This window comes from Condylura cristata, unplaced genomic scaffold, assembly GCF_000260355.1.
Source record: "Condylura cristata isolate star-nosed mole 26May11 unplaced genomic scaffold, ConCri1.0 scaffold00004, whole genome shotgun sequence".
Lineage (NCBI taxonomy): Eukaryota > Metazoa > Chordata > Mammalia > Eulipotyphla > Talpidae > Condylura > Condylura cristata.
The window spans coordinates 61,838,748-61,965,275 of NW_004567105.1; the positions used below are offsets into that span (position 1 = coordinate 61,838,748).

Consider the following 126,528-nt stretch of genomic DNA (forward strand, 5'->3'; position numbering starts at 1 on the left):
CCAGACTTGGTTTGTATAGCTTTTTAACCTTGATATCCAGTATAGTAAGTTGCCCTTCTACTTTGTTTTGTTTAGAAACTGGGATATTGGCCAGAGGCACGTGGGGTGAGAGACTTCATCAGAAACAGAGTGGGGAGCAGAACAGGCAGATCTACTGAAATACACTGCTGAGAGGAGCAGTAGGCGGCTCAGGAGAGGTCTGCCACACCATGTGGGTCACTGCCCAGGCTGGGATTGAACTGGTTCTGCAGTGGCTGTGGGTAGCTTCATAGTGCTTCAATCTGTTAAACCACTGGGGAGGCCCCCCCTTTTTTTTTTAAAACAAGACTGTTGGGAAGCCTTGATTTTAAAATCTCATTTGTCAGTACACACACAGTATCTACTGGAATTTTTTTTTTTTGCAATTTTTTTTATTATTATTATATAACAGTTATCTACTGGAATTTTTCTTGGCGTTGCATTGATCCATATTATCAATTTGGGAAGAATTGGTATCGTAGTTGAATCATCCTATCTTTGAATATATTTCTTCATCCCATTTGTCTTTATTCCTTTCAATGTTTTACTCTGTGTGTTTGCTCATTGCACATCTTTCATGTGATTTCTTGGCATTTGATGTTATTAAATTAAATTTTTCTGTTGCTGATATGTAGGAAATACAACTCTCTTTTAAATGTTAACCTTGTGTCTGAAGACTTTGCTAAATTCAGATTCCTCACATATAGGTTCTTTTGGTTCTTGTATGTATATACTCCTGTTGCCTGTGAATAGGCATTTTTTTGCTTTCCAAGTATCATATCTTTTTATTATTTTTCTTGCCTTACTTTACTGGCTAGGCACCCCAATATATTATTAAGGTTTGTGGTCATGAATGTAAAATGTTTTGCTTTAGCAATGCTCTGCTGCTCTAGAGATGAGGAATATACAGATAGTTTATTTTAAGTGGGGTTAGATTTAAGTTGCAAATTTGTCTAAGAACAGGTAGAAAATGTATTACAGTGCTGGATTCTATAAAGCTAATGGTAAGAAGCTGAAGTGATGAATGATGAAGAGCTCAGTAAGATCAAAGGACTGTTGGATATTTGAGCTGGGTGGGTGGCTTCTGGCCCACACTCTCCCAGCAGGAGAGACAAACAGCACAGGGAAGAAAAGGCAGGAGGAGAGAAGCAAAGATGTCTTAGATAGTAGTTTCTGCCAAGACTTTGCCCTCAGGTCTCCCCACCTGCTCACTGTCTGCTTCACAGCAGCCTCACACCCAGGTCTCTGGATTCTCAGTGGACCATCTAGCTTGAAGCTAGAGGAGAGAGGAAGAATGAGTCGTGTAGGGGTCTAGCTATGTTCCTTAGCACAGAGACAAGAGTGGACTTGGAGAAACTATCGCCAATACTTAGTTTTTACAGGAGGCATTAGAAGTTGCTACTGTGGGTGGAGAATGCAGACGAGTGCAGATGGGCTTGGGAAGGTCTGCACAGAACAGTAGCCACAAAGGACAACAGTGAACACAAGGATGGCAGGAAGAAAAAGAGCCATCATGGGTAGTCATCTTAGTGGTCCGGGGTGTTGAGTTCTAGGTCTTGCTCTCTACATGAAACACCAGTGGGAGCCTATGTCAGCCCTAGTGAAGAGAGGAGGGGCCCTATAAGCCTTTGCATCCATGCAGCCTCAAAGATCAGGACTACTTCCCTTGCAGATGCAGACCTCTTGGTTACTCAAGACTGCACAGACATCTATGTGAAGACTTTCCAGATCGCTAACTGGGCTCAGGAGCCTCCTGAGGTAACCCAGCACTCCTCTCCATAGTGTTCTGCCTGTCTCCCTCCTCCACTGGTTTAGTTTTGTATCCTCCATCCGCTGGACTGAATCAGGGGGGCTGGTATGTGCACAACCAGGTCCCTAGTCTTCCTCCTCCAGCCCCAGCTAGATTGGGCTCCCATCCAACAGAATTCCCCTTTAGCGCTTCTGGAGATGCTCCACCTTCACACTCATAAGTATCAGGCGTGGAGTTCGAACCCTAGGGGGAGCGCAAAATGGGAAATGTGCCTTGGCACCTCAGAAGCCCACCACCAGGTTTAAATAGACACGTGGGGGTGCTAGAAAAGCCCCGCCTCCCGGAAGCAAAATAGTCCAGAGGCCAAAGAACGCACCATTGGTTGGTGGTGATGTCATAGTTACCATTTGGGGCGGGCCAGAGACCTTAGTCAGTTCTCCTGGGTTTCAAGCAGGAGCCGCGCCCATTGGAGCATTTCCAGTCCTGTTCTTAAACTCCTGAGTTCTGGGACTCCCGCGCCCTCCGCACGTGATGCTTCTTCCCGTAGTCTCTGTTGCCTTTGCAAACCAGTCTATAGAGCGGCTTCTGAATTATTTCTCCTGCTGTCTTGGAAGCTCCCCCTCCCCCCAGAGCTCCCTCCCCTTCAGACAATGAGTCCGCCGTAGGGGGTGGAGAATTCCATTGTGCCAATAGAAACAGTGGCTTGCTGATTGGAACGCTCCGCCTTCACCTCCCTCCACCCCTCCACGCCCCTGCTAGTCTTCGGTTACGCCTATTCCGCCACTTCTGTCCATTGGCCAGCCTGGACTGACTTGCTCCTGGAGTTGCGTAGTGCTGGGCCAGTGGGAGAATTGAGCTTCCGTTGGTCCCTTCAAGGGGTTAAGGGACGCGGTCGTGGAAGGGTAGGGGCGGGGTTCCGAGGAGGCTGGGCCCGCAGCGGTACGGCAGCACCGGCTTCGCAAGGCACCCCAACGCACTTAAGACCCGCGACCTGGAGAGTGGAGGAGTCCTCAGCTTGGGAGAGTGCTAGGAAGGGCTAGACAGGAAAGGGTTTGCCTCTGCTCCCTCCTCGGGCGGGTCACCTCTCGTTCCTATTCCACAGGGGCGTTCTCAACAAGCAGATGTTCGCGACAAGTTTCACGAGTTAAAAGTCGCTGATCAGTTAAAGCTATTGTTCTGGCTGCTGGCTCCCCGGGACCCCGTCCAACCCCCAGGATTCTACATGCTACTTCCGCCCATGAGTCGGTGGGAACGCTATCTCTATACACCAAATTTTCAGAATTTCAAACTTCGAGACAGGGTGTAGAAATAGTGCTTAGGGAGCAGAGAAACGGCTAGGAAGCGCACCTAGGAGAGCGCCCTAGGAGTGGTCGGGTGAGGGCGGTGGCCACGACGAAGAGGGTGGAGCTAAGGGCGGAGAACTTCCGTGCCCTGTTCAGCACCGCGGGCAGTACTTGCGATGTGCCCTCAACAAAGATGGTGGCAACAACTACGGTAGTCAAAATTGCCATGCGCGGTGGGCTATACCACCGGATTTGGGACTTTGGGGCGGAGGTGGAACGAACCATCACGGCGGCCGGAAGCCATGTTGGAGCGGCGGGAGGCGGCAGCAGCGTCGGGGATGCTGTGGTGGGGGCGGCAAAAGCCGAGGCCGCACGCCAAAGGGGCTCTGGCCGCAGAGTAGATGGTGCCCAGAGGGCGGTGGCGGCGCGGAGCGACAGGCCGAGAGGCGGGGGATAGGGGCGGCGGCAGGGGCCTGGGAGGGGGCCCGAGCGGCGGGGCGGGCCCAAGACCCGGACCCGGGCGGGGGACGGTGGAGGCCGTGTGGGAAGGTGGGGGGTGATGGCGAGGCAGCCTCCGTGGGAGGGTCTCAGGGGGCCGACGACCCCGTTACTCCTACTTGTTCTCCTCTCTTTGTTCCCTCTCAGTCGGGAGGAGCTGGGGGGCGGCGGGGGCCAAGACTGGGATCCAGGGGTACCTGCCGCTACGGGGCCAGAAGCGCAGATAGGCGGTGGAGCCTTAGTTCTTTGTCCCGAGCCGCCTGGGGTCAGAAAGGATGGAGAGTCTGGTCTTGGAGTCAGAGACCCTGTTTTCGTGGGGTTCCGAGGGAGAAGGCAAAGCGCTCAGAGTGACCGAGGGCTCCCTGAGCAGCCGGACGCAAGGTTGGGGGCGGAATATGGGGTCCAGGCATTAGGCAGTCGCGGGCGAGATGTTACTGGACAAGGACCAGGGTCTCTGTTATGCTGGCGCCCAGAGGTCTCCTCTTGCGGGCGTACAGGACCCTTGCGAAGAGATAGTCTGTCGCCAGAGGCTATGTCCCCAGGGGTGTTGGGTCCAGAAAACAACTCGCCCTTCCCTTCGGACCTTTTGGTTCGGACTCATGGTTCCAAACTGATGTCCTCCCCGAGGAACGCTGGGAGAGGCTTCCCCCAAAAAGTAGGAACCACGCGCTGTTGCGGAGAATTGTGGGCACCGGGGCGCAGGGGTCAGGGCGAGAGAATTGCAACGTCCCGAGCAGAGAGGACAGTTTCCCGACCGGACTGTTCTCCTGGGTCTGAAGGATCTGGCCCCAGGTTTGATTCAGCACCGCGCATGGCACGGATAGCTCCAGCTCCTGGTTCAGCACCACGCGGGTCTCGGACAGCTCCCGAGCCGGCACCTGAGCGCATGCGCTCCCGCCGTCTCTTCCGCCGCCGCTTCCTCCCGCAGCGCCCCGGGCCGCGCCCCCCGGGGATCTGGGTACAGCCTGGAGCCTGGAGAATGCCCCCAGCGAGCCGGGTTCGCCCCCGTCGCGCCGCAAACCGCCACCCTCAGTTTCCACAGTACAACTATCAGGCTTTAGTGCCGGAGAACGAGGCAGCTGGCACCGCGGTGCTACGCGTAGTGGCACAGGACCCGGACGCGGGAGAGGCCGGGCGCCTAGTCTACTCGCTGGCCGCGCTCATGAACAGTCGCTCTCTGGAGCTGTTCAGCATCGATCCGCAGAGCGGCCTTATCCGCACAGAGGCTGCTCTGGACCGGGAGAGTATGGAGCGTCATTACTTGCGCGTGACAGCACTGGACCACGGCGTGCCGCGCCTCTCTGCCACCACCATGGTGGCCGTCACAGTAGCCGACCGCAACGACCACGCGCCAGTGTTTGAGCAGGTGCAATACCGAGAGACTCTTCGCGAGAACGTGGAGGAAGGCTACCCCATCCTTCAGTTGCGTGCTACAGATGGCGACGCGCCCCCCAACGCCAACCTGCGTTACCGCTTTGTGGGGCCGCCCGCTGCCCACTCCACTGCTGCCTTTGAGATTGATCCACGCTCGGGCCTTATCAGCACCAGTGGTCGCGTAGACCGCGAGCACATGGAAAGTTATGAGTTGGTGGTGGAGGCCAGTGACCAGGGTCAAGAGCCCGGGCCGCGCTCTGCCACCGTGCGTGTGCATATAACTGTGCTGGATGAAAATGACAACGCCCCCCAGTTCAGCGAGAAGCGTTACGTGGCGCAGGTGCGCGAGGATGTGCGCCCCCACACGGTGGTACTGCGTGTCACAGCCACCGACAGGGACAAGGATGCTAATGGACTTGTGCACTACAACATCATCAGCGGCAATAGCCGTGGTCATTTTGCCATCGACAGCCTCACAGGAGAGATCCAGGTGGTGGCACCACTGGATTTTGAGGCAGAGCGAGAGTATGCCTTGAGAATCCGGGCTCAGGATGCAGGCCGGCCACCGCTCTCTAATAATACAGGCTTGGCCAGCATCCAAGTGGTGGACATCAATGACCATACTCCTATTTTTGTGAGCACACCCTTCCAGGTCTCTGTCCTGGAAAATGCTCCCCTTGGCCACTCCGTCATCCACATTCAGGCAGTAGATGCAGACCATGGGGAAAATGCCAGATTGGAGTACTCCCTGACTGGTGTGGCACCTGATACACCCTTTGTGATAAACAGTGCCACTGGTTGGGTCTCTGTCAGTGGTCCCCTGGACCGTGAGTCTGTGGAACATTACTTCTTTGGTGTAGAGGCTAGAGACCATGGCTCACCCCCACTCTCAGCCTCAGCCAGTGTCACAGTGACAGTGCTGGATGTTAATGACAATCGACCAGAATTCACAATGAAGGAATACCACCTACGACTGAATGAGGATGCGACTGTGGGCACCAGTGTGGTCAGCGTTACTGCTGTAGACCGCGATGCCAACAGTGCCATCAGCTACCAGATCACAGGTGGTAATACCCGGAATCGCTTTGCCATCAGCACCCAGGGGGGTGTGGGTCTCGTGACACTGGCTCTGCCTCTGGACTACAAACAGGAACGCTACTTCAAACTGGTGCTAACTGCATCTGACCGTGCCCTTCATGATCACTGCTATGTGCACATCAACATCACAGATGCCAACACTCACCGGCCTGTCTTTCAAAGTGCCCATTACTCAGTGAGTGTGAATGAGGACCGGCCAGTGGGTAGCACTGTGGTGGTGATCAGTGCCTCTGATGATGACGTGGGTGAAAATGCTCGTATCACCTATCTCCTGGAGGACAACCTGCCCCAGTTCCGCATTGATGCAGACTCAGGAGCCATTACCCTACAGGCCCCACTGGACTATGAAGACCAGGTGACCTACACATTGGCTATTACAGCTCGGGACAATGGCATCCCACAGAAGGCAGATACCACTTATGTGGAGGTAATGGTCAATGACGTAAATGATAATGCGCCACAGTTTGTTGCCTCTCACTACACAGGGCTGGTCTCTGAGGATGCCCCACCTTTCACCAGTGTCCTGCAGATCTCAGCCACTGACCGGGATGCTCATGCTAATGGCAGGGTCCAGTATACTTTCCAGAATGGGGAAGATGGGGATGGAGATTTCACCATTGAGCCTACCTCTGGTATTGTCCGAACAGTGAGGCGACTGGATCGGGAGGCAGTACCAGTGTATGAACTGACTGCTTATGCAGTGGACCGAGGTGTGCCCCCACTGCGCACTCCAGTGAGCATCCAGGTGACAGTGCAGGATGTAAATGACAATGCACCCATCTTCCCAGCTGAGGAGTTTGAGGTGCGAGTGAAGGAGAATAGCATTGTGGGCTCAGTGGTGGCTCAGATCACTGCCGTGGACCCTGATGAAGGCCCTAACGCCCATATAATGTACCAGATTGTGGAGGGGAACATCCCTGAGCTGTTCCAAATGGATATCTTCTCTGGAGAGTTGACAGCCCTCATTGACCTGGACTATGAGGCTCGCCAGGAATATGTAATTGTGGTACAGGCCACCTCTGCCACTTTGGTTAGTCGAGCCACTGTGCATGTCCGCTTGGTTGACCAGAATGACAACAGTCCTGTGCTCAACAACTTCCAGATCCTCTTCAACAACTATGTATCCAACCGATCAGACACCTTCCCCTCAGGCATCATTGGGCGCATCCCAGCTTATGACCCTGATGTCTCTGACCACCTCTTCTACTCATTTGAGAGAGGCAATGAATTGCAGCTGCTGGTGGTTAACCAGACAAGTGGGGAGCTTCGACTCAGCCGCAAGCTAGACAACAATCGCCCACTGGTGGCTTCCATGTTGGTGACAGTCACAGGTGAGGAGCCGGGGGCAGGCAAGTGACCTAGTAACTGAAACCTGTCAGGGCCTCAAGGATGCACTTCTTAGGGCAAACCAAAGAGGGTTTTCCAAATCTTCCAACAATTCCTTAAATGCTAGGCTTTGCACCTCACAAGAGCTTTGGACCTTACACTTTAGGTTCACATAGATGCTTAAGTTCTTGGGTAGTCTCCACAGGACCTTAGAAATTTCAGGGCATCTAGAAGACCCTGTAAAGAAGTAAAGAACTGTTTGCTGCCCTAAGAATAGCACTTTTTTCTCTGAAAGGCTAGCGGCCCTGGGTTGATGCTCTGGAGACTCCAGGAAAAGCTAGCTCATAACACATCCTGTGCAGATGAATAGTTACTTTGGGTTCACCCTGACCTTCATCCCATCTGTGCAGGAGAGGGAGACCAATGGAAACATCAACTTATTCTGGTAGCTTCAGGTAGAGAGCAGATGCACATATCCTGGCTGATCTCTAAGGGGCTGATCAGGATTCTGCCCTTTGGGAAAATTGACAGCAGTCTTCCTGCTTCTGTCCTCCCTCTAAAGCCCCAGGCTTTTACAAACCCTTCCCTAACAGGGTACAGGCAAGAGAGCCTCTTGCAGTGCTGCAGATCTGGGTCAGGAAACATTTTTTACTGGTGCTCATCTCCCAGTTTTAGAGCATAGATTCCCAGCATTGCAAGAGAAGGCACAGCCTTCAATTATCTCTCTGTTAACAACTAACCTTTAGGGACCACCCAATGTGTGCTGAAGTCGGGGCACATACATAGCAACTCATCCTCATTTCTTGGAATGGCCACTGAGATCACAGGATGACCCAGGTCTGTGGTGGTAGGCAGCTTGGTGACCCAGAAATGTAGATGGGATGGGAGTTAGGGTCTGAAACCCTCTTGCAGAGAGGAAGCTTACTGGCCCAGAGTTCTGAGGGATGGAGCTAAGTGGTGATAGGGCCAGGGTTCATTCTAGTGCCATGGAAAAGTAGTTTGCTGATCAGAAAAACAGGAGATGGGTGATTCCTGACCTGAAACCCTTCTTGTTTATGGGAATATTTTGTTGGTTCTGCAGTGCTGGGTCATGGGAGCAAATGGCTGGTCAGTAGTCCAGCCTCCTCTTTTTACCCTGAATGGAGGTGGCATGCTGACCATAATAATGTGGGGGAGGGCAGATCACTGACCACTTATGTGTTGGGGGACTTGCCTATCCTTGGGCATTTAGAGGAATTGGTTGCTTCCTGACCCAAGACACTCCTTGTGTTAGAGGGCGGTACAGCAACTTTTTGACACCCAGGCTGGGGATCTTGGACAGTCATTGGTCCCATCCTTCTTGTGTCCTGGGGAAGGGAGCCACTGACTCTAGACTAACCATCGCCTTACCCCTGGCCTGCAGATGGGCTACACAGTGTGACTGCACAGTGTGTGCTACGCGTGGTCATCATCACAGAGGAGTTGCTTGCCAATAGCCTGACGGTGCGCCTGGAGAACATGTGGCAGGAGCGCTTCCTGTCACCGCTGCTGGGCCACTTTCTGGAAGGTGTGGCCGCGGTACTTGCCACACCCACCGAGGACGTCTTCATCTTCAACATCCAGAATGATACCGATGTAGGGGGCACGGTGCTCAATGTGAGCTTCTCGGCGCTGGCCCCACGCGGGGCCGGGGCCAGCGCCGCTGGCCCCTGGTTCAGTTCTGAGGAGCTGCAGGAGCAGCTGTACGTGCGCCGTGCTGCGCTTGCCGCGCGCTCGCTTCTGGACGTGTTGCCCTTCGACGACAATGTGTGCCTGCGCGAACCCTGCGAGAACTACATGAAGTGTGTGTCTGTGCTGCGCTTTGACTCCTCTGCACCCTTCCTGGCCTCAGCCTCCACGCTTTTCCGACCCATCCAGCCCATCGCAGGCTTGCGCTGTCGCTGCCCGCCAGGTTTCACTGGAGACTTCTGCGAGACGGAGCTCGACCTCTGCTACTCCAACCCATGCCGCAATGGTGGTGCCTGCGCGAGGCGCGAGGGTGGCTACACTTGCGTCTGCCGCCCGCGCTTTACAGGTGAGCAGAGCGCCCTCAGACAGCGGGAGAACTACTCTGCAAGTCACTTTTGGGGGACAGGAGGTAGGGTGGGCACAGTTAGAGCAGAAGCCTAGAACCCCACCCAGAGACAATCTGGGCTCTGGGAGAAGCACAGGCCTTAGGGAGGCTGTTTGTGAAGGAGGCGTGACCACGGACAGGGGTGGGGCCGTGGGGGTGGGCTAGGGAGGGGCGGGACTGGGAAGAGAGGCAGGCCTGGCCAAATGGGGGCGTGCTTTCAGAGCTCGTGAACACAGTGCTGGCCTCGGACATGGCAGGGCTGCGGGAGCTGGGGTGGGTGTGGCGGTGACCATCTCTGATCATAGCTTGACCCTTAGGAGAAGACTGCGAGCTGGACACAGAGGCCGGACGCTGCGTGCCCGGTGTCTGCCGCAACGGGGGCACCTGTGCCAATGCGCCCGATGGCGGCTTCCGCTGTCAGTGCCCGGCGGGTGGGGCCTTCGAGGGCCCACGCTGCGAGGTGGCCGCACGCTCCTTCCCGCCCAGTTCTTTCGTCATGTTCCGCGGCCTGCGGCAGCGCTTCCACCTCACACTGTCCCTCTCGTAGGTGCCCACCCCATATCTCTATCCGCCTCCACTCACTCTGTCCCTGTGTACTTCACCCTGACTCAGATTCCTGATTGCTCCCCCCTGTCTTCCCACAGGACACCATGCCTGTGTGTCTCAGTGTCATTGCTCCTGAACTCATGCACTGGCCACACCTGTTGGTCCCACTCTCTCATCTGCTCTTCTTCCCAACCTGGGTGGGCTTCTTGTCAGCAGGGATGGTGGGTGTGAGGAGGTGTACAGCTGTTGACACACCGTGCCCACCCCACCCTGCCCCCAGGTTTGCAACAGTGCAGGCAAGTGGGCTCCTCTTCTACAACGGGCGCCTGAACGAGAAGCATGACTTCTTGGCCCTGGAGCTGGTTGCCGGGCAAGTGCGGCTCACGTATTCCACAGGTGGGTGTGTGGAGGCAGTGCTGCGTGTGTGGATGAGATGGCTGAGGGTGCGAGCCCCCAGTTTGCTCAGGTTTCCCTCACAGCACACCTGAACACACACCTTGTGCCAAAGAGACAAGAGTAAGGCCCTGACTCAGGCAGCCATTCCCTGTGGGAAAGTCTCTCTCGCCAAGAGGTGTGTGCTTCTCTCTCTGTCCAAAGTGCTCTAGTTCAGCCAGTATTGTCACCCGCGTGGGGGAGACCTGAGGCCCCAGGGTTAACCTGGCAGTAGCTGGGCCTGCATGACTGGGGTTGGGGAGAGAGCTGCAGGAGCAATTTAGCAATTCCGGACAACCCTCCACATGCATCCTCTCCACAGGTGAGTCTAACACAGTGGTCAGCCCCACAGTTCCAGGGGGCCTGAGTGATGGGCAGTGGCACACGGTGCATCTGAGATACTACAATAAGGTGGGTACCACTTTTTCATGGGAATATGGGGGGGAGCTGGGATGCCAGGTTCTGCCCCTCAGGGGTTATCTTGGGGATCCTGTTGAATTGTGTGTCTGGGTCTTTAGCCCCGGACAGATGCCCTGGGGGGAGCACAAGGCCCTTCCAAAGACAAGGTGGCTGTGCTGAGCGTGGATGACTGTGACGTGGCCGTGGCTCTGCAGTTTGGTGCTGAGATTGGCAACTACTCATGTGCAGCTGCTGGCATGCAAACAAGCTCCAAGAAGTGAGGCCCGCAGCCCTGGGTCCCCATGTCTTCACCTGCCCAAACCTACCCAACCCTTCACATCCCCATTCCGTACCCCAGCCTACCAAACTCCCTGACTTTCCTCAAACCACCAAATTTTCCTCTTCCTACTTGGACATTCCCACCTCACCCTACTCCCCGCCCCCCGAATTTGTCCCAGACTCACTGCTTCCCCACAGTCTCTAGGCACCCCATTTCCCAAAGTCTCCACTCCCCTTTCTCTCCAATGATGCATTTCCCTATTCTGCACCCTAGAGAAGTGAACCTACTCTTCACTTCTCCATCTGCTACCCCAGCTCTTCCACCTCACCCCAGACCATTTGCCCATCATTAGTTCTCCCTTGTACCCCACTACTAAAGTCCCAGCTCCTCCCTACCCTGACCTACCCCTCCCCCCTCAATCACCTACCTATTCCCATACTTCCTATAGCTCCAGGAGCAACCCCACTCTGGTCCCAGTCCCACCAGTGACCCAGACCCCTGACCTCCAGGTCCCTGGACCTGACGGGCCCTCTGCTCCTGGGGGGTGTGCCCAACCTCCCGGAGAACTTCCCCGTGTCCCACAAGGACTTCGTTGGCTGTATACGGGACCTGCACATTGATGGCCGCCGAATGGACATGGCGGCTTTCGTTGCAAACAATGGCACCACGGCAGGTAAGCCATGTCCCCATAGTAGGGAGATAGGGAGCTCAGCCCATCTCTGATGGCACAAACCATGCCACAGCCTAGCCTTTGGGGACCGGTTCCTACCTGCTGAGGATGTGGCTACATTTAGCCTCTGGGGACCCTCCATGCTGTCTAGCACTCACGCCTTCTCCCCACCATGTTCTCATATCCTCCTTCTTCTCTCAGGCTGCCAGGCCAAACTGCACTTTTGCGACTCAGGCCCCTGCAAGAACAGTGGTTTCTGTTCAGAGCGCTGGGGTGGCTTCAGCTGCGATTGCCCTGTGGGCTTCGGTGGCAAAGACTGTCGGCTCAGTGAGTGGGCAGCTCAGGGCAGGAGGGGCTTGCAGGGCAAGGTCTGTTCTAAGGTGGGGCTGTGACCCTGCTGCTTTTATCCACAGCCATGGCTCATCCCCACCATTTCCGTGGCAATGGCACACTGAGTTGGGACTTCGGAAATGACATGACTGTGTCTGTCCCATGGTACCTGGGGCTGGCTTTTCGGACTCGGGCAACACAGGGGGTCCTGATGCAAGTGAAGGCTGGGTCACACAGCACGCTTCTCTGTCAGGTATGTCTGGTGCCTCCCTTGACCCTCAGCTATCCGTCTCATTATGCCACCGGCGACATTCCTGTGGGTTCAGGCTGTGTCATATAGCATACTCTGGACTGTGGCCCTTGGCCCTCTTCCCACCATATCTTCTGCATAGTGGGGACCAGCACAGCTCTCCTGTGCTATCTGCACCAATCTATGTGATCTTGATCTCTGCCCTCAAACCTCACTGTCAGCACAATGTTTCCCTGGGCACAATGCCATATGTGCCAGATAGAGCTTTGCCTCCACTCTCGTGACCTCTGATATTTTTGATCTCTGAATCCCTGATCTTATCTGCTAACATGTCCAGCCCCATCCCAGTGGAGCTCCAGCCCCAGCGCAATCCCTCTCTACCTCTGTTCACAGTTGGATCGGGGGTTGCTGTCCGTGACGGTGACCAGGGGTTCAGGCCATGCTGCTCACCTCCTCCTCAATCAAGTTCCTGTCAATGATGGCCGGTGGCATGATCTGCGGCTGGAGTTGCAGGAGGAGCCAGGTGGCCGGCGGGGCCACCATGTTCTCATGGTTTCACTGGACTTTAGCCTCTTCCAGGTCTGACCTCTGGCCCTGGGGGCGCCCCTTCCCAGTCTTTCAACCATTTCCCACCTCTAGTCCAGCTCCTCAACTCCCTCTACTGCCCATAGTCTGGTATTCTCTTGATACCCTTGCTTTGAGCCCACCCTGCCAGCCAGGCTGGTCCACCATTAGGTCCTCCTCATGTCAGGAAGTACTTTATTTCTGGTCTGGTAGTGGTGCTTCTTTGCAAGCAGCATGTTGCCTGACTCCTGGAAGCCCCTTCTGGTTGGTGTCTCAATTTTCCCAGGTCAAAATCATGAAATTTCAGGGTCTCTTCTGGAGACCCAGGAGAGGATCTGCCTGCACCCAGCTCTAGACTGCAAACTTCCTCTCCTTGACCCCCCCATGTTCTAACAGGTCCTCCATATCCAGGGACGGCTCTTTCCCTGACCACTCTGCTGCTACAGAGGGGCAAAGCATGGTCATGCAGGGCTTGGCCAAGGCCAACACTGACTCTGGGGGAGGGGAGGGGTTCATCACCTCCCCTTGCTCCCAGTGCTGACTGTCTCCCTCCCCCAGGACACCATGGCAGTGGGGAACGAGCTTCCAGGCCTGAAGGTAAAGCGACTCCACGTGGGAGGCCTGCCTCCCAGCAGTGAAGAGGCTCCTCAGGGTCTGGTTGGTTGTATCCAGGTATGGCCAGCATGGGAATCTGATACGGAGCAGTGGGGTCAGAGGTCAGGGGTGCCTTAGGAGCTTAAAAATGGAGCTGGGTTTGGGGTGGAGGTGAGACCCAGAGCCATCAGATAAATCAAACCTTTGCTGTTGGAGGAGAGTCTGGTTTGGATCAGTGAGGGGCATTCGAGGTCTGTTCCCCATTATTAGGAGTCCCATGGGGACACGGGATCAAGGATAGGAGGTTCAGGATCAGAGGATTTGGGGGCAGTCTGAAGGATGCTGCGTGGCAAGGGTCATCAGACTGAATGGCTGGCTCTGTAGACCTCGGGGCTGAGGTGCTTTGACTTATCCCTTGCTGGCTGTATCAATAGGGGGTATGGCTCGGCTCTACACCTTCGGGGTCTCCAGCCCTACTGCCCCCCAGCCACCGAGTGAATGTGGAACCCGGCTGTGTTGTGACTAACGCCTGTGCATCTGGGCCCTGCCCGCCCCACGCTGACTGCCGAGACCTCTGGCAGACCTTTTCCTGTACCTGCTGGCCAGGTGGGGCCTGGGCGAGGGTGGCAGGGTGATCTGGGCAGGAGCCAGGGCCTGGAGGAGGTGGGGACTGAAGACAGGTGCCTGCTTTCTCCCATGCTTTATGTCCAGTGTCCTGAGCTCCCTGACCCAACCTGCAGGTTACTATGGCCCAGGCTGTGTGGATGCCTGCCTCTTGAATCCCTGTCAGAATCAGGGGTCTTGCCGCCATCTTCCAGGAGCACCCCATGGCTACATCTGTGACTGTGTAGGTGGCTATTTTGGGCACCACTGTGAACATAGGTAAGGGACTGGGGCTGAGACGATGGAAAGATGTTACAGGGGAGGTGGCGTGTCATTGAGAGTGGCATCTCACCGGGTTGTCTACCCTCAGGATGGACCAGCAATGCCCAAGGGGCTGGTGGGGAAGCCCAACCTGTGGCCCCTGCAACTGTGACATTCACAAGGGCTTTGACCCCAACTGCAACAAGACAAATGGGCAGTGTCACTGCAAGGTGCGCCCAGAATCTTACCCTGACCTTTTACCTCTTCCTTGGACATGATTTGTGATTCTTATCCAGCTTTTTGACTCAGGCCCTGAACTCTGACCCCATTTTGTGACCTTGCTGCCATCTCTTGTCCTTGACATGTTACCCATCCACATTTCACGGGATACTCAATCTTTCTCTGGCCAGTGAGCACTGTCCTCTTGACCCTGTTCCCGTGATTCCAGTCATTCCCCAAGCCCTGACCTCTGACCTCAGGCACCTGACCCGTTCTTAAACAGGAGTTCCACTACCGACCTCGGGGCAGCGACTCATGCCTGCCATGTGACTGCTACCCTGTGGGCTCCACCTCGCGTTCATGTGCACCCCGCAGCGGCCAGTGCCCCTGTCGCCCTGGAGCCCTTGGTCGCCAGTGCAACAGCTGTGACAGTCCTTTCGCAGAGGTGACAGCCAGCGGCTGCCGGGGTGAGCAGGTCCCACCTAGATCCATGTAGGGAGGGCTGGCTCTGTCATGCTGCCACCAAGCATCATGGCATGCTTGGCCTCTTGGGTACGGACTTGGGAGGCTTCTCCTAAAGAACAGCACTTACACCCAGGGACCCCCACATTTATGCTCAGTACTTTGATGGCCTGTTAAAGAATCTGACCAGCTTATATGAGACCAGCTTCTGTGAGACTGGGGGTGGGTGGGGGAGGGAAATAGATGTGGCTGTCCGTTGGCCCTGGGCACTTGGCTTAGTACCTCCTCTCCCTAGTACTCTATGATGCCTGCCCCAAGTCCCTGAGATCTGGCGTGTGGTGGCCCCAGACCAAGTTTGGCATCTTGGCCTCAGTGCCCTGTCCTCGTGGGGCCCTGGGTGAGTATCTAGGGGGCCGGTGCATTTCCAAGGTTGGGGGTGGGCCTTTCCTCTGACTGTTGGAGCCACTTTTTTCTCTGAGTTAGTGGCCTTGTTCCTGCAAAGAAGTGGGAGTAGAGTATGGGTCCACGTGGGCCCCTCACTACTGCCTAGGGATTCTGGGTCTCTTCCCACACTCTCATTGAGCCTCCATCTATTTCTCTTGGCTTCTGGGCAGGATTGCGGGGTGCAGGTAAGGGGTACGTGTTTGCTCAGGTGCGCTGCCCCCTCCCACTGCCAGAGCTTTTGCAAATCCCTCCTGCTGCTTGAGGTCCCTGCAGACCCCTTCCTGCTGCGTGAGCTCTCTAAATGCTATTGCAACTGCTTGAAGCCCCTTTAGACCCCTTTCTGCTTTTTGAGGACCCCAGAGACACTTCGATGCCTGAAGTCCTCAGAGACTTCTCCCCACTGCCTGAGGTCCTTCTATACTTCCTAAGATCCTTGCAGACCCCAGCTCACATTCTGAAATTGCTGAAGGTCTCTTACTGCTGCCTGAGGGCACAAGACTTCCCTTCTTTTTGTTTGAGGACCTACAGGTTCCCCACCTCCCACTGCCCAAGGTACCTGCAGAACCCTTCCCACTGCTTGAGGTCGCTGCAGTGGCTGGACAGACACTATGCGTGCATGCTTGTGTGTCTGTGTGCGCATGCATGCCTCTGTGAGTCAGTCCTGGGGGCTAGGGGCCTGTGTTTAAACATGTTGGGGTCCTTATTGCTAGTGGCCACAAATTTCCTCAAGGTTCAGGCCATTCCCATTCAACTGTCATCCTAGTCCCACAGACAGGGCGAGACAACAGCGAAGATACCACTGGTGCAGTTAAAGTCTGTGTGAGAACTCCTGCCCCACCTCCCTTTGGTCACAGAATTTTCCTGAAGACCTGGCCTGCGCTAGCGTGTCTGTATGCCTTTGTGCGTGTGAGAGGGAGTCCGCGTGTCCGTGTGCTTGTCCTGAGGCCCTTGTCTGTCTTTGTGCAGATGTGAGCACCGGCATGTGGCTTGCCTCAGACCAGGTCTGCGAACCTGTCCTGGCCCATGTGTGCGCGTGTGTGCACACACGTGTGCGCTTTCACCTGTGTGTGCTCGTGCATGTGTATGCGCTTGCGTAGACCTGCCCTTGTGCTCCTCCTCTAGACACTTGGTGGTTCACAATGGCCCAAGGACCCCTCAGGAGTTGACTGGCCGACAGCTGGGTTCTGCCTGGGCTGCGGCCACTCTGGCCAGGGGTCTAGGTGCACTTGCACACTACGATGGTCTTTGCTCCAGGTTCCCCGGGAAAGAGAGGGTGCTGTGGTCACCTTGTCAGCAAAGGTATGCGGGCCTCTGGCTTGACCATGATGTGTCCACCCCCAGGGGCTGCTGTACGACTGTGTGACGAGGACCACGGTTGGCTGGAGCCCGACCTCTTCAATTGTACCTCCCCTGCCTTTCGAGAACTTAATCTGCTGGTGAGACTGTGCAGACTTTGCCCTGCACCCAAGGCCTTCCCTGCCCCTGACCTCAGCTTTCCCAGGCCTGTGATGGGACCCAGACATCACACACCAGCCCTTGGCCTCCAGGCTTTTTCTGGTTGCCCTTTATTCTAGCCAAATCCTTCTTCCTCTGAGGCTTTGAAAAGGCCTAAGAGACCACACAGTGACACGCCCTCATCTTTGTCCTGGCAGCTGGATGGTCTAGAGCTGAACAAGACAGCACTAGACACAATAGAGGCCAAGAAGCTGGCTCAGAGGCTGCGGGAGGTGACTAGCCACACTGACCACTACTTTAGCCAAGATATCCGAGTCACTGCCCGCCTCCTGGCTCACCTGTTGGCCTTTGAGAGTCATCAGCAGGGCTTCGGGTTGACAGCCACACAGGACGCCCACTTCAACGAGGTGGGGCTGCTCCCTATGCTCCTGACCCCCAAGCCCTGGACTTCGCACTCTGGCCCCTCCCGACCTGGGGGGAGTGAAGGTCCTGGGATCTCCCTCTTCCCTTGCCCTCCTTCCCTCCCTGCTTGCCTGCTGGGGCCTCTCTGGCACCCTAACAGACCCCCAGACCTGCCCTGTCACTTTACATACCCTTGCCTGGCTAAGCTCACTTTCATCTCCCTCTTCCCAGAATCTGCTGTGGGCTGGTTCTGCCCTGCTTGCTCCAGAGACTGGGGACTTGTGGGCAGCACTGGGGCAGCGGGCCCTGGGTGACTCCCCAGGCAGCGCAGGCTTAGTGCAGCATCTGGAGGAATATGCAGCCACCCTCGCCAAGAACATGGAACTCACATACCTGAATCCTGTGGGGCTGGTGACACCCAATATCAGTGCGTGATAGGTGGGGTGGGTGGAACAGGGCTTGTGAAAGGACATGGGCCTGGAGGTCTGAGGGGCTGGGGCTATTGGTGCCAACATTAACGACAGGAGGCTGCCATTAATTGGTGCCACCACTGTCTGCCCTTTGCAAGTTCATGCCCTGTGCTGGTAGCAAGGGGGCAGCAGGTTGTGGGACCTGGTACAGAACGGGAGTAGGAGGGAGCGAGACCCTCGGCATAGGGAGGAGAGCTTGATGGGTCTCCCCCTTCTTTCTCCTGGGCAGTGCTCAGCATCGACCGTATGGAACACCCCAATCCAACCAGGGGGACCCGTCGCTACCCTCGTTACCACAGCAATCTTTTCCGGGGTCAGGATGCCTGGGATCCCCACACACACGTGCTGCTACCATCTCAGTACCCACAGCCATTCCCGCCTGAAGGTAAAAGCCCAATTTCCCTGTCCCTCCGCCCCAAGCCAGATGCCATCTGGTCCTCCTCAAGATCTCCCCCTTCTCTATGTTACCCTGTGTGTGAGACCCTCCCATGTCAGCCTTCTGCCCCACACGCTGACACACCCACCTCACCTTGCCCGGTGATCCTTCCAGGCTCCAGGCTGGGTGCTCATGCCCCCATGGTCCCACCTCCCAGTTCTGAACTACAGGGAAGAGTCCACACAGAGCTGGACTTGTGGGTGTTTGGGGTCAGATGTCACTGACAGTGGCTCTTCCCCCCTCTCCCCCCCCTCCCCCCGGCAGTTCTGTCCACAAGCAGCAGCAGCACAGAAAACTCCACCTTCTCAAGCCTGGCGCCCCCACTGGAGCCCGAGCCTGAGCCTGGTATCTCCGTGGTCATCCTCCTGGTTTATCGTACCTTGGGAGGACTGCTCCCCGCCCAGTTCCAGGCTGAGCGCCGGGGCGCCAGGTACCACGCATGGAGCTACCCTCTGTCCCCTCACTCCTGAGCTTCCTACAAGTCTCTGCTCAGCCTAGCACCCCCTTTTCTTGGTGGACAAGTGAGCAGGTTCACAGACATACTTGTGCTCTCCCCTCTCCATGCGGGGTCCGTGTGAACCATCTCGAGTTATGCAGAGTAGTACACAGACAGCGCTGCAGATGGGGCCATCACAGGTAGGAGAGCCACAGAGCCAGGTCCAGGCAAGGAAAGACAGGCCAGGTGGGGCTAGCAGGAATGGCAGACCGAGGTGCAGACTGGGGTTGCTCAGATTTCCTATTCAAGTGTGAGCAGTGGGCCTGAATCCCTTAGCTGTGGAGAACCTGTCATGACTGCAGAACCTGGACAGCTCAGGGAGGCCATGGACCCCTAATGTTGGGGTCCTCCCTGACCTTTAACAGCCATGGCAAATAGCATGGAGATAGGAGGAAGCAGGAGTCTGAGCTCACCAGCAGGGTTCAAGTTCAGGCGGGGTGTCTTCTCAGGCTTCCGCAGAACCCTGTTATGAACTCCCCGGTGGTCAGCGTGGCTGTCTTCCATGGGCGCAACTTCCTGAGCGGTGTCCTGGAGTCCCCGATCAGCCTTGAGTTCCGCCTGCTACAGACGGCCAATCGGAGCAAGGCGATCTGCGTGCAGTGGGACCCGCCTGGCGCGTGAGTACCTCTGCTCCGGAAACCCTTGGCCCCCCTTAGCCCCTGGGAGCCTGTCTGTTCCTGCTACTGCCCCACTCCCTGAGGAATGCTGCTGCTCAACTCCAAGCCCCCTCAGTCCCTCCCCACCTCTCCCAACCCAGTCCTAGCAATGGGCCCACCCCAGGGGCGTGTAGGTCTAACTGCCCTGTGGCCACAGGATGAACCAGCATGGCACATGGACGGCTCGGGACTGCGAACTGGTGCACAGGAACGGGTCCCATGCACGCTGTCGCTGCAGCAGAACAGGCACCTTTGGGGTCCTCATGGATGCTTCTCCCCGAGAGGTGGGGCTGTGCTGAGGATCCCGACAAAGTGGGAGGGTCAAAGGGCAGAGGGGCCAAACCTCGCAGTGACCATCTCTGCCCCACAGCGGCTGGAGGGCGACCTGGAGCTGCTGGCTGTGTTCACCCATGTGGCGGTGGCAGTGTCTGTGGCCGCGCTGCTGCTGACCGCGGCTGTCCTGCTCAGCCTGCGCAGCCTCAAGTCCAACATGCGCGGGATACACGCCAATGTGGCAGCCGCCCTGGGGGTCGCGGAGCTCCTCTTCCTGCTGGGCATCCACAGGACCCACAACCAGGTGCAGGGTCAGGGCTGGGGTGCCTGTGTCCTGATGGCCTCATTTGGCCTGGGCAGACCTGGGGCCAAAGCGCAGCCTCAGGTCAGGGATGTTCAGTTTGGGGCCGGGTGCTGGGCTGAGGTGCTGCGCTTCAGGGGCAGGGTTGGGCAGCGCTGTCTGGGGTGGGTGTCAGAGGTGGGGCAGGGCAGCAGGGCTCCTGACTCCCCCTCCCTGTCTTCAGCTGGTGTGCACTGCGGTGGCCATTCTCCTGCACTACTTCTTCCTCTGCACCTTCGCATGGCTCCTCGTGCAGGGGCTGCACCTCTACCGCATGCAGGTGGAACCCCGCAACGTGGACCGCGGTGCCATGCGCTTCTACCACGCTCTGGGCTGGGGCGTGCCTGCTGTGCTGCTGGGTGAGGGCCCTGCCCACTGGCTCCTTCAGGCCTGTGACCTGCCCCTGCCCTCACCATCCACCATATAACCTGACCTCTGTCCCTGCCTCTGCCCCAGTCCTAATGATAACCCCCAGTCTCAACGCCGGGGCCAGGGCTCAGGGAGTGACCTGCTCTGCCCTCAAGCCCAGCTTCTCCCCCTATGTGAGAGGGTCAGCCGCTCTACAGACACCTCCTACCCACCCCCCAGGCCTTGCTGTCGGGCTGGATCCTGAGGGCTATGGGAACCCTGACTTCTGCTGGATCTCGGTCCACGAACCCCTCATCTGGAGCTTTGCAGGCCCTGTAGTCCTTGTCATCTTGGTGAGTGTCCTGCACTCAGTGCCACTTGGGGACAGGGTGGCAGTGTCAGCTGAAAGCTGCCAGGTTATAGCCTGCCAGTCTGTTTCTTTTATTTGCTTTCACCAATTTATTTTATTTATACATAAAAGAACAGGGGTGCAGGCCAGAGGGGGGGGTGAGCAGATTCACCAGAGACAGAGTGGGGAGCAGAAGAGGTGGGCTGATGAAATGAGGGGAGCAGCAGGTGGGTCAGGAGAGGTCTGCTGTGCCCGATGTGGGTCAGCTCCCTGGCCAGGGATGGAACTCGTGCTACAGTGGCTGCAGAGAGCTTGGTAGCGCTGTGGCTTAACCTGCATCACCAGGGAGGCCATAGCCTCAGTTTCTGTTCTCTGGCCACTGAGTGACCGCAACTACTCAACCACGACAGAGATGGGAGGAAGGCATGGGGTTAGAGACTCAGCTGCCTCTCTACCTCTGTGTTCTTCTCCATCTCTCTGGTTCTCTGCCTTTTTCTATGGTCCGTCTTTGACTCTGATCTCCGCATGTGTGCATGTGCTCATGCTTGTGTTCTCATCGGTGCTGCCTCTCTGTGGGTCTGTCTCTTACTATCTCCGTCTCTCTCTGCCCTGTGTCTGTTCCACATGTCCGGCTGTGGGTCCAGATGAATGGGACCATGTTTCTCCTCGCTGCCCGCATTTCCTGCTCCACTGGGCAGAGGGAGGCGAAGAAGACCTCTGTGCTGTGAGTTGGCTGTCTCAGGGGGAAGAAGGATTCACAGGATGGCAGCCCCTTCCTAAGTGGGGCTAGGGTCCTGGGAGCATCTGTCATGCAGGCTGGGTGAAGTGCCCTCCACCTGGCTTGAGGTCCCTCTCTGGTGCCTTCACCATACTCTGGTCTCACATATGCTTCCTCCCTGCTGTTTCTCATTGTCCCCTGGGTTCCCCAAGAGCCTCCTATGGCGGGGTGGCTCAATTTGCCCCCTGCCCATGTGTTCCCACTTATCTTTCATGTTTTCTACCCATGTCTCCTCATGGCTCCCTGAGCACTCTCCTGGTTCCTTCTGTGACCTCCCGTCTCCCCACTTCATATGCCTTCATGTCCCCTATGTTCTCCCGTGTCCCCTGTATGAGCCCGCATGACCCTTCCATGTTCCGCAGCAGGACCCTTCGCAGCTCCTTCCTGCTCCTGCTGCTGGTCAGTGCCTCTTGGCTCTTTGGCCTCCTGGCAGTCAACCACAGCATCCTGGCCTTCCACTACCTCCATGCTGGACTCAGTGGGCTCCAGGTAACTCCAGTGCCCTCCCACACCTGGGCCCCGATGGCGCTGCCACCGAGGGGGTCCAACCCTGGGCAGGGTGTGGGCTCCAGACCCAGTTCTTCTGGATGACTGATGCCAAACTGTGCTCAAACCGGATCCATCTCCACCAGCTCAGAGGCTCCTGGCCACTTGCTGGTCCATGCAGCTCTGTACTAACTCTGCTGCTCACACCACTCTTACCTCTCAGTGCCTCTACTGATTTTCCTTGTCACCCTCACTGGGGTCCCTGGGGCTTCTCGCTGTCTCTAGCTAACATGTGATGACTGACCAATCCCCACCCCTATAAAAGCCCTCACTGACCCTGACTGACCCTTCGGTGATCCAACTCTGATCTTCTCTGACTCATTTCTAATCTCTCCCTGACCTCCAGGGCCTGGCGGTGCTGCTGTTCTTCTGCATCCTGAATGCAGATGCTCGGGCGGCCTGGACACCAACCTGTCTAGGCAGGAAGGCTGCGCCTGAGGAGACCAGGCCAGCACCTGGGACGGTGAGGGGCCCTCGGGGCTTGGCCATCAATTGGGGGCCTCAGTGGCCAGTTTGCATTCTCCAGGGTTCGCACTCTGGCTCACACTGTGGTCTCCCTTACACTCCCCAGGGCCCTGGTGCTTACAACAACACGGCCCTCTTTGAGGAGAGTGGCCTCATCCGAATCACTCTTGGTGCCTCCACTGTATCCTCAGTGAGCAGTGCCCGCTCTGGCCGGACCCAGGACCAAGACAGCCAGCGGGGCCGCGGCTACCTCAGGTGAGTAGAGGGTCCTCCCATGAGGGGGACACACTGCTCAGACCAGCCTCACTTCACCAGACGTTAGCATTACCAGGTTTTTGGGTGGCGGCCCCACTGGTCTTGGTCATCTGGGCCTCTGCTGCTGGCCTCTTGCTCTACACCCTCACAGTCATTCCACATGCAACTGGCTGTGCTCTAAAGCACCCCACCCAATCCCATTTTGACTGGTGGGGCTTCCTTTTCTAGGGACAATGTCCTGGTTCGACATGGTTCAACTGCCGACCACACTGACCACAGCCTCCAGGCTCATGCCGGCCCCACTGACCTGGATGTGGCCATGTTCCATCGAGATGCTGGTGGAGGTGGGGACCGGGACCAGGGAAGAGGGCAACAGAAGCTCTCTACTCTGCTCCCCTTCCTTCTACCCCAAACTGGGGGAGTGGCTGACTGGGGAGAGCCACTCACCCCACCCCATGTCCCTGCCCCAGGAGGCACCTAGCCACCTAACCCGGTTCTCCCGATCATTCCCGTCCCAGCCCGTCCCAGCCTGTCCTTTGTACCCTTTCCCCAGGGCCTTAGCCCCAGTTCCCCTGCTATAGCCCCCCCAAGGCCCTCAGCTCCAGGCTCTCTCCTTACTCCCCAAGTCCATGCCTCCCCGAGCCACTGCTACGGCTGCCTTTCCCGACTCCAGGTGCAGACTCTGACTCTGACAGTGACCTGTCCTTGGAGGAGGAGGAGAAAAGTCTGTCCATCCCATCTTCAGAAAGTGAGGATAACGGCCGGACGCGAGGACGTTTCCAGCGTCCCCTTCACCGGGCAGCCCAGAGTGAGAGGCTCCTCACCCACCCCAAAGGTGAGGGGGTCCACACTCCCCTTGGGTATGACCCAGGGACCCTGCTATCCCCCAGGGATTCCCAGGACAACCTATTGGGAACTTGGGGTCATTTCTGGGGCCCCTGTACCCCTTCCCCCATCCAGCCTCCTAGCAGTATTCTGCCAGCTAGGAATAGGCTGGGCCACAGAATAACAAAGTCGGGGGTGTTGCAGAGTTATAGGGATATATAGAGTGAGTTATCCCTCCCTCAAGTTCTCTGAGGACTGGGGTTAAACTGGTCTTCCTGACACCTCAGCTATCAGGTTCTGCCACCCCATTCTCTGGCCACTTCTAGTCAGGAGCGAGAGCTATCGGTAAACCCACCTGCCTGCATGGGTCGCTGAGCCCTAAAAGACATACTTAGCTCAGTGAGCATAGTGACAGGTTGAGTCATTATAGTTTGGATCACCGGGGCCATGAGTCACTAGATCAACCCAGAGACTCCTATAACCTACCCTGGCTCCACAGATGTGGATGGCAATGACCTCCTGTCCTACTGGCCAGCCTTAGGGGAATGCGAGGCAGCTCCCTGTGCTCTGCAGACCTGGGGCTCCGAAAGGCGCCTGGGGCTGGACACCAGCAAGGACGCAGCCAACAACAACCAGCCAGATCTGGCTCTGACCAGTGGAGATGAGACCTCCCTGGGTCGGACCCAGCGCCAGAGGAAAGGTAAAATCCCTGACTTTGGCCTGGCCTTCAGGGACCCTGGAGAAGACCCATGCCCTGACCAGGAGATCTCATCCTCCTAATCCCAAGTTCACAGGTTCCCAAGTACACAGGGAGCCTGAGAACTCCTCTTGCTCTGATCTTGGGGTTTTTGCTCTTCTACCCTGCTTCTTTGGCCCCCAGGACTGCTCCACCTGACCTGAGAATGTCCTGCCTCTCATACTCTGCCTATACCTCAGAGACTCTAGCAGCCACCCCCACCTAGGGGATTCCTCCCTCCCCTGAGCTCCAGTCTGCTTACCAGGGACCCTAGGAACTGTGCCCCAGAATTCTTCTAACCTAAATGGTTTTGCCCTCTACCCTGCTTTATCTTCACCCCAGAAGTTGTCTCTGTCTTCACTCTACATCACAGGGTTCCTAGAGACTGCAACTGCCCAACCCCAACCCAGGGGCTTCCTGGCGTTTTGACAGTGACCTTTGTACGAAGCTCTGGGGGTGTCCCCTCCCCTGGCCTCAGGGGAAGGTTTATCTCTAACCCTCTACCACAAGGACTCCTAACCTGAGAATTACTGTCTCTACTCAGACCCTGCCCTGCTGCCTCTTGGAAATTCCCAGGGGTTGCCTCCGCCCCTCCCCTAGGAGTTTCTGTCCCCAGCTCTGTCACAAGGATCCCAGGAGCTCCCATATCCCCAGGCCCACAGGGTTCCTGTCCTGCCCCCCACACATGTATGTACCCTGTCTCCCATTTGTTCCACAGGCATTCTGAAGAACCGGTTACAGTACCCACTGGTGCCACAGCCACGAGGCACCCCTGAGTTGTCCTGGTGCCGTGCGGCCACCTTGGGCCACCGTGCTGTGCCAGCTGCCTCCTATGGTCGCATCTATGCCGGAGGGGGCACAGGCAGCCTTTCTCAGCCTGCCAGCCGCTACTCTTCCCGAGAACAACTGGACCTGCTCCTCCGGCGGCAGCTCAGTCGTGAGCGACTGGAGGAGGCCCCTGCCCCAGCTCTGCGTCCCCTGAGTCGACCGGGTTCTCAGGAGCGCCTGGATGCTGTGCCAGGCCACCTGGCGCCCAGGGGTCGGGGCAGCACCCTGCCGCGGAGGCAGCCGCCCAGGGGCCACCCTGGGGCCACGGCTGGCCGGTTCAGATCCCGGGATGCATTGGACCTAGGGGCACCCTGCGAGTGGTTGAGCACACTGCCCCCACCCCACAGTGCCCGGGACGTTGACCCACAACCCCCACCTCTACCCCTGTCTCCCCAGAGGCAACTCTCAAGGGACCCCCTTTTGCCATCCCGGCCCCTGGACTCCCTGTCCAGGAAATGGAACTCAGGGGAGCGACTAGACCATGTACCTAGCCGGCACCCTTCACGAGAAGGCCTCGGGCCATCCCCACAGCTGCTCCTTGCGAGGGGGGACCCAGCCAGTGGCCCTAGCCACGGCCCCTCCACAGAGCAACTGGACATTCTCTCCTCTATCCTCGCCTCCTTCAACTCCTCGGCTCTCTCCTCCTCTGTGCAGTCCTCAAGCACGCCCTCTGGCCCTCACACCACTGCCACGCCTTCTGCCACAGCCTCTGCACTTGGTCCTTCCACACCGCGCTCTGCCACATCCCACAGTATCTCGGAGCTGTCACCAGACTCAGAGTAAGCAGGGGCCCCGCCACCTGCTCACACCTTCATTGGTTTTGGCCAGCCTCCTCTGCACCCTGCCTAGCGTTCTGCCAGGGCAAGGGGGTTGGCACAGAGGTGTGGCCTCAGGCTCAGTCAGGGGACCACAGGCTGGAAGCAGAAATGACCGGGAATGGGAGTGGGATTAGCTAGCAGGGACTTGCCAGCTATGTGAGCAGGCAGCCTCCCTCCCACCCCTTCTTGCGCTAAAGAGGACAGATGGATGTTTTCTACTGGGCTTGAGCTCATCCAGGGGGCCAGGGCAGGAGCCGAGGCCTGTATGTGCCATGAGGCAGGGAGAAAAGGAGGGGTCTGCTTGGGAGGCTTTATTAAGGGGGCAAGAAGGAGTAAGAGTGGGACAGAAGTAGTTCCAGGATATCAGTGCCTTATACGCCAGCCTAAAAAGCAAAGTTTGAGGGTAAATCATTCAGCCAGTATCAAGTTCCTACTGTCTGTGGCACTGTGGGCGACCTCGGGCATGCCTGTGCGCATCTGTGCTTAGGACACACAGGAGTTTGGGGGAGGGTGAGAGCGGGGGAACGGGAACCAGGAGTTACTAGACCTGAAAACCAAAGGAAAGTTGAGTTGTAAGAAAGCAAAATAGCTAGGTCAGGCTCTTTGGAGGCCTTTAGAGTGAGCAAGGTCTTGGGAGGAAGGGCGTCTCAGCAGTGGGGTAGGAGACCTAAAGAACTTGAGGAGAGTTTGGGGAGGACAGAGAAAGGACAGAAGGGCAGGAGATTTGGGGACCTAGTGCCAGGGCTGGAAAGGGTGATAGAGGAGGGATGAGAGGGAGTTGGAAGTACCCTCTCGTCCTCCTGCAGCCTACCTTTGGGGTCTGGCTGTTGGGGGGGTGGTTTGGGCAGGGGTCCAAACTCTGGGTCACTCTTGAGCTCTCTAAGCCTCAGTTTCCTCATCTATAAAATGTGTCAAAAGAAATTCTGAGATGCAGATTTTTGAGAGAAAAATCCGTCAAGTTCTTAACAGCATCTACATGGCAGGGGCTTGCTAAGTGCTCAGAGAAAGCACTGAGGCCTTTTAATGACCTGGGGGAGGGGGAGGGAGTGTCCAGCATCAGTAAGGGACTCTGAGAACTCTGGGATGGGGAGCAGGGGACTAGGGCAAAAGTGAAGGAGGAGTGTGCCAGGGCTGATCCGCAGGATTCAGAGGCCTCTTAGTAACCACCATCTTTGATCTCAAATTCAACTCCACAGAGTTCCCAGAAGTGAGGGTCACTCCTGAGAGACAGACATGGACGGGGAGCAGCCGAGGGCAATGGAGGATTTGGGCAAACAGAAGAGACTCCAGGAGTCAGGGGCTGATCCCTGGGCAGCCTCTTCTCATCCCCAGCTCTCCCTGTTGCTGCAGCGCTGAGGTTCCATGCTTGTCTGTGAGCATGTGAGCATGTGTGAGGCAGGTACAGGGCAGGCAACTGAGGGGAGGACTTTTATACCTTTTGTACCTTTGTAACCAGAGAGATATGCTTATGTTATTTTTCAGCTTTTCTGTCTCCCGGGGTTCTGAGGCTGGGCTGGGAGGGGGAGGGGAACAGAGGGAGAAAGATGCAGTTTGGCCCCATTTGGGTCCTTGGCAAACGGTATATTTTTTCTCACATCACACTGGGGTGGATCAGAGGAGGGGCAAATCCCTCCACACCCCCGCCACTGGCCTGAATATTGTCAGGACCCAACGTGCAGAATTGATCTTTGCTTATTCGTAGATGCCCCAGGGCCAAACTTTTGGGGCTGGGCATTGGTCTTGGAAACAGGGCTCCTCTGACCACCTCTCAGGGGCTCGCTCATGCCACCCCTCCCCGTGGATGTGGATGTTTATCACGTGGAGTCCCTGCCACTTACTGCCTTATAACCTAGGACTGATGCTGTGGGTGCTGGCGGAGCAGCAGATGTCATGTTTACAGAGCAAGGCTTCCCTTTCTCCCACGGGGAGGGGTGTAGGCCTCTATTCAGACATTCCTGCCACAGTAGATGAAGGGATCACTTGGCATCCCTGGCCCTGTGGTGAGCAGAAGTTGTCTGTGGTGCCATTTGATTCCTTGACATTGCCCCTTGCAGAGCTTATTCTGAAGGGTAGGGTAGGAAGGTGAGCAAAGGAAGCAGAAAGAAGGGAATTAAAGACACAGAATGTAGGTGCCACCGCCTCCCGTGTTTACAGGAACCTCCTCCCCAGCCCTGGGCACCTGGGCTGTAGGAAGTAACTCACTCCCACCCTACTTTACTCCCTTCTGAAGGGAAAAGTGACTGTTAGGACCCTGTTCACAAAACTCTCACTTTTATTACTTTGTCTGATGTCCAGAACTGGGGACTTTTGTGTTACTTTGTTTACAAGTCAAGATTTAAGCATTTTAAAACTTTGTTTACAATTTAGAACTTTTATACTTTGTTTACAGTTAAGAATGTTTTTTCTCCTTTGTTTACTAGCGAAATATAAAGTGGGAGAGGGGCTTGGAAACCCACCTGTGAGAACCGGGGACCTGGTCACCTTGAGTGGGTTTTTAACCCCTAGCTCTCCTAGGCCAAAGGTCAGCGCTGAGTCCCTGTGAACAGCACACCCAGAAGGCCTTGAGAGTAGACACCCTCTTACTACTGGGAACAGTGGATGTGCAGGGTTGTATGTGTGTGTGTGTGTGCATTGGGGAGGGGGGTTTATGCAGCCACCTCCCTCCTGTCGTACTCTTGGGAGGCAGTTTCCAAGGAGATTAAAAATTCTACTTGTCTGACTGGTGCCAAATCCCACCAGCCAGGACCCCAGCTCTACTTACCCACATGACCCCAACCCTTGAAGGTTTGAGGATCTGTGTGGGAAGAGGGGGTTGTCCTTGCTATGTCCTAGGTTCTATAGATGTTCTCTCTGGGGGTCTCCCCCCTCCAGCCTAGTGGCCCCTTTACCTGTCTGTGTAAATTGTTCCGTGAAGCCGCGCTCTGTTTTGGGAATAAACTTCTATAGAAAATGGTTATTGTTTAATTCTGTTTGGGGTAGGGGCTGGTGTAGGTTGGTGGCTGTGGGTATTTAGGCCAGACTGACATTTGGGAGAAATTTGAGCTCTTCCCCTTAACCCCAAGAATATTCAGTTATTTTTAACCTGTTTCTTTGGGATATTTGGAACAAGTTCCCATCTCTTTCCCCCTGAATTCTGACCCTTTCCCTTGTGATTGGGAATTGAAATATGAGCACAGGTACTGAGAGAACCCAGCCCCCACCCTGGTTAAAGTAGAGACTTCCTAAGTCTTCAATGAACCCTGACCTCATTTTCCCAGACCAGGGGTCAAACCCGGCCTAGAAACCATCCCTGCTAACCCCTCACCCCCGGTGAGCACCAACTCCTACCAGCCTCACTGGAGCTGGCAGGGACACCTCCTACCTATGCAGTCTGGGGGAGAAACTTTTGGGGCCCTGCGTAGTGGGGAGAGGCAGCTCTGCTTAATTTCAGGCTTGGGTGTCCAGAGTTGAAGACAGGCATTAGGGACCTTCAGCGCAAGGTCATGGGACATGCTTGCTCTCTGGAAAACCTGAGGGTAGTGCCCTCAGTTAGATGCATGAGCAGTTCTAAAGACTCAGGATACCCCCCACCAAGTTAACCCAGGTTGCCATCAAGACCCCAGGCACCCTGCCTCCTGGGGGTTTCCTCTCTCTGCAAGAAGCCGAAGCATGAGATCAGCTCCATCCTACTCAGAGGACTGAGGCGCGGCTAAGGCCAGCCCCAAGAGGGTCCGAGGTCTGAGTTGTGCAGGTACACCAGACTCAAGGAGGACTGACGCCAGTCACTGGCTACAACAGGCGTCAGGGGAGGAAAGAGTTACCGCTTCCTCCTGGGGTTCGCCCCGCCCAAAGAGAACACTTAGGCCCCATCCGTTCGTGCTGACTCGCCCAAGCCTTACCCGTCCTGCCTGGGGATTGGCCCTGGAGAGCACGCTCAGACCCGCTTCTTTCCCTAGCCCCGCCTTCCGGCCCGTCGCGGCCTCCGCGGGTGACTTAGGAGTGACCGCCGCCGCGGGGCAGCGGGCCGCCATGGGGCTCTCGGAAGCATCCGAGTAAGAGCAGAGCTTGGCTCGGGTTCCCCACGTCCGCGTGCGCGTCCGCTTGCGCGTCCGCGAGGCTCGGGCTACCCGGAGACGCCTGGCTTGGGTTAGCTCGAAAAGGAGGGGTGCCGCCAAGTTCAGAGCAACGTCTCGCTTTTTACCGCTTTGCGGGTTTTCTGCGGGCGGCTGCTCCACTGCAGCGTGGGATGGGGGAGGTCGCCGTCTCCGAGGGGCAGAGCGAAAAGCCGCTGGAGCGCTGCCGGAGGTTTAGCCGAGGTCGCAGGGAAGCGGCTCTGCGCGGAGGAGCCCTGATCACGTAGGTGCACGGGTGGGGCGCATTGGGGCCGAGAGGTCGCTGCAAGACGCTCCATAGCGAAGGCCTGAGTGTGCCCAGCGGTACAACTGAAGCGGGAATGCGCGCTCCAGCCTCTGGTCCTGGGGCCTGCCCAAAGGGAGAGGCGGGCAGTCAGGGCTCCGCCCTCAGAGCACGTGGCCTGCGAGGGGAGCGGGGTAGGAGCCCTTTAAGAAGGTCCTGAGTGACTCAAGGAGGAGGGGCAAGGCCTCAAAGGTCTCGTAGCTGCGGAGATGCCAGGAGTCTCTGAGGATCTTCCTTGCATCCAGTCCACTCCCTCCTCCAACGGGGACATCCAGGTTAGAGACCTTTCTCAGGTGAGTTTCAGCCTTTCGGGATAGACCCTCCCGCCGGTCAGAGCTCTGAATTGTCCTGGTGAAAACTTCCCTTGTTGGGGAGTGCTTGTCCCAGGTAAGCTCTCAGCCTCTCTAAGAGTATCCCCAGGTTCCCAGGTACAGAGCTTTCTTCTGTCCTAGGTGGGGACCACCCCCAGGGCAGAACTTTCCTTAGGTGAGAGTACCCTCTAGCTTCTCCCAGACCAGAACTTTCCTGGCTGGTGAAAACTTTCCCAGCAGGTGACTGCTTCTCTTCAAGTGAGAGCTCTACCTCAGACCTCTATTCCCAGGCGAGAGTCTCTGGGCAATTGAGAGATACCCTCTAGGTCAGAACTCGGCTGTGAAACTTTCTTGTCAGGTGGGAGTTTCCCCCAAATGAGACCCCTGCCTCCATCTATTCCTAGGTAAAAAATCCCCCCACTTCAGCTGAAGCTTCCATTTCCAGGGAGAAACCGCTCCCTCCAGATGAGACCTCTTTTCTCCCCAAGTGAGAGCTAGTCCCTGAAGTTCCAAGATTAGGTCTGAGCTTGTCAACAGCCTGAACCACAAGGGGCATTCTTTGCCCCAACATTTTTCTTCCCATAAACAGGAAGATCTCATCTGAAGAGGGGCTTGCCTGAAGAAATGAACCCCTGGCTTGCTGGATCCCCTCCTTGACTGTAATCTCAGGGCAGCTGAATCAGGACTCAGGACAGATATTACTGAGAGCAAGAGACTGGAAGGAGGGGCTTGGGAAGGACAGTCACCCTGAGTCCTGGACTGACAGAACACTTAGGGCGGGGCAGCCATACCTCAGCTAAAAGTGTGACTTATGCTCATCCTGCTGTCTCTTGCTGGGACTTTAGCCCAGCAAAAGGCTTCTACCAGTCAAAGTTCAGGTAACTGCCCTTGTCTGGGTGTGAGACCTACGGCAGCAGACTGGGGGCTGGATCTATCTAGATCTTGAGGTCCAGAAAATTCAGGTGGGTGATTGGTCTCAGGTTGAGGTGTGGGGGAACTTGGCCAGGGATGCCCTCACTGTGTCTTTGTGGTTGCCTCACCCCAGACCGAGGGACACATAAGCCCTGCTGTCCACAACGCAGGCAATGGAACTGAAGAAGCGAGAATACCACATAGAGCGGCCTCTGCTGAACCAGGAACAGCTGGAGGAGCTGGGGCACTGGGGCTCAGTGACAGACACCTACCAGTGGCGAACCTGGTTCCAGTAAGGAATGGGAGGGTAGGGGCCCTGGAGGCCTTTAGTAGGCCCTGTACCTGACACTTTATGTCTCCAGGTGTTCTCGTGCTCGAGCCAAAGCCCTTCTGCTCCAGCACTTCCCAGTTTTGGCCTGGCTACCCCGGTATCCTGTGCGTGACTGGCTTCTCGGTGACCTTTTGTCAGGCCTCAGTGTGGCAATTATGCAGTTACCACAGGGTGAGCTACCTCTGACCAAGAGACTTCACCCCTAAGGTGAAGACCCTCACCTTTCAAGGCCCTGGCCTGAAAGCCTGTGGTCTGTGACACCCAACCCTGAAGCCATGCCCTCTGTTCCTAAGACCATGGCCTTAGGGCTGGGATTCCCTCATCCTTTCACCGTCCTGCCTCCAAAGCTACAGTGCTACCTTTCTGCCTCCAGGTCTGGCCTATGCCCTGCTGGCTGGACTCCCCCCTGTGTTTGGCCTCTACAGCTCCTTCTACCCTGTCTTTATCTATTTCCTGTTTGGTACTTCCCGGCACATCTCTGTGGGTGAGTGAATGAAGCCCCGCCTTGTAAGAGGATGCCTGCATCCTCCATGGAGGACAGGGTGAGGGGGCTGCTGAGTAGAACAAATATCTTCAGGGTATGCTGTGCTATGATTTGATGGGAGACTGGTCCGTGGGTTATTTCAGGTAGTATTAGGCCTCTGATCGTGAGGCCACAGATTCAGGGTCCCTAGAAGTCCTGGCTCTGGCTCTACGAGGATGAGGGTGGGTGAGGCAACTCAGTAGGCCCAGAGCTTGGTAGAAGCGGTCCCATCCTGAGGCAGACCACACTCTCTTTCATACTTACCTTCTCAGAGGAAGTAACCCTAAGCCAGTGGGCATAGATAGGGCAGGGCAGGTGATGCGGGACCAACATTTCTTGCCTCCAGAGCCTTTGAGCTCAAGGTTCATACCTAACTGCCAGCACTGCCTCTATTTGTATAGCATACCCTGAGCATATTTGTCTAGAACTGGGTATCTCCTGGTCTCTCCCTTAAGACCAGAGCTCCAGGCCAGAGCCTCTCTCCCCTTCAGACCTGCCTTATCCGTGCAGGAACCTTTGCTGTCATGTCCGTGATGGTGGGAAGTGTGACTGAATCCCTGGCTCCTGATGAGTACTTCCTGGAGCCCGTGAACTCCACGGTTAATGAGACAGCCAGAGATTATACTCGGGTCCAGCTGGCCTCCACACTCAGTGTCCTGGTTGGCCTCTTCCAGGTATGTGCCCCTCACACCAACGTTGCCCACCCTACCCCCTTCACCCCCTCTGCCAGTCCCCCTGAGTGTCTGACCGTCTTCCTCTTGCTGTTCACTCATCTCCCTCTGCTCTTACCTGCCCTGGGCTCTACTCCAGCTATCCGAGGACATCTCCTCCCCTGACTTCCCCTGGTTACCCTACAGGTGGGACTGGGCCTGGTCCACTTTGGCTTTGTCGTCACCTATCTGTCAGAGCCCCTGGTCCGTGGCTATACCACAGCTGCGTCTGTGCAGGTCTTAGTCTCGCAGCTCAAGTACGTGTTCGGCATACATGTGAACAGCCGTTCTGGGCCACTGTCCCTCATCTATGTGAGTGAGGATGGGAGGATGGGTGGGTGGGAGAAGGGTATACCTGTGACCTTGAGTGCTGGCTGTGACGCCACCTCCCCTCAGACAGTGCTGGAGGTCTGCTGGAAGCTGCCTGACACCGTGCCCGGCACTGTGATCACCTCTGCTGTGTCTGGGGTGGTGCTTGTGCTGGTGAAACTGTTGAATGACAAGCTGCAGCGATATCTGCCCATGCCAATCCCTGGGGAGCTGCTCACGGTTCGGATTCTGAGGGAGCAGGGGAAAAGGGCAAATGAGGCTATATCCCTGCTGTGGGGGCATCCCCCACATTTGAGGGCTAATGAGTGGGCACTGGTGAGAGTTTCTGGGGGTTGGGAGGAGCACAGCAAAATATCCTCATGTTGGTACCTTCTTGCCTCTAAGAAAAACATCTCGCCTTTTCCAAAATGATGGTGTCTGTCTCTTACCCTCCCAAAGGACTATCTCCACCCCTCCTGACTCAGTCCTCTTCTTCCAGCTCATTGGGGCCACAGGCATCTCCTACGGTGTGGACCTGAAGAACAGATTTAGGGTGGATGTCGTGGGCACCATCCCTGCAGGGTGAGCTCCAGCTCCTGTCAGATCAGGGAGGGTTGGGTAGCAAAGTCAGTGCTTCCTTTGGCCTCACAAATGCCCCTCACAGGCTGGTACCGCCAGTCGCCCCCAACCCCCAGCTGTTTGCAAAGATCGTGGGAAATGCCTTCGCCATCGCTGTGGTTGGGTTCGCCATTGCCATCTCACTGGGGAAGATCTTCGCTCTGAGGCATGGCTACCGGGTGGACAGCAACCAGGTCTGGGGGACGGGAATGTGGGACACAGAGACCCCAGGAGTCGTGGGGGCTGAGGGAGGAAGAGCAGGATAGTTGGCACGGCGGCCAGGTGCTGGGAGTTACTGATGTGGATGAAGGCTGGAGATGCAGAAGCCTAGGTGAGTGGGCAGTCTGCACTAGCCGCTGCTAGTGCAGACCTCCGTGCCTCTACTTGCCTTTGCCAGGAGCTGGTGGCCCTTGGGCTCAGTAACCTCATCGGGGGCATCTTCCAGTGCTTCCCCGTCAGTTGCTCTATGTCTCGGACCTTGGTACAGGAGAGCACCGGGGGCAACACCCAGGTGGGCTTCAGGGGTGGGTTTGGGTGTGCGTCTGTGTGTGGGACACACACTGTTTTGGGTGTCCCATCTCTGCATTCTCTTCCCTAATTCCTTTCACACCCCTGTTCACCCCCCTTCTTCCTCCCCCCCCCCCCCCACACCCCTCACTCTCATACCGCAGGTGGCCGGAGCCGTCTCCTCCCTCTTCATCCTCATTATCATCGTCAAACTAGGGGAACTCTTCCAAGACCTACCCAAGGTGAGCCCCTACTCACACCCAGCCAGGCTTCAAGGCCTCGGACAGGCCTGGGCCTCAGATCAGTCAGTCGGGTCCCAAGTGAGAGACAGGGAAACGAACTCTCTGAGCTCTATGGGTGAGATTTAGAGTCAAGGGTCAGAAGTTACAACCTTTCAGAGTCAGACCCAAGTTGTCAGCTTCAGGAATGGATGGTTTGCATTGGTCGGGGTTTGTCCAGGTGCTTGGGTCACTCACACACAGGGGCTCGGGGTTGTTGCCATCCAGGCATCTTTCAGCCTGGTGACACACCCCCTCGCCCCAGGCCGTGTTGGCAGCTGTCATCATTGTGAACCTGAAGGGCATGTTGAAGCAGTTCAACGACATATGCACTCTCTGGAAGGCAAATCGAGCGGATATGGTGAGAGGCCTGGGAACCCAGGGGCTTCATCCGCGATGGGCTCTGTAGACCCTGCTGACTGCTGCCCTTCTGTTTGCAGCTCATCTGGCTGGTGACCTTTGTGGCCACCATCCTGCTCAACCTGGACATCGGTCTGGCCGTCGCACTAGGCTTCTCACTGCTGCTGGTGGTGGTCCGCACACAGCTGTGAGTCACCCTTTTTGGTCTGCCTGTTGCAACCACATACCCAGTTTTCCCACATGTGGGGTGGCCCCAGACTCCTGAGTGCCCCCTCAACACTCTCTCTCGTGGCCCCTTACCTACTCTCTTCCTCACAGGCCTCGATACTCTGTCCTGGGGCAGGTGCCAGGCACAGATATTTACACAGACGTGGCTGAGTACTCAGAGGTAAGAAGTTGAGGCTAAGCAAGAGGAAGATGTAGGTGGGTGGGACAGAGGCATAATGGGCCTTTGTCAGGCACCTCCACACCTGCCAAAGACACTGAGTGCTGAGGGTGCTTTGCTTGTTGGAATTTCAGGGGAGGAACTTGGGTCTCTGACCCGTGCAATGTTGAGGAACTAGAAAGGGGCAGAGGCAGAGAGGGGAGAAATGGGCCTGGGGCAGGGGAGAGGGTTGCTCTTAGAGCCACCTGTAAAAGTCCCATTCTGTAGTGCAGTCCTGGGTCAGGAGTGGCCAGATGGCTAGGATCTGGGGCACCAGGATTTAGGGGAGGCTGATCAGTGCCAGTTATGGATCCCTAACTGGTCATTTACCTCCTGAGAGCATCAGGAACAGTGGTGGGAGCTCTGGAGTAAAGCAAGTCCATTCTTGACATTGTAGGCCTTAAAAGCTGAGCACAGCAGATTAGGCAGAGTGGGGGAAGGACTTGAGGGGAGCAGCTCAGCTGGATGGGAAAGGGCGGTATTGGGGAGGTCACCTCGTGCAGAGAATTAGGCTGTGTGCTGAATGGAGCAGGAGCTAGAGAATGCCCCTTGGGATGGCAGCTTACGCGGGCTCTGCATTCAGAAGGCAGGCCACAGTGCAAGGGCTGGAGACCCCAGAAGAGGCCTGAGAGCCTCTGAACCCTGCTCTGGGAGGTGGCAGAGGGGCAGGAGAGTTGGGGAAGGAAGAGTTGCATGTCCCTAGAGTAAGCCCTGATAGGCCTGACTGACACCTCGGGCCGGGGTGAGGTTGCAGGACAAGGAGTTGGGATGACACTGCCTGGTGTGTGGCTCCAGCTTCTGGGAGGGCATGGCCGTGGGCAGGGACTGTGCTGTCTGGGAGCTGGGGGTTGAGCAGTGACAGGCACTGGGCCTCACAGGGGGCCAGAAAGGCAAGAGAGCAGCCAGGATGCAGCCAGGAGTGCGGAGAGCTTAGCCAGCCCTCACCCTCACCTGTCCCCAGGCCATGGAGGTCCCGGGAGTGAAGGTCTTCCGCTCCTCAGCCACCGTGTACTTTGCCAATGCCGAGCTCTTCAATGATGCCCTGAAGAAGAGGGTGAGGCCTGGTGTTCCCAGCATGAATGTCAGAGGGGCCCGACCTCCTCAGGGTCCACGTCTCCTTCCTGACTTTTACCTCTAGTGCGGTGTGGACGTTGACTACCTCATCTCCCGGAAGAAGAAGCTGCTCAGGAAGCAGGAGCAAAAGCTGAAACAAATGCAGAAAAAGAAACTCCAGGAACAGGCAGGGGCCCCTTCGCCAGTGGCTCCCCTGCCCCCGTCCCACTGACCCCACTCAGCCTTCCTGCCAGCGTTGGCTCCCTCCTTCACCCATGGCCTGTTTCTCCTGGATGCTTGCAACAGCCCTGCTTTATTTGCCAGCCGTTGGACTCTAGACAGTGCTGTTGACTGCTGTTTTTCTCCCACCTCCTGAACCCGTGACAGTGTGAACCATCCTAGCCCTCTTTTCTTCCTAAAATGGTCGAACCCCCATGGATGTCCTGGAATTCATAATCTTGGATTCCTGCCCAGAACCTGGGGAGGAGGGATGACCCAGCCCTGCTGGCATGGCTGTCTAGCAGCTGGGACAATCTTCCTGTTCCCTCTCTTCCTGGCCTAGGGTGCTCCTTCAGCAGGCACTTCTGTTCCTACCAATGTCAGCAACAGCACCAGAGACATTGAGAGCAACAGTGTGGAGGACTCCAAGGTCAAGGTGAGGCTGGAGGTGGGAGGAAACCAGCCACGAGCTGCAGAGATGTTGGTGCCCACATATAGCCCATGAGGAAACCATGGACCTATCAGTGATGGGTTCAGAGTTGTTCTAGTGGCAACAGAAAGGGGGTGATGGTTCAGATACTCTGTGGGGAGATTTCCGGTGAAATGCCATAGAATTCTGCTGTGGCTCTCATCTGATCTAAGGCCTAGATGAAGATCTTGAAGGGGTAGACTCTGTCATACCCTCAGTCTATGCTTGGGTGGAGGGAAGGGACTGGCTGTATGGAGGGAAGATGGGATTAAAGGGGTAAAGAGATGCAGGCTGGGTGCCAAGATGTGTGTGTGTGTGTGTGTGTGTGTGCATGCACACACATGTGTCTTCTGGCTGTGCCTGAGCCCCTGCCACCCTCCACCCTGGCTGACCAAGGATGGGGCCCAGGAGGTGACAGTCTGTTGGCTCCCGAGTCTGAGCATCCTCTCCTGCGTGTCCCACATGTGCAAGAGGCTCCCTGTGTCATGTCCTCATGTGGCCCTGCCCTATGCATGAGGGTATTTACATGCCTGCTCCCATGTCCGACCCTGTGTCCTGTGTGTCTGTGCTTGTGTCCTGACCTCATGCCCTTGCCCTGTGCCTGGTTCCCTAGGATCTAAGTGTGAGGAGTGAGCTAGAGGATACAGATGCAGCAGCCCGTGGTCAAGAAGATGCCAAGGCCTCAGATAAATCCACACTGAAGGCCCTCGGTCTGCCTCAGCCAGATTTCCACAGCCTCATCCTGGACATGAGCACTCTCTCCTTCGTGGACACTGTGTGCATCAAGAGCCTAAAGAATGTAAGGGGCTTCACGAGGAAATCATACGTTGTACAAAACTGAAAGATAATATAATGAGTTTTTTTTTAAAGGAGTGTAAAGGGTTAGGGTCCTCCTAAGAAGAAGCCAAAACAAGGCCCCTTCTGCCTCCACCCTGACCCCATAATAGCTTCAAGAACTCTGAGTCCCTGCCCCAAAACCTCTGAGCTCCCCCTGTAAACTTCCTCTAGCCTACCTGAGCTCCCCCTCAAAATGTCTGAGCCTCCCTTTGAGTCAGACCCCCTTTCCTGCTACAGATATTCCGTGACTTCCGGGAGATCGAAGTGGAGGTATACATGGCGGCCTGCAACGGTACGTGGGTGGGGACAGCAGAAGAGGTCTGGGAAGAGGGTGGGGCTCTTCCTGCCAAGGAGTCTGCTGGGCAGCACAATGAAGAGGTCTTTCTCGTTTCCTGGGAGGCAGGGGTCAAGGATCAAGGGTGTCTGGGGGGTTCTGGCTCCAGCCAGAACTTCCAGGGTGGAAGTCAAGAGCGACACAGGTCAGGAAATTCTGCTGGTGGCTGGGGTTTGGGGTCCTGCAAGTCAAGGGAAACCTGCTTGCCAACAGGTCCTGTGGTTGCCCAGTTTGAGGCTGGACATTTCTTCGATGCCTCCATTACTAAGCAGCATCTCTTTGCCTCTGTCCATGATGCCGTCATCTTTGCCCTCCAACACCGCAAGCCCAGTTCCATCAACAATGTTTTGGTGAGCTGCACTGAGCTCTTCATCTACTCATTGGCCTGTCCTGACCCTGACTCCTAGGGGTCTACCCTTTCTGGGTGGTGCTGCCCCCGGGAGCCCCACTGCGCTGTAGCTCTGCCTTTGCAGGACACTGCTGGGGCTCATGGTGTCTATGTGCCATTTGAAAACTGACTGGAGCTTCTCCTCCTCTGCCCACTCAGGTTACCAAACTCTGACCATGCTGCCGCTCTGCCTGAGACTGCCTGCCGCTGCAGGTCGTAAGGGGTCATCAGTGAGAGCCACCCCCCCCACCCCGGGCTGTCTTCAGATGCCACCCAGGAGTCCCCCACACACATACACACACAACTCAGGGATGGAGGTCCTGGGACTCCAAGTTCAGTGCCCTAGGCCTGCAATGGGGTACTGGAGTCAGCCCAGCACTGCCCAGGTTGGGGAAGGACACGTGTTTTCAGCCTCAGGAATAAAGATTCATTTTGTCAACACCAGGCTCTGCTGTGGCTTGGGGGGAGCTCAGCAGGGGTGGGGTAGTCTACAGCTCTGGCTCCTGACCCTTATTTGAGTCACTGAGAGTTGGGAGGAAGGTTGGGATGGCGGAGTGAGGCAAGAAGAGTGTAGTGGGGGGGGGGGGAGCCAGGGCGCCGGGGCCAGAGTGTGGGCATCAGGTTCAAGTTTCTCCTGGCCACACAGCCCCTGGTAGCTCTGTCCTCAACTGCATAGCAGGTAGGATCCGAGTTGTGCCTCAGAAATGCCTCCCATGGGGTTCAGGGCAGGGCATGTGCCACCGGGCAACTCCTGGAGGGGGCAGATTCAATACTGAGTAAGCACAGGTGTTCACAGGAAAAGCTGGGCTGTATTTAGAAGCAGAATGTGCCGATTGATTTACTTGGGAAAATGCCAGTCTGTGTAATTAGATCACTTGGGCTTTGTAGGTCACTGTTGGCCAAGCACATGGTGTTTTCTGCCATGAAGTGCCAGCATCTGGCAGCAGTGGTACCCCTTGGCCCACTGATGCTATGCGTGATGTGGGGAGCAGCTAGACTCTTCTGAGCCTTAGCATGCTCCTCGCCAGTCGAGCAGGGTGCTAACAGTTCCCATCTCATGGGTTAGCCGGTGAGTATAAAACGAGCACATGCCGAGTGTGCAACAGCGCTGGGCCCATGTCACTGCTCAAAACAGGTGGGCTTCACTGCTGACTGGGCAGTACTGACCAGGCTCTTCGGGCTGAGGGCATAGGGCAGTCTCAGTTCTGTTTTTATCATGGCGAATGTCCTCACCCCACACTGGGTTTGTAAATCATCAGCTCTCCTCCACCCCCCAGAAGCTCAGCCCAGGAAGTTAGGGCTTTTGTCTACTCAGTCACTTCATGTTCCGGTACCAGGAACGGTATGTGGCATGTGATGGTGCTTGGTAAACATTGCTGGGGTGAAAGCAGGCCTTGCACAAGAACCTATGTATTGTTAGCAATGCTTTGAAGAAAGAAACAGGCTCACAGAAGAGACAGAGGTGGTGGTGGACTGTATTGCCACAACTGGACCTCCAGCCATGGAAGGCGTCTTTATTCTAGGAGTGGGGACCACACCACAGAAGCCTGCGGGGCGAGGGGGGATGACAGAAACTCGTAGAGCCTCACAGGCCAGAGTGAGTCTTCAGGTTGGGTTTGAGGGCCTCTGTTTTGATGGCTCACTTTGCAGCTATGTGGACTGTGGGGCTGAGGCCAATGTAGGAGGGCCAGTGAGCAGCTCTGTGCACTCTGCTTGGTCAGCCTGGAATGGTGCGCCATTGCCAGTGTTAGGAGCCAGCCCTAAGGAGGGTGTGTATGTACATGTGTTAGAATTTTAGGGGTTGGGTGTTAGCTGAGGAGGGAAGAGGAGGATCACCCCAAGGCTGCCATCTTTCCTGACCCTGGAAACCCAGCTCGCTCCATGTTCTCTGGTCAGGCTGCCCCCCATGAAAGGTCATGGGCAGAGCTGGAACCTGCTGCCTCAGAGCTGGCCTGCCCCTGGGGGAGGGGTGTTTGCCTGTTGCCAAGCGCCCAGGTTCCGGCTGGCAATTGCTGTAGCCATGTCGCAAACACCGTCCTTCCTGCCATTGCTGCTCCTGCTGGTGACGGCTGCCCCTACCCATGGCTGGTCACGGCCCGTGTGGTACCAGGTGGGGCTGGACTTGCAGCCCTGGGGGTGTCAGCCAAACAACCTGGATGGTTGCAGGGTCAGCCTGGGCTGTCCTCGACACTGGATGGGCCTAGGGGGAAAGCACATCTACCCTGTGGCTGGGGTCACACTCACCACCACCATGATGCTGCTCATCAGCCGGGCAGTGCTACAGCGGCGGCGTGGGCATATGCAAGCCACCCAGGGTGAGGTGAGCACAGCACTGCTCTGTCCCCCAAGTCTCTGCTGTCCCTCATCACCAGTGAACTTGTCTGCCACCTGACCCTCTCCCATCAGCCTGTCCATCCTCCCACCCCATCAGTGGGCCTCCTGCTGCCCACCTCTCCTCCACTCACTCCCCTATATCCATACCAGGCAGCTCCTGACCATTCCCTATGGCCAATGGTCTGCCCCATCTGACCCCTTTCATGCCCTACTCCTCAACCAGAGTCCCATGACCACTTACAACCTCAGATTTTCCTTCTTATCCCCTTCTCTAGCTTCATTACTGTCCCTCCCCACACCTCCTTCTCTTACTCCTGCCTCTTGGTCTTCTCAGCAGGCGCAGGTGACCACTGACCACTCTGCATCCTGGAAACGGCGGGTCCCCATCTCAGACCGTGCCCTAATCATGGGGGCCCTCCACATGCTGGATTCCCTCCTGGTCCATATTGAGAGCCACCTTCAGCGCCTAGCCACCCAGAAGCAAACCCCAATAAAGGGGACTACTCCTGCCCAGAGCGGGTAACCCAATATATGCCTCTTTTTGCCTGGTGGCCACCTGGAGTGGGGATGGCCTTGGACTCAGGGCCAACTTGGTATTGTGTGTCTCTCAGAACTTCCTGGACCTTGCGTTCTTTCTGCTTTTAGAAACAGCAGAGTTTTTGAAGCCTTGGTGCCCAGGATGGGTGGGCAGGCAGGTGGACCCCACGCTGGCTCACACATCTCCATTGCCCCCACCAACTGACCACATGTTCCTAAGGAGCCAAGTCACAAATACAGTGCCTCTGGGCTCTTTAGGGGTGACCCCGTGTGGTGAAAGGAGACTTGACCAGTGAGCACAGTCGGATGATCCAGGGAGGGCTTCCAAGAGATGACAATGTAGCTGAGTCAGTTGGGGCTGCCAGTTGGGGTGTTTGAGTTGAGGGGGGGTAGAATGTGACCCCACCTGGCTTTGACTTTGTGGGACCTCACATGTGCTCTGGTGTCTGGCAATTTACTGGATGTGAAATAAGGACTGAATGCTCCCCAAAGGGGCCCAGTCCCTTTCTCTCTCCATTCAACCAGGTTGAATGGGTACCGAGGCCTATGCATTTTTAGGGTCTTTTGTAGAAAAAGGGTACAACATTGTGAATTAAAAATAGAAACAGAAATGAATGAAAACGAGAAAATCATAAACGTGACATTTAAAAAAGTTCACAAATGCTACAGCACAAAATTCATAAAGTAAAATTTGTGGTGGCACATTTCTCTAATATTTTTGCCCCTATATTTTCTGGCCACTCACTCTGATGGATTCTATATAGGATAAAGATTTTGCGATTTGAGGGGAAATACTTTCTATACAGAGAATGGAAAGGTAATTCAGTCTTAAAATACAGTTAACTGAAATTGTGTTTTGAGCATTGATAGTTCAGAAAACTTCTCTCCTGACCTGTTTTTAGTGGGGTCACATAAGTGATCTGGGTTATTTTTGTATTTGAGAAACTGTCATCAATTTTCATAAAGGAGCGGTATGATTTAGGAAATTTTCCCACAATGAGCTTCTGGCTTTACAGATTTCAAATATTCTTTTTCTTCCACGGCTCACAATTTTCAAATGCTGGGCACTTATGTGGCAGGTTCTTGATATAATAGGGCCTTTCACTTCTGAGCAGGCCTACTGTTTGGGGCCCTGGGAGCACTGCCCTGGTAGAAGTTTCCTGGAGAAAAAATAAGCTGCCCATACATAGCAGTTGAGCAAACCACAGAAACATGTCCTTCTGAGCCCAAGCCAAGAAGGAGGCGCAGAGATGTGCTGCCTAGGTCCCCCTTAAGGTAGGCCTGTTGCTGCCAACCTGAGACAAGCAGAGGTAGAGTAGATGGATGGATCTGCCTCAGCTGAAGGCAACCCCTCCTCCCACCCGCCAGCCCATCACAGCTAATTTCACCCTTGGCTCAATCCCGTACCTCCCTCCCTCCTTTAAGATCACCATCTGCTCTTACAGGGCTCCCTGGTAAACATCCTGTGCTCCCTCTTGGAATCTGCTTCCCGTGGAACCCAGTTGGGACCACCCCAAATCTACCTTCCTCTTGGCTGAACCCCCAAAATGCCATAACTCTTCCACATGAGGGCAAGTGGGGTGGAGGGAAGACTGAGTGGAAAGGGACAGAATCCTAATTGAATGCAATTAAACTAAATTGCAAGCTTTCCAAAAATACTCGATCCTACTGACAAACTACTGGGTACCTCAAAGTCTGAACTAAAAGGCATTGAAGGTTAAAGATCTTATGTCCTTATCTACAGCCTGCAAGTTCTAGTGAGCACCTGCTCTTTGCCAGCTCTGTGGCTAGCCAGGGCTGCCCTGCTCCTTCCTGACATAGACAAGGGGAGGATGGTGATGGCCAAAACAATCAAAAATGTGATTACCCTGCCGACAGGTGCTGCCTCACCTGTGTCTATCAACAGATGAATGGATATGTGACTTAGTTAAGCCAAATGTAAAAGGACAAGTGTAAATAATGTACAATCCAATTTATATGAAAAACCTAAACTAGACAAATTCATAGAACGTGGAATAGAGGTTATCAGGGACAGGAGAAATGGGGAAATGGCAAGTTATTGCCTAACATGTACAGAATTTCTGTCTGGGTTGATGAAAAAATTCTGCAAATAGTGGTAAAGATCATATATATTATGAAATACTTAATGCCACTGAATTGTACAAATAATAAAGACAGTGAGTTTATATATATGCACCTCTATATGTGTGTATATACACGCACATATATGCTAACATAATTTAAAAAGTAAAAATAACATTGAAATAAAAAAGTTTAGAATAATAAACTGGTGAGTATATCATACAAATATTGAATGAGAAGAATAAGATAAGTATCAGGGCCCTTCCAAGAAGCACTCATGGACCTGATTACAAGAAAGAGTCCTGCTTGACAAATGCTTTTTAAATTTTAGATTTCAGTTTAGGGGGGAATAATATTTTGGTTTCCTTTCATTCCATACGGTAAGTAAATTCCAGAAGATCAATGAGTCACTGAAAACTCATGCCAAAATGTAATGCATGGCTACTGTTTGACCTTTTAGTGACATTTCCTTTTTGATAAACCTCTTGAAAAACATCCTTCCCTGTTTGTCTACAATCACATTTCCTGATTATCTCACTGACCTTCCTTTCTCACCCAGGGTGACAGTGGGAGTGGACAAGGAGAGGATATATGCTTGGACTTAGAGATTACTTGGAAAAGAATCTGCTGAAGATTTAGGTGAAAAAGAGAGGGGGAGAGAGAGAGAGATCCCCAAACAAGGACTCCTTTTCACACATTAATTTCCAAGATTTTTTTTTTTAAGATTTATTTATTGGGCCCTCCCTAGTGGCGCAATGGGTTAAAGCATGTCACTATGAAGCTCTCTGAAGTCACTATGTCATGAGTTCTATCCCTGCTGAGGGGAGCAGTTGGCTAGACAGGAGAGGTCTGTTGTGCCATGTGGGTCATCTCTCTGGCTGGGGATCGAACTTGTGCTGTGGTGGCTGCTAATAGCCTCATAGTGCTGTACTTTAACCACTTGTGCCACCAGGAAGGCCCCAGTTTCTTTTTTCTTAATATAGACTTCTCTACCATCAGAAAATAGTGTGCCTATGAACCTCTCTTAAGTCAGAGTAATGAAGGATCAAATAGCATTCATTCAACAAAAAACTTTTTTTTTTAAAGATTTATTTATTTATTCATATAGAACTGGGGTACAGGCCAGAGATACGGAGGGTGAGAGGATTCACCAGAGACAGAGTGGGGAGCAGAACAGGCAGATCGATGAGGCACACTGCTGAGGAGAGCAGCGGGCGGGTCAGGAGAGGTCTGCCTCGCCATGTGGACTCCTCCAGGGCAGGCGGGAATTGAACTCATGAAGAAGTGGCTTAAGCTTCGTAGTGCAGTGCTTTAACCAGTTGTGCCACCAGGGAGGGCACCAACAAAAAACTTTTTAACATTCCTAGACACCCTTCCCCAATAATCTATCAACTCATACTAAATCACATAAAACCTAAAAGTACTATCACAAAATATGATATGATAAATACACAGATTAAAAAAAGCAGTTTCCAGGGATGGAGCTGGGTTGCCCACTTCTTTATTATAGCTGCTGCAAAATAATCACTAAATGCTATTTTCACTTTTACTACAAAAGGTAAAGTGTCATTTTTCACTTTTGTTGTAATAGCAACTAGCCTCTCGATTTCCTTCCCTTAGTAAAAATAGCTACTGGTGTAGGCCTTTGTAAAAGCAAGAGGCTACAAGTGAACTTGAAGCCAGAACACCTGTTTATTAATGTTGGGAGTGACCAAGTGCAGAGATTTACTGAGGGACTGGATAAGGGCAGTAATGAATTAGGCCTTGCATCCAAGGGTAATAAGGCGGTAATAAACTGGGCCTTGCATCCAATTAACGGAGCCTTTTGACCGGCAGGGATGGGACTAGATGAAGCTGATAAGGAACTGGACCTTACATCAAGGGACATAGCGATGAGTCACCCTTTTGGAATTTGAGTTTAGAATCTATATAAGAGCCCCTTTCCCCTATAGGGCTGGCAGTAGCTGCGGACCCCACCCTAGGGGCTCTGTCTCAGTTGCTGTCCGGGAGCAATAAACTCTGCTTGCTCAGCCTTTCTGCCTCCTGCCTTTCTTTCTTGCCGCCAGTCACAGAAGTTGGGACAAAACAAATTCTTTCCATGTAAATATTTAAAATTTTTAAGAGTCAAAACATGACTTTTCATCATAGCCTCCTCCAGATTCCAAAATAATGCTTTAATTTAGTTTAGGAAATCCATTACCCTGGCGCCTGGTGGCTGTGTTCCCAAGACATTCTGAGCACATAGTGAATTGAGACGCCTGCTGTTTGCGAAAAACATCACGCACTGGAGATGAACTGGACCTGGACGGCCCTCCACGGTGCACAGACAACCCAGAGGGCTGATCCGCCCGGGTACACGTAAACCAGCCACAGCCAGGAGCAAATATCCCTGGCTTCCGCCAGGAGGCAAAAGAGAGCCAAGTCTCCGGTACTGCGCCTGCGTCTCCGACGCCTCTGCGTCTACCTTACGCATGCGTGGCCTGGCTCCGGGCTGACTGAAGCTAGAAGATGGCGGCTTCCGCGGTTTGCCGGGCTGCCGGCGCCGGGGCCAGAGTGTTGTTAAGCAGCCGTGGTTCGGTGAGGTGGCGGCGAGGGCACAGGGCTGCTGGGCGCGGGGCTTCGGGACATCCACAGGGAGTGTGCTGTTAGCGGCGGCGGGGCGCGTTTGGAGAGGTTGCGGGGTCAGGGCCGTGGGAAGGTCACGCCATGGCACTAAAGGGAGCCTTGAGACTGGCCTGTTGGCGGGAGCGGGCATCTCACTGCAGACCTGGGAGCTGAAGAACGACCCCGTCCTCATTCCTGGCCGCCCCTTTCCAGCAGCCGGCCCTGCTGAGATCTCCTGCCTTGAGGGGCGCCGCCACCTTCGCCCAGGCTCTCCAGAGCGTGCCAGAGACGCAGGTCAGCCTGTTGGACAATGGGCTGCGAGTAGCCTCGGAGCAGACCTCCCAGCCTACCTGCACGGTGAGTGGGGGCACCTGTCAGAGGGCGCCTCCATGTTGGGCCTCGCGTCTTTTCTTTGTTGGCTGTGACCTTGGGCCCAGGTCCACTATGGTTTGTCAGACTCCGCCTCCCACTGCAGAATTGATTCTCTAACCTGACCCCAGCCACTCCTTGACTTCTTGGGCAGTCCTTATAAGCAGGTACTCATTGAGCATCTGATGCCTGCTAGGCAGAAGGCTAAGTTCTTCCCCAGCTTACACTGAAGCAGGGAGACGTTAGGTGATTGCCAGCTTCACAGCCCAAAGACAACTGAGTAGGCAGGAATCACTTGTGGAAGAAATGCGTTTGATGATTCCAGTGACATGAATGATATTTTCAAAAAATATAAATCCTCAAAATTGACTCAAGGATAGAAAACAACTAAATATACGAATAGGTGAGATTTTTCAAGAAGCAATCTTCCCTTTCTGTCCAACTGAAACTTCAGAGTCAAGTGGCTTTATAATGTCCTGTGACCTAACACATGACAGAACACAGCAAAAGGTTACGGGCAACTTTCTTATTACACGGTTCTTGTATAAACAGACCTAAAGCCTATTGAGAAAGCTTTGTAGGGAAAATTGTTTTTTTCATGAACTCCCAAGATGCTCTAGATGGTAAGACATCTCTGTGCTCCACGGCCAAGAAAGAATATGATCAATTATAATCAAGGGAGGCCATGGACTGTAAAAAAAAAACCTCTTGCTTCCCAAGCTGTTAGATGGAAAGTAGGTGTCCATGTAAGGATTTATGATGTGACATCTCTTAGAGAGCAGAGGTGAAAATATTACGTCAGTTGTGAACAAAGAGTCAGTTAAAAGACTAGGTCTCCTTCATCATCTTGATGAGACAACTTTCCCAACATGGGACAAGGGACCGCTGCTTGAGACTTGTCATGCCTTTTGAGTCATCCAAGGTAGGTTATAAATGGGGACTGGGATGTTTCTTTTGTTACCTTTGTTGTTGGCTTCTTATCCAGGTTGGAGTGTGGATTGATGTTGGCAGCCGTTACGAGACTGAGAAAGACAACGGGGCAGGCTATTTTGTGGAGCATCTGGCTTTCAAGGTGAGGCACCTAGAGTCATACATCTCTGCTGAATTCAGGGCTGCCTTGTATACCTTAGAATTTGGCTCCTGACTGGAGTTTCTGGAAGGAGCCATGTGGGCTTAGTCTATCCTGAGTGAGCACCTGTCTGGTGAGCCCTTGTACAAGGCTGGCAGTGCCACCCAGGTGAGCCCTAACAGCCCCCTTCTCATCAGGGAGGCTGAACCCATATTGTGTATATGTGTTATGTAAATTGTGGAATATCCATAGGTGCACACATGCATTGTAGCAAATCTACAGACTTTGCCGTGTGTGTACTTATGAAACACTTTGCTCTGGAACTTCTGGGCATCTCTTGGTGGTAGAAGTGACTACTGAACTTTCTTAAGTATGGGGGCAGTCACCACTGTAATTGCTTGGCTAGGCCCTGTTGGCATAGTTAAGTTTTTTTTTTAAAGACTTATTTATTTATGCATACAGAACTGGGGTACAGGCCAGAGGTGCAGGAGCGGTGAGAGGATTCACCAGAGATAAAGTGGGGAGCAGAACAGGCAGATGTAATTAAATACACTGCTGAGGGGAGCAGTGGGCAGGTCAGGAGAGGTCTGTCATGCCATGTGGGTCACCTCCCTGGCCGGGGATCTAATTTGTGCTGCGGTGGCTGCAGATAGTGTGATAGTGCCATGCTTTTACCCCTTGTGCCACCAGGGAGGTCCTCCCCATCCTGAGTATTTTTAATGAATGAAAAATGGAGGAGATATAGGATGGACAGAGGAATGGGGGCAAAGTGGAAAGTGTCGCTGACTGCAGCATCAGAGATGTATGTGTAAGTTTCAGCATTTGTGTGTGTGCCATGAACAGCAGCACCCACACATACACACATGGGACTAGAGTTGAGTCCCACAGATGCTGCCTCTAGTATGCACATAGTCATATGACTGGCATAGGAGGGTGTCAAGTGGTTTCCTCACCTGATCATGACGATCAGTCAGTAAGGGGAACGGGAGTATTAGTAAAGTAGGATTGTTACAGGAGCTGTTGATTTTTGCTCTGGATTTTCTGTGCCTCCTGGCCCCTGCCTGTCCATGATACTCTGGTTTTGGTCAGATGTTAGTGCTTGTTGAGCATAGGTGGGCGGAGAGGGTGGAGGCCAAGCCTCACATCCCAGAACCTGCCAAGGAAAGTAGTGGACCCCACTGGCTCAGCATGCATAGGTGAGGGTCTTGGACATCCATGTGACTCTTGAATGGTCCTTTTAATGCCTGGCTTTAGGGAACAAAGAATCGTCCTGGCAATGCCTTGGAGAAGGAGGTAGAAAGCATGGGGGCCCATCTTAATGCCTACAGCACCCGGGAGCATACGGCTTACTATATCAAAGCACTGTCCAAGGATTTGCCGAAAGGTAAGGACTGGAGAGGGACAGGCATGCTCTCCAGAGAAGTCACATCTTTTCCATTGTCTCCTCAGCCCTGTTTTGTTATCGAATCACTGGTTTGGGAGAGGCGTTGACCCCAGTGGCTTTGTGTCTTGCAGTGGTGCAGAGGACAGGCTCCCAAGAGTCCCTGGCTTAGTTACAAATGGCCTTAGAATATGGCCTTTTAGCAAGGCTACCGGGATGGACAGCAGGAGAAGGGGTCAGGCCTGGGGGTTTTGGGCTCTTTATTACTGGTTTTCAGTGGCTTACCTGGTGCCCAAACCTGTGTCTGCACCTAGCTGTGGAACTCCTGGCTGACATTGTGCAGAATTGCAGCTTGGAAGATTCACAGATTGAGAAGGAGCGAGATGTGATCCTGCGGGAGCTGCAGGAGAACGATGCATCCATGCGGGATGTAGTCTTTGACTATCTGCACGCCACGGCGTTCCAGGGCACACCGCTAGCCCAAGCTGTGGAGGGGCCCAGTGACAACGTCAGGTGAGGGTTGTTTGGGCCTATTGTGGAATATGTTCAGGCCACGTCTGTACAGAGATGTGGCCAGCTGCCTGCCTGCCTGCCTGTGCTGTTTATTTTCCTCATTCACACAATGGGAGACATGTTTATGTTGCTCTGTGGTTCCCCTGAGTATTTCTTAATGCTGTTTGGTCTTTACTTGAATTTTGGGGTATATTTCTATGCATGTCCTGACAGCCTGAGGGGGAACATCTGGGTGTGACTTCTTGCTCTCTGGTGGGACAAGCTCTGATGTTCTCCTTTAAGAGCCCCCACAGTGTCAGCTCACACTCTCAGAACACTCTCAGCTTGTTCTAAGGTCACACAGGGTGGAGCCAGGTGAGGGCTGCTCTCTGGGCCTAGTGGGTGGTGGCAGTAATGGGGAAGGGGACTCGGGGTGTGCCAGGGCTTGCTCTCCAGAGAAGCCATATTTTTTCCATTGTCTCCTCAGCCCTGCTTTGTTATCCAGTCACTGGTTTGGGAGAGGCGTTGACCCACTGGCTGTGTGTCTTGCAGGAAGCTGTCACGGGCAGACTTGACCGAGTACCTCAACAGGCATTACAAGGCCCCTCGAATGGTGCTGGCAGCGGCTGGAGGTGAGAGACAAGTACACTGGAGCTCTGTGATACTTGGTGGGTGGACACCAGCCTTAGTTAACCAGGACCTGGATCTCCTGGTTCTGGCCATAGTGGGTCTTCCCTCCTGGGGTCCCTTTCCTCACCCTGTCTTTTAGGAGAGTCATCTCTCCCAGCTCTCAGAGCTGGAATAAGAGTCTTCCCTGCTCTCCCACTAAAACTGGCCGCACAGGGATGCTGCTCCCCCTCACTAATATGGGCTTCCTTTGGGATACTCACCCTCTGGGCTTTAGGGGTTTTTTGCCCTACTTGAACCTAAGAGACCTGGTTTACAGGTTTGTGGGAGCTGTGAGTTTGCAGGCCAGTGGGCAAGCCAGATGTTGAATATGTGATGATGTACATTTGATGACAGACTGGAAAGTACCTTGGAATAAAAGCAAAGTGGTAGAGAGATTTTAAGTAGGGACTCTTAGAGCTTAAGGTTTGAGGGAGATGCTCCCAAGCACGTGTCATTTGAGACCTGGAATGTGATGGGGTTGATGGTGTGTGGGAGACCAAGCAGATGGGAAGTCATTGCCTGATGTGTCTTGAGACTTGCTTTGCTGCCATGTGGGGGCCAGGAAGAGGGCAGACCAGGGAGAGGCTATGGCAGGTGACCAGTGGCAGGTGGCAGGCGCAAACGGAGACGGGGACCGACATGGTGGTTTTAGAGAGGGAAACTTGATGGGGGTCTGGACATGGGGGAGGGCGCAGGAAGCATGGTCTGGGATGCTAGGTGGGTACAAAAAACTGAAGGAAAGAGCATGATTGAGGATTTTGGGGTCAGCAGTCCTGGGAACCAAGAGCAGCTTGAGCTCCTGACATGTGAGTCTGTTGAGTTCAGCAGGGGCTGGGCTCAGGCAGAAAGGCCGAGGCGCCCGGCAGACTGTCACTGCTTACTGCTGCAGTGCCTACTGCTCACTGCCACAGTGCCTACAGGCAAGATGATACTGCTGCAGAGGCCTCCTCTTGCTAATGGGGGAGGTGTGGGCCAGCAGGGTTCCCAAAGGCGTCTGTAAATGTTACTTATAAATGTATGTCCCCAGCTTTCAGGGAACCCTAGAACTAGTCACAGTCCTGCCGCAGTACCCCTTTGGGTGCTATCACTAGCCACTTGCAAGAAGATAGCAGCCAGGATCTGGGAGAGACTTAAGGGACAAGGCAGGGCAGGTCACCTTATGCCCAGAGGGTGCCAGCGTTGTTCTGATATGAGGGAGAACGCATCACAGGAAACGACTGTTAAACTCAGCATGCTGCCACTCTCCTGTGGCCGAGTTGATAGGAGCTGGCCAGCCCTGAGGTGCCTGTCCTGCCCGTGAGGCAGTGTGGAGGATCCTCTCCCCTCACCCTGTCCAGATGCCACGTCTTTCTGGTGTCTCCCACTGAGACAGGACATGCGGTTCCCCACACCCTGTCCTCGGACTCCAGCTGGCCCGTAACCCTGCTGTCTGTCTCTGCAGGGGTGGAGCACCGGCAGCTGCTGGACCTCGCCCAGAAGCACTTCAGCAGCGTCTCTGGGACATACACAGAGGACGCGGTGCCCACTCCGGTCCCATGCCGCTTTACTGGCAGCGAGGTGGGCTGCTTGGCGGGCAGGGTAGTGTTCTCAGCCCGGGCCTGTGGGAAACCCTCATGTGCATGGCTGTCATCATGATTCCAGAGCTGTGTCAGGAGTCGGGAAGGGGTCCTGGGCTGCTGCCTCACACTTGCGTGTGCTGTTTCAGATCCGCCACCGCGATGATGCCCTGCCTTTAGCCCATGTGGCCATGGCGGTGGAAGGGCCAGGCTGGGCCAATCCTGACAATGTAGCCCTCCAAGTGGCCAATGCCATCATTGGCCACTACGACTGCACTTACGGTGGAGGCAAGGTGAGTGTCAGGTGGGCGTGGGGCCTTTTCTTCAAGAAAGAGAAAGTGCTGGGGCTGTGGTTTACTGTGTTGTGAGATTCAGGGGGTAGAAAGCAAATGGGGGGATGCTCACCACCCTCGCCTCTGTCAGCACTTGTCCAGTCCCCTGGCTTCAGTCTCTGTCACCAACAAGCTGTGCCAGAGTTTCCAGACCTTCAACATCTGCTACGCAGAGACGGGGTTGCTGGGCGCTCACTTCGTCTGTGACAACATGAGCATTGACGACATGATATTCTTCCTACAAGGCCAGTGGTGAGTGCCTTTGGGCATGGTAGGGGCTTGGGGCAGAGTGGTGGGCTGCTGCCGAGCGCCCTTCAGTGGGCACCACCATGCTCTCCACTCCCCTCTGCTTTAGGATGCGCCTGTGCACCAGTGCCACAGAGAGCGAGGTGGTCCGAGGCAAAAACATCCTCAGAAATGCCCTGGTGTCTCATCTAGATGGTGAGTTCTACACCCTGCAGGGAGGGGTAAGGACACTTTGACAGCCCAGTGTCGCCTCTGTTTCTGACCAGCTTTGGAAAGGGAAGTTCTAAGTCATGCCATGCCCACTACTGCTCCACCTCACTCCCACCCCAAGTCCCAGGGTCTTGGAACTTCAGATCCAGCTGTGTACGGGGGTCAGGTCAGCAGCCCAGGGTGACTGAAACAAGTTGTGGAAGTTGCAAGTTGGGGTCAGAGCAAGACGCAAGTGTCAGCCGGTAGCTGGAGGGTCTGCGTGTACCTAGGTCAGGACTGATCTGGGTGGACCTGAAAACCTCCCACCCTGGCAGGCACAACTCCTGTGTGTGAGGACATTGGGCGCAGTCTCCTGACCTACGGCCGCCGCATCCCCCTGGCCGAGTGGGAAAGCCGGATTGCGGTAACGTGGGCCCCTGGGAGAGGTTCTGGAGTTCTGGCCTGGCAGACTTCTCGGGGGTTGGGTCTGGCAGAGCGGGGACGATGGCTGCAGGCATTGCTGGTGTCCTAGGCAGCCGTCACGCGCAGGGTGGCATAATTGGAGGGCAGGGCAGAGGCACTGATGGCTGTCGGCCTGGGTGGGGCCCATGGAAGTCTCCAGCTGGAGGTGTCCTGCTGCCTTTCCCCTTTTGGGCGAGGGGAGCGCCGCAGCACATGTGGAAGATCTTTGCTGGCCATAGACGGTGTTGACTGGCCAAGGTGGTCCTCAGGTGCCCGACAGTCAGTTGTCCTCTGCCCTGCAGGAAGTGGATGCCAGCGTGGTGCGTGAGGTCTGCTCCAAGTATTTCTACGACCAGTGTCCAGCAGTGGCTGGATATGGTGAGTGACAGCAGATCTGCTCTTGGTTTTCCTTGGGCCGTTCTTTGGCCTCTTCTTTCACCTCTGTCCCCCACCCCCAACCTGTACTGAGAGCAGCAAGTTGAGGCCCCCAAGAGGCTCTGCCCTGTAGCTTGGCTGCCAGGGAGTTGTTGCTCAGAAAACCTGTCCCAGCAGCTCCCTGACTCCCTGCCAAGGTGCCTCCATCAGTACCCCACACCCGCCAGGTAACGGACACCTCCGCGTGTGGGGTGGGGCTCCGAGGGCAGAGCATGAAGGAACAGGCTCAGCAGCCCTGGGGGAATGCTCTCTCCCCTCTCCCTACTCAAAGCCTTGTCTTGTGCTGCTTTGGGCAGCTCCAAACCGGGCGCGGCATGGGGCCAGGTGTCCCTGTTAGGGCCAGGTACCCCACCCTGACTCCCCACCCTATCCCCACAGGCCCCATTGAGCAGCTTCCAGACTATAACCGGATCCGTAGTGGCATGTTCTGGCTGCGCTTCTAGGCAAGAAGCCTGTGCAGGCAAGAGGGCAAAGCCAGAGTTTGTGGTCCTCCATCTGCAAACACATCTTCACCCTTCAAGCCTGTGCTGCAGATACCACCATTAAAGTTTTGTGTTGAGAGCTGTTTGTCCATCCTTGACGCTGGTGTGAAGCCCACTGGGCGGCGGGTGGGGTAGCAGGGACTCTCCCCTCCGTGGCATCCCCTGGGTCTTTCTGTCTTCCCACAATCTGATGTGTCTGACTCAGCAGGCGGCAAGTGTGGGGGCTGCTGCGAGGAGGCAGGAAGCCTTTGATGCCTGCAGGGAGCGACCAGATGTTTCCACTTAGCCACGTGGGGGATGTTCCTCGCCAGTCTGTCCTGAGGGATGAGTCCCTAAGGGGCAGAGTCCCCTGGAGCTGCAGACCCCACCTTTGCCCTGGTAGCGGTCTCGGCCAGTAGCCTCTGGTTGGAAGCCCCTCACCGTGGGCCCTACACGATCACTCCGATCACTCCCATGCCCCGGGTTTCCACAGGGGCTGGGGGCCTCCTTGAGGAGACGCCACGTTTACTCTGCATTCTGGGAGGATAGCCTGGGGCACGGTGTTCCTGTGTGTGTGTGTGTTTTTTTTGTTTCTAACTGCTGCCTGGACAGGCACAACAAGAATCCTTTGCCTCCATTTGCCTCTGACTCAGACTCCAAGAATATCCCTGAGCTCAGTGGGGCCTGAGCCCCCTCCCTTGACTAGGTCTGCGCCAGGCAAGTCCTGAGCTGCTGGCCTGATGGTCCCTCCCCATCTCTGAAGCCAGGACTTGATAGAGCTCAGCTGTCTGGTCGGGACTCCTGCCACTTTGAGCTCTGGTCCCCAGGGCAGGTGGGCAGATAAGCATTTCCTGTGCCCCCCACAGCCCTTTCATAGCCAGCTTCCATGGGTGCTAAGAGGAAAATAGGTTTTCCTGTGATGAAGAAGCTGCTGGTAATTATGAGCAGAGTCCTGATACGGGGGTTGATGAGGTCTATTCAGAAGTTCTCCAGGACGGCCTTGCAACAGCCAAAACAGCCCTCTGATCACACCCATCCTACCCTAGTTCCTTTTCCTCACCCTCTGTTTGTTGCCACTGGCTGACAATTAGGAAATAGCTGTCAAGTGCCTTCTAGCATCTATTGTCAGGGGATTAAAATTGTCACCCTGTTCTGCGGCTAGCTGGAGAGAAGCTGCTGGACAGTGCAGAACTGACAACTGCCACCCCCCCACACACACACCCCTCCCACTGCATATACCCCGGTGCTTACACAGATGCTGCCCACCAGGCCAGGGAGACAGTCTTGCTCCTAGGCCTGAGCTCTGGAGGGTGGGGACTAAGCCCAGACCTGGTCTCAGAAGATTACAAGTGTGCTGAACATAGCTGTGGCTTCTGGTGCTGGTATATCTGGTCCTGGTTGACCTTGATACAGTCAAGGAATTCCAGCTTTACTCTAAGGACATATTGGGGTGCACTGCATGCGACCAGGAAGAAGAGTGACTCAGTGAGCCTGACACTCCACGTGGAGACTCGGGTGGGATTTCTGTGGCATCCTGGTCAGCTGCACTGTGGCCAAGCAGATGTCATGGCTGTAGGGAGGGCAGAGTGGTGCTGCAGGGGGCACAAGCAGGTGGCATCCCCAGGAGGACAAGCAGCTTGGAGAGGGTAGGTTGGGGGAGAATGACCTTCCCAGCTTCAGCACACTTCTGGGGAGAAGTTGTGGAGGACAGTGGGATGTGCGGAATCTTGACAGGGGGCCCCATCTGGCAGATACGGTGCCATATGGTAGAAGTGATGACTAAAGCCAGAGGAAAAAATGTCCAGGGGAGCGTGGGAGGGAGAAAGAACTCAGCCCCACTGCCCTGAGGGAAGGAACTGGCCTCTGGGACTGTGCTGTAGGCCATGTGCCAGGAGCCTCAGAGGACCACATCCTGGCTCCTGATCCTCTCGGGAGCTCCGTACATGCACTTAGCCCCAGCACTACCTCCTCTACAGCTCAGCTCCTGCACACTTTGAATACATAACCCTCCACACCCCCCTCAAAGCAGAATAAACATTTTGGGTTCTCTCTTCCTCTCACCTGTAGGACAACTGCAAGAGATGGGGGGGGGGGGGTCCTAGGACACAGCTGAGGAGGTTTTGACTGGCAATTTCAGGCTTCATGGGTCCCAACACTGTATCCCAGAGTAATTAGAGAAGACATCGGTGACAAAAGGAGCTGTTCCTGTAACTCCTGGCTTCTGGGCAGTAGGAAAACAGCATGGATGTTCTTCATGGACCCCAGCCCTGGCCTTCCTTGAGATCTCAGGCCCTGGGGGAGTTTAACAGAAGTGCCATCCCCAACTCTCTCCACTCAGCCTGTGGATCCCCAGGGGAGGTTGTGGGGCCAGAAATACTGAGAGGGGCCCAGTAGCAGGGTTAAGTAAAGGTATAAATTCTAGGCTCCTCAGAATTATCCAGGACTGGCAGGAAAAACATCCACTTGGGAGTCTCTGTACCTTGATGTCATTGCCCTGAATGAACAGATAGACATAGACAGATACCTCAGGACAGCAGCCCTGACCTGGGGTGTTGGGGGGATTGCCCACAGTCACAAAGGCAGTTGAACAGGACTATAGGAAGCCAAGCTGCTTAGGGGAGAGGAGTGGGGGGTGGTTTGGAAGGTGCAAACTACAAGTGACCCAACCATGAGGGCCCTGAGGGACAGAGAGGGGCCCAGGGCAACCTCTGGGCCTGGTGGAATTATGGTGAAAGTGAGTGTTCAAGAAGTGTGGAGTAAGACAGAACAATGAGCACTGTGATTTCACACATATGCATGCATAAAGAAACAAAACAAGCAATTTAAAGAAAACAAAAACAGACTAAGAATAACATAGGGGTTACAGAAGGGGAAGAGGAAGAAGGGTGGTTAAGTCAGGTAAAAGAAGTCCTCTATGGGGTGGATGGGAACTAGAGTACTGCTGTCAAACATAAGCTAGTAGATGCAGACATTGATTTAATAGATGGTACAACTGAAATATACTATATAATACTATAAACTACTCAATTAAAAAAAAATCTACAATGAGGGCCTCCCCGGTGACTCAGGTTAAAGTCAGCACTATGAAGCTATCAGTAGCCACTGCAGCATGAGTTCCATCTCCAGCCAGGGAGGTGACCCATATACAGCGCAACAGTCCTCTCCTGACCCACCCGCTGCTCCCCTCAGCAGTGTATTTCAGTAGATCTCCTGTTCTGCTCCCCATTCTGTCTCTGGTGAATCCTCTCACCCCCCTGCACCTCTGTCCTACACCCCAGTTCTTGTATGCATAAATAAATAAAAAGAAATCTTCAAAAAGAAAAAAATTCCACAAAGAATAGATTGGAAGGGACTCTGGCAGGCCAGATGGGGAAGTGTGGGTAAAGGGACCTACCTGGGCAGGGCAGACCCAATAGAGGGGGTGTAAGCAGAAGGGGGCAGATTGCAGAGAGCTGAGTTGTCACTGTGGGTGGCCCCACCTCCACATATGGACAGCCCCCCTTCTTGCAGGCACAACTGGATGGCATTCCTGGGACTAGTTCTGGGCTAGGGGTTAGGGGCACAGGGATGGACAAGTATGCAGAAGAATGACAGGTTCTCTACTGGCTTCCCTTCCCAAAAGGGGTGGGGGTGAGCATTACTTGGAAACAGTCCAGTGATGTCTTGGTTGACTGAACCCCTCATTTGCTAGGGGGTGCTCTGCCTGTTAAGGGGATTGGGTGGGGCACAGGAGGCCCAACAGACAGAGGAATGGCTGAATCACAGGACTCATGGCCTAAGGGCTTGTCTGGGCACCCCCCATAGGGTGAGAGGTGAGTCATTTCCAGCTGTAGCTTCCCCACCCCGCACCCCACCATCTGCTGTCTCTTGCACCCCCAAGAACCTAAGAATTCCAGTCTCCAGTAGTTAATTCATTAATCACGCAATGTTTGACCTAAAGTTGCCAAGACCTCTGACCCCCAGGTGAAGGGGGATAATTTAGCATCTGTCCCCCCAGAAGCTTTTGGGGGTGATTACCAATTGCCATAGATGGTGGGGGGTTTTATACTTAAGCAGAGCCAGAGCATCTGTTAGGGGAGGTGTGGCTGGGCGGCGACCTCGGGGACGGTGGGTGGGGGCGGGCCGCCCGGGTTCCCGCCCGCTGCTCCGCCCCCGGGATCAGGGACTTTTCTCTGCTGTGGCGGTGGGACTGCAGCGGCGGCGGCGGCGGGAGCCGGCGGACGCGCAGGCAAGACCCCAACTGGGGGTGGGGGAGCTCTGGGCTCGGACCCTCAAGGAGGCGAGTGCCGAGGGACAGAGGCGGGGGTCCTGGCTGACTGATTCTCAACCCAGGATGAGGCTGCGGCTCCTGGTGGCTGCGCTCTGCGCGGGGATCCTGGCAGGGGCACCCCGAGCCCGGGCCCAGCACCGGGAGAGAGGTGGGCACGCACGGAAGGACCTCATGGATGGCACTGCTCCCTGTCACCCCGGCCTTCGTCCGGGTCCCCGCGCCCATGCTCACCACCAGGCGCGCGTTCCTCCTAACTCTTACCCAACTCCCCGAACCCGTGCGACCCGCGTTTGGTCTCCCAAGTCGCGTTTGGTCTCCCAAGTCGCAGCCTATCTTTTTGGACTCTAGTCGAGCTCCCCAGGGGCCCCCCGTCCCCAGCCCAGTGTGGCTCCGCGTGCCTCCTACTCCCCCGGGCTAACCTCAGTCCCATATCCACTACGGCGCGAGGCGACTCTCCCTGCCCAATGAGTGAGTCCTTGGCGGGAGAGTCAGCTCCGGCCGGACCGCACCGCAGCTCAACTCCGCGGCTCCCAGGGCCAAGCCGGCTTGGGCGGGTTTGCACAGCAGACGGGCGCTCGCTCGGCTCCGCGTCCCTACTCCCAGGTGCGAGGGAGGGGCCGGGGAATCTCGGAGAAGCCAGGTGATCTCTCCTCCCCGCCCCAGTGACCTGCACGCGCCTTTACGCCGCCGACATCGTGTTTCTCCTCGACGGCTCCTCTTCCATTGGCCGAAGTAACTTCCGCGAAGTGCGTGGTTTCCTTGAGGGCCTGGTGCTGCCCTTCTCTGGGCCAGCCGGTGCACAGGGCGTGCGCTTCGCTGCGGTGCAGTACAGCGACGACCCAAGGTGAGCGGTGCCCTCCCCATCCCTTGCTCTGGGTCAGGGAACCCAGAGATCCCACCAGGTCCTCTCCCTCCCCCACCCCCACAGGAATGAAGAGCACAAACTCCTAGGCTAGGATTTGGGGAACCCAGAGGCCCCACTCCTACCCCTCAGCCCCTGGTCCTCCTTGGAGAGAGGCAGGGATCCCCTGGCATCCCACACACCTGCAGAAGACAGAAACCATAGGCAGGAGCTGTGTGCTCTGATCTGGAGCTGGAGGGCCCAGGAGGGGGTCCCAGAACCCCTGTTGGCCTCTTCCTGCTCCAGGCTCCTAACCTCTGCACTCACCAGAGCTCCTCCCTGTCTGGCCAAGCCCCACCTCCTGACAACTGGGCCCTTCCTCCTACACTTATTTAATGAACCAGACATGCTGCCCACCCACACCCCAAGATTGTGACCCCAAGTACTCCAGGCCTGCCCCAGGCCCAGCCACAGGCAGAGCACAAAGGGACAGCTAAAGTCTTCAGCATGGAGAACAGGCAACATAGAACCAGCCCTCAAGGGGGCTGGATACTCACACCCCTTACCCCAGAAGCCTCCTAGAGGCCAAGGCTACAACAGTTCCCCTAGCCTTGAAAAAGCTAGAAAAAGTCCCAAGCCTGGGCCCTCCCTGGTGGCGCAGCCGGTTAAAGCGCAGCACTAAGAATCTAAAGCCACTTCAGCATGAGTTCGATCCCCACCCCAGAGGTGACCACATGGCACAGCAGACCTCTCCTGGCCCGCCCACTGCTCCCCTCAGCAGTGTGTTTCAGTAGGTCTGCCTATTCTGCTCCCCACTCTGTCTCGGGTGACTCCTCTCACCGCCCCTGCACCTTTGGCCTGTACCCCAGTTCTGTATGAATAAATAAATAAATCTTAAAACAAAAAAGCTCTAAGCCTGTTGCCATCCTGCTTCCCTACAGGACAGAATTTGGCCTGGACGCGCTCGGTTCTGGGGGTGACGTGATCCGAGCCGTGCGTGAGCTCAGCTACAAGGGGGGCAACACGCGCACAGGGGCTGCGATCCTCCACGTGGCCGACCATGTGTTCCTGCCCCAGCTGGCCCGACCTGGTGTCCCCAAGGTGACCGCTCACGCTACCGAGCCTCCCAAGGAAGCCCAAGTGAAGTGTGTGAGGCCGCTCACCTGAACCCCACCTCCGCCCCAGGTCTGCATCCTGATCACAGATGGGAAGTCCCAGGACCTGGTGGAGACAGCTGCCCAGAGGTTGAAGGGGCAGGGGGTCAAGTTGTTTGCCGTGGGTAAGCGCCATGCCAGGTAACCGCCAGCTGGGGCCGGGACCAGACAGAGCGCCGTGGGCAGCAGAGCCCTAACTGGACACCACCTCAGGGATCAAGAATGCCGACCCCGAGGAGCTGAAGCGAGTTGCCTCACAGCCGACCAGCGATTTCTTCTTCTTCGTCAATGACTTCAGCATCTTGAGGACGCTGCTGCCCCTCATTTCCCGGAGGGTGTGCACCACGGCTGGTGGCGTGCCTGTGACCCTGCCCCGTGAGTGCCCGCCGCGCCCTGTGCCCGGACCTGCATTCACCACCCCCATCCCGACCTGATGCCAGTCTGGGTGGGGGTGCTGCCCTCGGACCCTGCCCTGGACGTGCTGACCCTCTCCCACGCTCTCCTGACCCTTGACCCCAGCCCTGCCCTGTAAGTGCTAAATTCCGACCCTCCTGTGGATGGCTTGATCCCCCCCTTCCCCAGCTGATGACTCCACTTCTGGCCCACGAGACCTGGTGCTGTCTGAGCCAGGCAGTCAGTCCTTGCGAGTACAGTGGACGGCGGCGAGTGGTCCTGTGACTGGCTACAAGGTCCAGTACACCCCTCTGACGGGGCTGGGACAGCCACTGCCGAGTGAGCGGCGGGAGGTAAGGCCCTCGGAGCGCTGGGTGAGGGCTGGGGATTTGGTGAGGCAAGATAAAGTGACCTGTGATTTTGGGCAGGTGAGTGTCCCAGCCGGTGAGACCAGCATACGGCTGCAGGAGCTCCGGCCACTCACCGAGTACCAAGTGACTGTGGTTGCCCTCTATGCCAACAGCATCGGGGAGGCCGTGAGTGGGACAGCTCGGACCAGTGAGCAATTCTCCTAAGCTCTGACCCTACACGCCTAACCACCCCTCCCCACCCCTGACTCCACTAATCCCTGGTGGGACCTTCCCCCAGCTGCCCTGGAGGGGCCGGAGCTGAGCGTCCAGAACACCACAGCCCACAGCCTCCTAGTGGCCTGGCGGAGTGTGCCAGGGGCCACTGGCTACCGTGTGACATGGCGGGCCCGCAGTGGTGAGTGCGCGTGTAGGCCGAGGGGTGTCCTTCTATCTGAGACAGGATCAAGGGTCTTGAGCTGCAAGGCCCACTGACCCCTCTGCTCCCATGCAGGTGGGGCCACGCAACAGCAGGAGCTGAGCGCTGGGCAGAGGTCAGTGCTGCTACGTGACCTGGAGCCTGGCACAGACTATGAAGTGACCGTGAGCACCCTGTTTGGCCGTAGCGTGGGGTCTGCCAGCACCCTGACTGCTCGCACTGGTGAGGATGAGTGCTTTCCTCAGGCTGGGCGTGCAGGCCGGGCCAGGCAAGAGGCTGATGTCCCATGTGCCCTGGGCAGACTCTTCTGTTGAGCAGACCCTGCGCCCAGTCATCCTAGGCCCCACATCCATCCTCCTTTCCTGGAACTTGGTGCCTGAGGCCCGCGGCTACCGGCTGGAGTGGCGGCGTGAGAGTGGTCAGTGCAGGCGGGAGGTTGGGGGACAGGCTGGCTGGGTTTGGACTTGGCTTCAGCTGAACAGACCTGTCTCTTGCAGGCCTAGAGCCACCACAGACGGTGGTGTTGTCCCCTGATGTGACCCGCCATCAGTTGGATGGACTTCAGCCAGGCACTGAGTATCGCCTCACGCTCTATACTCTGCTTGAGGGGCGTGAGGTGGCCACACCTGCAACTGTGGTCCCCACTGGTGAGGGCTCTGTGGGCTGGTCAAGGTCAGGTGAGAGGGGAAGGGCCCAGGCTGCCTCTCATGCCATCCCTCCAACAGGGCCAGAGCTGCCCATAGGCGCTGTAACAGACCTGAGGGCCACTGAGCTGCCTGGGCAGCGTGTCCGAGTGTCCTGGAGCCCAGTTCCCGGTGCCACCGAGTATCGCGTCAGTGTTCGCAGCACCCAGGGTGAGGTGGACGCAGCCCGCACCCCTTCCTCCCCACAAAGCACACAGCCGCGGGGTGCGAGTGCATCCTCACCCCCGCTCTTCCCATTCCTGGGCCTACAGCCACCTGTCTCCTTGTTTGCCACCGCGAGCCCAGCCCTGTCACGGGGTCCGTCCGCCCCCGCTGCTCTCATCCGAATCTGTCTTCACACGCTGACCCCCCTCCTCGGCCACGACTTTCACCCTCTCCACGGCCATAAGCTCACTTACCTTCCCTTCCGTTCCCTCGGCTGTGACGTGTCCTCACTGACCGCTCGTTCCGCGTCTCCATCCGGCACTGAGCCTCTCCCTCACATCGCTGTCTGTGACCCGCCGACTCGCACTGCTGCCCACTGACTTCTGTCGTCCTCCGCCCCACACCCCTGAGACCCCCATCCCTGTTTGGTTACCCAGTGTCACTGGCTAACGCTGACTCCTTTGGTCCCACATCTCGTCTCACCCTTTTTTTTTTTTGATTTATTTATTTATTCATACAGAACTGGGGTACAGGCCAGAGGCTCAGGGGTGGTGAGAGGATTCACCAGAGACAGAGTGGGAAACAGAACAGGCAGATCCACTGAAACACACTGCTGAGGGGAGCAGCGGGCGGGTCAGGAGAGGTCTGCCACGCCATGTGGTCACCTCCGGGGCAGGCGGGGTTCGAACTCATGTAGAAGCGGCTTTAGCTTCTCAGTGCTGTGCTTTAACCCGCTGCGCCACCAGGGAGGGCCTTGTCTCACCCTTTTCACCCTTCGTTCTGTCCCTCACTGACCCTTTCTGTCCTGTGCTCCTGTCACTGCCATCACCCACACCCCTGTCTCCCACTGACCCCTGCCTTCCCTCTAGGGGTTGAGCGGACCCTGGTGCTTCCTGGGAGACAGACGGCCTTCGACTTGGATGACGTCCGGGCTGGGCTGAGCTACGTGGTGCGGGTATCTGCCCGCGCGGGCAGCCGGGAAGGGAGCCCCAGCCTCCTCACCATCCGCCGGGGTGAGCTGGGCGCTCCAGGAGCACCATAAGCGACAGTGCCTGACTTACTCCAGTGCTGGTCTTCATCCCTGATCTCTGCCTTGAACCCCCAGAACCGGAAGCCCCACTTACCATCTCAGGGCTGCGGGTGGTGGGATCGGATGCAACTCGACTGAGGGTGGCCTGGGGACCTGTTCCTGGAGCCAGCGGATTTCGCGTGAGCTGGAGAGCAGATGATGGTCAGTGAAGGTGTGGGGGAGGGTTGCTGAGGGGATTGACCAGGTATGGGATGGCATGGCAGGGAGGAGCCACGCCAGCGCTTCTGCCCAACCTTAGGTCCAGAGTCCAGCCGGACGTTGCCCCCGGAATCTACTACTGCGGATCTCTTGGAGCTGCGGCCTGGCACCTCCTACCAAGTGGCTGTGTCAGCACTTCGAGGGAGAGAAGAGGGCCCTCCTGTGGTGATCGTGGCCAGAACTGGTCAGGGTCTGACCCGGCCCTTGGTGCTCTACCTCCAGCATCCCCTCAGGCCCCCAGGCTTCCCTCTTCCCAGACTTGCTTCTCCCCAGCACTCGTCTCCCCCTTCAAAGTCCCCTCCTCTCAACTCCCCCCTTCATTAGGCTCCAGCCTCTCCTCCAAAGCCCCACCATCTTTGCCCTCAAATTTCCATCCCCGCTCTCAGGCCCACCTGCTTTTTTATGCTGCACCCAACACTCCTCTTAGACTTACAGCTTGTCCTTTATCAGAACCTCTGACTGCTTTCTACTCCCTTCCTCAGAACCCTACTATCTTCTCTGTCAGACTCTCTGTCTCTCAAATTCTTAGCATCTGTCACTTTGGATTCCCGCTGTTGCCTCCAGCAGAGGCACCCCCCATCTGGCTGTTCACCCCCCTGCCACACACACACACACACCAGACGCCTGCCTGCTGGTAGACTCTCACAGCCTTCCCTACTCCACTGCCCCTCTCCACTCGACCTCCTCCATCAGACTCCCCGTTGCTTCTCTCCCCAGACCCACTGGGCTCGGTGAGGACCATCCATGTGACTCAGACCAGCAGCTCATCTGTCACCATCGCCTGGAACAGGGTTCCTGGGGCCACGGGATACAGGGTCTCCTGGCACTCAGGCCACGGTGGGGCCAGGGGTTTTGGAGGGTTGTGGGAGGCGGGTCTGGGTGCTGGGCATGTCTCAGGGGTCCAAATGGGGCCATGGGAGGCAGATTCTGGCTAGCCCAAGACCTGCCTCCATCCTCCCTCCAGGCCCAGAGAAATACCAGTTGGTCTCTGGGGAGGCCAATGTAGCTGAGCTGGATGGGCTGGAGCCAAACACTGAGTACACAGTGCACGTGTGGGCCCATGTAGCTGGTGTGGACGGGCCCCCGGCCTCTGTGGTTGTCCGGACTGGTGAGTGGACTTTGCCTAACTGCCAACCACGCCACGCTGGCTACCCCACCCTGCTGTGTGATGCTGACTGCTCCATCTGCCCTCTCCATTACTGCTCCATGACTTCTCTTCCCACACTGACCTTGTCCATGTCGACAAGGATGTCCTCCTGGCTGCCCTCCACTGCCTGTTCTGAGGCACTGGTCCCCTTTTGCGGAGGGGTTGCCTACGCTGATCTGCCCACTCTGACCTCACCTTTGGACTTCCCTGCAATAATCATGCCTCACTGCCAACCCATTCTCTGCCAGCCACCCAGTGGCCCCTGACTCCGTACCCTGCCTCTACCCCCAGACCCTGAGCCTGTGGGCAGTGTGTCGAGGTTGCAGATCCTCAATGCTTCCAGTGATGTTCTGCGGATCACTTGGGTGGGGGTCGCCGGAGCCACCTCCTACAAACTGGCCTGGGGTCAGAGCGAAGGTATAGTCCCATGACCCCACCCTTGTTCTTCACGCGGGGAGTGCCCCTCTGATTAGCCATCACCCCCCCTAACGGTTGCCCTGTGTTCACCTGGCCAGGTGGCCCTACGAGACACAAGATTCTCCCAGGAAACACGGATTCCGCGGAAATTAGGGGTTTGGAAGGGGGAGTCAGCTACTCGGTGCGAGTGACAGCTCTTGTCGGGGACCGTGAAGGCGCGCCGGTCTCCATTGTCGTCACCACGCGTAGGTGGAGCTTGGGCTGGAACGAGACTTGGGTTGGTGGCCGGCACGGTTTGGGGGTGGGTTCGTGCTCGGGCTCCGAGAAGGTACCTGGCATGGGGGAGTTTTCTGTGGGCAGGGTCTGAGCGCTTGGGGGTGGTGCCTGTCCCAGTGCTGGCCTGGGATTGGCCAGGGGCCAGTGGGGTGGAGCCTCCCTGACCCCGGCGCTTCCCTTCAAGCGCCTGAGGCTCCGCCAGCCCTGGAGACCCTGCGCGTGGTCCAGCGAGGGGAGCATTCGCTGAGGCTGCGCTGGCAGCCCGTGCCCGGCGCACACGGCTTCCGTCTGCGTTGGCGGCCAGAAGGTGAGAGGTGCCCCCGGGAGGTGCCCCTTTAGGGCGGGGCTGTGGGTGAGGTCCTTGAGAATGGGTAGCGTCTGTGGGTAGGGGTCTGTGGGATCCTGATCATAGCAGGGACCCGTCACCGAGGTGGGTGGGGCCCATGAGGGTCGGTGGGGCACGGTCTGCCAGAAAGGGGTAGATCCCCTAGGAGGGCCTGCCTGTGAGACAGGTGTCAGTGAGTCTAATGCGGGTCACGCAGCCCAGGTAGGTGGCAGCGAGGTGGGTGGGTCGTGAATGATGCTCTGCAGCTGCCTCCCACCCTCATGCCTGCCTCAGGTGGCCAGGAACAGTCCCGGGTCCTGGGCCCGGAGCTCAGCAGCTATGAGCTGGACGGGCTGCAGCCAGCGACCCCCTACCGCCTGTGGTTGAGTGTCTTGGGGCCAGCTGGAGAAGGACCCCCCACAGAAGTGATTGCGTACACTGGTAAGCCCAGAAATCCCATATCCCCTGAGACGCTCTTCCCACCTCTGATGACCCACCCTGATTGCCTGTGCCCCATGCCCCTGAATGCCTCCATGTGTACACCCCTGACCCTAGGGTGATCCCAGAATGACCTCCTTCCCTGAGATGAATCTGCCCCAGGATCAACTCCGCTCCCCTTTGGGTTTTCGGAACACAGACTTTGATCCCTGGTCTTTGATTCTCCTTCAGATTCACCTCGTGTCCCGAGCATTGAACTGCGTGTGGTGGACACCTCAGCTAACTCTGTGACTCTGGCCTGGACCCCAGTGTCTGGGGTATCCAGCTACATCCTATCCTGGAGACCACTCAGAGGTCCTAGCCAAGGTGAAAAGGGGACCAGGTTTAGGGAGGGCTGGCAGTTGGGGCTCAGGGAAGGTCTCCTGCTTAGCTGATTTTCTGTCTTCTGCAGAAATGCCTGGAGGCACACAGACTCTGCCGGGGACCTCCAGCTCCCAGCAGGTGTCACGGCTAGAGCCCGGCATCTCCTATGTCTTCTCCCTGACACCCGTCCGGGAGGGTGTTCAGGGTCCTGAGGCCTCTGTCACACACACCGCCGGTACGTATGGCCCAGTGGGAGGGGCCCAAGTGGGGTAGCTGGAGGGAGTGACCACTTCAGCAACTCTTCTCTCTTCCTGCAGCTTGTCCCCGGGGCCTGATGGATGTGGTGTTCCTGCTGCACACCACTCGCGATAATGCTCATCGTGCAGAGGCGGTGAAGGCAGCCCTGGGACGTCTGGTGTCTGCACTGGGGCCTCTGGGACCACACGCGGCCCAGGTTTGACCCAGAGGCAGCTACACCCCTACCTCCCCCTGCGCTCCCCCACCCCAGGGTCACATCAGTCTGGGCTTCCTCCCAGCCCCTCCCCAGGCTCCAGCTCTCCTCGCCTCCAGATTGGCTCCCCACCTGCCCTCACCTGAACCCCTAATATTCAGGCCTGCTTTCACACCTCCAGGCTGTCTTTCCTCAGGTCCCCTCCCTTTGCTGCCTGACATCTCCCAGGGTCTGTGTCTCCCCACCCAGGTTGGCCTCCTGACCTACAGCCACCGGCCCTCCCCACTGTTCCCGCTGAACAGCTCCCATGACCCCGGTGTCATCCTGCAAAAGATCCGTAACATCCCCTACACGGACCCGAGTGGGAACAGCCTGGGTGAGATCGCAGTGGATGTGAACTCTGGGCGTTGCCTTTTTGGGAGCTTGGTGCTCCAGGGTTCTGACATTTTCTTCCTCCCAGGCACAGCCATAGTCATGGCTCACAGGCACCTGTTGGCACCAGATGCTCCTGGACGCCGCCGGCTTGTACCAGGGGTGATGGTTCTGCTAGTGGATGAGCCCTTGAGAGATGACATCTTCAACTTCAATCCTGTGCTTGAGGCCCAGGCTGCAGGTGAGGAGTAGGGCTAAGAGACTCGGGCTGGAGAATGGGGTTGGCCCTGGAGGCTTGTCCTACAGTCTGCTGGACCCTTCCTTAGGGCTTACAGTGGTGGCGTTGGGCCTGGCGGGGGCTGACCCAGAGCAGCTGCGTCAGCCAGTGCCGGGCATGGACCCTATCCAGACCTTCTTCGCTGTGGATGATGGCCCAAGCTTGGACCGGGCAGTTGGTGGACTGGCAGCAGCCCTATGTCAGATAGCTTTGACCACCCAGGTTTGGAAGGGGTCTCCTGGGGGCCAGGTGGTAAAGAAGAGATGAAGGTATGGGAGGGATCCTGGGAGAACTGCCTGACCTCAAGGAGCCTCTGTGTCCACAGCCACAGCCAGAGCCTTGCACGGTGCACTGTCCAAAGGTAAGTGTTCAGGTTAAGAGTGTGGGTGAGGCCACACCTGGGCCTGCCACTCTGACTCTAACCCCACGTGGCTTTCCTCAGGGCCAGAAGGGGGAGCCTGGACAGATGGTGAGTAACCCTTGTGGGGGCTGGAAACTAGGTTGTGGGTCAAGGGGTCAGGGGAGGCTGTAACATAGGCCTCACTGATTACCCTTCCCAGGGCCTCAAAGGACAAGATGGACCTCCCGGGCCCCCTGGCCTCCCGGTGAGTAGCTCCCCACCCCGACCTCTGTGCCCTGGATGGCTTACTGCCTCCTGACCTGCCATCTCCTCCCAGGGTAGGGTTGGTGCTCCTGGTCCCCAAGGACCCCCTGGAAGTGCCGCTGCAAAGGGTGAGAGGGTAAGTGTGGGGACCAATGAGGTTCCCCTCAGATATTTCTCCCAAAGTTCCATGGTATTTTTGGAAGAGAAGAGAAAGAAAAGACTGCGTTAGAACCACAGGGTGTTCCTTGAAACCTACATGGATATTAGAAACCACACTAGAGACTTTGGGGAAGGCTGGGAAGAAGAATGGGGTTCTGAGATTCCCTGGAGCCCTGTGGGTGGGAGTTCTGGTCCTGGAGGTGGGGAAGGCGCTTGCCTCAGCTGTGGCCTAGGCTCTGTTTGGCTCAGAGGTGCTGCTTCCTCTTCCAAGGCCCCAGCAACACACAGGGGCCTGGATGGCGAGCAGTCCAGACCGGGGACACTGAGGGCGTGTCCTGATCTCTGCCTCCTTAGGGCTTCCCTGGGGCAGATGGGCCCCCAGGCAGTCCTGGCCGCCCTGGGACTCCCGGAACTCCTGGGCCGAAGGTGAGTGTGCCTTGCCCTCGCAAGTCACAGGGTAGAGTGTTTGCTCCTCTGTCTGTCCTGACTCGGGCCTCCATTTACAGGGCTCCCCAGGGTGGCCCGGCTCTCCTGGAGAACCTGTGAGTCGCTTTCCCTTTTGTTCTTCCAAAGTTCTTTCTGTAGGGTGGGAGCCTGGGAAGGAGTAGGGCAATACTGTCCCAAGGCCCATCCTGAGACCCTCCTGAGCCCAGGCATCACTCTTTTCTCTGTCCTCAGGGAGAAAGAGGGCCTCGAGGACCGAAGGGGGAACCGGTAGGTGAAGGGTGAAGGGAGGTAGCCAAGATGTCCCAGAGAGGGGCAAGGCTGCTCAGACCAGACACTGTGTGGGGTCTGAGGTGTGATAAGGCATGGCTGGGACACTGCTAGTACCTTCTCCCACTCCTGAATCCTCACCAAACCCTGCCTGCTATTCTCCATCCCTGCAGGGAGAGCCTGGACAAGTCAGTGGAGGCCCAGGCCCAGCTCTTCCTGGGCGAAAAGGGGACCCTGGACCTCCGGTAAGTTCTAGGGTATGTGGAGACAAGTGATGTTGGGGGGGGCGTTAGAAGGAGGGTGAGAGTAGGGGTCTGTGGGGCTGTGCTTTATACTTGATCTTCTCCATCAGGGCCCCCCAGGATCTCGTGGCTCACCGGGGGACCCAGGACCCCGTGGCCCCCCAGGACTTCCTGGAACAGCTGTGAAGGTAACAGCATGACCTCCCCCCCCATACAGTCTCATAGCCTTCATGTGATCTGTGACATAGCGCCCCTACACACCCTAATGGTCTCTCTGAGCCCATGGGACCCCTTGATTCCCCCCCGATGCCTCAGTTCCCATGACCCTTGTAATCCACTTTACTCTCATGACCCTCGCTCCTCCTGCTATCCTGAGGAGTGGTGTGGTCCAGGTCATGACCATGATGTGTCTTCCAGGGTGACAAAGGAGATCGTGGAGAACGGGTAAGTGACGGGCAAGCTGTGCTGGAGGTGGCTTCAGGCTGACCTCCCTCTGGCCACCCCCTGCCTGCTGTTCTGTCTAGGGCCCCCCTGGATCTGGTGTTGGTGGCTCCACTCCAGGCGAGCCCGGACTGCCGGTAGGGAGACTCCATGCTCTGCCAGGGACCGTGAGGGGTGTGAATGGAGGGGCTGGGGGGCTCAGCTATGTCAGAGGGTGGGCACTGAGCCTTAATTTGAGGTTCACATTGTTCTTACTTCCTCCTAGGGTCTTCCTGGAAGCCCTGGACCGCGAGGCCCAGTTGGCCCCTCTGGAGGGAAAGGGGAAAAAGTAGGAGACCTGATGTTTTGGTGTCCCAGTTTGGGGTGGGGTGGGGCTGGGTGCTGGGTGGCACGGCGGAGCTTCCAGTAGGTCTTCTACTAATCTGAGTCTTTTTCAGGGTGACTGTGAGGATGGAGCCCCAGGCCTCCCAGGACAACCTGGGATTCCGGGTGAGCGGGTAAGTGTAAGGGCTGGGGGTTGAGTATGGTGGGCATAATTCCAGCCCCAATTTTCATCCAACAGTCACGTTCATCATCATGCCCAAGCCCAAATCTCTGAACTCCCAAATTCATCCCTTCTAGGGTCTACGGGGACCTCCTGGAGATGTTGGCCCCAAAGTAAGTGCCATCTGGGCAGGGTATAAGGTGAGGTGGCGGTATGAGGCGGCCTATTCCTGCATAGGACTAGGGGAGCTGGGAGTATCAGGATATGAGGGTTCTCTCCAGGACAGAGGCTATGGTTTCAGAGGACGGATGATGACAAGTTGAAACACCTGGTCTGGAATTCAGTGGTGAAGGTCCCTCTCCTAACTCTCCCCTTAGGGTGAACGGGGACAGACAGGGGCTGTGGGTGAGACTGGAGAGAAGGTAAGTGCAGCCTGGGGGCCTCTCAGGGCCCTGAAGCGTCTGGAGCAAGACTCAGTTCTGAATCTTCCAACAGGGTGAACATGGATCCCCGGGCCCTGCGGGACCCCAGGTGAGCCCCCTGATGGTGGCAGTGCCAGCTGACTGGGCTCAGTGCCCCCTCCTGGTTCTGAGCTCTCATCCTTGACCCCCATTGCCCTGCCTCTCCACCCTTCTTCACTTGCAGGATCTCATCCTTAACCCCAAAAGTGGGTAATACCCACTTTTACGTTCTGACCCTGCTGAACTGACCTTAACTTCCACCAGCCTGTGGGGTTTGAGTCCTGCCAACCTAAATCTTGACTTCCCAGGATGTGTCTCCAGCCCAAACCCCAACCTCCAGCCTTTGTTTGCCGTAGTCACTTTGCCTCTATCCGCGGGGATCAACATTTGTTGCTCCTCTTCCCAGGGGCTGCCCGGAGTCGCTGGACGCCCTGGAGCTGAGGGGCCTGAAGTGAGTGTGTGACTGGTGGGGCCAGGAGTGGGCGCTCACGCGCTCCCTCTCCTGGGCTCATGCCTTCTCTGCGCGCAGGGACCACCAGGGCCCACTGGTCGCCGCGGAGAGAAGGTATGTCATGGGTGGGGAGCCAGTTCCCTCTGGTGGAACGGGAGACTCTGGGGCCTGGGGGCCCACTCCTGCCTCTGTCCTTTCTCCACAGGGGGAGCCTGGACTCCCTGGGCACCCTGCAGTGGCGGTGAGTGAAGGAGGGCTCTGAACACAGCAGTGACCCGCCTGTAGACAGTGTCCTAGGCCGTGACCCGTAACCCCAGGACCCTGGGCAGCCTTGGAACTGGCTCGCCTCCCGCCGTAACACGCCTCCTGATGGCTGTGAACCCATGGCCCTGTGAGCTCCGTGCAGGCCCTGAGCTCTGTGTCCTCTGCCCTACTCAGAGGGGAGCCTGTGGTCTCTGAGCAATGACAGCTCGGCACCTCCCATTCTACACCCCCTTTCCCCCTCTCAGATCCCAACCAAGGCTTTGGTCCTCTGCTACCTGTTGGGAGTGACCAAATGCGGAGATTTACTGAGGGACTGGACAAGGGTAGTAATAAATCAGGCCTTGCATCCAAAGGTGATAAAGCGGTAACAAACTGGGCCTTGCATCCAATTAAAGGGGACCTTGCATATGGGATGGGACTAGCTGAAGGTGATAACAAACTGGGCCTTACATCAAAGGACACAGCAATGAGTCACCCCTTTGGAATGTGAACTTAGAATCTATATAAGAGACCCTTCCCCCTTATTGAGTTGGCAGTAGCTACAGACCCCACTCTAGGGGCTCCGTCTCAGCTGCTGTCCGGGAGCAATAAACTCTGCTTGCTCAGCCTTTCTGCCTCCGCCTTCCTTTCTTGCGGCCGGTCACAGAAGTTGGGACAAAACAAGACCCAGGTGGGGTCAAGCTGTGTCTGTCCTGTTTGATTTCAGGGACCAGATGGTGCAGGAGCCAAGGGAGAAAAGGTAAGTCTGGCATGAGTGAAGGGAGGTGGCTACAGGGAGGCCAAGGTCACATGCCTGTGGCCCTCCCTTGTAGGGTGTGAGAGTAGTGTGGCTTGATTGCTGGGTCGTGGGGGTCATGGGAGGTCATAGAGCCTGGGGTGGTACTGACAGTCTTTTCTACCTCCAGGGAGACGTAGGCCCCACTGGGCCCAGAGGAGCTGCTGGAGTCAAAGGGGAGCGGGTGAGTGAAGGGGAAAGGTTTAGGGAGTAGGGCAGATGAAGGTTTACTTCTTTTTTCTTTTCCTTTTTAAAAAAGATTTTGCTTATTTACGCATACAGAACTGGGTTATAGGTCAGAGGTGTCAGGGTGAGGGATTCATCAGAGACCAAATGAGGAGCAGAACAGGCAGATCTACTGAAATACACTGCTGAGGGGAGCAGCGGGCAGGCCAGGAGAGGTCTGCTGCGCCATGTGGGTCACCTGGCTGGGAATCAAACTCATGCCACAGTAGCTGCAGATGGTGTCATCGTGCTGTTTTAACCCATTGCGCCACCACAGAGGGCTCCCCCCTTTACTTCTGATATTTTTACCCTTAGGGCCTACCTGGATTGACTCTTCCCGGAGACCCTGGCCCCAAAGGAGACCCTGGAGACCGGGTGAATAATTGTGGGGATGGGAAATGTGACAGAGGGAGATGGTGTGGTGCCTGGGAGCCCCAACTAAGTCTTATCCCTCTTCCCCAACCCCACAGGGGCCCCTTGGCCTCACCGGCAGAGCTGGACCTCCAGTGAGTACCCACAGCCTTAGGTAAACACAGCATTTCTGGGGTCACTGGCTGCAATGCTCAACCTCACTCTTGCCTCCTCCACAGGGTGACTCAGGGCCTCCTGGAGAAAAGGGAGACCCTGGGCGGCCTGGCTCCCCAGGACCTGTTGGCCCCCGAGGACGAGATGTAAGGGGACTGAATTGGGGGAGTCCTGGGACACAGGAGACCCAGTGCACTGTCACCATCTCTGACAGGGCTGGACCAGGGCTGACTCTCATGTCTCACAGGGTGAAGCTGGAGAGAAAGGTGATGAAGGCCCCCAGGTAAGATTCCTTCCCACTGTGATTTCTGCCCCTTGAACTGTGACCCCGGCGGGCTGGGGGTTCTGCTGGTCACCCAGACCACCCACCTGCCTGCCTTCCAGTTGGTGCCCAGGCCTCTCTCCCCGCTCCCCCTTCCTGGGGTTAGTTTGAGTTGAACTCACCTGTTCGTGTGGCTTTCTCTCCATCGCTAGGGTGACCCAGGTTTGCCTGGAAAAGCTGGCGAGCGTGGCCTTCGGGTGAGGCTTGCAGGGAGATGCCAGGGGGTGTGGTGAGAGCTGTTAGGGGAGGGGCATGGAGGGAGAAGATGCTCTGAGGGGGAAACGGGCAACGAGTCTGGAGAGAGGCATGGGTGATTCTGGTTTGTTTTGAGGATGATGGGGAGTCTGGGAAGTATGGGGGGTTTTGGAGGAAACTGCAACATGTTGGGAGTGTCTGTCTCAGACCAGCTGCTCTTTGCAGGGGCTGCCTGGAGCTCGGGGACCTGTGGGTGAGAAGGGAGACCAGGGAGATCCTGGAGAGGATGGACGAAATGTAAGCCCTAACCTCTGGCCTCTGACTGCAACCCCGACTGCAGCCCCCCAACCACTCAATTCCTAACACCTAATTCTGCCACCTCACAACCTAAAACCTCACAACCTTCACTTCCTATGACCCCCTTCATCACAGCCCCCAAAAGTTCACCAGGAGCCCCATGAGTACTTAAGGTGTTTTAAAACCCCTCAAAGCTCCCACTTATCCTGAGTGACTCCCTGACTTTCCGCAGGGCAGCCCTGGACCACCTGGACCCAAGGGAGACCGTGGGGAGCCCGTGAGTATCACCGGGGTTCTGGGCTCAGGGATGTGGAGGTTTCCGAGGCTCATTCTGGTCAGTGCCCTCATAAGGGCCTAAAGGTCAGGTGGTGGCCACCTCCAGGCCTGACCTGCCTCCTGGGTGGGGGGAGGTGGCACTGGGGTACTGCAGGGAACTTGGGAGCAGAGTCGAGCCTGGGCAAACCTGAGCTGTGACCTGGGACCGCCGGGCTCCTGTTGACTGTAATGATTTCCTTTCCCAGGGCCCTCCAGGAACCCCTGGAAGGCTGGTAAGGGCTCAGCTGGACCAGGTCCACTGTCCTCTCCCTCACCTGCCCGTTGACTCCACCCTGCCCCCTCATCCCATTCTGGACTCACTCCCCCCACCCTTGGAGAACTCATTGATCCCATCACCCTTCACAGGCCCCTCACCTCTCCACCTGCCCTCATTGAACCATCCTCCTCACTATAGTCCTTCCTCCCACAGGCAGACGCGGGGCCTGGAGCTGGAGAGAAGGTATCAGGGTCGTGGGTGTGGTGACACTGAGCCTAGGAACGCGTCCCAGTGCCCCCATGACAGGTCTGCCTGAGGCCCTGGCGCTGTTCCTTTAACAGGCTTGTCTCTGCCACAGGGAGAACCTGGGGACCGTGGACAAGAGGGTCCCCGAGGACCCAAGGGTGACCCCGGCCCCCCTGGAGCCTCTGGGGAGAGGGTGAGTGTGGTTGGTCCCATGGGGAGGTGTGGGCCTGGAGGGCCTGCTCTGATTTTTCTCCTCCCTCTGTCCTTAGGGTGTTGATGGACTTCGGGGCCCCCCAGGCCCCCAGGTGAGTTCTACACACTGCCCATTGGTCTAAGACTCCTCTTGTTCTCATCTCTCATCTGACCTTTGCTCCTTCCAGGGAGACCCAGGTGTCCGAGGCCCTGCAGGAGAAAAGGTGAGTGAGTGTGGAGGCTTTTGACTGTGAACCTGGATTCTTAGCTCCATCTCACCCTTTGAGGCCTCTTATCCCTCTGTTTTCCTCAGGGTGACCGGGGTCCCCCTGGGCTGGACGGCCGGAGTGGGCTGGATGGGAAACCTGGAACTCCTGGCCCCCCTGGGCTGCATGTGAGTCATGGTGGCCGCTGCTCAGCGGCTTCTTCCCTGGCCCCTTAACGTGAGCCCAGCCTCACCTGGGTCATCTAGGTGTAAGCTCCAGGGCCAGACGGGTACGCTGTGTCTGCAGCCTGCTGGGGTTGGGGGTGGCGGGTTGTACAGCCAAGCAGGCCTTATGGTCACAAGAACTGGTGGCCCTGACTGCATGGCCGCTATAGACTCCCTGACTTTGAGTTTTTCCTTAGGGTGCTACAGGCAAAGCCGGGGACCCTGGGAGAGATGTAAGTGAGGGGAAATGTTAGGGTGGAGGGTGGCTCAGGGGTCCTATATACAGTGCAGCCCAAATGAGTGTTGTCCGGGCCTATGCCCGGGAGGCAGATTTTAGCAGTCTCCATGAACTTCTCTACCTTGGGGCCCGAGGCCCCTCAGTGTCCTGGATTTTTTTCTCTTGGGTTTCAGCAGGGAACCCCCACATCCCCAACTCATGGGGTCTCTGCCTCAGACATAGATCTCAGTGGGACGTCAAATTCTGGGTGTCACTGGAAGAAGACCTTAGTGGGGTCCTCACTGTCTGGATTGTGCCCCTGGGGAATATCTCAGGGGCCCTCTCAATGCTAGTGAAGACTTTTTCCAGGGGCTTCCAGGCCTCCGAGGAGAACAGGGCCCCCCTGGCCCCCCTGGAGCACCGGTGAGTTCAGGCTTTCTATGCTACCACTTTGTCCCCTTTCTACCTTCATCCCAACCCTGACTTCTGCCTAATGATCTGTTTCCACAGGGAAAGTCAGGCGAGGATGGCAAACCTGGCCTGAACGGGAAAAATGTGAGTGTCCAGCATACACGCAGCGACACCCACTGAGAAACACCAGCGTTTGTACGTAGCCTCGATGTGCAGGGACACACGGGGACTCGTGCAGATGTGTCGCCTGCATTCCTAGCCCAGACACATGCCTTGCAGACACAGAGAGTTACCTAATGAGGTGCACATGCTTTGTGCCCGGGCTGACCAACACCTGCCAAGGTAGTCTAAAGGCACAGGTACAAGCAGAGCCAGACATTGGTGTAGCAGGGCAGACACACTGGTGTGAAGTCACGTTCAGGGACACTTGGAGACGTTAACACACCGACACAAGCAGGTGCTAAGACAGACCCAGGCACACAAGAGCATCTGTGCTGAGATGCGGCGAGGCTGCCCTCTGTGACTGGTGGGTGACACATGCTTTCACGTGAGAGCGCACAAATCGAGCAACTCGCAAGACTTGCAGACAGATCCCAAGATGCAGACAGTTGTCGACATTAGGGACAAGCACACACCCTCCTGCGGACACATGGATAAGCCCGGCCCGTGTGCATACATGGGCTAAGATACGCAGGCAGCCTGAGACACCTACCCAGTGTCGCCTCCCAGGACAGACCCACAGGTCCATGCAGACACACATAGGCCATGTGGACCCTCAGCCACCTAAAGATAGATGCATATGTGCGGAGTCACATCTAGAAAGTCAAAGAAAAGAGGACACGGGCAGTTGGTCGTGAAGGTGAGCAGACCACTCAGGGGCCACAGTCTGTGCTCTAATACAGCAGAGGCTGGGGGTTGCAGGCACCAGCATCGGTCCCTGACACCCGCCAGGATGGCATCTTGCAGCTAGATGCTGGGGACATTTGGGCTGATGTGAATCCTCTGCCCGCAGGGAGAACCTGGGGACCCTGGAGAAGACGGGAGAAAGGTAAAGTTCCTCCCTTGGAATCTGTTCTGGCCTCAGACAGGAGCCATGTCTGAAGCACTTGTCTTCCTCAGGGAGAGAAGGGAGATTCCGGCCCCCCTGGGAGAGAAGTGAGTGCCAGAGTCTTCTGCAATCTCTGCCTTCACCCCCACCCGGCCCTGACCCTGTTCTGTGTGACTCCACTCCTCTGGGGTCTCGGGGTCCTGATGCTGGACAAATTCTCCGCAGGGTCACGATGGACCTAAGGGTGAGCGCGGAGCTCATGGTAGCCCTGGGCTTCAAGGTCCACCAGGCCTCCCGGGGCAGGTCGGCCCTCCTGGCCAGGTGAGTGTGCGGGGCAGTTCTGGGACCTGGGAGCAGCAGGTGGCTTTTTGCTCCCACCAGACACCCTCTTGGGACTCCGTGATCTTGTGTGACCATTTTGTATTTCGGCCTATCTTAGGGTTTCCCTGGTGTTCCAGGAAGTGCAGGCCCGAAGGTGAGTGTGCATATAGTTGGGGTGTGGGGGAGTATGGGAAAAGGCTGGCCAGCACTGGCAACATTTACCCCACCCGGTCATTCTTTATCACAGGGTGACCGTGGAGAGACTGGACCCAGAGGGGAACAGGTGAGACCCCACATTTTTCACATGCCCCAGTAGCCATATCACCAAAATATACAGCCCCTCCCAAAATGGGGTCCAACAGCTTGTTTCTTGTGTCTCCAGGGCCTCCCTGGAGAGCGTGGCCTGAGGGGAGAACCTGGGAGCGTGGGGGTGAGTGAGGCTGGGTCCTGACTCCTGCCCATGGGAGCCCTCTGATCCCCTTCCTCTTGCCATGAGGCCCCCCACCCCTACCCTTGGGATTGCTGGAATCTACTCTCAGGGCAAACTGGGCTCTGGGACATGCCAGGGAGGGGCTCCAAGGGCCTTCATCAGCCTCATCCAAGGGTCCTCTGGGCAAGAGTCCTGGGGGAGAGGCACCGAGGCTGTTTCTGGGGCAGAGGCAGGGGCTTTTGCTCCTTGGGCGGCCCCTTACCGCGCTTATGTTCTCAGAATGTGGAGCGGTTGCTGGAAAACATTGGCATCAAGGTAGGTCATTCGGGAACTGGGGTTGAGGGCTGGTGGGGGCCCCTGCAGCAAGTATTGTGCGTAGGGCAGAGCCGGGGCAGGCGGGGGCTGCTGTAACAGGCCCTGCTCCTCCTACCCTTAGACCTCTGCCCTGCGTGAGATCGTGGAGACCTGGGATGAGAGCTCTGGCGGTTTCCTGCCTGTGCCCGAACGGCGCCGGGGTCCCAAGGGGGAACCGGGAGAGCGGGGTCCCGCAGGCAAGGAGGTGCGTGTTGGCTGAGCCCTGGGGGTGTCTGTGGGGACTGCGGTTATGCAGCTACCAGCATTCGCTCTTCTGCTCCTCCAGGGCCCCATCGGCTTTTCCGGAGACCGCGGGCCGAAGGGAGATCGTGGGGATCCTGGCCCTCAGGGGCCTCCTGGACTGGCTCTTGGGGAGAGGGGCCCTCCTGGACCTCCCGGCCTTGCCGGGGAGCCTGGAAAGCCTGGTATTCCTGGGCTCCCAGGCCGGGCTGGCGGTGTGGGGGAGGCAGGAAGGCCAGGAGAGAGGGTGAGCCTGAGGGCTGGCTGGGAGGGCTGCTGGGAAGTGGGGTCAGGAAAAGCTGGGCTCCCTGTGGACATGGCCCTCACCCTGCTATTTGCACTTCAGGGAGAACGGGGTGAGAAAGGAGACCGAGGAGAACAGGTGAGCTGGGAGGGGGGGGGTGAGAGCCCCGGGAAGCTACGTTGGAGCGGTCACCCCATGTGCTTCTACCTGCAGGGCAGAGACGGTCCTCCTGGCCTCCCTGGACCTCCTGGCCCCCCTGGTCCCAAGGTGATCACCCCCGCTTTGTCCTAGGCCTGTGTCTGCTGTCACCAAGAGACCAATATTAGCTAGGGTTCCAGAAACTCAATATGGTATCCCTGGCTGTAGAACCCTCTGGGGCCCTGTGGTGACCCTCATGCCCCATGACAGTCACATCTCTCCCCTGGGACCTTGTGCTCGTAGGTGACTGTGGATGAGCCAGGTGCTGGATTTCCAAGAGAACAAGGTCCCCCTGGACTCAAGGGTGCTAAGGTCAGTGTGTGGGGTCAACTTGGGGCCTGCTCTCTGTGTGGCACCAGGACCTGACTTGACATGTCGTCCCCACAGGGGGAGCCAGGCAGTGAAGGGGACCGAGGCCCCAAAGGAGACAGGGTGAGGACCCCTATGTCATGTCTGCCCCCCCTCCAGGAGGGCATTCTGAGGGTGTATGTATGTATGTGGGTGCAGTGATTGGGGACTCAGGGGATGACACTTGCTTGCAGGGTGTGCCAGGCCTCAAGGGAGACCAGGGAGAGCCTGGACAGAGGGGCCATGATGGCAGCCCGGTGAGTCCTTACCCCCAGCCACACTCGCCAGCACACGCCTTGCCCCTGTGTTGTCCTGAACGCCCGGGTCTGTCTAGGGGGAGCTGGGGTGGGGCGACAGGGCAGTGTGGCCTTAAACCTGCTCTCTTCAGGGTCTGCCAGGAGAGCGTGGTGTGGCTGGGCCTGAAGGAAAGCCGGTGAGTGGTGGTAGGAACAGCCGGGGTTACGCTCTTCTGGAACCTGCAAGCCCCCCACCTCTGCCATGGGCTGACTGCCCCTCCGAGTGTCAGCAGCGATGGGGTGCTGTGCTGTGTGCAGTGTGAATGCTGATGTGTGATGTCATGAAAGGTGGGCTGTGTGTGCGTGCGTGCGTGCGTGTGATGCACCTACCTGAATTCATGAGGGGCAGTCCTGGGTCTGGATTACTCTGTGCCCAGGGAAAGGCTTCAAAGGGTGGGAGAGGCCCATTGAGGCTCAGCAACTCTTTTCTCCATTCAGGGTGAACAAGGTCCAAGGGGAGCTCCCGGCCCAGCGGTGAGTACCTCATACTCCTGCCTCCATCATATGCCCAATCTCCACAACTCCTCATTTCCCAGAGTACTGGCTCTCTCGCCTCAGGCTTTTTCTCTCTAATAGGGTGGCCATGGAGACCCAGGACCATCTGGTGCCCCGGTGAGTGATGGGGTACTGTCTGGTGGGGGTGGAACAGACATTGGTCCTACTGATGAACGAGGCCATGTATGTGTTAATTCCAGCCAGGTGGATAGTTCTGACCCTTTGACAATTTTCTCTAGGGCCTTGCTGGCCCTGCAGGACCCCAGGGACCTTCTGGCCTGAAGGTGAGTATGGTGTGCACAGGTGTGTGGCTGGAAGGAGGCTCCTTCAAGCTGCGTCTGCATGAGGATGATACCTGTCAGCTTCCTGGGGTGTCACTGCCCTGCAGTGAGGCTGGGCACCAAGGTGCCAGGGCATGGTGGGCTCTGCTTGTGGATAGGGGCTGAGGAGTGTCTTATCCACTTGTGGGGTCACACGATCTTGGTTTTTGGCAGGGAGAGCCTGGAGAGACAGGCCCACCAGGCCGGGTGAGTATCCTAGCTCATGGCCAGACTCCCAGGGGGTTGGGTGGACTTGGCATCACCCTGAACTTGTTCTTTCCTCAGGGTCTCCCTGGTCCCACTGGAGCTGTGGGACTTCCCGGACCCCCTGGCTCTTCAGGACTTGTGGTGAGTCCACCATGCACCTGCCTTCTGGGCCCCATTTATCCCAGGCCTCTGTCTCTTGTTCCATGTCCCCCTTACATCCGATTTGTCTTCCTCAGGGTCCTCAGGGGCCACCGGGTTTGCCAGGGCAAGTGGTGAGTCTTGGGGATCAGGGCTGGGCCCAGGGGGCAGGAGCTGAGTGGACTGGTCTGCCCCTGATGGATCTCCTCCTTTTCAGGGGGAGACAGGGAAGCCGGGAGCCCCAGGTCGTGATGGTGCCAGTGGAAAAGATGGAGACAGAGGAGCCCCTGGTGTGCCGGTGTGTTCTGGGGGAGCTTGCTGCAGGCCTGCATGGGCCCCTGTGCTCAGTTGTGTGCCTGGAGGGTGGAGGGTGGACAGGAGGGCAGGAGGGCAGGGTAGGAGAGAGGCAGCTTCTCACACTGCTCTGCTATAGGGGTCTCCAGGTCTTCCCGGCCCCGTCGGACCTAAAGGAGAGCCTGGAACCATGGGGGCCCCTGGACAGGTGATCCTTAACCTTGGCACCCATTCTTTCTACCCATTCTTTCACTGCCCCCCTCCCCAAGTTTTGGGTGGGGGTAGGGCAAAGGGAGGAAGCAGGTAACTCAGTCAGTTTGTCCCACAGGCTGTGGTCGGGCCCCCTGGAGCAAAGGGAGAAAAAGTGAGTGTGGGAGCCCTGGGAGGAGGAGCTAAGTGGGGTGGGGGGGATCAAGGAACCCCCACCCATCCTTCTCTCTCTTCTAGGGAGCCCCTGGAGACTTTGCTGGAGACCTGGCAGGAAAGCCGGTGAGTATGGAGCCCCAGACAGCATGGCTTATCCCCGCTCATGACCTCAACCTCCATAGTGTGTCCGCACTGGGCCTCCCGCCTTGAGTCTCCTCTGTGACCCTGACACCCATGTTACCTCCTGCTCCATCTCCACAGGGAGCCAAAGGCGACCGCGGACTGCCAGGGCCACGTGGTGAGAAGGTGAGGCAGGCCAGGCACTAGGGCCCGAGCATGGGACACGGCGGGCAAGGCTGGGTCCAGCCCCTCACCACCCTTTCTGCGTAGGGTGAAGCTGGCCGTGCAGGGGAGCCTGGAGATCCCGGGGAAGACGTGAGTCTGGGTCTGGGCAAGGTCTGGGCCGGGGCTTGCTCTGGGGAGCGAGCAGGGTCTTGAGCTCTTGGCTTCTGCACTCCCAGGACTCAGGTTCAGGACTCCGGAGGTCTGTGGACGCCTCCTTGGTGGTGTGTCCCTGCGCCCCCTCCCCCTCTGGTCTGTGCTCTGTATCTAGCACAGCTCACACCCTGGAATGGGAGTGCCTGGGCTCCTAGTCCTGCCTGAGCTCCCACGCCTCCTGCTCACCTCTGTTGCGCCTCTGTCTGTCTCGTGTGTGAGTCCCGCATGTCTGTGGCCATGTCCTCTGCTCTCCCGTGAGCCACGGCTTGCTCACATGTCTGAATTCCCATGTGTCTGAGCACATCTGTGCTCCCCTGGGAATATTTTTGGGCCATGCCTATGTTCTGAGTTGGTGTTCCTACCCTCTAAAGTGCTGCTGATTTTATTTTTTTAGGGTCAGAAAGGCGCTCCGGGACCCAAGGGTCTCAAGGTATGTGTCCTCCAAAATGTGCCTGTTGGGTCTCATGGTCCTGAGACGCCCTGAGCCCGATATGATCGCTCTTTCCCTTGAAGGGTGATGCAGGAATTGGGATCCAGGGTCCCCCTGGACCAGCTGGTCCTCCAGGTCTGAAGGTGAGTCGATGCCCATCACGGTGGCAGGGAGGCCCCTGGCAGCGGGAGGAAGAGGCCAGTCCTGAGGAGGGGGTCATGCTGGGGTCCTGCCCCCCTTGGCTGTCTCTGTTCCAGGGAGACTCGGGCCCCCCTGGACTGCCTGGTGCCCCTGGTGTTGTTGGGTTCCCTGGCCAGACAGGCCCTCGAGGAGAGACCGGTCAACCAGGCCCCAGTGGAGAACGGGTAAGGGAGCAGCCTGTGGGGACTTGGTGACTTCAGCACTTCGAATTTGGCAGTGGGTGAGGCAGAAGGAGGGGGCCTCGGTCCTGCCTTGGCTCACCCCAGTCTTGGGGAGAGCAGAGGGGAGGAAGTTTCTGGAGTTATGCTCTACTTTTCTTGTCTTATTTTTTTTGTAGGGGCTCGCAGGCCTCCCGGGGAGAGAAGGAGCCCCGGGCCCATTGGGGCCGCCTGGACCGCCCGGGTCGGTGGTGAGTGGAAGCGCCCAGTGCCCACATGGCCTTGCGGGCCCTTGTGAGAGTCACGCTGGGCACTCTGCCGCACTGCCTGACTCGGGGGTGCTTTTCCGAGTCACAGGACCCTCATTTCACTCTGCCTACAGGGAGCACCTGGGACCTCTGGACTCAAAGGAGACAAGGTAGGTGGAATATACTGCTGGCTCTTTCCTGTCCCCTGTCCCCCCGCCAACCCCCGCTGACCCGTCACCCCTCGTCTTCACTAGCCTCTTGCAATCTTCTGTCCCCCGCTGGCGCCCCTCACTTTTTCTCGGTGTCTTTTTGGTCTCGGGGGGGGGGGACCCTGGAGCAGGGCTGCCGGGGGCCCGAGGGAGCGTGGGGAGCCAGGTGTCCGGGTGCGTACGTCCTGCTCCGCAGCCACAGCCCATGACCAGCGTGACCGCGTCATCGCAGCTCTCGCCTCTGATTTCCGACTTCTGAGTCAGTGATCTCAATGTCCCCATCCAGGGTGAAGATGGCCGCCCAGGACAGGAGGGCCCCCGAGGACTCGTGGTGGGTGCCTCGGGAGCAGCACCGACTGCAGGGCCTCCCTGCTGCCGGGACGCTGCAGCCCTCGGGCCGCGCTTCTCTTGGTTTACTCTTGCTCCTTTGTCTCCTCGACTCCCGGAACCCCTCTAGCCCTCCCCTGCCCCTGAGCCGCCCACTAATCAGTCCCCAGCTCCTTAGCTGATAGTCTTCTGCTCCCACAGGGACCCCCAGGCAGCCGTGGAGAACGTGGGGAGAAGGTAAGGAGGTGGCGGCAGATGGGGGTGAGAGGGGACGGGGTGGCTCTTGTGATGCGGAACTTGGGGCTCCTCTGCGTGGTTTCGCCCCATTCCAGGCTGCTGACCCTGGTCAGGCTCCCTCATCAAAGGTCTCCGTGTGGGTTCAGTACACCGCTGAACTGGCTGAAAGTTGGCGTGACCTTGGGCACCTCTGTGTCCTGTGACTCTTGTCAAACGCCATGGTGGAGATGTCAGAGTATAAAAGGAGACGAGGGTTGGACAGACTTTTGGAATACTGATACGCTGTGCTGCGTAGGGGTTACAGCAGTTCTCTGGATCCCCCAGTCTGCTGGGTGTCAGTGAGAGGAAAGCTTACATGTGACGACATGTCGAGCCAACATTTAGGGTTTACATCATTACATGAAAAAATAAAAAGTCTTTGTAGTCTTCAAAAAAGGAAAAACCCTTCGTCTGGGTGAGACTCACACTCTTCTACCCAATAGGGTGATGCTGGAACTGTGGGGCAAAAGGGTGTCAAGGTGAGTGTGGGCATGGGGGCAGGGCACGGTGGGGCTGAAGGTGCTCCTGACTCCTCTGACTGCCCCTGTCCACTCAGGGTGACTCAGCCGTGGTTTTGGGGCCACCGGGGCCACAGGGTGCCAAGGGGGACACGGTGAGTGGGCGCGGGCCGTGTAGACTGGGTCTCCCTGGGGTACGTGAGGGGCTTCTGTAGGGGCTGGGCAAGAGAATCTGAGAGAGCTCAGCTCTCAGAGAGTGAGGACTGGCAGCCCCTGATCCTGACTTCTGGCCCTGACCCAGGGTGAACGAGGGCCTCGGGGTACAGATGGAGACAAAGGACCTCGGGGAGACAGCGGTGACCCTGGAGAAAAGGTATGGGGAAGAGTGGGGTTCTCTATGTGGGGTCAGGAGGGAGATCCTGTGACCATGGGGTCAGACCCTCTCTGGGGGTCTGAGAGGTCAGCACAGGAGGAAGGGAGGGGCATTTCTGGGGGGTCAGAAGGGGAGGGGCTCAGTAGGCCGTGGAGCGCCAGAGGATGGCCGAGAGGATGAGGCTCTGCCGGCAGCTCAAGGCCTCAATTTGCGGTCAGGAGGGGAGAACTGTGCACTGTGGGTCCATGAGAGGCCCTGTGTAAATAAAGGACGGAGCTCCTTGGATATTAGGGGTACTCCGGTAGGGTTAAGCACCCAGTGGTGGGAGAGAGGGGCAGGAATCTGGGTGTCCTGGGGTGAGAACAATGCCAGCCACGCCCTGCCACAGCGTGGCCTGGAAGCAGAGACACTGGGGTTCGGCTTGGGAGGCCCCTGCCAACTCTGCCGTGGCTGCGAGGTTCCGGTCATACTCAAGCCTTCTGGCCTGGTCTGGTCCTGATGGTGTCCCCCTCCTGGTCATTCCCACAGGGTGCCAAGGGAGAGCCTGGTGACAAGGGCTCAGCTGGGTCTCTGGGAGCACGTGGACTCACCGGACCTAAGGCAAGTCCCCACGCAGCATGGTCCATGGGTCACACATGTCCCATAGTTGTCCTCTGAGCATGGGAGGGTGTCCAGTCTCCCTCCTGTCAGCCATGTGGGGCCCGTGTGCAGCCAAAGTGCAGAGTCACCGGGTGGCTCCATGTGGGTCAGAAAGGGCCAGTCACATTGAGGGGCCACCCTCCCTCATCTCCTCTCCCCACAGGGTGAACCTGGTGCTACTGGGATCCCTGGTGATCCGGTAAGATATCCTTGCTCCCATGGGCCCCCACCCCCATGTGGTAGCCTCATTTATAATGACTCAGTGCCCTCATGATCCCAGGGGCCCCACCTTCACAATAACCCCAGTGATGGTCCCAACCACATGCTGAGCCCCTGCCCTTGGTGACCCTTGTCCCCTTTAAAAACCCTGCCCACCACCAGCCTTAGCCTCCAGCGGTGACTCACCTCCACAGTGTTCCCTGCACATCAATCCTGCATGATTCCCTTTGATCCCTCATTGATGTCCTCTGATCTCACAGTGATTCCTCCCCACCCTCCACCCCATCCCCTCCAGGGTTCCCCAGGACAGGATGGAGTCCCTGGTATCCGAGGAGAAAAAGGAGATGTTGGCTTCTTGGGTCCCCGGGGCCTTAAGGTAGGAAGAGGACTGGATTTTTGCCCTGATTAGGAGGGCCTGATGTTGGAGGGTGAGGTATCTGGAGTTGGAGGTCAGGTATCTGGGGTTAGATGTTGGGATATCTGTGGTTGAATGTGGGGTGTTACATCAGAGGTAGGAAGGCTGAGTTAGTATCAGTGGCCATTTTGGAGAGGATCAGGGTAATAGACTGAAGTATCTGGATGTCCCTTTTCCACTGTTTTTCCCCCTCAGGGTGAACGGGGCCTCAAAGGAGCCTGTGGCCTGGATGGAGAGAAGGGAGATAAGGTACAGAAGTGACAGGTGACAGGGATGTGGGCACTCTGGGGCCTGGGGTCTGGACTGACCCTTCCACCTGGTGCCCGCAGGGAGAAGTTGGCTCCCCAGGCCGCCCTGGGCTGGCAGGACGCAAAGGAGATATGGTGAGTGTGAGGCACCCCAGATGGGGAGAGGATGAGTGGGCCAGGGCCCAGCTCATGTCTTTTCTTTTCCAGGGGGAACCGGGTATGCCGGGTCAGTCAGGAGCCCCTGGGAAAGAGGGCCTGATCGGTCCCAAGGTATGGGGTCTCTGGGCAGTGACACTGGGGGTCAGGATGGGGCTGGGAAAGGCACAGAAGGGTCATGGGGAGTTTAGGTCAAGGAAGGTTGGGTCATTGGGGGTGAAGTGGAGTGGGTCTTGAGGTTTCAGGGTGGGCAGGGGTATGAGATGAGTGGTGGAGCAATAGGGAGCTGTGCGTGGGTGCTGAGGGGTTGCAGTGGGTGGGGAAGGTCTCTGTGTCAGCGTAAGGGAAATAGGTGCCACAGTGGGGTTGAGGCCATGGGGGTCGTAGCAGATTGAAGGTCCTGATGGGTAGGGTCACATGTGCTCAGGTCATGGTTCTGGGGCCAGGAGGATCATGGGGATGGAGCTGAGGGAAGCCAAGGCATGCTTCTTTTGTTGCCAGGGTGACCGAGGCTTCGATGGGCAACTCGGACCCAAGGGTGACCAGGGCGAGAAAGGGGAGCGGGTAAGTTGTGGTCAACGTGTGATCAGTTCAGGGGATTGTGCTGTCTGGAAGTCTTGGGGTGCTCTGATCACTGACTGGCCAACCTCTCCTCAGGGCCCACCGGGACCTGGCGGTTCCCCAGGTCCCAGGGGCAATGATGGCTCTAGCGGCCCCCCAGGGCCTCCTGGAAGTGTTGGTCCCAAAGGTCCTGAGGGACTTCAGGGCCAGAAGGTAAGGGGCCCTGACTCTGACTCCTGACCCCTGAACCGTCTTGACCCTCTGACCTTGCCCCTCCCCCAATGTCCCTGCCCCAACCTCTGAACCCCTGATCCTTATTTTGTTTTACTGCTGACCACTTCAGCCTCTGCTCCTCCTTGTGTGCTCATGTCTGACAGGGTGAACGAGGTCCCCCTGGAGAAAGTGTGGTGGGTGCTCCTGGGGCCCCTGGGGCCCCCGGAGAGAGAGGGGAGCAGGTGAGTGGGAACTCCTAGTCTTGAGGGGAGAGATTGGGGTGACCACTGATATCCATGAGGTCAGAGATCACAGTCTGATCCCACCTCTTGCGCATAGGGGCGGCCAGGACCTGTCGGCCCCCGCGGTGAGAAGGGAGAAGCCGCACTGACAGTGAGTGTGGGCTTGGGTGGGCTGCGGCCTGCCTCCTGCGCCAGACCCCAGCCCCTGGGTCTGGGCCCTGATGCATGCTGTCCCCCCACGGCCTCTCTGCCACGTGCCTGCGCCCCTCCTGTGACCCATGGGTTCTGATGGATTCTTGCCTTCTGTTCCCAGGAGCATGACATTCGGGGCTTTGTGCGGCAGGAGTTGAGTCAGCATTGCGGTAAGTGGGGTCTGGCCCAGAGGCTCGCCATTCCCATTTCACCCCAGCAACCCTAGACAGGGACAGTCAGGGTCCTCAGAACTTTGGGGGAACAGCAGCCAAGAAGATGGGCGGAGGTGGATAGCTACAGAGAGTGACATGCTGACAGGACGTCCCTGGGGGGAGACCCATGGGCAGATGTTGGCAGGGTCCTTGAGGTCCCTTGGAGCCAGAGGAGGCAGGGTGCTGTGGGCTCCCTCGGGACATCAGAGTGACCATCCGCCCTTCCTCCCACGTCTGCCTCATGCCCGCCTGTTTCCTGTGTCTCTTGCCCTGGCTTCCCCTTCTCTCTCCTGCTTCCCACTCTGTTTTTGCTTTCTCCTGTCATCTCTGCCACTCTCTATCTGCCCCCCGTGTGTCTCTCCTCCCTCTCCCTCCCTGTCATTGTCTCTCTCTCTGCCCCTCCAGCCTGCCAAGGCCAGTTTGTTGCATCTGGATCACGTGAGTAGTTTCTGGTATTTTCTGCTCCTGGAATTTCCTCACCCCAGGTCTGCTGTGCCCATTACCCGAGTCCTCTTGGCTAGGGTGGGGCCCCAATGACCCAGGGTCCTGTGCCCCACTCCTTGCCGCAGGACCCCTCCCCAGTTACGCTGCAGACACCGCCAGCTCCCCACTCCACCCTGTGCCAGTGCTCCGGGTCTCTCATGCAGAAGAAGAAGGTGAGGACACGGACCCGTGTGGGTGGGGCCCAGACTTGTGCAGGGGCGCTCTTGCCTGCCTGGCACACTCAGGGCCCTGCACAAGCACCGTGTGCACCGTGTGCACCGTGTGCACATGGCATGGAGACCAGTATGCCTGTCCACCCTGAGGCCAGGATTGGGCAGCATGAACCTGACCTGGCAGTACCCCGGTGACAGCGCACCCCGGTGACAGCACACCCCACCCCTCCACAGGCCGGGTGCCCCCCGAGGACGACGAGTACGAATACTCTGAGTACTCCGTGGAGGAATACCAGGACCCTGAGCCTCCTTGGCATGGTGACGGTGAGAACGGGACAGGGGGGTCGGGGTAAGATGGGGTAGAGGCAGAAAGAGCTGACCCTTGCTGACCTCTCATGACCCCTCTGTGATTCCCACACCCCTGCTGACCTCCTGACGCCATCAGCTTCAGACCCCTGCTTGCTTCCACTGGATGAGGGCTCCTGTACTGCGTACACCCTGCGCTGGTACCATCGGGCTGGGGCAGGTGGCAGGGCGGCCTGTCACCCCTTTGTCTACGGTGGCTGCGGAGGGAATGCCAACCGTTTTGGGACCCGTGAGGCCTGTGAGCGTCGCTGCCAGCCCCCGGTGGTCCAGAGCCAGGGAACAGGTATGGGCCTACCTCCCCCTGCAGTGGGTTCCTGGGCACTGAGCCCATCTAGATTAGGTCGTGGGTCAGAAGCCTCCTCAGACTGCAGGACCCAGGACAGACCTCCAGACCAAAGAACTGAACAGAGGGCTGTAGCTGCGGAGTCCCCAGTGTGGCCCCCTCCATGTTCCCTGTGGAGGCCAGAGTCCCACTCGCACTTGCTGTCAGCTCCTTCCCACGATGCTTGTGCCCAATATTTCTCGTGGCTGACATGCTGGGTGGGCCAGATGACTAAAGACACCTCCCAACCTGCCCTGCCAGGTGCTGCCCAGAGCTGAGGCGCCAATGAGGAGCTGAAGTTCTGTGTCCCCTGGAGGAACTGGTGTCTCAGCTGGACCCTGCTGTCCCTCCCCTTGGTGCTAGTGACCTGTGTGCACGTGAGCGTGCACGTGTGTGTCCGTTATTTCAGTGACTTGGTCCCGTGGGTCTCGCCTTCCCCCCTGTGGACAAACCCCCATTGTGGCTCCTGCCTCCCTGGCAGATGACTCAGTGCGGGTGGCTGTGGGCAGTGAGCGGATGTGACTGTTTCTGACCCGCCCTTTGACCCAGGCCTGTGATGACATGGTGCTGATTCTGGGGGGCATTAAAGCTGCTGTTTTAAAAGGGTTCTGTTGTGACTATTTGTGGACAAGCTGTGTGGAGGGGAGGAGGCAGGTTTTCTCTAGGAGCTAGCAGTATCTTACATGAGTCCTGGTCACTGTCCCTTGACCCTCAATCCACTACTTGACCCCAAAAGGGGGTAGATGGGGTGAGGTGTGTCCCCACTGCTCCCCAGGAGGTGATGAGTCATAGGTGGGGACTGTTTCATGCCATGAAGCATGTTCTGGCTCCAATCCCAGGGGGCTGAGGGAGATAAATGGGCCCTGAAGGGGGTAGAGGATGAGACCACAGCATACCACTGCCTGGCCCCAGCCCCAGGCAGCCCCAGCAGCCCGACTCACCCCCAGTGGAAGCTGCAGGCTGGTACTGGTAGGAATGGGGTCCTGATGGGCAGGGTCCTGGGGGTTGAGTGGGCTTGGGATTTGTCTGGACCTGAGGGGGTTACGGGGTCTCTGACTACTTCTCTACCTCAAGCACCACCATTTCTGTCCCTCCTTGTCCTGGATCTGCTGTTTCTCTTGCTTAGACCTCAGGATTCACTTTTTTCCCTCTCTGCATCCTTATCACCATCAGGCTTTTTTGTCTCTGGGGTGGTTTTGATCTTTTCCTGACTGCGTCAACTTTACCCTGCCTCATCACATTCATCTCTCTCTCTACTCCCTTTGTGCTTCCATAGCTTCCATAGCTATGTCTCTTTCCATTTCCCTGACCCCTTCTCTGCTCAGCTCTGCCTTGATTTTCTGTGTCGCACTCTGGCTCTCTTCTTGATGTTCTCCTCTCTGTCTCCGTCTCTCTGTGCCCCTGACCTTACCTCCCTAATCTCTACCCCTCAGTCCCTGTCTCTGCTTTTTCTGTCACTCTCTGTCCATGAGCTAGAACTCACCAGAGCCCCTCTCTGAGTCTGTTTTTTCCTCACAGCCTGACCACACAATGACCAGGTGGGCTCTGCTGATGATGGTCCTGGTCCTGGGCAGGGCCCTGCTTGTCCCAGCAACCCCTGTCCCAGCCTTCCAGCTCCTCCCTCAGAACTTTCCCCAGGCCACTCCCTATCCCGTGGCCTCGGACAGCCCCAGCACTGGCCCCCGCCCCGGCCCGCGCATCACACTCTCACTGGACGTCCCCATCGGCCTTCTGCAGATCTTACTGGAGCAGGCCAGGGCTAGGGCTGCCAGGGAACAGGCAGCCATCAATTCTCGTATCCTGGCCCATGTTGGCCGCCGCTGAGCCTGAAGGAGGTGATCACCATGATGGGGCCACTTGAACTGGTAGGCCTGGAGGGCAGCGGCAGAGCTGGATAGTACTATACCTGGGCATGCTCCCTCTGGACACACCATGTGGGATCACTGCCACACGGTGTCATATCCCAGCTGTGTCTCACAGAGTCACAGTGTCTGAACAACTGGACAATGCCACATTGGGTTGCTGCCAAGTGGAGTCCTGCCACACCTGGGAGCCCCGCAGACTGACCGTCTGGACACTTGGATTCTACTGTGGAAGGTCACTTGCTACCATGTGGAGTCTTGCCACACAATCACAGCGCATCCGGACACCGCCGCATGTGGTTGCCACACAGGCCACTTACAGGAACCTCAACTCAGGAACTCCACAGTGCACCTGAGACCAGTTCACCTAAGGTCAGACCAGCAGGCCTGCCCTGCCCCCAACAGGTCATCATGCAGGGAGGTGCTGGGGAGAGTCACGTGCACCCAGCACCCACCTCGGACGATGGAGCCACCAGGCTTGAATGTTCAGGCGTGGGATGTCTGTGGCTGTGGTTGTGGCAGCCTCAAGTTGGGGGTGTGTGAGCATGTGTGGCTGTGTCTCCGTGGATCTGACAGCTGTGTGAGAGCCGGGGGCAGGCATGTGGCCAGGCTGGGAGGAACAGGTGCTTGTCCCCCAAACTTGCATAAAGCAAGCATAGCACACAGTAGGGCAGGGATCTTACCCACACCCTTGGTCACACACGGCTCAGGGGACGGGGCTCAGGTTGCTGCCGCTCCAGTGCAGCCCCGCCTCTACTGAAGTGTCCTGGCAGGTGAGCTCACCTTTCCAAGCCTCGGTTTGATCATCTGTAAAACAAAGTAACACCACCAAATTTCTTTCGCGCACTGACAGGTGTATTTGAGGTTCTGGCACATGGGAAGTGCCCAATAAAGGCAGTGATTGGAGAATGAGCCATGAGAATCAGTCACGTGCACCCAGGCAGTGAGACCCAAGGGCACCTGTTTGCTCTGCCCTCCGCTCTACCTCCCCAACCCCCATTCCACTAACCTGGCTCCTTGGTGTGGAAGGTAAGTGTCACCGATTTCACACTCCCAGCTCTGCTGCTGGGCTAGAGTTGGGACTACCTCTGGCAGGCAGGCAGCGTGGCCAGGCTTGCTGCACGTGGGGCGGGCACTCTGGGCAGTGTAGACAACTCTGACAAGGGCCAGAGACAAGGGCCCACACGGGGCAGTGTGGGCATCTCAGGCGGGAGAGAAAGGCAGCACAGGCTGGAGTGGCGGCCTGGGGTGGGGGCCCTGGCGCTGATGTCTCAACTGGAAGCAGCCCTGGGGGGGGGCGGGCCTAAGGCGGGGCTGGAGAGGCAGGGCCCAAGGGCTGGCTGGGGCTTTCTCCAGAACCCGAGGGCGGGGTTGCCGGCTCCAAGCTGCGGGGGGGCAGCGGCCAAGGCCAGTTCGGTTGCAGGATGGACAGAGGCAAGGAAGGAGGCAGCTCCCTGACAGACCCCAGGTCAGGGAACAGAAGGCAGGGTAGGCATGGGCTGCTTGGCGCGGGTGGGGGACTGGGGAAAGACTTGGGCTTAAAGGGATTAGTGCTGGAAGGGGTGTGAGGGGTGTCTCCATGTCTGGGGGGTGACCTGAGGGGGCATCAGTCTGTCAGTGGGCTGAAGGAGGGGGATCACTGTTGCCTCACAGGGGAGAGGGGGCTGGGCCAAGTTAGGGGACTATAAATAGCTTCTTCCTCTAGCTGGGGGAGGGACAGCCAGCTGGAGCTGTCTGAGGCCCTCCCATCTGCCCTTTGCTGTCCTCCAAGGGGTCACATTTGTCCATTTCCTTCTCCAGGGGTCATGCCAGTTTGGAGAGCTCATTTGGGAAGTTTTCCTTAAGCCAGCATTTCTAGGATACTTACTGTGTGTATCGCTGGTCCTGAGCGACTCTAAGCACCTACTGTGTGCTCTGTCCTGGTCATGAGCCTCTCTGAGCCCTTACTGTGTACCTTGGATGGTCCCGTATACTGAGGGCCCCTTCTGTGTACCCTGAGTGAGACTGGGACCTGCAGGTACTGACCAGGTTCCCAGGCGGCTTGGTCAATGGCTCCCTACTCCTGGGTTGGAACCTCACACTCCCTGAGCTCTGGAACCTGGGAGACTCAGCTAGGAATGGCCAGAGGAAGCTGGAACTCCTGGGAACCCCCCCACACCTCCCAGTGGCAGCAGGGGGAAGAAGCAGGGAGGCAGCCGAGAGCCACAGGCCCCATTGCCCATCTGCACATGCCTGGGCACTGGGCCTCTGAGTGCGTGTACATAGGGCCATGTGCTTCTGTGCATCACACAGGGGTCTGTGTGGAATGCATGGAGGCTTCGGGGTGTTTATTCTGTGAAGGGTGGTTTGGCACTTTGGTCAGGACCAGCCAGCAGATACAGGGACTGGGAAGAGTCTGAACATTGAGACCTGAGGGTTGAAGACTCTGGCCACCCCGCATCTTGTAGCCTGAGACCCTGGGAGTACAGAGGTCTCAGTACAGAGGCACCACCAGCCCCAGGCAGGCTGACAGCAGGGAAAAGCTGAGCAGGATGTGTCCACACAGGCGTGCACTCAGAGGAGGGGAAAGCCATGGGTTAATCCATTGGGTATTACTGATGCTGAGGGCACAGAAAGCCAGAAGAACATCTCAGTAGAGGGAACAAGCAAGGTCACAGGCCTCAAGGCGGGAAGTTTGGCAATAGCACCAGGTGTGGGTGGTGAGGTTTCAAAGGGCAGAGAGGTGAACTGAGCCCCTTCTATGCTGTTGGTGGGGTCTGTGATGCTGGGTCCTTGTCTTCCTCAGTTTCTTTCAAAGGGATGGGGCCACAGGGGAAGCAATGGGGAGTTATCTTCAGAGCAGATGTAGACTTTGGCCTTGGGGAGGAGTCCAGGCTTCTCTGCTGTTGATTTGTGGCTCTTGGATATAGGGGATGAGGAGGGTGTGTCTGGGTCGGTCTAGGGTCAGCCTGGGAAGAGTGGGAGGCGTAAAACCACTCCTTTTCCTGGGAAGTCAGGCCCACACGTCTGGTCATTGTGGCTTCCCAGAGATGGGCCTGGCCAGCCGAACCGCCCTGCTGCCCCCTGCTCCCAGCATTTGCCTGGGAAGTGAGTAGGCAGGCCTGCGGAGGTGCTGGGTGTCGAAATGCTGAAGGAGGTCGTTTCTAGAGAGTGCTGGAGTAGATGGGGTGTAGGAGTGTGCCCACAGGTCTCTGAGGCTGGGACAGTCCCAGGACGGCTTTGGCAGTGACCAGGACACATAGAGGAGCAGATGATAGTCACAGGGGGCCCGTCAGGGGCCGCTTGTACGCAGAACTGCTAGGCATGAGGTGGAGAGGAGGGCGGTAGGCAATGCACAGAGAGCATGAAGGAGGAAGTGGTGAACTGTGTTCAGGACAGGGCCTACCGCAGGGTAGAAGCCAGGGCTGGTTTCAGGAAAGTCTGGTTGGGTGTCAGTATATGAACTTCCTGAACTTTCATTTCCTGTGGAGTGGGCAAGATATCTGTATCAGAATCATTGAAAAGTTCCTTGCCAACCTCTGCAGGGCTGTAGAGGACTGACCCATGGCAGGGGCAGGGGGAGAAGGGACAGAGGGCAAGAGTGCTATACCCATGGTGCAGCTGGTTGAGCCTTGTTTCCATGCCCCTGACTCCTGGCTCGGCACATACTGGGCAGTGAGAACTTGAGGATGCAATAATGATCCTGCCAGGGAATGTGATGGGCAAGGATAGAAGACAGTGTGACCCAGGTTCCAGCAGTGTGAGTAGGAGCAGAGCAGGAAGTGTATAAAACTTGGAAAGGCTTCTGAGGAAGCAGAGTGGAAGGACACTGAACTAGGTGTTCCTGAATTTCTGGATCTTTCTCTTGACCCTTACTATCGACACTGCAGAGATAAGTAATAAAATAATTTATATCATTAATGTGTGTTAGAATGAATTTTTCATTCTATACCAGATTCTTATCTATCCCAGATCCTTGTAAGATTGATGATGTGTGCATTCCATTTTCCTGATGAAGATATAAAAGCTCATTTAAAAAAAAAATATGTAAACTATAATTTAAAATTTAATTTGTAAAAATGAAATCTTGGAAGAAGAATTAAGTCCTACTGCCAGGACTCAGTGCGCCTCCCAGAGAGCACGGTTAAAAGGTCCTGCCCATGTGCTCTCTGTGGGCTGGGTTTGGCTGGAGCTCCCTGGCAGCCAAGGCAAAGAGAGAATGGTGATCAAATTTGTACTTTTTATGAAATAAAGCAGCTGTCCCAGCATGGTTGAGTCACGTGAGCAGGGGTAGTCCCAGGGCTCACCAGAGGTCAGGGCACGGACGGGACCGGACCTGAGGGTTGCTGTGGAGTTTACAGCTTGATAGCCCGGTCTACTGGCCTCTGATTAGCGTTACCAAGTCCAGTGGTGCATCCCTCCTTCTGCGGCCCCTGCGGGCTAACGTGGCAGGGGGCGGAACCCCGGGTTCCCCGGTGGTGCCCCCAGGTAAGGCCTTGCGAGAGGCCTATACAGGCGTGCGTTGGGGTCGGTGCACAGGGCTCGCTCGTGCATCCGGGGCGGAGCCGCCGGTGCAAGCCTCGCGCTGGTGGAGAACTGAGCATGCGCGTTCTCGATCTCGGGCGAAGCCTGGGGCCGGCTAGGTCCCCTACGGTTCGCCGGCCAGCTGGACATGCGCAATCGAAGGCCAGGCCCTCCTCCGTTGGGGTGGCGCCCGCTCGTTCTGGGGCGGAGCCTGCAGGGACCTGGGTTGGCGTCACCGCTGTTTGATGAGGGGCGGGGCTGAGGGGCGGGACCTCAAGTGGCCCGCGGTGGCCCCGCTACTGGGTTTCAAGTCGCGTCGTCCGACTCATCCTGCACCGGGATGGCGTCCCCACGGGAACTGACGCAGAACCCTTTGAAGAAAATCTGGATGCCGTATAGCAATGGGCGACCCGTTCTGCACGCCTGCCAGCGCGGTGGTGAGGCGGGGTCCGCGAGCAAGGGGGAGGGCGGTGCACTGGATAGGTAGAGCCGTCTGGACAGTGGTCCCACAGGGACAGCCTACCCGGAACAGGTGGGGACCCCGGAACTGGTGACGCCGCCAAGATTCTTGGGAGGGGAGCAGGAACAGGTGGGGGACGGGAACAGGTGTGGCAGAGCAGGGGGTGGGGACCGGTATGTGGTGGCGTCTCTGCTCACAGGGGCTAGGTCTGGCCGCCGCCGCCTCGGATAGGGCCCGCCCCCTTCTCATCTCGGTCCCCACCGCCTCAAACCCCGAGCGGACTCCGAACGTAGGGCTGTCCTCTCTGCGGACCAGAATGGGTGGGTAGACCGGTGGTCTGAGCTGTGTTGGGCCTAGGGAAATCGCTTGATGTCTCTGAGCCCAGAATTTTCTAAGGACCAAGAATGGGCTAGTCTACCGGTGGGGGCAGGGGGGAGGGGGTTTGGCCTTCATCACCCCTTTGGGCCTGAAATCTAGCTTTGGGAGATTTTTCAGGGGCCTGCAGTGAAAACACTGTGCCATATGGGCCCATCCTTGTACTCATGAGTGTATGAGCATGTGCGAGAGGTCACAGGTGACTGGCAAAATGAGAAGGTCAAACTGAAATTCATGGGATTGTTAAGGGGCTTATCTTTCCTGGAGTCCTGGGTATTTAATCTATTTCCTTGGCTTTTTGTTCTTGTTTGTCCTTAAATAAGTCTGCAACCTTTTCATTATCAGGAAAAACAAAGATTCGTTTTTTGGAGTAACTGAAGCATTGTAATGAATTTGCAGATTGGCGAGGATCTCAGAACATTTCATCCAACGGGGGGCATAGCAGTGGAAATGGAGATGGGGAGATTGTGTTATGCGCTAGGGTCTCTCTGCACTTCTGAGCTCTGCTTGGGTGTGATAAGGGAGGGGAGAGTCTCAGTGCTTGTGCTGCTTGGGGGGGGTTGGAGGTGGGTGGGAGGGGCTGGTGCTTGGCTTTGACTCACTGTGGGTCCTGGTAGGGAGTGGCTGTGCTCTGACCAGATGCAGAGGTCATGGTGGGTCATGGCTTTGACCATGATGGAGGCCTGATGGGGAGGCCAAGAATGTGATCACAGGAATGTGATAACACTTAACCTGGGGCCATGGCTTTCCAGTTAGTGCTCTGGGCTATGGTCACGCCCTAGCCAGCCCTCCTTCCAGACTTCTCTGGAGGTATGGAGGCCAAGGTTCCTTCCTCTTGTGCTTCTAGCCAATCTCCCTTAGGGCTGTGTGGTTCTAACTAGGGGTGGCTGCTGTTACTGCATAAAGGGAAAGGAGTGAGACCTACACTTTGGAGGCAGCAACATTCAGGTCACTTCCTGGATCAGCCATGTGACCTTAGGTAAAGAGCTGACTAGGGCTCAGGTTCCTCATCTGTGGAACAGAAACAGTTGTCATTCCTGCTGCATGAAGCTCTGTGAGCCTCTTAAGAGTGGTAAGTGCTCGATAAGTGGTAGCATGTGACTTTGGAATTTCATCACCACCATTCTTCTTTGTTTCATGATACCTCACAGTGGGGACCTGAAGTGTCAGCTCTGAGCCAACCCCCATTTCAGGGAGCTGAGGCCTAATGGGGAGAGGATTTGCCCACATCTCACAGTCCCTGGAGCACTGTGTTTCTCCAAGCTCTAAGTAATGCAATTAAAATGTGGCTCTGGCCTGAGGAGAGGGACTGGTGTCACAATCAGTGGGACTCTGAGTTGGCTCAGTACAGGAAGGCTTCCTGGAGAAGGTGGCACTCAAGGGACCAGAGATGAGACCCTTCAGACTGTGTAGGGGTTTGGGCCCCAGACTAGAGCCTGGTGTACTAAGCAGGGGATCAGCAAGCAGTGATTGGGGCAACCTCGAGGTCCCAGAACCTGGGTCTGGGCAACATTTTGCCCTCTGCTTGGTGGGCTGATGCTTAAGTTTGAGAACCTCAAAGACAGGTGAAGACTGGAGGCTGGAGGGGTCAGTAGAAGTTCGCTTGATCTCAGGTCTGGTCTGTGCTATGAGGGTTTGTCTCTGGGGTCTGCTCTCAGCTCCTCAGGGTGCCAGAGACTGGCTGAGGGAAGTCTACCCCCATCTCCAATCTCCATTAACAATTTTCATCCTTTTAGTAAAATTCAGAATCACACCAAAGGGCCTGAAAGCTGTTTCCTTCTTCATCACTGCCTCTTCAGCTCATATTTGAGGAGCTTTGGGGCAGGTAGGGCAGGGAATGAAGAGGTGACTCGGGAGCATGATAGAAATGACAGTGTTTGTGGTGACTTTTCTTTGCCAAAAGGTGGCAAAGGTCTTTGTAGGTAACCTGACTGGTGTATACAGGATGACAGGAGAGATGACTTTCTGTTCCTTCTGAATAGACAGTGATGCCAGACTGCTTCATTTTAAAGAGCTCTTCCTTCCCCGGCCTGGCCCCAGAAGGAGGGCACCATGCAGGAATCAGTTTTTCAGCTCACTCCAGGGGCTTGTGGCACTGCCAGAGAGTAGTCACTGTCCAGCAGTGTGGGCCCTTGTCTCAGGCATCTTGGTTTTTAGGGCTCCTGGAGCCTTGAGCAAATTTATAGGAAAAGGAACAAAAGAGAAGCTGAGTTGACATGTCTTAAGATTTCCTTCCATGCTATTGTGTCTTCTCAACAGTTGTGTTCTGCTGTCACGCGATCAGTGTCGGGGTCTCTGAGGACAGGAGCTGTAGTTCTAGCCACATGCCAGCTCACCTGGTGCACGCACCCTATCTTCGGGTGCCACGGCATGTTTCCTCTGCGTGGGCCTCAGCTTGCAATTTCTCCACTGCTGGAACTTTCCCAGTGTTCGCTGTTGTAAGCAGAACTGTTGCGAAGGCAGTTGGACTTTGACTTTTGTTTTGGGTTATTTCCTTGGAAGTTTATCTTAAGAAACAGCGGTAATGGGTAATTTATTGCTCTAGTTTTGCACCCAGCCCTGATCCGCTGCCCACCAAGGCGGCCCTTGGAGAGGAGGAGGGGTGCTGTCCCCAAGTACTGTGAGAGGAGGCAGCGGTGTCTCTAGGAAGGTTGCAGATGTGAAGAGGGGGTGCAAGACCTCAATCTTGAGTTGGTGGGAGGGCCTTTCCCGGAGCAGTGGGAAGGAGTCGCCTCCTCACAGCTGAGTGTAGGTTCCCACACAGTTAGTAGTGGATGCACTGCCCTTCTTGAGTGCCAGCCAGCCAGCCAGGAATTGTGCAAACAACACTGGCCCTTGGGATTCAGGGCCTTACCTAACTTGTTTTTCTCTTGCCTTCGCCAATGCTGAGGTTTTTCTGCAAGTTTCCTCCCTCTTGCTCACTGTGTTCCTGGGGATCCCCCGCTCCCTTGGGGCTCACACTTGCCCAAAGGCCATGCAGTGGAGCTATGGAAACCCCAGTGGCAAGGAGGGCCTTGCTGCAGGGCCTCCCTGGAGACAGAGAGGTGCCTCTGCACCCCTAGTTTCCCAGAGCATTGGAGAGGATATGCTGGCAGAGGGCACAGCGTCCTGGAAATACTATAGCTTTTACATGGGGAGTGCTGGGCCTCATGAGGGGCTATTCCATTTTACAGGCGAGGACCCTGAGGCTCAGAGCCGCCAGCATAAGTGTCAAGCTAGGAACCCTCACCCCAAGCAGGGTTGCCCCTGGGGTGTCTGTGCTCCAGCTCCTGCTGGGGAGACTACTTGAGGGGCAGGGCCGAGCATTCTAAGGAGGCCTACTAGGTGAAGGCACAGGGAAAACCATGTGGGCAAAGAAGGGGCTCCCACGTCTGTCCTGTTAGTCTGCTGGGATTTCACCTGGCCCAGGTCCTGAGGACGGTGAAAGGAAAGCTTCCCGAGGCTTCTGAAGTGACACCACACTGAAAGCTGAGCAGCCGTGGTGCTCTAGAAGGCCAGGGACTGAGGGCTATGCCAGACCCTTCTCCACCTCTATCCTTGACAACTTCTCAGGTTGGCACACTGGTGGCACACGGAGTGTTGGTGGGTCGGCTGCCGGAGGGAGCACACTAGAGAGCATCGGCCTGGGTCTTTTGCCCCAGCCCCTGGTGGCCCTCACCTTGGTGGGTTTCAAGATGCTTCCTTCTTCTCTCCTGCCTATAATTTTTTTTTGAACACCAACACTGCCAGAATGCCCAATGGCCCAGATACTAAAAGGCTGTGTTGTGTGGGGGGACAGCCTCCGTGAGCTGGCCAGAATCGCGGGAAAGAGTGCACATGTGGACCCCATGAGTGTACCATGCAGGCATGGAGGCGTCTTGGAGAAGAGACTCACTGGGGAAACAGCTTTTGAGCTGGAACAGTGGAGAGGGTAAACCGTGAGACTGCACACCGAGAATGCTGAATATTATTGGGGGAGGCATAGATTCCTGGATGGCAGGACATTGAACACAGCACTGGGACTGGGCTCCGTCCCCTATGTGATGGGACCTCCCCACTAGTACATCAGGGCAGGGGCTGGTGAGGTTCCTCACACCTGCCAGCGTCCAGACAGCAAGTGGAGTATGCCAGTGGCAGCTGACCGCTAGTGCCTGGGGGCACCCAGGGAGCTGTTGGGCGGGAGACGGGAAGGGAAGGCGCATCTGATGCCAGCCCTGTGCCCTGAGGCTGAGGGAAGGCCACCCTGGGCTCAACCCTGTCTGATGCCATGCTCTTGCCTTTCAGTTTGCATGACCAACTGCCCCACGCTCATTGTCATGGTGGGCCTGCCTGCCAGGGGCAAGACCTACATCTCTAAAAAGCTGACTCGCTACCTGAACTGGATTGGTGTGCCCACGAGGGGTGAGTCTTGGCCTCAGTTTTCCAAGAGGGCGTTGGGGAGTTGTGGGGATAGACGGAGAAGAGAGAAGACTGGACATTAGCAGGGTCTGGGGATCAATCGAGGTCAGGAGTCGGGGAGGTCAGGAGTTGCTGTTGTGTGAAAGCTGAGCCTTTCGTTTCCCCCAGAATTCAATGTTGGCCAGTATCGCCGGAACATGGTCAAGACCTACACATCTTTTGAGTTTTTCCTTCCAGACAACGAAGAAGGCCTGAAAATCAGGAAGTAAGGGTGTATGTGTGTGTGTGTGTGTGTGTTTACAGACAAGGCTAGAGCCAACTGGAGCTAGTGAGGGGGCCACTCCTGAACCCTGTCCTTGTTCTGCCCTGTGGGCTGTACCCTCTAGTCTCTTGATCTCTTGGGATGTGGAAGGATTTGGAGACAGAAGGATAGTAAGGCCTCTGGCCTCTTGTGGCAGGCCTTGCTCTGTCCTAGTGTTAATGAGCCCTTGATAGCATCAGCCTGAGGGAGGGGAGCATGGCACTTCCGGGAAATGAAGACAGCTTAGCCAGGGAGGTCGCAGTGTGACTGCAGAGAGGTCTCTGGAAGGGAGGGCTGGAGTTGTGGGTGTAGAAATACAGGCTCAGGGAGGGGGTACAGTGAGCATGTGACCACCCTGTGGCACCCACTCACAAAGCCCAGAACTAGGGGCCTTCCCCCTTTGCCTCTCCTGTATGTGGAGGATGCTTGGCATGTGTGGGGTGGGCCTTGGCTTTGCTTTGATGTGGCCTCAGTGGTCCGGGGTAGCTAGTTCACCCTCCTGCTATTTAACTCATGAGCTGAAAATTTGCATATGATCTCCCTTCCAGATTCAGACTTGAACTGGATGTTTCCTTCAGAGAAACTGGGCACCAGCTGGTGGTCTGAGGAGTGATGCTCTCCTCCTCTTGGTGCATGTCAGCTGGGGCATCAGGGAGCTTCCTTGTCAACTCAGGATGGCAGGGGCTTGCTTTGGGCCTTGCCATTGTGGGAAGGCTTTGAGCAGAGTTTGGTCCATCTCTAGTGACCGCCCCCCTGCCCCACCGAGTTCTACCCCAGAGCAGAAGACCAGACCAGACCAGAAGACCCCTGTAGGGGTCTAGACACTGCTCCCTGCTCCCTCTCTCATCTCACCAGAGAGCCGGAGACCCCCACTGTGGGGTTTGACTCCTCAGCAGGCCTTTGTTCTTGCTCTATGGGACTGGGCCAGGCTACCCTAAGAAGGAAAGGATTGTCTGACATTCAGGCCTCTGTGGGCAAATTGTGGGTGAAGCTTGAGGCTGAACTCTTTGGTGATATTGAGTCAGACAAAAGAGAGGGGGCTAGTATTGAACTTCTGTGTGCTAAATGCTGGACACCCATTGTTCCTCCCTTCCCATTTAACAGATGAGGAAACAGGCTTACGAGTCTCACACAAGTTACCTCACAGAGCCCTGACTTGAATCTAAATCCTTGTGCCTCTAGAAACGGTCCTGCGATCATCCCAGTAGTACCCAATTTGGAGACCAATGCCAGTTCCGCAACAGCCTCAAACTGTGGGAACTGATTAGCTTGTTTGACCTTCCCAGCAGTGGTAGTGGCACCTTATGCTCAGGTGCTGATACTGAAGTCAGAGAGTGTTGATGTTTCTGGGATCACTCAGACTGGCCTGTCTGAATGCAAAGAATTTATGGGCTAAGGTTGCTGGCATTCCCAGAGCCCATGTGCCACTCCACTCAGGCCACTCATGAAAGTTGGAGTGTTGGGTTTCATTCAAAGGGGAAACCCAGAGTCACGAAGGGCAGGGAGCTAGTCCAGGGTCACCCAGGTGGGACAGGGGTGCTGCCTAAGAAGCTGGGGGCAAGTTCACATGTGCCTCTCTGCGGCCACATCCAGAGACCCCCTTCCTGTATCCAAAGCCTGAATCTGTCCACTGAGACAGTGGGTAATTTCCCAGTGTTAACCAGCCCCAAGTGTCCCACACATAATTGGCAAAATAGAAGGACCAGACTTTTTAACATGGGAAGAGGAGACTGCACCTCCCAGAGATGCAGGGACTCACACATTGTTGAGGTCCCTCGAGCACCGCGACGTTGAGCTCAGTCCCTGACACGGCACATTGGAAGGTCCAGAGAAGGGCAGGCAGAGTTGCATGTATGTGCAGATTCAGGCTTTGGATACAGGAAGGGGGTCTCTGGATGTGGCCGCAGAGAGGCACATGTGAACTTGCCCCCAGCTTCTTAGGCAGCACCCCTGTCCCACCTGGGTGACCTTGGACTAGCTCCCTGACCTTGCATGCATGTGCACATGGGCACCGCCAGGCACATTCGTGCACACAAGCTCCATATGCACCCTGTGGGCGCCCACACACGGAACCCCTCGGACTAGCTCCAACACATGCAGGCATGCAGCTCCACACGGGGGCGAGTACACACCCTTGCATACCTCATGTGCACACAGGGCAGACCTGTGCTCACTCTGGCACATTCAAACTAGTTCCCATGACCACCCCCATGGTCAGCAACTTTCTAGGATGAGCCCCAGAGCTCAGCAGTGGTCATAATGCTAAGGCTTATTCCAGTAAATTGCCACACAGCAGGGTCAACGGGGAGAGATGTACATGGAGTCCAGCCCAGGGAGCAAACCCCCAGGACAGGAGTGCTCCCCCAGAGTCCCCACGGACACACTGAATGCCTCCAGTACCAGGTCGTGACCACACATGTGACGTGTCTACCAGTGAAGCTCAGTGTGTAGTGCTCAGGGCTGCAACCAGGGGCACCTGTGCTGTGCACGTTCCAAACTCCTGAATCCCCAATCCCAGAATCCTTGGAGGCTGGTGGGTGTGACAGAAACCTTGAAACTCTTGGTCTTTCTGGTGACCAGCCTCATCGTGTGGAGATGTAGAGCCCTACCCTGAGTTACTTCTGGCATGCACGGTGTGATGGAAAGGGGATGCTCATGACTAACAACAGACTCCTGTCACTCAGAAAATTCTAAGGGCTTGGGAGCTCTGTGCCAGGAACCCACATGGAGACATTACGGTGCACATGTAGCTGCACTTACACGGGGGTGCCCAGGGGGTCTCGCACATGCACACTGAGATTCACACACATGAGGCTCAGCACACTCAACACATGGCCACCCTGCACGTGCGTGTGCGGCCTTGTTCATTCTCACACCTACACTCACACGCAGAATCCAAAGATCGAGCAAGTGGGAGAAAATCTTACTTTACTCTTACTACCAAAAAGTGAAGGTAATACATGTCAAGTGATTCATCTATCGCTGGGTCTTATGGGAGAAAAGGACAAAGCTAGGGCCGTCCTTACAGGTGCCAATCCATTTTACAGCAATAAACAGAAGTGCTGAGACATCGTATGGCAGCAGTTAGACCTGGTGAGGCCTCACCTGGGGGCCTGTGGCCATGGGCGTGAGTGGCAGAGCCAGGACACACTCCTCCTGCAGTGACGGCCATGCTCTGTCTCCCAGGAGAGGGAAGTGAAGATGAGTGTGATGAAGCCTGGGGCCGGCAGCAGTGCCTCCCCTGCCCCACGCCAGTCTTCCACACTGAGGACAGGGCTGTCCTCAAAGAACGTCCATACTCAGGGAACCTGTACAACAGAGGTCATGGATAAGGCAAAATGGCGCGATGAGATGAGAAGGGACGTTCAGAAAAGCGGTATTTCCAAAAACAATGACCTGGTGCTTCCAGCCTCCCACCTAGAGAAGCAGAGTTAGCGAAAACACTGAAAATCACCCCAAGAAAAGAGAAGAGAATCCTTGAGAAGAGAGAAGGGCCCGGGGACCGCCCTCTCCTGTCTAAGACGCCCCGGACCCTTCCCTCCAGGGGTCTGTGCTGGGCTGACCCGTCCTCTCTCCTCAAGGCAGTGTGCCCTGGCAGCCCTGCGCGACGTCCGGCGGTTCCTCAGCGAGGAGGGGGGACATGTGGCGGTGAGTGGCCGCCCTGGGAACACACACTGGGCGGTGGGCCAGTGTGTGTTGCTGCGGGGCCCCTGGGTGCCTGCTTGGGGTGTGGGCCAGGCGCTTCCTCCTGGGTTGTGATTGTGCTGACCCTAAAAGACTTCCCTGTGAATCCATTTCTGGCCCCCTTCAAGTGGAGATATCATGTTAGCTCTCATTCCTTAATCACATGAGCTGTGGGCAAGGGACTTACTTGCACCAGGCCGGCGGGTCAGGTGGGAGTGGGACAGAGCTGAGTGCACTGTTGACCACTCCTGCTCTTTCCCCTGCATCGCTGACTCAGAGATGTCTGTGCCCAGATCCCGGCCCCTTCTAGTGGGTGCCTTCTGGTTGGCAAAAGCTTATAGCTGGTTTCCTCCTTTTCTCTGATTTACCACGTGTCTGTCTTAACAGTATTTTGTTGCTATCTCCCATCTCTTCTTCATCTCTGCTGTTCTCTTTATCCTCTGTCCCCATTTCACTGGGGTCTCAGGATGGAGTGGAAGTAAATCTGAGTTCCAATCTCCACGTTGAACTGGTTTCACTGGAAGTTCTTCAAGTCAGACATAAACTACCAGGAGCATCCATTCCTTCTGGTTGCTTGGTGCATCCTTCCCAAGGAAGGGGGCCTGCAGCTAAGCCCCTATCTCAAGAAGAGTGAGGCAGGTGGCCCAGGGCAGTACCAGTCCTGGGGAGAAGCCCGGTCCCTGCTCTGTAGCTGCTGGGTGACCTACCTTCTCTTGGGCCACTGGCCAAGTTAACCCCATTTGGTCCTAGGTTTTTGATGCAACAAATACTACCCGAGAACGGAGAGCAACCATCTTTAATTTTGGGGAACAGAACGGCTATAAGGTGAGGCCTCCTTGGCTCACCTCCTTGGTTGAGCTGTGACGTGTTTGGGTGCTCCAGGGGCCCCTTTCTCCTCCTGACATGTTTGGGTGCAAGACATAGGGCAGGCCTGATCAGACTGGGGGTGAAGGGGCCTGTTCTGAGGTTTCCTTCTGGAGGAGATGGGGTTCTTGGTGGGAGTCTCCTGGACAGAGAACAGCACCTGCTAGTGTTCTGTGCTTCTTGGACTTGCCCCAGAAAAAGTGCTCTGGGGAGCCAGGCCCCGGGCCCTAAATATGTCTATGGTTCCTTCCCTCCTGCCTGCCCTGGTCTTTGCTGCAGACTTTTTTTGTTGAGTCCATCTGTGTGGATCCTGAGGTCATAGCTGCCAACATTGTGGTGAGTGCTCCGCCTGAGCTCGTGGGGGTGGCGATACAACTGAGGTGGCATGTGGCAGTGAGGGCCATCTCCAGGTCTCCAGGTTTGGGCTGCTGCTGGGCTGGCCTAAGTCGGTTGTCTTGAATCTTAAGGGGGAGGGGGGTGTGCGCAGTGGAATGCTGGGACCCCTGAGGACCACCGAGTGGAGGCTTGTGTGACTTTGACATCCCTTCTTAACCTCTCTTATCTTTCCCCTCATGATCCCTAGAACAACCGGAGAGGAGTTTCACTGCCCAGGGGTGGGGGTTTTGCGGATGCTGTTTATATTTTGAAAGAGAGACTCATCCCCTTCAGGAGGGAGTAGCTCTTGCCCCTCTGGCCTTACCTCCCCCTGTGCCATGAGGATGAGTCCAGCTGTTCTCTCTTAGCTTAGCGAGGAATCCTGGATGGTGGGACTGGCCCCCTGGGTTTGGTCTTCAGTTTCTTCCCCCAGGCATGGCTTGGCCTCCTGCTCCCCAACCCCATCGGCATTCTCCTTGGTCACCAGCCCTTCCCTGACATGTCCTTGCTCTGGCAGCAAGTGAAACTGGGCAGCCCCGACTATGTCAACCGGGATAGCGATGAGGCCACAGAGGATTTCATGAGGCGCATCGAGTGCTATGAGAACTCCTATGAGTCGCTGGATGAGGACCTGGACAGGTGAGCGAGCAGCACGTGTGTCCTCCGGGGGCTGTGGTGATAGTTGAGAGACCACCCCGATGGGCAGAGGTGGTCTTCCAGCGTGGTAGAAATCATGGGCCAGAATGACATGCACCGGCCTGACCTGGAGCTCTGTAAGTCAGAATATTCTACTGCTTCATCATAAATCAGGCCTAACTTTAGCAGAGGATCTTCCCACCTTACCTGTTCTTTGTTTTTTATTCAAGTAAAATTGACATGTGACATCATGGTCATTTCGGATGCATAATGTGATGATTTGTATTCAGTGTGAAATGGTCATCAGTTCTGTTTTGTGAAGGGAGAGAGAGGTACCCAGATCCTATGTGAACCACAGCAGTGGTCAGCGCTTGTCAGCTCCCTGCTGCCCTGCGGGTCAGAAGCCGCAGCAGAGTAAGGGCGGGGAGGGGTCTCAGTGTAGATAAGGGGCATTTAGTTGAGGGTCTCACAGCAACAGTCAGCAAGCTTTATCTGGAAAGGATCAGATAGTAACTATTTTTGGTTTGGGGCCGGTAGGCAGCTTTGCCACTAGTGCAAAAGAAACAATATGTAAATAAATGGGCATGACTGTGCTAAAAATGAAACCACTTGCAAAAGCAGAAGAGGGGTGCAATAGGTGAGAAGGCTGTACTTGTGTTTGGGTCAGTTATTATTGCACAAAAATACATAGCGTGTATGAACCTATGACAACAAGCAGCTGTTGGAGGGGTGTTTTCTGGGGTGTGTGCAGAACAGTGCCTGGCCCGGCTGGGAGCTAACTGCCAGTTAGCTGCCTGGGGGCTTCCTTGTCATTTTGGGCTTCCAGGTTCCCCAGGACTGCGTTTTTCCTCATGGTTCTGTGATATGACAGCATCAGAGGGAGTATTTTTGAATAGCTCCCCTTGGATTTACCTGTAAATGTTACCCCTGTTTTAGTGTGGTGTCAATCTAACAAACCAAAACCGAAACCAGAAGTTTAGATGCAAACAGTGAGAACCCCCAGTGAGCACATCTTGGGGCTCAGGGCTGAACCCTTGTGTGAGGCCTGAGAACCCTGTCTTCCCTGCCTGCTGGCCTCCCTCCCCAAAATGTAAGTAAATAAGTGAGTCCTCTGAACTGAGCCCTGGGCTTTGGGCGTCACCTTCAGGTGGAGCACCTCTTCCGGGGTGTGTGCTCTTGTCACCCCCACCACCGGCCCCCATCTTGAACACCAGCTGACGTCCTATGTGTTGTGATGTCTAGCCTGGTGGTTGGAGATGTGAAAGACATGCCCTGCAGACTCTGCTCACACTCACAAGCCTCTCCCTCCCTTCTCTTTGGAAAGGGATCTGTCCTACATCAAGATCATGGACGTGGGGCAGAGCTACGTGGTGAACCGTGTGGCTGACCACATCCAGAGCCGCATCGTATATTACCTCATGAACATCCATGTGACCCCTCGCTCCATCTACCTCTGCCGTCATGGGGAGAGCGAGCTCAACCTCAAGGGTCGGATTGGTGGAGACCCAGGACTGTCCCCCCGGGGTAGGGAGGTCAGTGTGCGCACGTGTGTATCTGTGCATTGATGCCCCTGGGTGACCGGGTACGTGTCCGTGTGTGAACCTGAGCCTGGGCTCCAGCTCTCATAGCTAACGTGCTGCCAGGTGGATGACCTTCATTTAGTCTTGACTGTCCCCATCACGTTGGGAAGGTCACCGAGTTCCGGCCTAATACCTGGGATCTCTGTTCAGCAGCCATCCTGGGAGTCACCTGAGTCCGTATAGGGCAGTTGATGTCTGAGCCACAGTCGGGGGCTGCTGAGGCCTCTGGCAAGACAGTCTAGGGCCCAGGTGGAGGCTGAGGATGGCAGCAGAGCCCAATGAGTCACTACTGGGCAGCGCTCAGGGGCTGGTGAGGACGCATGAGTATAGCACTTGTGGGTGTGGGAGGGTGGTTCTTTTCTTATCAGGTGTGTGTTCTCCGAGGCTGAGCCTGTCCCCACAGGTAACTGTGGGGTCTCTGAGGACAGCCAGTACCCGCGGATGTGAATTTGTTTGCCGTGTATTTCAGTTTGCCAAGAGTCTGGCCAAGTTCATCAGTGATCAGAACATCAAGGACCTGAAAGTCTGGACGAGCCAGATGAAGAGGACGATCCAGACAGCCGAGGCCCTGGGTGTGCCTTATGAGCAGTGGAAGGTCCTCAATGAGATCGATGCGGTAAGCACTGTTCTCTTCCCCCATGTCTGCCCCAAGTTTCCTGGGCACAGCTGTCTCACCTAACTTGTTGAGGGGGCAGGAAGACCTTGCTCCTTAACTTTTCTTCATGTTTTAGGGTTCTGATTTCTCCCTCCCTCCCTTTCTTCCCTTCTATTGCACTTATCTAGACCAAACATAATTTATTCTGCTGTTCTGATGGAGACCTTAAACCTGGCTTTTCCCCATTTAACTCATTTACCTATCGCCATCTATCCCTCCTTTTCCTGTTGGTGTGTTTTGCCTACTTTTGTATTAAGTGCTTACAAATAATTTCTGTCTGTTCATGTGCCAGTACCCTACTGTTTTAACAGTTCTTTATTATGTTTATTGGCTATCTTTTGTGAGGTTTTTTTTTTTTTTTTTTTCTTGCTTTTCCCTTCTTAAGCCCGCCCCTGTTGGGTTGCCTGACATTTCCTTCCTGATTTTTAGGACATCTTTAGGTATTCTGGATAAATATCCATGCATGGCCATTTTTAATTTGTATGAACAACTATGGAGATAAATCAAATCTTGGCAATGCTGCCTTTCTCCGAGGGCTTACTTTTGCTTCTGGCAGGCTGTCAGGATGGATTACGCATCTCATCAGGATAGAGCAACTTCAGAGCTGCATTCTGATCTTTATGGAGGCTGCTTGATTTTCAGGTTCTACTCCTTTTAGGGGACAGCCTTTACGGCTGCAATGGAAATCCCTGTAGCCCCCGAGTGTCTGTTATTTATCTCTCTACCCAGCACAGCTAGCAATTCTGCCAAGCCTCTGCCCACTCAGTCATCACATCCTGCTTCCTGACTTCTTCTTCTCCCTACCACCATGTTTCTTAGACATAATTGACAGGGCCTCCCTTGTGGTACAGCAGTTGAAATTTCCCAGTCACCAGCCAGTGCAGTATGCTTCAATCCCTGGCCACAGAGCTGACCTACAGCTGACCCGCCTCTCCTGACCCGCCCGCTGCTCCCCTCAGCAGTGTGCTTCGTCAGTTGGCCTGTTCTGCTCCCCACTCTCTCTAGTGAATCTTCTTTCCCCACCCCCTGCACTCCACGTCTTGTATGCATAAATAGGTAAAAATAAAAATATTTTTAAAAAGAGATAACTGATAGACAACATTCTATTAGTTTTAGGTGTATGACATAATGATTTATGTATATATTGCAAAATAGCGATTGAGTTAACACCAACAGCTTTCATAGTTACATAATTGTTTTCTTGTGATGAAAACTTTTAAGATTTACTCTCTTAGAAATTTTTTTAAAATTACAAGAACTGGCCCTCCCTGGTGGCGCAGCGGGTTAAAGCACAGCACTGAGAATCTAAAGCCGCTTCTGCATGAGTTCGATTCCCGCCTGCCCCGGAGGTGACCACATGGTGTGGCAGACCTCTCCTGACCCGCCCGCTGCTCCCCTCAGCAGTGTACTTCGTCGATCTGCCTGTTCTGTTCTCCACTCTGTCTCTGATGAAGCCTCTCACCGCCCCTGAGCTTCTGGCCTGTACCTCAGTTCTGTATGCACAAATAAATAAATCTTTAAAAAAAAAATTACAAGAACTGGGGTACAGGCCAGAGGTGCAGGCAGAGGGCAGTCAGAAGAGGTCTGCTGTGCCATGTGGCTCACCTCCCTGGCCAGGGATCGAGCTTGTGCAGAAGTGGCTGCCCACAGCTCCGCAGTGCCTTGCCTTACCCCATTTCACCACAAGGGAGTGCCCTACTCTGAAAAGTTTTTAAGGGAACAGAGCATTAGTCATGTGAGATGATAAAGAACAATTTAATTCATGTGCTCTTCGAGCCCTAGAAAGCTAGGTGGAGAAGACAAATAAAATATTTGCAGGAATAATGGGTAAAAGAGAGTTGACTAATTACAAATTGGTCACAGTCACAAATCACAATCATGACTATGGTAAGGGTTATACAACTTTAGACATATGTTAAAACTGATTAAATAGTACTTAAAAGTGGTATGCTTCATTATTCGTACATTTTACTCCCATAAAAATTATGATTTTCTTTGCCATAGATTTTAACCATTCAGCTAGAAACACTTTTATCGGAATTCCTATATACTCACCGTGTCATTTTCTACTCTATAAATTATGACAAACTTGGTGGCTTTAACAACATCCTTTTATTATCTCACCATTTCTGTGGGCCACGAATCTAGCAAGTTTCGCCTGAGTTTTTGTTCAGGCTCTTATCGAACTCCAGTCAAGCCAATGACCAGACTTTTGGCATATGTTCTGCTATCTGACTTACTCCACCCAGCATAGGTCCATCCAGTTGTTGCAAATAGCTAGATTTTGTTCTTTTTTATTTTAACCACCATTTTGAAGTGCACAGCTCAGTGGCATTAAACACATTAATAACGTTTTGCAGCCATCACCACCACCATCCATCTTTTGAATCCTCTTCAATTTATTAAATGGAAATTCAACCCATTAAGTAATAACTCCCCATTCTCCTCTCTGCCCCCTGTAACCACCATTCTGTTTTCTGACTATAAGTTGACCACTCCAGATCCTCACAAAAAAATGGAGTCATAGGCTTAGTGTCTTGTGACTCTACTTTATTAGCATAATGCCCTCAAGGCTCATCCCCTTACCAGGGTATCAGAATTCCTTTCCGTTTAAAGACTAAATAATGTTCCCTATGTGTATATACTACATTTGCTTAGCTATTCACCTGTCACAGAACTTTAGCGCTTATGAGTAATGCTGCAGTGAACATGGGTATACAAATGTCTCTTTAAGACCTTTTTGCTACATCCTCACCAACAATTATTACTGGAACTTTTTTTCTTTTTTTGCTGTTTGGGGGGGCAAATGGTATCCACTAGGGGTAAGAGATGATATCTCTTTGTGTTTTTAATTTGCTGTCCCTACTTTTTCAACTGTTTTTTTGTTTGTTTGTTATACTTCCTTTTATTTTTACTTTTTAGTGTTATTTTTTAGATGAAAGAAGCACATATTTGATTCATTTTTCAGCCTAGTCTGAGAACTTTTAACTCAAAGACCTAAACAACCTATTTACATTTATTATTATAACTGTGTGTTTGATCTTGTTTTAGTACCTTGTGATTTTCTCTTCATTCTAATTTTGCTGTATAAATACTATCTTTTTCACAATTTGGAAGGTAAACAGTATTTTTTATTTCACTAATCATTGAAGTGTTTCAAAAACATCCTTAAGAAGGATGCACATAAATAAAGGAACAATTCAAATATCCTTATCATGGTTAACAATAGGAAAATAATCCTTGACTCTGTTGGGAAAGATTTGTCTGGCTTCTTCTCTGTGTTTTCTCTAATGGAATTGGATTGAGTACTGTCTCCTGGTTTTATTTTTTATCTTCTTGTTTCTCATCTTCAGAACTAATCTCTTTGAAAGAGTAAATAACTCCTGTAACCCTTTTTGTAGCTCATTTAACCCGTCTTGTATGCTTCCGTGGGAGGCAGGACAGGTCCCCAGTCACTCCTGAGGCAGCTCCGAGATGGGTCAGGGCCTTGAGTCTGCCCTGCTCATGTTTGGTTCTGTAGAGCAGCCTATCGCTGCCCCAGTTTTCTCTCTTTGAAGTTAATCTGTTTATTTTTCTAGATGTTTGTGAATTCCCTTCTTTATCTTTCAAATTTGGAAACTATTCTAGTATCTGTGATTTATTAGTCATCTTTCCATGTTTATCTTTATTCTTCTATTCTGGTAAACAACCTTGGGCTAGTCTTCTATTTCGAGATAGCAGATTTTTTTTTCTTTCCTCTCAAAAATCTAACATCTTTTATTAACAACAACTTTCATTAATAACAGTCCTGATGGAATAGATGGGACATACAAAGGCCATGTAGTGAGAAAGTGATAATATACGAACCAAATGACATTTTAAGTAAATGATATAAGCTTATATTATCCTAAATAAATACAAAAGCTAGAAAAATCATATAAGAAAACAATAATTGATACATTTCTAGAAAGCACTCAGCAAGTGGTTATTGCATACAAGAACTGGGGTACAGGCCAGAGATGCAGTGGCAGTGAGAGGATTCACCAGAGACAGAGTGGGGAGCAGGACAGGCAGATTGATGAAGCATATCACCGAGGGGAGCAGCAGGCAGGTCAGGAGAGGTCTCTGCACCATGTGGGTCACCTCCCTGGCTGGGGATCAAACTTGTGCTGCAGTGGCGGTGGCTGTGCCTAGCTAGCTTCATAGTACTGAGCTTTAACGGGGTTGTGCCACCAGGGAGAGCCTAGAGTCTTTTAGATGCTAGAAGCCTCTCTTTATTCTGAAAGGCAGTCCTGTGACTGTCAGTAGTCGCTCTCCATTTCCTTCCAGTCCCTCCCCCAGCCCTCTGCGGCCACTAATCTATAAATGGAACCAAATGATATGTGGTCTTTTGTGACTGGCTTCTGTCCCTTAGCATGTTTTCAAGTTTCATCCTGTGGTGGTTAATCTCACACCTGCTGGGTTTTATTTTTTTTTTAAGATTTATTTATTCATGCATACAGAACTGGGCTACAGGCCAGAGGTGAGGTGAGGGGGCAAGGAGTGAGAGGATTCACCAGACACAGAGTGGGGAGCAGAACAGGCAGATCAACCGACATACACTGCTGAGGAGCAGTGGGCAAGTCAGGAGCGGTCTGCTGCACCATGTGTGTCAGCTTCCTGGACAGGGGATCAAATTCTTGCTGCAGTGGCTGTGGACAACTTCACAGTGCTGCGCTTTAACCCTTTGTGCCTCCAGGGAGGGCCCCTCACACCACCTTTCTATTGCCAAATAGTATCCTACTGGATGGCTGTGGCACTTACCGCCAACCCCGCTGGCCAGTTGGTGTGCATTTGGATACTTTTCATTTTTTTGGCCTTGGGAGTGCTGCTGTGAACATTCGTGTATAGGTTTTCGTATGGATGTGTTTTCCTTTTTCTCGGGTATGTGCCTGAGAAAATGAACGAGGGTCACTTGACACTCTGTGTTTCACCTTGTGAGAAACTGCTCGACTGGTTTCCAAGGTGGCTGCACATTGTACATTCCCACCAGCAGTGTGTGAGAGTTCTGGTTTCTGCCCGTCCACAGCAGCACTTACACCGTCTTTCTGGTATTGTCTTTTTGATTCTTGTCACCCAACGCCAGCACAGAATTCAGCCAAGTTCTCTGCCACTTTGAAACAAAGGTCACGTCTCCTCTAGTGTCCAGGATCACGCCCCTCATTTTCTTCTAACACACATACTTCTAGCAACATTCCGCTCACGATATATGTAGACTCTCTCTCCGCTCTGCTTCCCTGGTGCCTTTCAGACTCGCTTTAGTGTCCGATTGTCAGCTCCCCTAGGCACCCCTTGGCTTCCTGCTGCCTGGCCCTCTCCCTGTCTCTGCTGTAGCTTGGCTTCTTTCTTGTGCTTATCTCTGTATCTTCACATGGCTTCTTGCAAGGACAGTTACTGGACTGGGACCTGCTCCAGTGACCTCATCTACTTGCTTGGAGCTTCTCTCCAAATAAGGGCACAATCATGGGTGCTGAGGGTTAGGACTTCTGCTGGGAGGCACATTTGACTTATAACATGTGTGTGTGTTTGCAGGAATATTCCCATTCACTGGTTACCTAATATGCTCACATATCATTTACTCACAGTGAGCCCTTTTTATCTTTATTTGTGTAAATTGCATTCTTTTGTATGGATGTACCACTTATCATTTGTCTCATGTCTGATTTTAATAATTCAGAGCCTTTTTTTTTTTTTTTTTGTGGTGTTGCCAATCTAACTAACTGTGGTTTCATTAATGTAAACCACCAAATTCTTGTGGTTCTTTTTCAAAGAGCCAACTTTTCATTTTGTTGCTTTTCTCTATTTTTGTTTTCTATTTCACTAATTTCCACCATAGTCTTTATTAGTTACTTATTTCTGCTTGCTGTGGGTTTACTTTGTTCCTCTTTTTCCAGCATCTCAAAGTAGAAATTAGATTATTAAATCTCCTTTTTTAATGTAAGCAATTACAACTATACATTTTCCTCTTTATTTCCTTTTTAGTAGGCAACTTTGTCCCCAAGCCTTTGTCTAGAAGAAAAATTTAGAACAAAGGCGGAGACCAGAAGCATTTTATTGAGGACTTTTATTGCCTCATCCTTTCTCTGGCTATGTCCTGACTGCTGGCTGGAGCCCTGGAAGTATAGCCACTGAGCCTTTCACACATCTTCCTGGGCTCCTCACAGGGCCCCAGGGAAGTGGCCCACAATGATGCTCATAATGTGGGCTTAGTCAGGGCAGTCGTGGCTAATGCCGCCGTGTGCCGTGGGCCTCTCCAGGCTCTTAAACAGCACTGGTTTGTTGTCTGGACCAGTGTTCTTCTCTGCTGGTGTTTTGTTTTTACTTTTTAGAATTTTCTTGTGGCATTTGTGCAAAGCAAATGCTGTGGTGTGGGAGCTCGCACGTGTGTGTTCTGCATGACGCAATCTCACTTCCTAGTTTGCACAATAACCCATACTGAGAAGTAGCATTTCTATAGCATGGAAAACAAAACACACATTAGGAAAGAACACTTAATACTTGCGTGTTTTTTTCTAATAGCATATACTGAATAGATGGATGGAAAATCCTGTCCTGATAACTACACAAACGAGGGCTGTCTCCCCTGTTGAGTGTTTCCAGAAAGCCTGTTTTTCCCTGACAGGTTGTAAGCTCTAGGCTAGGAGGGGTCCCCATGGCCCAGGGATGCCTGGTAAAGATGCTCCCCTCAGCCTGTCCTCCCCCCCGCACAGGGCTGACGCCCTGGCCTGGCATGCAAGATGTGGTGACTTCGGTGTCTCCCCTAGGGTGTCTGTGAGGAAATGACCTATGAAGAAATTCAGGACCATTATCCACTGGAGTTTGCCCTGAGGGACCAGGACAAGTACCGGTACCGGTACCCCAAAGGAGAGGTAAGTGGGGTTTGGGGCTTTGTCCCAACCACCAGCTGTATGCTTGGGAGGACCACTTGTCATGGAGCCTCTGGGGCTCCTTGGAGACGGCGTGGGCAGCAGGACAGGCCTGGCCTCCCAAGCCAGTCTGGTATGAGGGTCATCTCTACCACTTCCCAGCGGCGAGACCCTGGCCACAGTTTTCCTTGGGTAGTGGATGAACAGTGCTGTGGAAGCTTCCAGCCCCTGCGGTCGGTCGGCCCCGTGTTTGCCTCCCCCCTTCCCGGGAATGTCACGAGGCCACCCTGCCCTTCCTGCAGCTGCAGGCACTGAATCCAGACCCAGGAAGACCGTCCCCAGAGAGTCATGGTCACCACAAGCCACCTGCACTTGTCCTTTCCTTTAGACTAGTTCCCTTCTCAACCCCGGGACGAGGTCAGAAGCAGGGTCACCTTTGACAGCTGTGTGGCCCACTTCTAGGAGGTGGCCTGGGCCTTGGGGCACAGGCGGACACGTGTGTACACATACACAGATGCCTCCTAACTCCATGCCGGGCCCCTAGGCTGCGCTGTCCTCAGAACACTGCAGTGATTATTCCCTACATCATACCATGAAGTGGAGCCAGTTCTGGAGCCAACCTAGATAACCATAAAAAGAAACAAAGTTGGCTGTTCAAACTTGGGAATACAGGGAAAACTGATGGGGAAATTACAATTATTGAAAGAATGAATCCAGGATTTCCCCAGAACTGCCAGGGGCCAACCCACATCCATGTTTGGCTCCCAGTCACAGCCTGAGGCCAGTCAGCTCCCACTGCACTGGATATGTGAAAAAGAGAGAAGAACTAATTCTACCCTGCCCCACCCCCAGCCCTGGCCTGGCTTCCTGGTGAAACCTAGAAACTTGTCAGAGGCAGGGGCAGGTAGACTAAGGCTCTTTCCTGGGGACCTCTAGTGTGGCTGACAGATCGCACGTGGCGGTTTCCGAGGCCTTCTCCCTCTCCCCTGTGGCTCTCTGGGGGCCGGAAGGGAGCAGTGTCTTCTCCAGTCGTCAGTTGCCAGCATGTGAATTCCAGCAGCTGAGGGTTCAGCAAAGAGCCCCATGGATGGGCACAGAAGTAGCCCCTTGGCATGAAAGCCTAAGGCCTGCTTAGTTCCACCAGGACCTGACCTGGGGTGGGGGAGGTGACCACTCTCAGGCCACCAATCCCCACCGTAGCTTCCTTCTGAAGGAAGGAGTGTCTGTCTCAATCCTGTGGGCTGCCTGGCACGGGAGGTGTGAGCACAGCACTGGCCTGCCTAACCCCTTGCCCTCAGAAGCCAGATTGGCGGAGGCCTAGTTATCACCCCCCAAAATGGTAAGGAGTGAGCAGGTGGCCCCGTATGTCACCACCCTGAGGGACCCTCGGCACTTGCCTTGCAGTCCTATGAGGACCTGGTCCAGAGACTTGAGCCTGTCATCATGGAGCTGGAGAGACAGGAGAACGTGCTGGTCATCTGCCACCAGGCTGTGATGCGCTGCCTCCTGGCCTACTTCCTTGACAAGGCGGCAGGTAGGCGCCACCCCAGGGGGTGATGTGTGTCTGAGAGAGACTGTCACCCAGGCATCCCTGGATGTCAGCACTCCCCCTCTGTGTCCACAGAACAGCTGCCCTACCTCAAGTGTCCACTGCACACGGTCCTGAAGCTGACCCCTGTGGCTTATGGTGAGGAGCTTCCTGCACACAGACCCAGGCTGGCCGACTCTGGCTCTGCGGGCTTCATCCTTCCTGAGCAGCCCTCAGCAATTCCATTGGGCGCTCACTCCTCCTTCCTGCACCAGTTACCTTTCCCAGTTTGCCCTTTAATCGTTTTCAATTTTAATTGTGTCCGAAGGGTACCCCCCAGCAGTCCTTCCTTAACCATTACCCACCCACATGGGGGACGCTCCCCTAGCTTTTCCAAACCCTCACAGAGAATCCAGGGCCTCCAGTACTGGGTACAGGGTGGTTCAAGTTCCACCTCAGCTTCGTCCAGGCCAGCAGAGACCTCAGGCAGCAGAGCTGTGGCTCCTTGCCTTCCACCTAGGCTGTGAGGCGCCCCTCGGTGCTTACACCCTGAGACTCATTCCCATTTGCGCTTACCCCCTGGCCCCACACCACTGAGCCTGACCTTATGTTATGGCAGGGTTTGGGTGTGGGTGGCTTGGGGGTCCTGAAGACTGAGTGTGGTGGCTCTGTGCCCTGCGTAGGCCTCCTCAGGCTCCAGTCTGGTCCTTAGTATGATTCTGTCTGGTTCTGGACTCCTCACAGAGCCGGCACTGGGCAGCAGCACGAGCCTGACAGAGCACCTTGTCTTCCCTCATGGGGCTGCCCCAGAGCTGCGTAAGGTGGTAGCACGAGGGTAAGGCTGAGAGCCTGCTCTATTCCACAGAACCCCAAACCTCCTCCTGAAAGAAGCCTCCAGCTTCTGTGGCTCCAGCTGCTTTTCAGGAGGGAGAATGGAGTTGCATCTTCCCTTTGGCAGGTTGTAAAGTGGAGTCCATATTCCTGAACGTGATGGCTGTGAACACACACCGGGACAGGCCTCAGGTAGCAACGGGGCACTGCTGGGGTGGCAGGCATATTCCCAGGGGTATCCAGACACACCATCTTCCGGGGCCAGGCCCAGCTGGGGCACCTGCCAGGGTGAACAGGAGTTCTCTGTCCAGATGGCTCTCTTGTTGGGGTGAGGCCATGACCTGGGTATGGCCTAGACCAGGCCTTCCTGGAGGGGGAAATCCCTGAAGCTGCACATGACATGGGGGTGGCTTGCTGTTAACCTGCAGCTTTGACTATGGGGCCTTGTGTCCTTCCCAGCAGGTGTGGCTATGTCACATTATTGGTGGCAGCCCAGGTTATCAGTGACCTGCTTCTGTGGCTGATGGTTATGATATGGGTTAGAAAGATGGGCCACCAGGTTTGGGGGATCACACAGAACAGTCTCATAGAGCTAAGGGAAATCGTAGAGTCATTATTTCTTAGAAATGAGATACCCTGGACTCAGCAGGCTAAGAATGGGACTGGACTCTGCAGCTTGGCAGGTGCTGAGGACCTCAGGAGGTCCATGGGCCTGTGGCCCAGCCCTGAGGGGACAGACCAGGCTACACACTAGATGTTCACAGACCTCTGCAGCCCCTCTGGCACTTGTCTACTGACACTCAGAGCCAGGAGGAGAGCGCCCTTTTCTGCCCCCACTGGTGAGGATGTAAGCCCCCAGCCTGGGGTTTCTCCTCAACCGACCCAGACCTGAGGCAGAAGGTAGGGACAGCCACACTCTGGGCTGTCAGGCCACACCCTTGACCTGCCTGCAAGGAGCAAAGGGAGTGAGGTGAGGAGCCTCCTCCACCCCGTCTCAGTTCTGTGTTCATCTCCACACCGTGTGTCGAGTCTCCTGATCCCTTGCTCATAAGGAAGGTAGAGGCTGAAGTCCTGCACTGAGCCTCGGGGGCGAGAATATAGGCCCAGATGCCACAGCGAGGAGGCAGTGTGCACCTCTGCCAGTTCCTGCCACGGGGTACATGTTCTACGTGTTTATTTTTGTGCAGAATGTAGACATCTCAAGGCCTCCCGAGGAAGCCCTTGTCACAGTTCCTGCTCACCAGTGACCACAACTCATCCACTCCACCCCGAGGCAGGCGCTGATCATCCATGGACCAGGTCATTCCCGAACCCTCCTGAGGTGGCCACCATGAAGGAACACCCTCAGAACTCCGAGGCGTGGCTGGCGGCACCCAGGACCCTTGCCAGAGCCCACCCACTTCCCTAACAGTGACGAGGTTGTAGGAAGTACCTAACAACGTGCTGCTAGTTAATGATCAGCTGCATTGCGTGCGCCCTGGGCTGCTGAGAGGTTTCCCAGCTCGGCTTTCGGCTTTCGGGCACTCTGTCTCAGCAGTTGATGGGCTTTGTGAAGTGAGAAACCCTAAAATGTGAAATGGAAAGCTTGACTGAGTGGCCCAGGGTGGACCTGGGGGCCTCTGCTGTCCTCTCTGCGGCCACTTCCCGAGCCAGAGGCCATGCTTCACAGGACTCCGAGCTGCCATGCTGCTTCAGGTGAGAGGGAGAGCCCTTCCCACCCTGCCCTGCCAGGGACCAGGGACGAAAGCGCTTCTGCCAAAGCAGTGCCCCACGGGTAGCCCGGCACCCACACCTGGCGTTTGTGGGGAAAGCAGCTTGCTGGCTGCTCTCAGTGAAGCCCTGAAGCCTAGTGAGTGAAGTGACCGCGGGGCGGCGGTGTGAGTTCCCTTCCCGGCACTCTCCCGAGCGCTCATGGAAGGAGGCTGCTGCCTGGCCCTGACCCTGCTGCTGCGCCAGCCCGCTACCTCTCCTGTCGCTGCCTGTGTCCACACTCGGTGTGCACCGGCGGCAGGGACGTGTGTTCGCTGTGAATGATGTGGAAAAGCTGGTTGTGGAAAAGCCTGGCGCTTGTTTACCTCACCTGGGGGACTGGCAGGTGAAAGACAATCCAAGACAGCTCTCATGTGTGGGGGGCGGGTGTGGCTATTCCCAGTCACATGCAGCTTTGATTCACATGCACTGGAGCCTGCTGAAAACAGCCTCAGGGAGGCCACTCTCTGTCATGCCCCTGAGTTCTAGGCCAGAGAGGCAGGCTGGGCAGTGGGTTCCAGCTCCTTTTTCTCGCCGAGCAGACTGGCCAGCAGCTATGGGGCTGTGTGAGAAAGGGCCTGGATTTGTAGTCGGATACCCTGCTGTCCACACCTGCGCCTTGGTGAAACTGGCCTCAGGACCCCAAACCCACTTTGCACCCACGACCTCTCCCAGGCTGTGCCTGCCGAGCATCCCACTTTTCTCAGCCCCCAGGACTTTGAGCCTGCAGATAGATGCCACCTGCCCTTGGAAGAATTCCACATGCTGGACCCTGGCCAGCATTCTCTCAGCTGCTAGGCACCGCTGTCCAGAGCAGGGCTGGGGCAGGACCTGGGGACTCACCTCTTGTCAGAGCCCCGGGGCCTGAGGCTCTGTCAGAGGACATGCTCCCTCAGGCTCCCTCCTTAGCCATAACACTTCCTTCACCAGTCGGTGGCAACCCCTGCCCCAGGAACTGAGTCAGACCACTGAGGCCTTCTCTCTCTACATCTAGAGGTCAGTCAGGAGCTGCTGGACCACAGGCTACAAGCCCTGGGATGGGGAGAGGAAAACCTGGGGTGACGGCACTGGCGGGGGCAGCCCCTCCAGGCTCTGCCTGTGGTTGTCCCTGCAGTACCCCCTGGTTGGCTGCCAGGCCTGAGCTGTGGTGATGGATGTGCTGGCACTGCAGACTTCTTCCGGGATGGGTGGCATTGATCTCAGCCACGAGTCACACTGTATCCAGCATTCTTTGCAATAAATACTTTTTAAGATTACTACTATTGTATCTTAAGGTTGTATTGAGTGGCTGGTTTGCCATGTGCAGCTAACTCTGCAGACCCCCATGTTATAGGCTCTCACAGGTCTGATCTCAAATCTTTGGTTCAACTCCCACCCCTCTGTCTACCTCTCTGTGGAAAGGGAACTCTTTCTGAAGTGAGCCCTGGGCCTGGCACACTTTTCTCCAGGCCAACCTGGGCTGCTAACCCTTACCCCTGAGCAAGAGACAGGTGTTAGGGGATCTGGCATAAAGCACCATTAAAGGGGAGGGGGTTGGGGTCTTTGGAAAAGTGGATCCAACTATGGCATCCTTGAGGAGCAGAGCCAGTGGCTGCCTGTGGCCATGGGTGGGTACATCTGGTTCTCTGGTGTTCTTTGTCACCCACTGCTGGGGTGGGGGAGGTGGTGGCAAGTGGCAGGGTTTCCCTTTCCCGTACTTATACACCTGCCCCGGGCTGGCTGCTGGGCAGGCGGGTTGCAGGAACAGCCGCATGGGTGTGATGGAGCGAGGCGTGGCCGAGGGCCCCTGGGATGCTTCTGGCAGTCAGGGCTGCCAAGCGTGTGGCTCTGCCCTTCCAGCCTGGGTCACAGTGGCTGGCAACCCCTGTGCTTCATCCCGAGGCTCACAGGAGAGGCAGCTTGTGGGTTCAGCTGCGACCGCTGCTGGTGGGGGGACTGGGAGACGGCGCCATGGCTCTCCCCCACCTCCTGCATTGAGTTCCTGGGGCCTCCACGGAGGCTTCCCGGCACTTTTTGAAGATGTTGAAGATTTTTAGCAAAGCAAGAGTAGAAGTAAAATCTAACAACATCAGATTTTTTCTTCAGGTTAAATGTTCCACAGCCTGTGGAGAGCAATTACATTATAAACCTGCTAAAAACTTTTATGGTATTTTGGTTCCTAAGAAACAGGAATCACCTGATAAGAAGATACTGGGATAGAACTAAATAGTGTTGCAAAAACATAGGTTTCAGCAACATTTGGAAGATACAGTAATTGTGTGCTATATGTAACCAATATGGCTACTGAACATAATTGTTGCCCAGAGGGGTGTGCTGCTGTGTTTGGTTTAGACTGGTCTACGGAGCTGGGCTTATTATTATTTGAACAAAACTATTTTTTTTAAAGATTTATTTATTTATGCATACAGGAACTGAGTTGTAGGTCAGAGGTGCAGGTGCTGAGAGGCTTCACCAGCGACAGAGTGGGAAGCAGAACAGGCAGATCTACAAAGTACACTGCTGAGGGGAGCAGTAGACCCGGAGAGGTGTGCCGCGCCATGTGGGCCAGCTCCCTGGCTGGGGATGTAACTCAGGCTGCAGTGGCTGAGAACAGCTTGTTACTATTGTGTCTTTAACCACTGCACCAGGAGGAGACGCTGAACAAAACTATTAAGTTAAAAGTGAAAAATGACTCTGTGGTCGAGCAGAAATACTTACCTGGCACAGGTTTCTTGGCGAAGCGCTGAGGCAAGGGCTGCTTTCACAGTGCCCTCCTTTAAAGGGTACCACCCTTGGGGGCCTCAGGGTTTACAGGTGAAAGACCTCTCTGTGGTCAGATCTCTGGGCTTTTGCTGTGCACCCAAGGAACTTTCTGCTGCCCTCCCCACCTGTGTTGGTCCTTGGGGACTGGTGATCCTCACCGGTGTAACCATTCAGACCACCTGTGCATCCCACTGCTTGTCATTGTTGTCCTGCAGCTCAGTGCTGCCACTTGACCCTGTCACTCAGTCAGTGTCTGTATTCAACCAAGGACCATTTCAGCTCTCACGTTCCAAGGAATACCTAAGCCATGGAGAGCAGTAACTACGGTGCTTATTGCATGTGAAATTGGGCCCCATCCAAATTCATACATTGAAGACCTAGCCCCTCGCACCTCATAATGTGACCTTTTAGAGAATAGTGTTACCGCAGATGTAACAAGAAGAGGTCCTCCTGGAGTAAGTTGGGCCCCAAATCCAAATTACCTCACAACTTTGGTGTGAGCATCATCTGGCTGAGGCTGCTTTCAAACCTCCCACCCCCAGAGCTATGAGACCATACAATTTGTTGTTTAAGTCACTTGGTTTGTGGTACCTGTAAACAGCTCCAAGCAACCTGGAGCTTTTCAAAGACACTCCCCTCAGCAATGGACTTCCCAAGACCTTGTGAAGTGACTATCTTTTATGTACCCTCCCACCCCCCCAGGGAGTTAGAGAAAAGGTAAGTTGTCCATGGTAAATTCAACCCAACATTTATTTTGAATGCATGTGTGAATCTTCCTGAGACTTTTGGACCCTTCTAGATTCTTTTCTCTACCTTGTACCAGACTTTGGACTTGTTCTTCTACAGTAGGCCAGGAAAACATTTGGCATTTAGTGAGACTCAACTCTTGTTTTAGCCAACCAAATAGATAGGCAAAACAGTAAAAGTCAGCATGTTGAACCTGTGTTGAACCCCATTCCCAGGCAGAGAGACCCCAGCAGCAGCAACTGATGTTGATGATTAAGACAGAGGCAGAGAGCGGGTCCCATGTTATTTCTATCTTTTTTTAGGATGTATATTTTCTTTATTTATGCATACAAGAACTGGGGTGCAAGGCAGAGGTGTGGGGAGTGAGGGTATGTGTGTGTGAGGGGACTTACCAGAGACAGAGTGGGAAACAGAACAGGCAGGTCGACTGAAATACAGTGCTGAGGGGAGCAGCAGGTGAGACAGGAGAGGTCTACTATGCTGTGTGGGTCAGCTCCCTGTCAGGGGATTGAACTCAGGAGCCAGGGGCTGGTGAAAGCTTCCTAGTGCTGAGACTTGTGCCACCAGGGAGGCCCAGTTATTTCTATTTTTAAAGAGACAGGACACTAATTTTGTTCCACTTAAACCTTGCATTGAAGGGGGTGGGCAAAAAGTTGTCTGAGTCCCTCACTCACCCTCCAGCCCTGGGCCCTGGGAGGAAGATTGAACCTGAGGGAGGAGGAGTTACTTCTTTGAAAATCCCTATTTTCATACTTGGCAGGAGAGGTACCTTGGCAGGGGAGGTACCTTGCTCAGGAAGGTGGATTTCCCAAGGCGAAGGCAAGGCTTATCCATCTTATCTATCACACTACAGATGTTCTGACTCCTGCAATTTTCTCCAAGCTAGGAAACATGACTGTATAGTGTGGAGGACTGTGTTTGCACTAAGAAGGAAAAAAAGAAAACTCCATCTTCTGCCCCTCCTCCCTCATCCTACCCCTCAGCTCATGCTCCGCCCAAGTCCCCTCCAGCCTCCTCTTGTACTGTGAGAGGAGGAGTGTAAATGAGCCTATTAACACAGGTCCTTTGCTGCTGCCACTGGCCCAGCTGGGGACATCTCTCGGTGCTGGGAGCGCCCCTCCCCGGCTCTCCTCCTTTCTACTCTGATCCCAGTTCCCTATGGCCCCTACTCCGGGCTTCAGACACACTCCCTGACCCTCACAGTTAAGTCCCAGCTTCTCAGCATTCTGACCCCCAATGGGAGCAGGTGAGAGGTGTTGCCAGGGAGTTTGGGGTCAGGCTGAGTGGCTGGGGGAATGGATGACTGCCTGTGAGAACTTTAGGGAAGGAACTGCCCCACCCATGTACCCTCCTCCCATCCTCTGAGCTGTCCAGGCCTGCTTTGGCAAAGCCAGCCAGAAGGAAGAGGGAGCACAGGGCAGGGTGAGATTGGGGGTGGCCGACACTCCAGGATCTGGCTCCAGGACTGCTGTGGGCACTGGGGAAAAGATTGGTGCATGCTGGGGGGGGGGGGGGGAGTGAGTGTGCTGTTATAGTCTAGCATGGTGAGTGCTGGGGGCAGGGGTGAGGCCCAGAGAGGATTGGGGGCACTGAGGTGCTAGTGAAACTGGTCAGTGGGCTGAAGGGGATCCTTTCTCTCCTTTTCCAATTGTTATTGTTGACTGAAATAAAATCTCAATGATAGTTAAGGGGTTTATTAGATATTCAAAGTGAAGACTTGATCCCAGGGAACAGCTGTCACAGGGTAACCCTGATATGAAATGGGCTGCTCAGCTGTGGGTCCTCACCCATGTGCTTAAAAGGGGCTTATAAGATTCAATTGCAGGTGCACACTGAAAGGTTAATAAAGGGTTTACTTACAAAAGAAGGGGACATGCAGAAAGGAATAACTCAGGGAGAAAGAGAGGGAGATAAGTTGGTGAATGCTTCCACCAATTCCCCTGAGCTGGAACCCTGATGGCACACTGAGAGCTGGCAAAAACCAAGAGCCCCCAAGGCCCACGTGTCCTGTTACATACCAAGCCTGGCTGCTCAACTCCACCTTCAGTTCCCAGTGATTCTCCCTTTGGTGGTGATGACATTACTGGATTTGTAGTTCCTGGTGTCTTGGAACTCTTTGGTCTGGGGTGAGAATGGAGTCTATGAAACCTGTGTCTGTGGAGTTCATTCATAGCATCCTTTCTCCCCAACACAGTCGACAGGATTTTGCTCCAGGAGAATTATCCCAACAGTTACAAGCTCTGTTCAGTTTATAAACCTCATTATAGAGTGAGCAGCTCACATGCTTAGGAGAAGTGGAACAGTGAGTCATTGATTGTAAAAATAGAATTATCCTTGACAGGGGCTTCTGGATTTCAACTATAGGTTTTCATCTTGCAATTTCCTATGGTCTGTCAATGCTGTCTCTGCACAGAGAAGCCAAATGCTGTGGCGGAATCATGTTCTGGTATCCTTGGTCACTGATGGAGACTTGAAGTGTTGATTTACCTGCAGGCACTGGGTTCTGCTTGGCTGTTCCAACAAGCTCTGTCCAGTGGAAACCATCTGTCTTTATGCAGGTGGTTTTGCTCTCTGGCCTGCTAGACCAGGGTCCCAAATGTTCACAGCATGATAAACCTAACGTATGTCTATGGTGTAGGTGGGGGGGGAGGGGAGAATAATTTTCTCTCTATCCCTCTAGTTTTTAACTGAAATGCCCCCTATAATTAAAAAAACAAACAAGTACAGATCAACAGAAGGGAAACAAATAGAAGTCTAATAACATGTATACCTCTGTGAGCTTACTATAAAATGTGCTGGGAAAACAGCCCCTCCCTGCTCTGGCAGACAAAGAACAAGCATGAAACAGCTATGTACAATCTGATACCTATGGGTAAAGCCAGTCTTTTTGAAAGCCCAAAACAATGCTAGAAACACCCATTGTTGTAACTTGCAGAACACACAGTTATGTTTCTCCAGTTGCTAACCTATTCATTCTCCTAAAATGGCCTCCAACAAAACTCCCAGCACTAACCTCACTCCTATGAAGTTGCTGTTGACAGATGAATTGTCAATATGTGGAACACTATGATACCGTGATGACTGTGGGTGGCTGCATCCTCCACCTACGGACAAAACAGCACCAACACAGTGGCCAAATGGGGGAAACAACTTTCCCTGATAAAGGAACAACTGAGTCACACTGACCAATAGAAAACATCTTTTACCCTGCACTTGGCTAAAAACCCCTAGCCTGCTGCATAGAAAATTGAGACGGTTTCTGTAACAGGCATCTCCATAAAAGGGGGAGGCCCCATGTTCCTGTTAATAGGGCACCTCAATTCAGAGAGAGGCACCCCTGAAGCCCCAAAACCTGCCTGCTCTAAGTGGGTTTGTTATAGGGCACCTCAATTCAGAGAGAGGCACCCCTGAAGCCCCAAAACCTGCCTGCTCTAAGTGGGTTCTGCCATCCGCCGCAAC

The 126,528-nt window shown here is 55.5% G+C and overlaps 7 protein-coding genes across 11 annotated transcripts; all 7 read left to right on the forward strand.

The window, feature by feature from the left end:
* Positions 1 to 3,610: 3,610 nt before the first annotated feature.
* CELSR3 (cadherin, EGF LAG seven-pass G-type receptor 3) lies at positions 3,611 to 28,921 on the forward strand. 3 transcript variants are annotated; one of them, XM_012720242.1, is made up of 36 exons: positions 3,611 to 7,352; positions 8,750 to 9,400; positions 9,757 to 9,982; positions 10,266 to 10,381; positions 10,740 to 10,828; positions 10,936 to 11,093; positions 11,606 to 11,769; positions 11,968 to 12,093; positions 12,180 to 12,349; positions 12,740 to 12,925; positions 13,469 to 13,582; positions 13,939 to 14,110; positions 14,245 to 14,386; positions 14,478 to 14,598; positions 14,871 to 15,054; positions 15,345 to 15,446; positions 15,664 to 15,678; positions 16,835 to 16,929; positions 17,146 to 17,355; positions 17,582 to 17,777; positions 18,050 to 18,205; positions 18,521 to 18,686; positions 19,202 to 19,369; positions 19,566 to 19,692; positions 19,779 to 19,985; positions 20,206 to 20,380; positions 20,610 to 20,722; positions 21,363 to 21,442; positions 21,859 to 21,985; positions 22,389 to 22,505; positions 22,614 to 22,762; positions 22,991 to 23,106; positions 23,436 to 23,597; positions 24,087 to 24,287; positions 25,042 to 25,930; positions 27,166 to 28,921. In XM_012720242.1, the coding sequence occupies exons 1-36, from the start codon at positions 3,611 to 3,613 to the stop codon at positions 27,191 to 27,193; spliced, it is 9,960 nt and encodes a 3,319-aa protein (XP_012575696.1). In that variant the 3' UTR covers positions 27,194 to 28,921. The 3 variants fall into 3 exon arrangements, with proteins under 3 accessions (XP_012575696.1, XP_012575698.1, XP_012575697.1); XM_012720244.1 differs by having other exon boundaries at positions 24,123 to 24,287; XM_012720243.1 differs by having other exon boundaries at positions 21,862 to 21,985.
* A 998-nt stretch (positions 28,922 to 29,919) lies between these two features.
* Positions 29,920 to 39,380, forward strand: SLC26A6 (solute carrier family 26 (anion exchanger), member 6). Its single transcript, XM_012720245.1, is given in 21 exon segments — positions 29,920 to 30,000; positions 31,721 to 31,879; positions 31,950 to 32,089; positions 32,292 to 32,402; positions 32,952 to 33,115; positions 33,299 to 33,463; positions 33,548 to 33,700; positions 33,960 to 34,042; positions 34,125 to 34,272; positions 34,476 to 34,589; positions 34,750 to 34,827; positions 35,129 to 35,224; positions 35,304 to 35,410; positions 35,542 to 35,611; positions 36,609 to 36,701; positions 36,786 to 36,887; positions 37,263 to 37,355; positions 38,002 to 38,187; positions 38,463 to 38,517; positions 38,773 to 38,909; positions 39,107 to 39,380. Coding segments are annotated over 21 exon segments (2,292 nt in total). The 5' UTR covers positions 29,920 to 29,977; the 3' UTR covers positions 39,122 to 39,380.
* A 1,587-nt stretch (positions 39,381 to 40,967) lies between these two features.
* TMEM89 (transmembrane protein 89) lies at positions 40,968 to 41,804 on the forward strand. Its single transcript, XM_004676596.1, has 2 exons — positions 40,968 to 41,267; positions 41,616 to 41,804. The coding sequence occupies exons 1-2, from the start codon at positions 40,968 to 40,970 to the stop codon at positions 41,802 to 41,804; spliced, it is 489 nt and encodes a 162-aa protein (XP_004676653.1).
* Positions 41,805 to 46,372: 4,568 nt separating this feature from the next.
* Positions 46,373 to 54,265, forward strand: LOC101618888 (cytochrome b-c1 complex subunit 1, mitochondrial). Of its 2 annotated transcripts, none has more exons than XM_012720600.1 (13): positions 46,373 to 46,477; positions 46,718 to 46,861; positions 47,859 to 47,945; positions 49,197 to 49,326; positions 49,638 to 49,836; positions 50,368 to 50,447; positions 51,926 to 52,041; positions 52,190 to 52,333; positions 52,464 to 52,624; positions 52,728 to 52,813; positions 53,143 to 53,231; positions 53,572 to 53,647; positions 54,083 to 54,265. In XM_012720600.1, the coding sequence occupies exons 1-13, from the start codon at positions 46,409 to 46,411 to the stop codon at positions 54,145 to 54,147; spliced, it is 1,446 nt and encodes a 481-aa protein (XP_012576054.1). In that variant the 5' UTR covers positions 46,373 to 46,408; the 3' UTR covers positions 54,148 to 54,265. The 2 variants fall into 2 exon arrangements, with proteins under 2 accessions (XP_012576054.1, XP_004676257.1); XM_004676200.2 differs by having other exon boundaries at positions 46,375 to 46,477; positions 46,721 to 46,861.
* Positions 54,266 to 58,498: 4,233 nt separating this feature from the next.
* On the forward strand, positions 58,499 to 89,516 carry COL7A1 (collagen, type VII, alpha 1). The gene is given in 119 exon segments (XM_012734909.1): positions 58,499 to 58,583; positions 59,099 to 59,279; positions 60,218 to 60,377; positions 60,462 to 60,555; positions 60,644 to 60,805; positions 61,013 to 61,176; positions 61,252 to 61,381; positions 61,472 to 61,588; positions 61,685 to 61,831; positions 61,911 to 62,027; positions 62,107 to 62,256; positions 62,335 to 62,463; positions 63,327 to 63,470; positions 63,563 to 63,688; positions 63,786 to 63,929; positions 64,463 to 64,582; positions 64,710 to 64,853; positions 65,184 to 65,309; positions 65,408 to 65,554; positions 65,770 to 65,892; positions 66,205 to 66,351; positions 66,580 to 66,714; positions 66,800 to 66,946; positions 67,029 to 67,165; positions 67,412 to 67,538; positions 67,623 to 67,775; positions 67,861 to 68,033; positions 68,137 to 68,172; positions 68,254 to 68,280; positions 68,372 to 68,416; positions 68,489 to 68,551; positions 68,929 to 69,000; positions 69,081 to 69,116; positions 69,253 to 69,288; positions 69,462 to 69,533; positions 69,641 to 69,718; positions 69,948 to 69,974; positions 70,055 to 70,108; positions 70,237 to 70,299; positions 70,409 to 70,468; positions 70,593 to 70,628; positions 70,833 to 70,877; positions 70,951 to 70,986; positions 71,323 to 71,367; positions 71,446 to 71,481; positions 71,573 to 71,608; positions 72,338 to 72,370; positions 72,537 to 72,590; positions 72,947 to 73,006; positions 73,102 to 73,137; positions 73,222 to 73,302; positions 73,404 to 73,439; positions 73,631 to 73,675; positions 73,899 to 73,970; positions 74,203 to 74,247; positions 74,492 to 74,518; positions 74,716 to 74,745; positions 74,861 to 74,941; positions 75,018 to 75,053; positions 75,129 to 75,164; positions 75,254 to 75,334; positions 75,568 to 75,603; positions 75,957 to 76,010; positions 76,098 to 76,142; positions 77,011 to 77,046; positions 77,118 to 77,153; positions 77,272 to 77,367; positions 77,486 to 77,521; positions 77,615 to 77,650; positions 77,750 to 77,797; positions 78,077 to 78,112; positions 78,234 to 78,356; positions 78,438 to 78,638; positions 78,738 to 78,773; positions 78,849 to 78,902; positions 79,077 to 79,145; positions 79,221 to 79,265; positions 79,376 to 79,438; positions 79,570 to 79,614; positions 79,916 to 79,951; positions 80,054 to 80,089; positions 80,212 to 80,256; positions 80,467 to 80,499; positions 80,578 to 80,640; positions 80,736 to 80,771; positions 80,855 to 80,935; positions 81,071 to 81,139; positions 81,260 to 81,295; positions 81,379 to 81,420; positions 81,559 to 81,603; positions 81,688 to 81,732; positions 82,190 to 82,225; positions 82,309 to 82,368; positions 82,483 to 82,590; positions 82,764 to 82,835; positions 82,967 to 83,001; positions 83,156 to 83,190; positions 83,193 to 83,215; positions 83,328 to 83,372; positions 83,570 to 83,605; positions 84,088 to 84,123; positions 84,201 to 84,257; positions 84,404 to 84,475; positions 85,004 to 85,075; positions 85,278 to 85,313; positions 85,629 to 85,709; positions 85,944 to 85,997; positions 86,078 to 86,131; positions 86,204 to 86,266; positions 86,654 to 86,716; positions 86,810 to 86,926; positions 87,091 to 87,168; positions 87,266 to 87,319; positions 87,482 to 87,530; positions 87,978 to 88,010; positions 88,142 to 88,228; positions 88,463 to 88,552; positions 88,680 to 88,877; positions 89,178 to 89,516. Coding segments are annotated over 119 exon segments (8,808 nt in total). The 3' UTR covers positions 89,195 to 89,516.
* Positions 89,517 to 90,446: 930 nt separating this feature from the next.
* On the forward strand, positions 90,447 to 90,740 carry UCN2 (urocortin 2). Its single transcript, XM_004676598.1, has one exon. It carries the CDS (start codon positions 90,447 to 90,449, stop codon positions 90,738 to 90,740), a length of 294 nt encoding a protein of 97 aa, XP_004676655.1.
* A 4,818-nt stretch (positions 90,741 to 95,558) lies between these two features.
* Positions 95,559 to 121,621, forward strand: PFKFB4 (6-phosphofructo-2-kinase/fructose-2,6-biphosphatase 4). Of its 2 annotated transcripts, none has more exons than XM_004676202.2 (14): positions 95,559 to 95,718; positions 100,380 to 100,496; positions 100,662 to 100,758; positions 104,376 to 104,442; positions 105,229 to 105,303; positions 105,622 to 105,678; positions 106,235 to 106,356; positions 107,678 to 107,885; positions 108,403 to 108,549; positions 115,371 to 115,475; positions 116,877 to 117,006; positions 117,097 to 117,159; positions 117,959 to 118,023; positions 119,019 to 121,621. In XM_004676202.2, the coding sequence occupies exons 1-14, from the start codon at positions 95,622 to 95,624 to the stop codon at positions 119,076 to 119,078; spliced, it is 1,410 nt and encodes a 469-aa protein (XP_004676259.1). In that variant the 5' UTR covers positions 95,559 to 95,621; the 3' UTR covers positions 119,079 to 121,621. The 2 variants fall into 2 exon arrangements, with proteins under 2 accessions (XP_004676259.1, XP_012575922.1); XM_012720468.1 differs by lacking the exon at positions 95,559 to 95,718 and adding an exon at positions 95,792 to 95,813.
* Positions 121,622 to 126,528: the final 4,907 nt, after the last annotated feature.

Bases quoted from the DNA above. Each gene is read 5' to 3' on its own strand.
- CELSR3 (XM_012720242.1), top strand. From the start codon at position 3,611: ATGGCGAGGCAGCCTCCGTGGGAGGGTCTCAGGGGGCCGACGACCCCG. The intron at 10,382-10,739 runs GTGGGTGTGTGG...TCCTCTCCACAG, and splicing joins GCGGCTCACGTATTCCACAG to GTGAGTCTAACACAGTGGTC. The intron at 19,693-19,778 runs GTGGGGCTGTGC...TCTGCCCCACAG, and splicing joins TGGATGCTTCTCCCCGAGAG to CGGCTGGAGGGCGACCTGGA.
- TMEM89 (XM_004676596.1), top strand. From the start codon at position 40,968: ATGTCGCAAACACCGTCCTTCCTGCCATTGCTGCTCCTGCTGGTGACG. The intron at 41,268-41,615 runs GTGAGCACAGCA...TGGTCTTCTCAG, and splicing joins TGCAAGCCACCCAGGGTGAG to CAGGCGCAGGTGACCACTGA.
- LOC101618888 (XM_012720600.1), top strand. From the start codon at position 46,409: ATGGCGGCTTCCGCGGTTTGCCGGGCTGCCGGCGCCGGGGCCAGAGTG. The intron at 46,478-46,717 runs GTGAGGTGGCGG...GCCCCTTTCCAG, and splicing joins TGTTAAGCAGCCGTGGTTCG to CAGCCGGCCCTGCTGAGATC. The intron at 49,837-50,367 runs GTGAGGGTTGTT...TGTGTCTTGCAG, and splicing joins GGGCCCAGTGACAACGTCAG to GAAGCTGTCACGGGCAGACT.
- UCN2 (XM_004676598.1), top strand. From the start codon at position 90,447: ATGACCAGGTGGGCTCTGCTGATGATGGTCCTGGTCCTGGGCAGGGCC.
- PFKFB4 (XM_004676202.2), top strand. From the start codon at position 95,622: ATGGCGTCCCCACGGGAACTGACGCAGAACCCTTTGAAGAAAATCTGG. The intron at 100,497-100,661 runs GTGAGTCTTGGC...CGTTTCCCCCAG, and splicing joins GATTGGTGTGCCCACGAGGG to AATTCAATGTTGGCCAGTAT. The intron at 105,679-106,234 runs GTGAGTGCTCCG...TTGCTCTGGCAG, and splicing joins TCATAGCTGCCAACATTGTG to CAAGTGAAACTGGGCAGCCC.